Here is a 144,179-nt window from a genome sequence, read left to right as displayed (position 1 = left end):
ATAACTGGAAGATGCTGGAGGGACAGATTCCTGTCACAGACACTCCCCATACTTTGGAACAACATCCCTAACTACATTATACAGAGCCCCTCACTAACACTCTGCAAGAGAAACCTTGAAGAGTGGATGGGGAACAGTAGATGCACCCCAGGGATCCTGCCATTGGCTCTGCTCCACAGAGGGACAGTTAATGAATCAATGGGGTGGCAAAAGCTGACACATTTTGGCTGGGCTTATGAATGGCCTCTGGCAGTTGGCCAAGTACCTACCTATGAACCTATACATACAGTATCAGCACATGCTGATAGCTTAATTTACTGTTCAGGTGTTGACTTACCTTGTGCCAATGGCAGTTGTGTGTGCAATAGTTGAGGGCTGCCTATGTTGGATGCACACAGTAGACTGCCTATACATGACAATTTACAGGTAGTCTTGTGTGTGTGCCATCCATTTTTACTGTGTGTGCAGGTGGAGAAAGGTGTCAGTCCCTAGGTGCCTACACTGTCAGTGTGTGTGCTATACATTCCCTCCTTGCCAAGGCATGGGCATACTGGGCATGCCTCCATCTGCCTACTGGGGCTGGCTCAGGGTGTTCATGGTCTGAGTACCTCTGTGCCTGTGGGGCCCTTGGCAATGGTGGTGGGCTGTGAGGGCCTTCACCATTCTGTCCCTGCTGCAGCTGTTTCCGCAGGATCATATTGTGTAGCATGGCACATACTATGAAGATGTGGGCACATGTGCCTGGAGAGTACTGCAAGGCTCCACCAGATATGTCCAAGCAATGGAACCATGATTTCAGCATCCCAAACACATGCTCTATGATGATTCTGGTTTGTGCGTGTGCCTCATTATGGCATTCCTGCATGGGTGTGTGTGCATTTCTGATGGGAGTCATCATCCACGGTTCCAGTGCATAGCCAGCATCCCCCACCAGGTGGCCATTTGGGATGTCCCCCCTGGCAAATAACTGATACAGCTGTGAGGCATGCCAGATGTGGGAGTCGTGATAGCTTCCAGGGCTGCCAGCACACACATCCATGATAATGCCCTGGGCATTGCACATGACCTGGCAGTTGATGGAGGGGTATCCCTTGCGGTTTATGTAGCGCCTACCCTGCTCACCGGGTGGTGACTTGATGTGTATGTGCATGCAGTCTATTGCACCCAGTACCTCCGGGTATTCTGCCACATGGTGGAAGAGATGCATATTGCTGGCCAACTCCTCCTGCATTCGGGGGAAGTATATGTGCTCATTGGCATGTGGTAACATGGCATCCAGGAACTGGTGTAGTACCCTGGATGCTGATGCCTGTGAGATCCCCATGATATCCCCAGTTGGTCTTTGAAAGGTACCTGTAGCTAGTATTCTCAGGCTTACACATACCTTTGTATCCACTGGGATGGGTTCCCCTCTGTTTGTTCTGGCTCTGAGGCGTGGCTGGCACAGCTCCACAAGTTGCTGTAGGATGTCCCTGTCCACCCTGTAATGCTCTACTATCTCCAGATCATGTAGCCCCTGGTAGGTTACCCTGGGTCTGAACACTCTCCTCCTCCTCTGGTGCCTGAGGTGGTTGTGTGCATCATCCTCCACACCACCTTCAGTCTCCAACACATGCTGGTGGATCAAAGCTATGGCAGCCCCTAACATGTACATACTAAAAGTTCCCTGTCTGTATACACCACTGGTGCAGAGTGTATGGGAATACACAAATGTGTGTGAGGTGCTTTCACACTTTATACTATTGTGCTATGGATGCTGCTGATGTCATTGGGTGTGTATGAGCTATTCCAGCTGCAGAGTGTCTTAATTATGGGTTTTACAATGAGTACTGCAAGTGTGGGGCCTTTACTGTGGAGATATGCTTGCCTGCCTTGATTAATCTGTTGCCCTTTAATTCACTTTTAAACCTGGATCCCCTCCCATTATCAGGCATGCATCCACCTGCCATCTTTCTTGTTTTGTACTTTCCCTACCCAGTCATGGCAAAATGTGTCTTGTAGCTGATATACTGCAAATCGGCTTTGTTCTGCTTTGACACTTTACTGTTTTCTTTGCAGTACAGCCCTCCCCTTTCCTGTTCTGCAGGTAGCTGCTTGCAGCCTTGTTAGCTGTTGTCAATGGCCCACTGTAGGCTCCTAGGTGTTAATTAGTCATTTGTACTCCAATTTCCCTGCTGCAGCATTTCCTTATTTCTTTCCTATATCCTTCCTGTTTCAGCTGCAGTGCGCACCACGCAAACCCATTTACCGGGTTTACGCACGTTTTCATCTCCGTTCACATGCATACTCGGTTACCTTGTGTACTCTCAGCTAAGCAAAGCTATGGCCAGTTCAACACACCCCTATCCTGCAGCTTTGCCTAGCTAGGGGCAAACCGGTTTAGCAATGCTCCAATGTGCTTACAGCAATGGTGACACACCCCTCTCTTGATGTCATCTTTATCTCAAGGGCACACCTCGGTGTTATAATGCTACACTGTGAGGTGCATCCTTACACCAGTGGGGAATCTGTGATTCACTATTACTCCTCTCATTTGCATGGCATTGCCTACTAATTCCTAGCTACCATGCATAACACTGTCACAGCCCCTTAGCAACCCTTGCGCCATAGTATGGTGTAGCATGCCTGCCATTGACTATTATGGGGAAATCGTGATATGTGTTACATTGCAGTTTTATTCTATATTTTTATATTTTCCTTGCGATCCCCTTTGCCCGCCGCTGCCCTGCGCTTCCACGTCGTGATAGTGCGACTATATATATTAAATGTTAATTTTATATTTTGTACATATTTTTTATGCCAATGGCTATATATTTATATATTAACAATATAATACATGTGTTTGGTCGGCTGTCATGGCTCCGATTTTATGTTTGCAAAAATGTAAACCATTTTCTACGGTTTACATTTCTGCATACTTACACTATGTCTGCATCACTTCCTGGATCACTACATACCTTCATTTGCATGCTACACTGCTGCACATGGGGTAATTAGCATACAGGGTCCGGGAGTTGTGCGAGCATAGCATACGCAGGTAGTGTACGTGGGAACAGCCCATACCTGGATCGCTTGGCGGCCATATTTGGTGTTAGAACGCTGACACTACACCTGCACCTGGCGCAAGCTTTATGAATCCTCAGTCATAGACACCACATGTTGTCAGCACTTGGGGAAATAAAGGCCTGGCAGATCCAGTGGTGACATAAAAGCAAGCAGATGTTGAATCCCATTTCATTTATTTATTTACATTTTCTTATTTGGTTAGCCACACTTTACAGAGTCTATTTTCAGGGAGAACTCAAGGAGAAAACTCCAAATTAAATTTACAACACTGATAATTAAAATACTGAAATGTGGACAGTATATTAAAGAAGAATATCATTAATAAATCAAAATTCTGCTACATGAATAAGACACTAACAAAATACTAAAGAAAGAATTGAACTTCTTCTACTCCTCCTCCTGAATATGTATCAGCCTACTAAGTGCAGATGATAACTTTCAGGTGCTAGCAGCAGCAAAGAAAAATAAAGTGATTTCTTGGCATGTTTGTGACCTTAAAACTCCCATCGATCTACTCAAAGAAGTTAAACCAGCAACAGTCAAAATTGTAAGAAGTGTTTAGATGCTGATACTATAAGGAATTAGATTTAAAGATTCCTCACTAAAAGAATACAGGGTGTAAATAATACATCCTATGTAGACCACCTCAAAGACCTGTCACTGTACTTGGTCTCCTACAGACTACAGAGGGGAAATATATGCCTAACATACAAGACATTATTTGATCCACTCCTGATGGATCTGCTATACATTTGCAAAAAAAAAAAAAAAAAAAAACAGCAGTAGAATTACTAGAACTAAGCATCTAAGTTTCATCTTTGTCATAAACAAAACATGTTGAAAGGAGAGGTATGTGTCTCAGAGATTGCCTCTTCCCTGGAAAAACTCCAACAGTGAAACAGACCTCTTCCTTAAGCATTTTCAAATGCAATTTGGACCAATGGATGGTAAATAAAAAATTCACTCTTGGCTGGTTACCTGTGGCCCTTATGGACAGAGGCAGTTTGCACATGCCCTAAGTCACAGGTATATAATATAGCAAAGCCATTCTAGCCTGTAGGCACTGATAATTGGGAAAACTGGGGCATGAATGGCTGGGCTGAAAAATTATCTTGGGCTATTAGCCCAGTAACCTCCTCTGATCCTATGAGTCTATGAATTAAGATTATATACCTTTTTCTTTTCATCTGGATGTGCTAAGAGTATAATTACAAAGCTAGTAATGTGCCTCAAATTTTGCAAATCTGCATGGACCTATTTGGTTATGATTGTATAATATGGCATTCCTTGTACTTTATTTTTGTGTCTGAAAGATTTAGATGTTGGTTAACCCATATACTATTCAAATGTTCACTACCTTTAACATCTAGCTGAAAGTTCAAATGGTGGCCTAGTTGGGTTTGATAAATCATTGTATCCAGATTCACTGTATGTTGGGAATAGCATATCCGTGTCATGTAAGTGTCTCTCTGGAATCCTTTTCTCTTTACATACCAGCTCATAATACTACATTAGAGACTTTCTGGGTACATAAACTCCAGCTAAGGGACTGGGTACCATAGTCATTTAGCTGTAATCTAAACTCTATGTCTCCCACCAAACCTAACCACCTAGCACCTCACTCAGAATTCTGTTACATCTCACCTGCCATGTTCAGTCATTCCATTGTAGACCTAGCCCCATTTAAAATCTATAACTACTGCTCCAAAGGTCACCTGAGTTTACAGTACAACCTATTTATTTCCAAATACCTTTTGACTCTTGTTAATCTAGCATCTCAACTGATGCTCAGTGGGGATATCCATCCAAATCCAGGCCCCCCCACTAACTCCCTCATCCCCTTCAATCCCAAGCACACATCACCTAAACTCCATAAGAAGACATGTAGACCTACTAGTTCTTAGCATTAACATTAGAAGTTTGTTGAAGAAAATAGACAAACTCAACAATACTCTTTCACTATATACCCCTGACTTAGTACTTCTTACAGAAAAGTGGCTCAAGCCACACAACAAAGATAACAAAATACTTCCACCTGGGTACAGTATAATTAGGGCAGATAACATATCTAAGAGAGGAGGTGGTGTTGCCCTTCTTTTCAAAAACAACCTCACAGTTGACCTTATTAACGTGGACATCACTAAATTTAACAATCCCGAGACTCTTTTTATCAAGGTAAACATTAATCAACTAAAACATCTGAACTTACTAGGTTTATATATATATATATATATATATATATATCTCCTGGGGACAACACTAACACATCGGAAGCCATAATCCACTAGACATCTTTATCCTGCCCTCAAGAAACACTCACTCAGCAGTATTTTAATTTAGACTGGTCCTCCCTCAACTCACTCCTTCCCTCCAAGCATATTAATTGCTATGATTTCAGGCAGCTAATACAAACTTCCACCCAGGCAGATAAATCTACAAATAAAGAATTCATACTTGACTGGATACTAACTAACCATCCATCCTCAGCACAACACTTTGGTACACTACCCAACACTCTAAGTGATCACCTCCCCACCTTTCTACTAAGACAATACATTAAACCCATAAAAAGCATCCCTCCAACAAATACTCTATACTCAAAACTTAAAATCAGAAGACTTCATAACAGCCTTAATCTACTGCAACTGGTCTCCACTTACCTGCCTTCCACTGGACATGGCAGTTGACCACTTTAACTCCACCTTTCTAGATATACTTAATCAGCTAGCACTTCCGAGAACTATTAGAAACAAATCCAACTATGCCCCCGGGCTCATCAAAATCACTCATCTACTTCTAAAAGAAAGAGATAAGGCCTGGGACACCTGGCGTAATAATAAAACTAACTGGAATACACAGTTATTTCTGGGACTAAGAAATAAAGCAAAATGACAAATAAGGAATGATAAAAAACCCACTGCTCTGACATCCAAACTAAACACAACTCAAACCCAATCAAATTCTTGCAGCTATTAACAAAATTCTACAGTCAGGTAAAACTAGTACGCCACCCCCAAACACAAGCAATACCATCATCAACATAACAACTCAATTCAATGACTACTTCTCCAACTCATTTCTTAAATTTATTACTTCCTCTTCCCCCACTAATCTCCCAGATCCACATAATCCCCCAAACAACCAGAATCTCTTTTCACTCAAACCAGTCTCATCTATATAAATTCCTCTTCAGATTAAAACCTACTAACCTCACAGCAGACAAACTCCCAGCTGAATACCTCCAGATCATCACCAAAGCCATTGCATACCCTGTTTCCATTTTAATTAACACATCCATAACTGAGCAATCAGCACCTTTCACCTGAAAAATCTCTCACATAATTTCGTTACATAAAGGTGGTACCTCAACTGAATTATCCAACTACTGACCAATAGTCATACTCTCCTTATTGTCAACAATATTGGAAAAATGTATACACTCCCAGCTACCTCTTAACCACCAACCTCTTGCCAAAACACAACATGGGTTTTGATGATGCCGCAGCACTATAACTGCCCTCATCAGTTATTGTCAATCAGCAACAGAACCTAGGCAATCTAGTCTCAAATATCTTGCTAAACTTGTCAAAATCATTTGATACAGTCTCTAACAGCAAACTTCTAGCTGTTGTTTCTCAACTCAACCTTGATAACTCCACCCAGCTCTGGTTTAAAGACTATCTTTCCAACCACCAGCAGGCTGTTAAATGGATGGACTCTCTATCTCTCCTCCTCCCAGTTACCCTAGGAGTAGCACAGGGATCTATACTTGGACCCCTGCTTTTCACCATTTCACAAGCAACCTACACACAGCCACACATCAACCAAAATTGGTACAATATGCTGACAATGCCACACTCAGTTAGCTCCCTCTTCAAATTCTTCAAGAAAACCCCAGGAATCCTTCTCTACCATAGAAACTTAGCTGTCAAACTCCCAGGTTATTCTAAATCCTAAAAAAAAAAAAAACAACTCATGCTGTTCTATCCCTCCAAGGCTACTGACCCCCACCCCCCCTTTTAAAATATATTCAAAGGACAACACCCTCATCATCCCATTTCTACAAAGCAAACTACTAGGAACAATCATCGACAAAAATCTGAAATTTAATAAACATATAGCCCAGACCATAACTACAGTTCATAAAAAACTCAGCACCCTTTATTGATGCAAAAAACTACCTGACCACTGACAGTAAATCTATCATAGCTAGAACTCACCTACTCTCCACATTATTATAGTCATCCCCTGTTCTAACCAACCTAAACAAAGGTGAATTAAACCAATTAACCACTTGCTGTAACAAAATAGCAAAATTTGCTAACAACTCCTACTGATCCCATCACCATCAAGCCCTTAAACAACTAGTCTGGTTAGAATTACCTAACTTATTAAACTTAACCAACTTACCATGGCACACCAAATAGTCTACCACCCCAATAAAGTACCAGCTCTAACAGGCCTACTCAATCTGTATAACAGCAACTGCCAACTAAGATACACAAACAAAATGCTAGTAGAAATATCTAAAAGCAAATATGTGTCTGGCGACTCCCTATGCTCAACCGCAGTTACCAAAGTCTGGAACTCCCTTCCCAATGAAATTAGAATGCAAAATAAAGAAATTAACTTCAAAGGTTAGCTGAAGCCCTATCTATCCACTTCCTGGATATGCAACTGTCAAGACTCAGACTAACCTAATAAGTACCTATTTTGTTCTCATTACCAATTGCGAATAGTGCATTAAATGAAAATGTTCTACTGTACCAACATGCATGATACTTTAAAGTGTATCACTTTCTCACATTAACCACGGGTATATTACTTTCTTTGCATTGTTTAATGTTTTTCAAAAGGACTATGTTGTATATTTTTTGTACAGAATTTATGAATATAGATTGTACTGTGATTATGTTGCATGTCTTTCTGTATTGAATGTTCTTGAAAATGATTGTAATGTGTTGTACTATGTGAAGCAGAAAAGCTGGACCTACGCTGAAAACAGGCAATTTCTGCCTAGTTGGACTTTACTGGTAAATAAATGTAAAATAAATAAAACAAATAAATGCTTGTGGAGCGTTATCTGACTTTGTAAACCTGGTAAATACTTAGCAACATGGTGCTATTAGTATTGCAACAAATTACATGAATACAAATAAGCAAGTGTTATTTTTGTCAAGATATCTTCTCAGGGTGTCTAATAATATGAATAGATTCAAAAAGGAATAATTTAAGTAATTCAGGCTGAGGTTTTACTTACAGCAGCATTTATTATGCTGGTAGTGGCCTGCTGTAGTAATCTCGGTTTTGTTACGTGATTTTATTTATTTATTTATTTATTTATTTATTTATTTATTTATTTATTTATTTATTTATTTATTTACATTTGTTGACTGGGAGTGTCCGACTGGATGTAGGTCCATTTTCAGCAGAGGCCCGGGGAGAAAAGTTCCACAGTTAAAATAAACAGACAGTAATTACATTGGATTACATAGCGATTAACAATTTGATTAACATAGCAATTAATTACAAACATATTTACAGATGAAGAACATAGTACATCAGTAGACAACTAGAATCTTTATCTGCAAAGTACATAACAGACATCAACAAATGTTACAATAAGAAGTTCCTGCTGTATAACAAGTACTAGGCTTATGAGCATCTGAGCTTGCTATAATCAAGGTAGTTAGTGGGGTGGAAAGAATGGTAGTGGTTGGATGGAGTGGGTGATATTAGAGTGGGAGTTGCAAGGGCATAGCCAGCATGTTTTAGGTGCGCTTTTAGTAAAGTTTTGAAGTGGGTGCATGATGGTATGGAGGTAATTGTGGGTGGGAGGGAGTTCCATAATTTGGCTATGGCACAATAGAATAGTGCTTCACCAGCAGAGTTATTGGCTTTAGTGATCTGCAAGTGATTTTTGTTGCTGGATCTTAGTGGTCTGGTGGTGCGATAGGGTTGGAGTAAATTCTGGAGGGATGGGACATTTAGTGGATGGTTTACTAGTTTGTGGGTGAGTGAGAGTTGATACCATTGAAGGAGGTGAAGGAGTTCAAGCCAGCCCAGTTCAGCAAGTGAGAGACAGTGGTGACTACGGTAGGATGTCCCTGTGGCGAATTTGGCAATTTTGTTGTAGCAGGTCTCTAGCTTGTTTAGATCACATTGCCTTAGGTTGGTATATATTGGAGAGGCATAAAGTAGGGTGGAGCTAAGGTGGGAATTTGCTATTGAAATCTTTGCTGCTTTGGTGAAAAGTTGCTTATTTCTGTATAACGCTCCTAGTTTTTTGTGGACTTTTTTATGGACATGGATATGTGAATGTCAAATTTTAGTTTATTGTCTATTTCCACTCCTAGCAATTTGGTGTGTTCAGTTGGGTATATAGTGGTGTTGTCTTTTGCTGTGATGTTAAAGTGAGAGTTGTTTTGAGTATGTTTGGTGGGTTGGAAGATGAGTAGTTTAGTTTTGTTTGGGTTGAGTATTAATTTGGCATCGGATAGCCAAGTTTCAACAGAGGAAAAGGCTTCCTGTGTGACTTTTTGCAGTTTGGGTAGGGACTGGGCTGAGCAGATGATGGTTGACTCATCTGCGTATTTTATGAGTGTACCATGTTTGGTGGCAGAGGCTAGATTATTGGTGAAAAGAGAGAAGAGTAGGGGTCCAAGGATGGATCCTTGGGGAACCCCTATGGAGACAGGTAGTTGGGGAGATATGTCATTCTGACAGGTAACTCTGAAACCAGTTGGTGACTGACTGAGAGAAGGATAGGTTATTGAGGACAGAGATGAGTTGTTTGTGTGGGACCATGTCAAATGCTTTAGACAGGTCTAGGAAAGTAGCAGAGGAGAGATAGCTATTGTTTTTATGCTGAAGGATAGTGTTAGTAAAGGAGAGAAAGGCAGTGGTGGTGCTATGGTTTGGTCAGAAACCATGCTGAGTATTGGAAAAGAGGTTTTTAGTAAGGAGGTAGTCTGAGACCTGAGAGTGTATGCATCTCTCTAGTATTTTGGAAAGTGGAGAGAGAATAGCTATGGAGCAGTAATTGGTTAGTTCTGTGGAGGGTCTGCCTTTGTGGAGGGGAATTATATGTGATACTTTCCACAGTGTGGGAACGTAACTTTCTGACAGAGATCGGTTAATCAAGATGGATACTGGGTAGGCCAGAGCATCAGCTGCAATTTGTAGGTATTCACTTGGGAGGTTGTCTGCTGCTAATTTGGTGGGCTTAAGTTTAGTTAAGAGTTTTTTTTATGTTGGAGGTAGGTACAGGAGAAAAAGAGAAGACAGTGGGGAGATTACTAGTTGAAGGTGTGGGTTGGAGGGGGGGGTTGTGTTGGTTAGCCAGTGATAGTATGGTTTGTGTGAAGTGTGTGTTGAATGAGATAGCAATATTTTCGGAGAAGTGTGGGATGTTAGGAGGAGGGGTACTGACTTTACCTGGGTGGAGGATGGAGTTTATGGAGGACCAGAATTGTTTGGGGCTGTGTTGGGAGGAGTCTAGGGCAGAGTGGTAGTATTGGATTTGTCCTGCTTTATTAGCTTTTTGACTCTATTGCGTAGTTCTAGGAATTTCCGTCTAGTTGAGGGGGTTTTGGTTTTGCGCCAATGCTCCCAGGCTTTATCCCTGTTATTCATTTCTGACTTAATGGTTTTCTGTAGCCATGGGGAGGGTTGTGCTTTGGTTCTGGAAAGTCTTATGGGGGCATGGTAATTAAAGATGCTCAGGAAGGTAGTATTAAAAAATTCAACTGCATCATCAAGACTGAGGTACTTTAGAGGATGCCAGTTATATTCTTTGAGGGATGATATGAATGTGAGTGGGTTAAAGTTTAGTTTTTTATGTATTTGATGGTAGATGACAGATTTAGCTTGGTATAAGTATTTTTTGAGTAGGAATGTTGGGGAGTGATCACTGAGGCTATCTGATAAGCAGCCTGTTATATATGACTGGGGGCTCTTACTGACTAGTATCCAGTGCAGGGTAGTGTGCTTGCTGGAGTTTTTATTTATCCTGTTTGGCGACTGGACTAGTTGGGTGAAGCCATGAAGGTTTATATGATGGGGTGGATAGTTGCCAGAACAGGATTGCCAGTCAATATTAAAATTACCTAAAATTATAGTTTCTTGGGAGAGATGGTGGGTAAACCAGCTAAGGAGGTTTTCTAGTGGAGGGATGTTTTGGCCAGGTGGGAAGTAGCATCCAGTTATGTTGATGGTTTTGTTTTGGTTTATTTTGAGGTTGGTATATATTATTTCTTCATTGCCTATTTGTGGAGCTGATGATTTTAAGATCTGGATGTTTAGATGCTGTTTAAATATTATAGCTACACCGCCTCCATTCTTGTTTAGCCGGTCTACTCTTAGTATGCCGTAACCAGTAGGGAGTATTTGCTCACTGGTAATGTGAGGTTTTAGCCAGGTTTCTGTCAGGATGACTATATCTGGGGAGTACAAGTCTATGGTGGCATGGAGTTCATGGACTTTGTTGGATATACTTCTAATATTTAGGCTTAGTAGAAGGAAGTCACTTGGCTTTCTATTGGCTGACATTTTCTAACATACCTTCACCACAGTTACTGAGATAATTAGCAACTAAGTGCAGGTGTATTGGTTCCTCATCTATGCTTCTGCTTTCAGGAGATAATTATTTTGTGTTTATATGTTGTATGTATCTTTATCCCCTTGAAATATCTATTTTTGGCAAGACTCAAACTTGGTCTAGATAGCACTGAATTACTTAATATCTAGTTCATGAAGCAACTGTGAAATAAGTGTAACACAACAGATCTAGTAGCCTGAGAACTATAAAATAAAGTCTATCTCGTAATATCTATAAAACACACTCACACACACACACACACACACACACACACACACACACACACACACACACACACACACACTAAATTTTCCTTGACACATTTTGTTGAGTGTCACTGGATGAACTGAGGCCAGGTTAGTGATGCAATCTGTTACCCATAGAATAAAAAATATTTATTTTATCCTGCATGTTAAACTATAAATTATTCTGTATTTATATTTATATCTATATATATTTTCTGTCACACGCATGCACATGCATATATATATATATATATATATATATATATATGTATGTATGTGTGTGTGTGTGTGTGTGGGGGGGGTTTACTTCACTATATCGAAAGACCACATCATTGAATTTTAATTCATCAAGACCAGTTCATCAAAACCCCACCATACTGACAACACAAATCATTGAGTCCTGTTTCATCGAACCTACTTTTGCAGACGTTCCCAGAAAGGATTGTGAAAATAAATAGGTATCACTCAAAAAAACTTAACTTTACTTACAGGTTTTAGTACCATTGCTATAGCAGTCAGTTATGGATGCTCGTGCTGCAGTATTAAGAGCAGTTCCTGCGTTGAAAACAGTATGTAAGAAAAATTTTACTGTTTAGCATTTTGAATGGAGATCGCGGTACAGCAGGAATTGGGACATTCACCCTCACCCCACTGTAGAGCGATCTCAAAGTTGGTCTATAAAATATACAGGGGGTGTGATGAGCATAGCCCACCACATGGGGGCTGCAGGAGAGCTTGCCCCCCCTGCATAACTGTGGACATAGCTATAGTTTTTTGTTAAATTATGTCTGCCAGTTGCGGTGGTGCTGTAACTGCAGCATTCCTGTACAATTTGGATAGTAGGTTCAATGAAACAGGACTTGATTATTTGAGTTGTTGATATACTGAGGTTTCATTGAAGTGTTCTCAATGAATTAAAATTCGATGATGTGGTCTTTTGATATAGTGAGTAGACCCATATATACCTAGATATCTATCTATCTATCTATCTATATATATATATATATATATATATATATATATATATATATATATATAAATAGATATATCTATATATATGCACACTCACATACAAACGGACCATAAATCTTATAATAAATTTTGTTATTGTTATTTTACACCATTGGTAATCTGATAATAGTTACTTGCTTGTCTGGTTGAAAGCTTCATTAGTTTCAGTTGATCAGACATCCCCTTGTGGAACATTATGTGTGATACTCATGTCAGGCAGATAGTGCAGGGGATTTAGGATCTGAGCTGTTAATAAGGTACTTTCAGTAGGACAGAGATTGACTCTTTCAGTGTCCATTTGCCCTTTGTCTGATTCTGAGCAGTTCAGTTAACCAGACAATGATTTCAGGTCACCCATAAAAATGGGCACTTGTGTCATGTGGGCTTACATGATTAACAAATTAGAAAAAAGTGTTACAGGCTAATTTAATAAGGTTATTTGATGTAATGGGCTGCTTCGTTTATGAGCATACCTGTAATAGTCCTTGCAAATTCATGTCTAATCCCGACCAGTCAACAGTTTTCTTCTTGGTGATAGGTTAGACTGCAGTAATATTTATTTATTTATTTATTTATTTTTATACTTAGTTATTCATTCATTCCTTCATTCATTCATTCATTCATTCATTCGTTCAATCCCTTGTACATCGTTAACTCATAAGGGGACAGGTGCACAAGACCTTTTCATCTAAGACCTGAGCCAACAGACAAGTATGGTGTTACAGTCATATACTTATTTAAAATAATATAGACATAAATAAGCATGGGAAATATGATCATGGGAAATTAATATTTTAATTGTATACATACATGCATTAATTAAGTTGAATTCCTATTAATGGAAAGCTGAGTTCTTAGCTCAGTAAATTTGTAATATTGATAAAAGAAATAAAGCTGGAAAATGTGTTCTAGCAGCAAATCAGTGATACTTTAAGTGTTGTTAATGAATCATACCCCAAATTATATTGTTAGAGGTTATACATTTTGTTCAGAGTTTTAAAAATCTTAAACTATTTGGAAGACTGTGCACATCTCAGTGTAGTAGAGTGCCATCTGCCTATCAAATAATATTTCAAAAAGCAAATAATAAGTGGGTTCATAAGAAATGGGACATTAATCATTATTGCCATCACTAGTGCTTGAACCCTTATAAAAGCTAATTGTTCTACTGTGCCAATGTTTATATGTTATGTGTTGCTCAGACATTAAAATGAAAGCCAGGAAATGCATCACAAGGAAGTGGAAATCCTCCTCTATACCAACTATAGAAGACTTTTTAACTCTCCTGAAATAAACTGCACTACTGTAAATAAAAACTAAGGAGTTAAGAATATATCCTAAGAACTGGACTAATAACTCTTGGGTGAATGCACTTTCTGTCACTGAGACTCAATTCAGATACATCGCTATCTCTGTAAATGATGAGTATACAAGTCCTTTTCTAACATTGTGTAACTAACTAATTTTTCACAACAGTTTGTTTTCTTATTGTAGACCAATTGTATATATCGTAAATAGTTTATTATAAATTTACTCATTGGATTTATAAAAGCTCTATATTATATTGTTGGAAAATAATAAAATTATTTGAGTAAATAAAATGAAAATGTTCTGATAAGTCTAAATGGTATGGGGCAGCATAATCAGTAAAACAATAATCACAATTTTTCTTGCAGACTATGAGCATCTTGTTGTAGGCATGCTTGTTATGGTCTTGTGTTAATTAGGCTATATATTACTTGCATGTTGATATTGGGTTAGCTGCTGTAATTCTAAAGTTAGTACTGCTATCAAGGCCATATCCATTCTTTATGACAGTTTAACAATGGATATATAGTAGCTGTAGTATATGAATAATTCTGCTTTATTAATTTACCAGTATCTGAAGATAGTTAGACAATGGGGAGCTGGGTAGGCATAATTCATATCAAACTATTGATGCTCAAACAGTCACACTGATATTTTTTCATCAGCTTTCACATGCTTTAAGAGGTTTTAATAATCCTGCAGTTGTAATTAATGGTGACTGAACCTTATTTGATTTGCTTAGCTATTTACTTAATTTTGATAACCTGGTAAGTGAACTGGTCTAAAGATCACTTTTGAACCATAACAAGGTGAAGTGTCCAATATAGCATTTATAGCAACATTACCATAATACCGATGACAACTTTGGAAATCTAGATACATGTATTCAGTTATATGAGGATTCAGAGCATGTAAAAGAAAAGGAAGAAGTTCACATCAAATAACAAGGAAGAGAAAGGAAACTCATTAATGTCTATAAAGTAAATAGAATACATACTAAAAAGGACACTGCATTGTTATATAACATACAGAGAACAAAGAATGATAACATTATTCTACCAGAAAATCTTCAGTGTACAGAAACAAGACACCATTTTCCAAATCAGAATGTAGAAAAACTAGGCAAGGGTCAGGTGAAAAGGAAGAAATTTAAACTGAACATGGAAAGATTAAAGAACATTTATACTGCAGTGATGGTGCTGCAGTAGCATTATCACCACACAGTAAGATGTTGCCCTGTTCGATTCTCAGCTAGAGCATCTTCTGTGTGGAGACATGCATGAATGGGCATACCTTCATTGAAGGCTGTGCATCAGAGCTGGCAACTCGGCACATAAAATCTACTGCCAATCATTAGCGGACCGGAGTTCCGCTGTGGCGACCCCTAAACGGGAAAAGCCGAAAGACACAACAAGTCTGAGAAACAAAGAAGAGAAAGACAGATGTTGACAACATGGCTCAAGCTTTGGATGCACAAAGCCAGCTGGATGAGAATGCCTCCATATCTAAAAAGCCATGAAAACTGTGGTATTAGTAAGACTAATGGTGATGAAGATCATTCATTTGTAACAAATGAGTGAACAAATATTACTGAATTAGAAGTAGGAGATTTCTTCACATCTGATCAGAAAAGATTCTTGTAATTGGAGATTCAATAATTAGAGGAACTGATACTTACATTTGCAGAGAAAATAATGAACATCAAATAGTGATATGCTTGTCAGGAACTAAAATAGATGATGTGAGACAGGACTTAGAATGTGTTAATGTAAGGAAGTATGGAACCGTTTTTACTTATGTTGGTACAGATTATCTCATCCACAAGGATTCTGTGACTGTTAGTTGGGAACTTACAGCCCTCTTAGATAGCATGGCTTGTACATGTGTTAGGATGTATTTTTCACAAATCACATATAGAAAGGAGAGTCAGGTCACTGAGAATAAAAAGATATTTGGGATAAATACCTACATGAAAAAATGGCCCATTTAAAAAAAAATGAAAACGTGTAGAACATAACAACTAATTTTCGGCACACTTGTGTTTTTACAGGATGGTGTGTATTTGTCAAGATCAGGGAAGAAAATTTTTACAGCACGTATTTTGCAATATTCATCAGACAGGAATTTTGCAAGGTCAGAAATTTAACAGTTCACAGATAGCAACATGTGATACATCTCTAATTGTTGTTAATGCTAAGAGCATTAGTAATAATGTGTTTTATTGGAAAATGTGCTATGTTCCCACAAAATTGATGCTGTTATGTTTTGTGAAACATAGTTAAAAATTAGTGACTGGAAACTAGTTCTGTCAGTGTTTAAATGTTTTTACTGTAACAGACATTCTAATAAAAAAATCAGGTGGAGGTGTTATGATAGGGATTAAAGATTATGAGACCTGTGACTATTACATGTTTAATAATGACACCAATACTGTAAATTCTGTAACTGTGACAATAAAGTCAACCCTGGAACATATAACAATTGTGGAGGTGCATAGATATGCAGTGATCATGAGCTTAAAAAGATTAAATTGTTGCTAGATAATTCTGCCAAACTGACATTTAAAAAAATATAGAGAAGATTAATACCAGATTGTATGGAGGCAAAACAATCACTCTGTAAAATTAATTAGAGTGATGCATTCAGTAGAAAAACTGCAGAAGGAATGTGGCAGCAACTTTTGAAAGACAAATTAAAGCAAAAATAAAAAAAAAAAACATTTAACATCAGAAGTATATTTCCATAAGAACAAGATACATGATTAAGATGAGAGACAAAAAATATAAGAAATGGAAAAGAGGTCAAACTGCAACTTTGAAAACTGAAATAAACAAGCTAGACAGACAAATTAAACATAGCGTGAGGTAAGATCAAAAAATCTTATATATATATATATATATATATATATATATATATATATATATATATATATATATAATTGTTCTATGCAAACTGGACCCAACAAAGCACATGGAGGAGATGGAATTATTAGTAATGACCTGAGAACACTTCAGAATGAACTTTTAGTACCATCTATATCTGTTATTCACTTGGTCATATAAATATGGGGAGATGCCGCAAGATTAGGGACATGCACTTGGTAAACCTATATTTAAGGGAAAAGGAAATGAGACGTACCCAGAATCATACAGACCCATTTGCTTACTTTCTTGTATGGGAAAAATAATGGGTTATATTGGATAAATTACTGACAGAACTGGAAAGGTTGGGATTTGAAACTATAGATCATATATATGTTGAAAATATGTCTTTTACCACCTGTATCCTGATGTTCTACAACACTATAATAACAGCTATGAATACAAATTTGTGTTATGATGCAACTGATACAGACCCATAAGTTTACTTTCTTGTAGAAAAATAATGGAGCAAGTTATATTGGATAAATTATTGTCACAATTAGAAAGGTTGGGATTTGAAACTATAGATCATACATATGTTGAAAATATGTCTATTACCACCTGTATCCTGATGTTCTATAACATGATAATAACAGTTATAAATACAAATTGTGTGATGATGCAATTGATATAGATTTAGCTTCAATATTTGATATGGTCATGCACAAAACTATGATCAGTAAACTAAAATAACTAGTTATTGATGTACTCTTGAAAGATGGATAGCTGCATGGCTTACAGATAATATATGAGGCAATATCTTGAGGCAATGTTACAACTGCCTAATGTACACAGACAACCCTCTCCTCCTCCCAACAAATTCCAACACATGTGAGAGATGCAACCATATAGCCAAACTGGAGGCTAAGCTCTCTCAACTCAGTACTGGCGTAACCAGTCAGGAGGAGAAGGAAACCACACTCACTACAATTCCAGTCTCACATAGACCTACCACGACAGCAAACCAAACACATAAACACACAAAAACATACTTGGAGGCTCTAAATAAAAATCTGCCTAAGCAGCAAAGACCTCCAAAGCAGACACCCAAGCAACCGCTACCCCAAAACAAAACACATGCAACACACAGCTCACAAAGCCAGTGTGCGAACAGTCACAGCCCTTAAGGCTAAACAACACACCTGATACACTTGTAATAGGTGACTCTATCATCAGGCACACTGACGTCCCGCCACCAGGCTGAACAAGGAGAAGGTCACGGTGAGCTGCCTATCGGGTGCTAGGATCCGCCACATAACACAAGCACTCAGGTCACTCCAAGGCAAGTACAAATATGACTCAGTCATTGTCCATGCTGGTGTGAATGACCTGAGACGACCTCCCTGGACTACATGAAAAGAGACATAGAGGAGCTCTCTGGGCATGTAGCCCAGGCCGGTATGACCCTGACTTTGAGTAGCATCTTACCCTCACCAAGAATGATGCCACAATATGAAGACAAGATGATCAGTTTCAACAATTGGCTTAAGTATTGGTGTCATTCAAAGGGGATCCAATGCCTGTCAGCTTGGGATGATATGCACGACAAGCCACGATGCTTTGCTAGGGACGGCTTGCACCTGTCACCCCTGGGCTTTTGGATATTGGCAAAGGCTCTTGCTACCCCCATAGTGCCTTTTTTAGGCAAGGCTCAAAAGACAAACCCACCTCCATAGGTATCACAAGGGATAAGACACTAAGAGTAATGCTACTCAATGCTAGAAGTCTAAACCTCAAGATGCACACACTCGAAACTCTCCTTAGAATGGAGAACATCGATATCTGTGCAGTAACAGAAACCTGGTTTAGGACTCCCGAGAGCACCCCAGCACTACCAGGTTATACCTCATACCATGCTTTTCGGCCCCAAAACTTGGACCGAACCACAAAAGGAGGGGGAGTATCGATATTCATCAAAGATACCCACACCTCCAGGTTGGTGGAAAAGCACGAAGCATCAGAGACTATCCATGTGCAACTAACAGTGGGTAAAACTGCCTTCCAGTTTATAGCCTGCTACAGACCACCCTCCCAAACCCAGGAACCCCACTCGGACTTCCTGAAAACACTGGAAAATATGAAGGTCTCTCCAAACACCATTATACTGGGCGACTTCAACTACCCAAACATAGATTGGGAGCATTACTCTAGCTCCAAAACCCTTGCCCAAAGGTTCCTAGAATTCATAAACTCAAATGCTATGGAACAACTTGTTACCACTCCCACAAGAGGGGAAAACATACTGGACCTGATCATCACCAACATGGGGACTCTATGCTCCAGACCAGAAGTGTATCCTCACTGGTAAAATCAGACCATAAACTGATCTCATTGGATATTCACATCCCGACCCCACCCCTGCCCAGAAAACCACAGTGAAAAACTTCTAAAGCAAATTTCACACTCCTCAAAACCGAGGTGGAATCCTTCAAAGCCCCGGCCTGTGGAAAATACGCCCAGACCGCAGAATCCTTTATAAATGCATTCTATGAACACCTTCAGGAATGCATGGATCATGCAATCCCAAATAAAACCAAGACCCAATCCTCCAAAGGCAGACGACCTGTCTGGTGGACCCCAGCCATAAACAAACTATACAATAGGAGGAAGCTACTACATGATAGAGCAAAATCCCAAAAGGGAAGGCATCTCTGATCAGTATTAGCAAAAACTAAGGGCACTCATAAAATCGCCAAAGGCCAGCTTCGAGAAAAATTGCACAGGACACTAAAGATAATCACAAGGCTTTCTTTAGTTATGTTAGGAACCTGGGTGGGAATTCCCAGATATGCTCAGAATTAGTCCAAAATGACAAAAAATACACTGATCCCACAGACATTGCCAACATCCTAGCTGACAGGTTCAGCGGAAACTCCCCCCCCCACCAAAAGGGCAAATATTTCTCCCAGCAGAGTGCTGCCCCCCTGACATCTCAGATGCTCAGGTGAGAGCTGCCCTCTCCAAAGCAAAAAACACAGCATCAATGGGACCAGACGGTGTCCCAGGCTGCATCCTACTTGAACTCCAAGAAGAGCTAAACCCAAACATAAAACTACTGTTCAATCTCAGCCTTACTACAGGATATGTACCCAAAGAGTGGCGTACAGCAACAGTGGTCCCTCTCCACAAAGGTGGTGCCTCAACAGACCCTGGAAACTATCGCCCCATAAGCCTGACTAGCTTGGTCTGCAAAGCTATGGAAAGGATCATCATGGACCTCATAAATAAAGATATTGGGGACCTAAAGACACTGGATCCTACCCAGTTTGGCTTTGTTAAGGGCAGATCCTGCCTCTTAAACCTGGTCGACTTCTTTTGAAACAGTCACCAAGGCCATTGACGAAGGGAAGGTGGTCCACACAGCCTATCTGGACCTCGCAAAAGCCTTCGATACAATACCCCACTCAGGCATTATAGATAAGCTCACCAGCTTAAATATAAACCCCTATGTCACTAGATGGGTTGCAAACTGGCTCAAGGACAGAACCCACATGGTTAGAATTGCTGGAGCCATGTCAGACTCCAAACCAGTTACAAGTGGCATCCCACAAGGCTCAGTCCTGGGACCTCTCTTGTTTGGTATATATTTTTCGGAGGTACAGGCCAACACGGAAGGACTGTGGCTGACCAAGTTCACAGATGACTGCAAACTGGGCGCCATAATCGACTCTTCAGCCGACACAAGCATCCTCCAAAAGGGCCTCATAGAAACAGACAACTGGTGCCAGAGTCATGGTCTCAAGCTAAATGCCAAAAAGTGAATAGTCATCCCCTTTGGCAAAAACAAAGTGCCCACAAATTACCACATAGGTGGTAATCCATTAAGTACAGAAGAAGTCATTAGGGACCTGGGGACCCAAGTTGATAGCAATCTCTCATTTGACAACCACGTGGCCAAAGTGGTTAGAAAAACATTTTATATAGCCCACCTAATCATGAAGGGATTCACATCTAGATTAGAAGAGGTCATCGTGCCTCTTTACTCATCCCTCATCAGGCCCATAATCGAGTACAATGCCCCTTTTGGGATGTACCTTACCAAACACCTGCAGCAACTGGAAAGACCCCAAAAGTACCTCACCAAGAGGATCAAAGGGCTCAAACAGATGCCATATGCTACCCGTTAAAGAAACTCCAGCTCTACTCAGTGGCATACCGCCTGCTCAGAGGTGACCTGTGCCTGACGTATAAGGCCATGTCCAACCCGAATTAAGGGACATGCTGCACCTCAAAAATCCAAATCCCATCGAGCTACACGCCGAGAGACTTGAACCTCAGCACTGAAATAAATAGGACATGCTGGAGGGACAGATTCATAACCCAGAGGCTCCCTTCACTATGGAATAAAATCCCAGTCCAGGTTAGGCAGAGTCCTCATTGACTCTCTTCAAGAGGAATCTTGATGAGTGGATGGGAGATCATAGGTTTACCCCGGGTATCACTTCTGTGTCACTGTTAGACAGAGGCACAGTATACTAACCTCGAAAAAGGGCATAGCAAAATTAATTTAAAATGGGTGGCGAAAGCCAAACATACTCTGGCTAGGCTTATAAATGCCCTAGGGCAGATAGCCTAGTATGAACCTATGAACCTATGAACCTATGAACCTATGAGAAGTATCACAGAGCAATTGGCCAAGGGAAATTCAAGGTTATAGTCAGGGTGCCCAACATGGATCTGTCCTGGGCCCATACTTGTTTATATTTTATCTTTCAAATATATGTTTTTCATCTGAGGTGTTCTACATCGTTTATGGAAATTACTTGAAAATTGGGAAAGTGATTACATGTGTTACAGATATGGCATGTCTGCAAAAACACTTGACTAAATTGACCATTTGGGCACAAGAGAATAATATACTGATAAATACATCAAAAACTAAGCATATGAGATTTGGGAGACATAACCTGCATGGTGAATATTTAATAGAGTGCACAGTGATTGAAAATGTAGATTCATTCATGGACCTAGGTATATGGGTAGATCTAGCACTGACTTTTTCCAGGCTTAGCAACCAATTAGTTAATGGTAGTTATAGAACTATAGGTTATATAAAAGGAAATATGAAGTCTAGGAAATCGTAAATAATGAAATCATTATTTGTTAGTTAAATTAGATCCAAACTTGAGTATATAATAACACTTTGGAAACCTGATAAGAAAAGAAGTATGAGTAAACTGGGAAGAATACAATAGAAATATACTAAGGACATCCATGGATGTAAAAGTTTAAGTTATTATGAAAGACTAAATATTTGAACTTTTAAAGTGTCTCTTACAGATATCTAAGAGGAGATCTTATTTAAGTATATAGGGCATTTATAGTAATCTATCTCTGGGAATGTTTGGAGTAGAGAATTATCAGACAACCTATGTAGAAGATTCTATATGAATGAGAAGCATACTAACTGGTTCTCTGAGAGAGCAGCTGATGCATGGAACAGACTGCCAAATTACATTTAATCAAGCACTAGTTTAGAAATTTTTAAGAACAATCTGGACACTTATTATGAGAATAACTGTTTTGATTTATTGGCAGGCTAGAAGAGCATTATTGCCTGTGCCTGAAATATTTGTATGTATGCATTTGTATTTACTATCACAGAGATCCAATATTCTAACCTACTTTTACATTTAGATTACATTTCAGTAACATGATATGTAATAATTAAAGTTAATGGAATCAGTTATTTTTTTTAATAATGTTTTTATTTTATTAAATCTCTGTGATGTGTTACACTGATACATACATTTATTTATTTAATATTTCTTTACCGGGAAAGTCTGACTGGGACTGAAACCATTTTCAGTGGAGACCTGGAGAGAAACAATTCAGACCCATGTCTTTGGAATATGGGAGGAAACCACTGCCAGAGGAAACCCCTGTGAATACAAGGAGGACATGCAGACTCTGCACAGAAGACACCCCTGATGAGAATCAAACCAGAGAAACTTTAGCTGTGAGGTAATAATGCTAACCTCTACAGTACTGTGCCAGTTCTTCATAAAATTTGAAACATTTTTAAAATTAAATAATACATTTTAAAGCTATATACAATAAATGCAGTTACTTGAATTCTTATTTAATATAAATCTGAATATAAAGTTAATAAATAAATTAACTAGTTATACAATTATGGTGTAACAATGTTGAGTTAGGAGTCAGCATAATGGTTAAGGTGTTTACCTCATAAACACAAGTGCAGGGCTTAATTCTTAGCTTTGGGGAAAAATTGTCTAAGCTTAAAATGGCCCATAAGAGCAGATGACCTACGAATATTGTTTTTATAAAAATCAATAAGTGATACAACTTTAATCCAAGGATTCTTCTGAATAGTCCTATAATATGTTCTGCTTTCCTATATTCCAGTCTCTTTGAAGACTGCTTCTTTTCACAATGAAAAACATTCTTCAGACTGAGGCAATGATTAGTTTTTCACTTCTTAGTTATGTTTTTCTTGCCAAAGCCATAATAGTCCAAAGCAGATATTGGTTTTCATTGACAAATTTATAAGTTTCTGTTATATTAAATATATGTCAAAGATAATGTGTCAAAGCATAGTGCTTTTATAAAGTCTTCTACTTTCATCCAAAAAGGTTTTATTTGTGAACATTCAAAATATATATGACCAATTTGCCTTACAAGGTTTCAAACATCATCAACATCATATGCCCTTGTTACTATTAAACTTGGCTATTCCATTAGGAGAAAGGAAAGACTTATATAAAAAATTTCAAGTGAAAATACTTCAACATTGTGACCACAAGGTATATTTTATTGAGTTCAATAATAAACAAACAGGAAGAAAAAAACAACCGTGTAAGAATACAGCAATCCAAATGTATAAAATGGCAATATCAGTAAGAACCACTCAAGAACATGGTAGTGTTAGTTAAATGGTTTTGTTCATCGTTTATTCATTCAACTTCATCAGAGCTCAATAACTGTTTTTTTTTTCATTCAGTAGTTAAATTTGTATTATGTCCTATGGTAATATTTTTTCAAAAGTTATCATTATTATTAAGATAATAAGGCATAAGAAGTTTTTATAGTTTGGAAATTAGGGTTCCTATTACATTATCAAAAGATAACGTAATCGAACGATCAAAACTTCAAAATAGCAGCATTTTGAAGATCGCATTGTGGGATCGCAGTACAGTGAGGATTGGAATATTTTCCCTTTCCTCACTGTAGTGCGATCTCAGAGATGGAATATATATTTAGCAGGGGACTGCAGCCCCCCACAATACAAGCCTTGAAATGCTGCCATTTTGAAGTTTTGATTGATCAATTACGTTATCTTTCGATAACGGAATATGAACCCTGGAAATTATATCTTCTGTTTTATATTCATTATATGTACTTTGATATATAAATTAAAAGTAACATATTTTTGTATGGGGATTGCAATACTATGAGTCATTTCTGGTAAGTATACAGTATAACATTATGTCAATAGAGCTAATCTTGAGAATATAAATTACATATTTATATTTATAAGATATCTGTGTTTCTTTAATTCCTAAATGAATAAAAAGCATTGTTGCTAACAGAAGAGTTTTTTACATTTCCATCATTAATTCTAGTAGTATTAATTAAAAACAAACTCTTGTTATTTTTATAAGAATAATCAGCTCAAAACACATCTTCAGATGTATGTTACCTATAATTGTGTTTTTGAATATTTAAAAATGAATGAATACAGTTTGATTCAGTGGGAAAAGAGATGATATACTGATAATAATTGCATCTATAATACCAAAAAGACCACTTTCATTAGAATTTGTTTTATCAACTTTTATTTTTTGCATGAAAGATAGACATTTGTAAAGTCTTCTGATCTGAGTTATAATTAGCATCTATCCAATTTAGTTTTAAAAACTACTGACTTTACATTGGTATTTAAATGTAAAAAATTGATACATCCTGAGTGCCTTGCTTTAATATACTGATGAAAAGCTATTCTTAAATTTTTTAGTAACCCAAAGGAATTTCAACATTATTTGTTCATTTTTTTATTTGCTTTTTGTCTGGAGGAAGAGCTAAAACTTGTATTATATATAATATTTTTAGAAAAATAACTTGTTATTTATTGTAGTATTTCTTCAAAAGAGATGTTCACCAATGATATTATTATTATTATTATTATTATTATTATTATTATTATTATTATTATTATTATTATGCAATTGTGATATTTAATTTTAATTTTAAAGTAAGTATCATGACTTTGAGTAATTATAATTTAATTTTGAGTATGCTTAAAATGTATTAATTGTGAGTTTTATTCCCTTTAATGTTGTTTCTGAATTTGAAAGAGTTTATAGAACATTATCAGCAAACAACATTATTCTTGGAGTTGTTATTTAGGGTTGCTATACCTTTTATTCTAGAGTTGTTTCAAATAGAGACTGTTAACAACTCTATAGCCAAGGCAAACAATACATGAGATAAGAGACAACCCTGTTTAGTGCCCCTAGTCAATGAGATAAATTCAGAAGTAAAAGGACCTAATTTGACATAACCTTTATTACTGCTATATACATTTTTTTAAAGAGAGGTATAAATTGTGTAGGAAAATTAAATATGTCTAGTGCTTTAATTAAACAATTCCAATTTAAAGAGTCAAAGGCCATCTCAATATCTAAACTCACAAATATAGCTTCTTTTTCTGTTATTAAGGATGTCTATAAGAGTTAAAGCTCTTCTAGTGACATCTTTGCCTCTTTTCTATAAAACCAATTTGATCTCGAGTAATTATTTGTGATAAGTCTTATTTTAGTCTATCCTTAAAGACTGACATAAAATTTTATAATCATTTAAGAGCAAGATAGGTCTGTAAGAAGAGCATAATTGGAAATTTTTGCTGTACTTTAATACTGGCGTAATTAAAGAATATTTTCAAGATGGAGGAATAATTTCTTTGTTTTCAATTTTTAAGAGAGGTTTATATAAACATGTTATAATAGATGGTGGAAATAGCTTATATATTTCAGATGTTATTCCATCCATACTTAGAGCTTTATTAGGCTTGCATTGTCGAACTTTATTATTGAGTTATTTGTAAATAATCTGTTTAAACAAATTCTTTTCTGTTTCAGGTGTAATCATTTCTAGATGTGAGAGGTCTATACATTGATCTATATTTGATTCCATATGTTCCAATTCCTGATTTAAAGAAGTATAATATATTCTGAAAGTGTATAAAACATCTCCAATTTCAGTATATGTTTTATCTATATTATTTTATCTCATTAACTATTTTAGTTTTAGATTGAATCTTAAGCCTTCTAGATAAATTTGACATGACAAATGAGGTCACTTTTAATTTTTCTACTGCTAAAGTCATTTTGCGTGAAAGAATTTCAAAATATGTTTTGTTTAAATTTTTAATTGTAACTATTATAGATTTGTAATTAATTTTACAGTTTGCTTCAGCTTTATGTCATTCATTTTGTAATCTCGTTAGTTCAGACTCTTATTCTATTAACTAGTATTTATACCAAGATAGTGTACAGAGTATAATATTAACACCTGATAGGTTTGTTGTTATATCTTGTGAGATTTGAATCTTATCAATTTTAGTTTATGCACCATTGTTAAATGAATAATGAGTAAAATTTAATGATTCATTGTCTTTTAAGGAGAATGTATTCTTTAAGTTTAAAATTTCTATCCAGTTTTTGAAAGCTTGAGCTGTGGGAGTCAGTAATAATTTTCTTTTCTCACCAGTTTCTGTGTTGTTAAATATAACTTTAAAGTCTCCTATTAAGTTATTTTTGGCATTGTCAAGAATAATATCTAGATGTTTTCTGTCTAAATTTAAACTCATTCCAGGAAACCAATACAAATTACCTAGAGTTCATATTCTGTTATATTTTATTTTTATAAGAGATATTAATAAACATTTATATTCATATTTATATAATATTTGAGGAGATAATTTTTCCATAGTATAATAACACCTCTTCTTTTTATTTTGAAAGAAGGTTGATTTAATAGTACATAATTTGTAGGATTACAGATGTTTTCGTCTGCATGTTTAATATGAGTTTCTTGAAGAAATATAACTTGTGCCTTATTTATATTTAAAAACTAGATTAGATTTGATCATTTTCTTGGATTGTTTAGTCCGTTAATATTTAGTGAGAGTAGAGTTAAATTAATAGGAGAATTAATAAAAAAATGAAAATCTGTTAAGATTATTATTATTATTATTATTATTATCATTGTTTTACCTTAAAGAATAAGCATGTTAATATGATACCTCCATAAATTTTTGAATAGTAAAGAATATTTTTCAGGCAGTTTAAGAATACCATTTAATTTTTTGAGATATATATATGGGTCTACTTTCATTCACTGAAAACAATGATCCATACCAAATCGCTGAAAGCTCAAATCACTGAAAACTCATTTAACTGAATCACATTTCACTCAATGTAAGTACTGTTGGGCAAATAAGACATATATACCCTTTTTCCCACTGTAGTGTGATCCTGGAGTTAGTATATATAGTTGGGCGGGTGTAGCCCCCCACCTACTTTTGGTTTTGTATTGTTAGCTTTCAGTGAAATGAGATTCATAAATATAAAAGCAAACTAGGTGGGGGCTATGCCCTCCACACCTACTCTAACTATATATATACTAACTCCAGGATCATACTACAGTGGAGAAAAGGGCGTATATATTTTATTTGCCGAACAGCATCTGCATTCAGTGAAATGTGATTCGGTGAAATGAGTTTTCAGTGATTTGAGATTTCAGTGATTTGGTGTGGGTGAATGGAAATTCAGTGAAATGTGTTTTCAGTGAATGAAAGTAGATCTATATATATGTATATATATATATATATATATATATATATATATATATATATATATATATATATATGGGTCTACTTCTGTTGTTCGAAAACACACTTTTTAGAACAACTAAAGCTGAAACCCACTTCAGCAAAAGTACACTTAAGCAAAAATCCACTTTCATGTAAATAAGTTAACCGAGGCATGGTGCAGTGGGGAAGTGGGGATAAGGAAATATACCTTTTTCCCCACTGTAGTGCAATCCTGGAGTTAGTATACATATTTATACATATATATTTCACTTTGCCTTTGAATTCCTTTCTTGTATATCCTTGCAGGCTTACAGTTTGTTTTGTGCTAATACATAAATATCAAGATTGTGTGATTAAGTGTTAGAAAAGTTAACATCTTTGTATAAAGATTATTAATATATGTCAACTGATAGAGTCAATTCTTCTACTTCTACATTGTTCTTTGTAGAGTATTCATGTTAATGTGTTTAAATACTTCAATAAATTCTGTTAAAGAAATTGTTGTTATACTTGTATATATTAGTATATGCCAAGCAATACTTACAATGCAACAGTCTTCAGTCTCAGACTTTTATATGCCTTTAAGAAATAGAGTTTACTTTCTCTTTCAAACTGTCGTGATTGATTTATCACTATTTTAAGCTTAGTTAAATGTTCAAGAAGTATTTCAAGATACTTTTAAAAATAGTAATTCTACAGACCTTTCTTTTATATCAAGAAAGTTGAATTCCTTTTTACATACTCTGTTTCATCCCTCTATAAGAAACCAGGATATCAAGGAAATCAATCATCAATGTACAAAAGTAGAGAAACTCAAACACACTCCTCCTTCCCCATCACATTCCCCCCCTTGCTTTCCCACTACCAAACTATCAACCAAACTCCAAAACAAAGCATATACCATTCCTCAGTGCAGCAACACATCATATTTGCAATGAGTTCAAAAGGACGTTACTCTTCAATTGCCGTGCCATGATGAAGTGCTAAGCAGTCAGTCATTGAAAGACAGTCAAACATGTGCAAGCAAAAAGCAATAAGAAAAAATGCAGAGAAATGCTTAAGTCCATAAAAAACATGAGAAAAGCAAATGAAAAAACATAATGTTTTTTTATGGATGCAGCCATGCACCTGTCCTCCCCACACATAAAATCAATCCAATCTTTGAACATACATCATTCAAGCCAGTTCAAATCCATTGCTTACAACCATAATCATACCGATCAGCACCCTAATAAAAGGGAAACTATCTCTAAGAGCAAAGCATCACATCATTATCTGGACTTTAAATGTAGGCATCCCATCTCACCCCCGTGTTTTCATAAGTGATATGCTCAAGCACCATTATCACTTAAGTCTAAATAAAAAGTTTTAAAAAATTCTGACGTATATTAAGAGAATAATATAACAGTTTTGCACTTTATAGTACCAAGAAGCTTGAGCTTCACCTTGCATACACTGTCCCACCTCTTGACAAGAAACCAGGATGTTAAGGCATTTAGGAAGGTATACATGAATGGTGGGGAAATACACTTTCTCCACTTTCCTTTAATACATTATTTTCCCCTTTATCCTATCACTATACTAACTAAGTCCCAAATAACAGCAGAGATTATCAATCATAACACCAACAGATGCTATTTTATCCAATTTAAAGGTAAAGTGAACTTCTTTCCTAGGAAAATCTGTGCCATGTTCACTCACAAATCTTAGTCACCAAAATGCAATCTAATATTTAGGCATGAACCAAAAATGAAAAGGAAAAGAGCAGAAAATGTCAAGTATGACAGATGACAGGAAAGAAAAGGAAAACAATAATCATTTCACACATATATAATTATGCTTCATAGTATTCCCCTCTCACATATAAAACTTGTTTGATTCCCAAGCATAACTCTTTTAAGTCATTCCAAGTATAACTTTCATAACCAGAGTTAAACACAATATTGATGAAAAACAACAATGATTCCAGTTGGAAAATTTATTACTGAAACATGTCTTAGCGCCTCGGCCACCACAGCCTTCAATGAGCACACAATTCATGGTAAAGATACATTCCCTTATATACAGAGTGTAAATAACTTAGTTAATAATAAATCAATTAAATAATTAAGTATTAAAGAAACTGCACTCCCTGTTAAATAAAAACCCATAGCACAGATAGAAAAATATAATATAAATATAACACACAATAACTAACCTATTATATCAAATATTTCCAATTAATCTCCATATTTAAACCAAAAGGTGATAATGTATTATATTTCAATATAAAAATAGATTCTTTATATAATAACATATTTTTAACAATCTATGATTTCGTTTTTAATAAATATCTGTTCTAAAACAGTAGCTTGTAACAAATCAACATTCTGGTTATGGGTTTGTAAAAAATGTAAAGCCACAGAATTATCTGTGGCACCCCTCTTAATATCACAAATATGTTCCTGTAATCTAAGTTTAAATTTCCTCTTAGTCTCTACAATATAAAATAGATTACAAGGGCATTTAAGACAATAAATAACTCCTTCTGAGTGACAAGAAAATTGTTTATTAGGTGTAAACATTTTATTATTTATTCTGTCGAAGGATATTTGGATAAATTGGCATATATTGCAAGACAGACAAGCAAAAGTACCAAAGTTACTTATTGGAAAATTTAACTGTTCAACAGGATGCCTAAAATATGCTCTTATCAACATATCCCCCAAATTTTGTCCCCTTTTATATGCCACCAAAGGACTAGAGGGGAGCAAATTACCCAATGTTCTATCCTTCAGCAAAAACTTCCAATAATATTTAACTGTATCCCAAATTTCTTGGCTTACCAAATTATATGTAGTGACAAAATAAATATCATCTACTGATGCCTTTTTATTTTGTTTAAATTTATTCCTTGGCAAAAAATGTTTTTCCCCAGAGGTCATAAATTTATCAAAGGATTCCAAAATGGAATCCATAGAATAACCTCTGCATAAAAAACATTAATAAGTTGATTTATTTGTCTCTCCAGATCTACAGAATCATTGCATAGTCTAGATAGTCTAATCATTTCACTATAAGGTAAAGATTTAATGGTATGCGGAGGGTGACAGCTACTACCAAATAAATATTGGTTACCATCAGCAAATTTTTAATGAATTGTAGTACCAATATATTAATTTTCTTTCCCTATTAATGTAACATCTAAAAAATTAACCTTAGTTCCAACCTGTAAATCATCAAATTTAATATTATATCTATTCTGATTAAGTTTCAATATAAATTGATCAACAAAATCCCGTCCTCCTTTGCACAGAAAAATTAAATCATCAATGTAATGTAGTACAATATCACATGATTCTGTACAAAGGAATTAGTATAAATATAATCCAACTCAAATTTGGCCATAAAAATATTGGCATACATGGGGGTAAATGGAGCCCCTATGGCTGTCCCTTTCAATTGATGATAAATAACTTCATTAAAACTAAAGTAGTTATTTAATAAACAAAATTGAACAAAGTCTAACATGAAATGAGAAACTGGGCTGTCACCCAAAAAATAATATAATGCTTGCATACCATCTGTATGACTAATGTTTGTATATAGACTCACAAAATCTAGACAAATCCAAAACATATCCTGAGTCCAATTAATATGTGATATTTTATCCACAAAATCAAAGGAATTCTTAACATAGGATTCAAATTTCTCCATAAATGGTAACAAAAATTCGTGTATAGTTTGTCATATGTTTTGTAAAAAATAATTAGTAGCTGCCACTATAGGACGACCCGGAGGATTATTTAAATTTTTTATGCAGTTTCGGCAAACAGTAGAATGTTGCCAAATGACAATTCTTTGTACAAAATTTAGTTTCTAGATCTTTTTTACTAAATAACCTAACTGTACACCTCTTTCAATCAAATTCTTTGATAGATCTCATATATTCGTCATATTCAGAAATTTAATAAACTAATCTATTATTAAGATGTTCCATACACATATGATAGTACTGAGTATAATGTAACAGTACAATTGTGTTGCCCTTATCTGAGGGCTTAATAATAAGGTCATTCCTGTCTTTCAATTTTTTCAAAGAAAGCCATTCACTTTTTGTCATGTTAAAAGAACAAAAATGTTTGTCATATGAATTTACCAGTTCTTGTAATGAAAAATATAACATTTCTGAAAATTGTGTAATTATGTTGTTCACAAAAGGAGGTATAAATTTACTTTCATATTTAATATCCTCAGTATTTAAAGGGGTGTAAGCATTCAACATCATATTATCATCACTATTAGAAGTACATGAGAAAAAACTGTCTTCACTGGAATCACTCTCTATGTGACTTCTTTCACAACAATCAAATCTATATTTGTCACTACTAGCAAAGAAATATTTCAGATGCAATTTCCTAACAAATCTAAATGCTTCTTGTTTAATTACATGATATCTAGGTATAACTATTGGAACAAATTTCAAACCTAGCTGCAGAACAGAAATTTCCTCCTCTGGCAAAGAAAGACCAGATAAATTAACAACATTAGAAATACTGGTCACATTATTTCCATCTGCTACGTTTAGAGTTTTGTTTAAATTGTCCTTCACCTGAAGAAGAACCTCCATTAATTCCTTTCTTCTTATTGCCTCTTTTGTTATTATCTGCTTCAGTTCGAAAGCGTTGTTTATGAGCCTGAGAATTTTGTGCATCAGGCAATGGAGGAAACTCTAACAATTCAGCTTCAGAATCCGTGGTGAAACCCATGCCTTCTGAGGAAGCAAAGGAGACAGATAAATGTTTCTTATTATGATTGTTTCTCTGTCCTGGTCGTTTAGGGCGTACATTATATGTAGACTTCCATAAAAAGGCTCGACCATTATTATAGTCTCGTATGTCTCTCTTAATTTTCGTGGATTTCATACGTACTAATTCATTCTCAAAGTTATTCAACTTATCTTTCAATTTTGCAAAAATATCATTTACTTGCCATTCACCTATTATTTCTAATAAATTTAAATGCATATTTTGTAATTCACTCTGCAATTTCATTTGAAGTAAACGCTCTCTCTCTATTAGTATATTTACCCATTCCATGGCACAGGAATGAGCAGCAGTAAGCCATCTATCTTTAAAGATAATGTCCGTAGCATCAGAAAAATCAAAAGGCCTTTGCCGGACTTTTAAACGCTCTCAGTCACCTTGGAGCAATGTCAAGTTCAATATATTTATTTAAGCCTAACAAATTAAAGTGAGAGCGGGTTTCACGGAAAATAAGTTTTTCAAAATTATCCACAGTGTCTTGTATATCTTTTGGAAACATACCTGCGACAGAGTTTTCCAAACCTCCAAATGGATTACAAAATTTACGTTGTCTTTCTGTCATAAACTGAAAGGAACAGCCACAAGAAACCGAATCCATTTTCTTAGCTGTAGTAACAGGTATTCCAGGTGAAGCAGCTGTAGGAACTATAGCAGCCAAATCAACATTTGCTACGGAAGCAGAAATGCCACTTCGTTGCGTAGTAGCAGAAACATTCGGCACACAGTTATTCACCGAATTTAAATCAGGAGCCATATGAACTACGCCTTGTTGAACAGCAACAGAAACATTCGGCCCACAGTTATTCACTGAATTAGTACCAGAAACTGCATGAGCTGTCCCAGATAAAATGTAATTGTCCAAAGTTCTTTGTAGAGAGTTACCCGATACACCTTGAATTCCCGAAGCACCAGGAACCGGAGGGGTAGCCACACCTGTGAAAACTGAATTGCAGTCATCACAAAACACTCTGGGGATATCCAACAAGGAATCAGAAGCCATACCATAAAAAACCAACAAAAAAAACACAATATTGAGCTGTAGTTCATAAAGTTATCAGATTTTGGAGCATTATGCCGATATCAATGCTAAACTTGCAGAAAATGTTGTAATATGTAAATGTACCACAATAAACACAGAATAGCTCAACACACAAGACAGTACTGCAGTAGCGATGGTGCACTAAACAAACTCATAAGTGATCTGTAAGTAATGAAAATATTGAGGTGGATAACCTGGGCCCACATCAGAGAAAAGCAGAACAAGGTAAGTTGACATACTGCAAATGTATGTGTAAACCACACAGGATGTCGTAGAAGACAAAGCAAAATACATTTAACCAAATATAAAATGCATGTCACATGGGCAGAATGATTTCTGATTTCCAGAGAAATGATCATGTATAAAACACTCATACACAGTAATGTACGATCTTGTAACATCATCATGAATAGGTAAGCAAGCTAAGAATTTCAAGCACATACACATATACTGTCATGCAAATGTTGAAAAAAAAATGCAGGTGTATGTCACCCACCCTGTTCATTACTGAGCATCATTAAAGCAGATCAGTGATAAGTCGCCAAATGCTCAGATATCAAAGGTACAATTGTGAGTCAGTATGGATCCAACTATGTGCAGACACATATACAATCAGTTAATCTGTACAGCTATTTGTGGAAAGTGTGAACTTATATGAATTAATAATGGATGTGGAAATTTAAGATACATAAAATATGGTGTATTGTACTTTTAATGAATAAATTATCTGTACTGCTGTGTATGGACTAATCCTACATTGCTGTTTGTTACAGTCAGAAAATGAGGACTGCACATTGATATGATATCTGTATATGATTTCACATGGCATCAGTATTGCCAGTGCATGGCAGACAACACATCATGCTAATGTGACATCATGACAACTGTCATCAAAAACACATGGGAAATTACATGTCCTTCTGTTGCACATACATGATATGGCAATGCACAATTCCAAACCATACCATAGTGTTAGTGCTGGACTATGGACAAAATATGTTGTCTGTCATTTGCCCTCATTAAAACATGTTTATCAGGCAATTCTTATAGCACTAGCTGCAGGTTAACTCCCACAATGCATGGACAGTTGAATGTGGGAGGAAAGTTAATGTGTCATGCACACATTGAAATATAATTAAATGTCGCATGATGATAACACATAAGCACATCAGCTGCTGTTGGCATGCATGCACAAGAGTGCATATACAGTTCAAGCAATTATATGTTAATTAGCATGTTGGCAGTATAACACAAGTAGAGCACACAGAGAATACTTATGGACAGGAGGGACCAGGCTGATGGAGCTGAGACTCATTAATGACCACATGGATTGTCTCCCTGAATAAATTGTGCATAGCCCATGCCATATACTGTAAGAATGTCCTCAATATGTCCCTCATTTGTATTTGAAACACATTGTTCACAGCCTGCCAGATCTCTACCCAATAATCGTCTCTGTTTCTGTCCAGGTGACATCTCCTCCAGGGAGCAGCAGGCATGATGGCACAGGCAACTGCAGGTCCAGCTACCTCATCATTGTCATCATTGTCATCATCACTGACATCATCTGAGGACTCTGGCAGTGGCCTGGCATGTGTTCATCATCATCTGATAGGTGAACATCCACTGGTTCCCATGCTCTGTCTAGATGAATTGCAAAACATAGCAGAAATGAAAAGCATATGGCTATAACACAGAATATTCCCATGAAGATCATAGCAGAACTTAATATGAAAATGATTAAAAACTACACAATGACTGACACACGTGGACGTTATAAACAGAGGTACCTTGTAAATGGCTACCCCTCAATGTTCAGTTTTAAACATGATATTATCTTTCTTTTCTGAAAACTTTTATAGGCTTAAAGACACCGACCCAATTCATTAGCTTTGTAAAAATCTATGAATGTAAAAATCTAGAGACTGTCTGCATTTAATGATTCATATGCACAAGGACCAAGTCACATTTGTTAAAAAGAAGAAAAAGTGATATGACAATAGTATGGAAACTAGACAAGCCACATAACAAACATCTGAGTCACTAAAACGACAATAAATAAACAAATACAAAAGCCGTACGTGTACTCCTCTGAAAACAGTAAAACTATTTAATGACACAAACCACAATAGAGACGGTGCACTTTTTGTTTAGCTGTTAGATAGACTTCATCAGATACAATTGCATTGTGCTCCCTCCATTTATATTAGTAAGAAGTCATGTGTACATTCTTAATCAGACCTTATTATTCAATTATTTCTTAAAGCATACATTCCCTTGTGCTATACTTTGGTGTCCCTTCTATAAAGTAATACAAGAAGTTACAAATTCTTAACATTAACTTCAAATTGATTCTTCACATAGAAAATTCATATACATAGTCATGTCATCTCAACAAATGTTTCAATTTTAAAATACAAGAGATAGAACATGTTTCATTAAGCTTAGGGTATTGGCAGGCATCTAGTCTTAGCTGCCACAATAATTCTGATTTTTCTAATAATAATGAAGTAGGACCCCCTTTAAAATCTTTTAACACTTGATCTATACTTTTAAATTTAAATTTATGATCCGACATATCGTGGCAGTGCTTTGCTAATGCACTGTCCAATTTGTTCTTATTTATGTTGTAAATATGTTCATATATTCCTTACTTCAATTTACAATCAGTTTTACCGACGTAAAACTCTGGACATTGCTGGCACATAGCTATATATACTATTGATTTGGAGCTACAATTTATTTATTTATTTATTTATTGTTATTTGAAAAATTATGTGAACTGGACTTCAGGGCTGAGTTTAATTTGTGAAATACAGAAGGGGGTAACCATAACTTATCCAGAGAAGAAAGAGAGGTATTAAATAATTTTAGAACTTTACCTGTTTGAATGATGAAACCTGATAAAGGTGGAGGGCTAGTGTTAATGAATGTAACTGACTATATAAGAAGAATGCAGAAGGCATTGGACAGAGATGTTTATTTGAAAGTTAGCTTAAGTGAAGTTAACACAGCACATAAACGTATTAAGTGCTATTTGAATGATTTATTCATTGAAAGTGCCATAGACATCAACACATACAATTATATGCCAATGCCTTCCCCAAGATTGCCCTTACTTTTTAGTACCCCAAAGATTCACAAGAGCCTAATAGACCCACCAATGAGAGTATTGGTGGATGCTAGACAATTATTAACTTACCCTTGTGCAAAGGTAATGGACTCTATTTTAAAGAAATATGTAGAGTTGGAACCACAGATTTATAAATACTCATGGGCCTTTCTCACTGAAATCAATAAGTTAACATATAGAGATGATTATGATTTCTTGATGATAGATGTTTTTGATTTGTATACTTGTATTTCCCATGACGTATGCATTGAATGGGTAACTGAAATTATGAGGCTGAGAAAAGCATCAGAGACAGAGAGCCATCTGATTGACGAACTTTTAAGCATTGTGTTAACTAATAACTCTATCACATTTGACAAAGATTATTATTTACAAAGATCAGGAATGGCGATGGGGTCACTGTGTGAGGGCGAGTTTTGCCAACTTAGTAATGGCTCATTGGGAGCATGAATTTGTATTAGACAATGAAGTGATGACATCACAGCTGTATTTCTATATGTGCTTCTTTGACGATATATTTATGATAATAAAGGGAGACGCACAAACAGCAACTAATTTAGTTAGGTAGCGGAATAATATCACGTTTTTTCTAAAATTCACTAGTTCTCACCAAGAGGAGAAAATAAGTTACCTGGACATTGAACTTGCCAAAAATAGACAGGATTTGAATTATATAGCCTGTATTTACAAGAAGAGTACTTACTCAGATTCATTCTTGCACTATACCAGCTCCCACCCCCACCACCAGAAGAGGTCAGTGGTGAAGGAACAACTGGGACATGCTGCAAGAATGGTGACAGAGTATACTCATTTCCAAGAGGAATGTGAAACCCTTCGGAGAATGTTTCTACACAGAAGGTATCTTAACAGCCTTCTGTCCCAGTTAATAGATGAAGTACAAACTAAAATGGAACAAGGGGTATATCGACCCATTTTAAATAATAACTGTATGAGAGTAATGACTCAACAATATCAAATGGAGACACATTTAGGAATAGAGAACCATTCTGACAACAACCCCTTATAAGTTGTTTAGTAACAACATTCAGCTTAGACGCATCAGCCATGAAAAAAGATTTGATGAAAAACTGAGCTATAATAACTGCAGAAAGGGACATCAACAGTAAACTAGGTGAATACCCAGCAGTTATTTTCAAAAAAAGGAATGAATCTGAAAAACTGGATGGAATCAGTTAAATCACCCTCAATTACACATCCTGGTATGTATAAATGCAAGGCATGTAACCAATGTAAATATGTAGATGCAGGATCTAAGTTTAAAATCAGGGACAGAGTGTATTGGCTAAAAAGTAGAGTCAGATGTAACTCCAAATCAATAGTATATATAGCCATGTACCAGCAATGTCCAGCGTTCTATGTCAGTAAAACTGACTGTAAATTTAAGGAAAGAATATATGAACATATTTACAACATAAATAAGAACAAATTGGACAATGCATTAGCAAAGCACTGCCACGAGATGTTGGATTATAAATTTAAATTTAAAATTATGGGTCAAGTGCTAGAAGATTTTAGACTGGGTCCTACTTCATTATTATTAGAAAAATCAGAATTATTGTGGAAGCTAAGACTAGATGCCTGTCAATACCCTGGCCTTAATGAAGCATGTTCTAGCTCTTGTATTTTAAAATTGAAAAGTTTGTTGAGATGACATGACTATGTATATGTATTTTCTATGTGAAGAATCAATTTGAAGTTAATGTTAAAAATATGTAACTTCTTGAATTACTTTATAGAAGCGACGCCAAAGTATAGCACAAGCAAATGTATGCTTTAAGAAATAATTGAATAATAAGGTCTGATTAAGAATGTACACATGACTTCTTACTAATATAAATGGAGGGAGCACAATGCAATTGTATCTGATGAAGTGTAGCTAGCAGCTAAACGAAAAGTCCTTCACCTGTATTGTGGTTTTAACTGTTTTCAGAGGAGTACGCATATGGCTTTTTTATTTGTTTAAACATCTGCGCCAGGCAGCATGATTGGCTGAACACACATCGATATCATGAAGACAACATTAACAAATATTTTATATGTTCAGTCAACACAGCCTGTGACATATGGTAATGTAATAAAAGTTGTTCTAACAGTACTCTATGTGTACAGGTGTATGTATTACCTACCTACAATTAATACCAGTCATGACCCTGCAAAATATAAGCATCCTGATGATGCTTGCTGATTATGAACTCTTGCAAAGAAATGTCTACCTGCACTAGTGTCACTAAACCTAGACTTAAAAGTATTACAAGGTTTTGTAGGTAGCTACAATACCACTGTTGAACTGAAGGGCATGCCACACACTCTGCAAACAGCATTGCAAATACTGACACAGAAAACCCCCATTAATTGTGTGAATAGGCAGACTATGCACAAAAGATCAATCCCTAAAAAAACACAATTAAGTACGCCAAAGCAGAGATTTACATGCAACCAGCAAATCACTAAGACAAAACAACCATTGCCACATATGTGTGCAGATACAGCAACCCAACTGTTATTTAGGTTGTGGAGTACAATTTAAAAATTATGTGCTGTAATAATGGCTTAATGCTACATAATAATTTAACACTTTTGGATTTAAATCAGTTTATAGAGCAGATATAATTTAATAATTTCACTTACCTTACTGAGGCATAATGGGTATTTCTGAATTCTAAGCAATATGCATATTAAAGTGAAAAATACAGGCCTGTAACAAGGATCATATTTCATTTCATAAAACAGAAAAATCAATCAACATACCTCTCAAACTCCACTGCTCCTCAAGCCTGTGCATCCACTTAAAGCACAGAGTGTGGCTCCTGGCCTAATCTTCTTTACCTGAAAAAAGAAAAGAGAAGCTAGGAATGATGTATACCTCAAATAACAGTGATATACATTGCTCAGAACAGTTTCTAGACTATTTATTTCTGAAGATCATTAGATAATCACCATGCACATTTTTCAGGTTTACATGTAGGTTTTAACGTCTTTGAATGAAGATTGAAGGATATGAGATTCAAACCTGCAACTAGAATGTACATACAAATTCTATCCCTGACAACTACCTCCCTCGCTAATACATCTTAATTGAAAGTGCATGTTACGAATGCAGTGAAAAGACTTGCCCCGGGATTCATGAAGCTCGGCACAAGGCCAGCGTAAGGCTTGCGCCGGCGGTGCAGTGAATAGCCGGCGCAGTAGCGCCATATACATATTAATGAGAGTGCACTGGAATCACAGACACGTGCGTAGTGTACGTGAGCGAGCCCAGGTAGGATGCGTCTGGAGGCGTGTCTAAGCCGGCATGAGGTGAGCAACCTAATGTGCTGACAGCCACGGTCTGCCCACAATAGTAATGGCAGCAGCCAGGTCCCATGCAGAATGAAATGCACGTACAGTATGCAACATAGTACCCATCCCAAATTAACGGAGAAGCAAATACAAGCCACGAAGGCATAAGTGTACCCGTCCAAGGAGCAAAGGATACGCATAAGACCGCGTTCGTCCCGCAATGCACCATCAGTGTTTACACTCAGAGAAGGTGTACAGCCGCATGTCAGCGCGCCGCACCGACATAGGAGCAGCGACTAAGGTCACCACCTGTCCCACTTTGGTTGGGGCAGTCTCTCTATGGCCAGTTGTGTCCCGAAAAACGTATTAGAAATGGCTGATGTGCTACGATTGTAGGACACAATGATATCCCGTATTTAATGTAATGGTAGCATGAATTGGTTATTTCTGTAACAGAAATACCTAAATGACACAAGAAACAGAATAAGCAAGCAAATTGCCACAACAATAAGCTTATATTTAGGCAAACAAGTGAAGTTCTATGCTATATAGTGACCGTGTGTATGTGTCGGCCTGTAAAGTCAGATGTGAGTCCCGGAAATATCCCAGATCGGAAACTGGAAAAGGTGGAAACCCCAGTAGCGACATGGGCATGGTCACCAGGGTTACCTGCTGTCCCAATGTGCCATGGACAGTCCCTGATTGGACAGTTGTGTCCCTGCAACAATCGGAAAAATGGAAAATGACCTCCGATCCTGCCAAGAAAATTCCCGCAATATACATGTAATAGTAGCATAAAACATATACATTACTATATGAAACACAGACATGGCATAAGAAAATAAATAAGGAACCCAAATGCTTACAGAATAAGCTTATAGTATGGCAAACAAGTGAAGTTCTGTCAACTGCACTAGCCGTGGGTATGTGTAGTCCTGCAAATCCCGAAGTTTCCACATAACATGCCCCACTATGGGCATTGGAAAAGGTGCCAACCATAATGGTCACAAGCAGTAGTGAGAGTACATAGCCGGGTAGCTGTGTTGACATAACAACAGTAAGGAAGCAAGATACCTCAAACACAGGCAAACATGTGCATAGCAACATATCCCACACCCAGCAACGTCTCTGTTGCATACACTGGATGGCGTATGTTGAAGTGTAATATCCAGAAGCAGAACCCATGCATTCGGATGTACTACACAATAGCCTCATTGTACATGTCAGTCCCACCCATGTATACCTCTGCACCCAAACCTGCTAGCATCCGTGTGCAGCTATACAACCACACACAATGTGCATACCTGAAATGTGGTAAGATGTTTGTGTTAGGCAATGCCACGCGGGCAAATACGTACCCACATGTCGCCAACCGACCGCAGGTACAGATATGTAAATGGCTGCATGTGAATGTGTCAGCAGAATGTGTACATCCCGCATGTAGTATGTAGCCGTACAAACCATCAAGGTTTGCATACGACGGTGCACATAACTGTACACATGTGGACAAGTCGGTCGTTGGCCACCGCATCGATGATTATCTATGCAGTGAAGTCGATCACATATAGCGGAACACGTGCCTACCAAACAGGACGTCCTAACAGGGTGCTACAGGCAAAGAAGGGAAGCTGGGACATCACATGTGGAGTAGCGTTGCGGACGGACAAATACACACGGTCAAGGTAAGGACGGAACAACATGCATATGGCGGATGGATGTTGTTCAAAAATATATAGAAACACATATGAAGTTCCAGTTTAGACTCGAAATACTATATAATGCATTGAATTGTACCGTATAATATGGCAGTAGAACTAAGCCTGCATGTAATTGGTGAAGCTAAGCTGTAGTGTGATGGAATTCTGAACCTGGCAGTAAGCAGTACAGCAGGCTCATGTCTGTCAGCATTAATTATTTGCTGGGTTACAGAACAATAAATGTATGTACATGCATAACAGCACTCCTTCCCCAGAGGAGGATGGCCTTGTGAGCTCTATCGAAGATAACAGTACAACTCCTTACCAGAGAGACAAAGAAACGATTAAGAAATTAACTGTCCACTGTATCGGAACAGTCTAGGGTCCTTGAAACAGCTACAATCACAGAAGGACACTGTAATGTACAAGGTGCCTTGCAAGGCTGTGTTATTCCCATGGGAAAACATTTTAAAAGCACGACCCCAGCACCCACGTATGTATAGACTATTGCGGACCATAGTGATGGAAATGCCCTGTGACCGACCACGTCAGTAAGGTGGGCAAAAGCTGATTGTAAACACTATATAAAGAAACTGCTTACTGTATAGAGTCAGACAAAACTCACATACTTGGACTGTATATTATTTAGCCTGCCTGTGTACACTACTAAAACTTTCCGAACCCGAGCCTCCTGTGTTATCGGCTGTCACTTAGAAAAGCCTACTGATAACTACAGTCTGGTTTTAACAACTTATTTCACATTGTGATCCTTGTAATCCGGAATTCCTTGGTAAGCTACAGGTCAGAGTGCATGGCTGGTTAGACATGTACGCTGGAGAATATGCATAAATGGTTCTTCTTGAATGAAAAGACCTCCGACTGAATTGTTGTGTGTAAAGAGGCTGTTTACTGTCTGATCTGTGGCTGAAAAGCGGGAAACTGGATCCCAAGAAGAAAACGTGCAGCCTTAAACAGGAGGCCCAGGTAAGGAGTGTTTGCCTTTTCGTCTCTATTGTAGATCAGGGACCAGACTACATTGTGTTTCTGTTAACAGTAGTGATATCGGATCAAAGACCTACCCACATACTGTTAAATCTGAACATAGGTCAGGGGAACACACAGCAGAGTAAATAGTGATTGTAGACACTACAGTGGATACAGGGAAGGAGACACCATGTGGTATGACAGAAGGGTACGTAGCAGTCGTGTAGAGGATATGGGAGATTATTGAAGAAACAGATCATGTGATCCACGTTTGACGGGTGACGTGAAGAATATGCAATCGCAGAGAGCACATAATGTGAGTTACGCAGCAAAATGGGGTAATAAATATGACATTGATGGTATATTACGCAAAATATCGTTACTGAAACATTGTAATCCCTGAAAATTTGATGCACATGTTCCAGGGTAAACACCTGTTCCACCCTGAGAGGGATAGTCCCTCTTTGGCCAGCCGTGTCCTGTAAACAAACCGAACAAATAGCTGAACACGTACTCTACCAAACAGGATCGCCCCAATATGGGTGCTAAGCAGGCAAAGAAGGAAGCTGGGACATCACATGTAAGAGGAAGGCCGGATCTGACAAATAACATAATAACACCGTCAAGGAAGGACGAACAACATGCACGATGGATGTTGTTCAAAAATATATGGAAACACATACAGAGTTCCAGCTTAGACTGAATAATTATATAATGCATTGAATTGTACCGCATTAACATGGCAGTAGAACTAAGCCCGCATGTACTGGTGAAGCTAAGCTGCAGGATGAATTTGAACCTGGTGAAAAGTATACAGCAGGCTCAAGGCGTCTGTCAGCACACTATTTGGTTGCCATAGAACAATAAAATGTATGCGATGCATACCAGCACTCTTCCCAGAGGAGGATGGCCTTGAGCCTCCATCAAGATAACAGTACAACTCTTACCAGAGAGACAAAGAAACGATTAAGAAATTCATTAACTGTCCACTGGTATCGAACAGCTCCAGGGTCCTGTTCAGCCACAATCACAGAAGGACACCATGTAATGTTCACCAACAGGTGCCTTGCAAGGCTGTATTATTCCCATGGGAAACATTTTAAAAGCACTAATTCCAGCACCCACGGTATGCGCCATAGACTATTGCGGACCATAGTGATGGTAAAATGCCCCGTATTACGTGCACTAACACGTCAGTAAGGTGGGCAAAAGCTGATTGTAAACACTATATAAAGAAACTGCTTACTGTATAGAGTCGGACAAAACTCACATACTATTGACTGACTGTATATTATTTAGCCTGCCTGTGTACACCACTAAAACCTAACTCGAGCCTCCTGTGTTACCGGCTGTCACTTAGAAAGCCCACTGATAACTACAGTCTGGTTTTAACAACTTATTTCACATTGTGATCCTTGTAACCGAATTCCCTTGGTAAGCTACAGGTCAGAGTGCATGGCTGGTTAGACGTAATACGCTGGAGAATATGCATAAATGGTTCTTCTTGAATGAAAAGACCCGACTGAATTGTTGTGTGTAAAGAGGCTGTTTACTGTCTGATCTGTGGCTGAAAAGCGAAACTGGATCCCAAGAAGAAAAACGCAGCCTTAAACAGGAGGCCCAGGTAAGGAGGTTTGCCTTTTTGTCTCTATTGTAGATCAGGGACCAGACTACATTGGTTGCTGTTAACAGTAGTGATATCGGGTCAAGACCTACCCACATACTGTTAAATCTGAACATAGGTCAGGGGAACACACAGCAGAGTAAATAGTGATTGTGGTCACTACAGTGGGTACAGGGAAGGAGAGACACCACGCGGTATGACAGAAGGGTAATGAGCAGTCGGTAGAGGATATGGGAGATTATTGAAGAAACAGATCATGTGATCCGCTTGACGGGTGACGGAAGAATATGCAATCGCAGAGAGCACATAATGTGAGTTACGCAGCAAAATGGGGTAATAAATATGACATTGATGGTATATTACGCAAAATATCGTTACTGAAACATTGTAATCCCTGAAAATTTGATGCACATGTTCCAGGGTAAACACCTGTTCCACCCTGAGAGGTATAGTCCTCTTGGCCAGCCGTCCTGTAAACAAACCGAACAATGGCAAATGTCCTGATATCTCAGGACAAACATTTCCCAGATATATATCAAAATGGTAGCATAAAACAGTAAATTTGTATGTGGAACAGCAAAATATAATAATAAACAGAATAAGCAACTGAAATGCTACAACAATTGGTCGCCTCCTGGCAAAACGTGAATTCCTGTCCTATGTACTGGCCGTGGGTATGCATTTTCCAGGCAAATTACACGCCCAACACTAATGTCCCACATTGTGCATTTGAAAAGGTGGCAGCCCTAAGATGCAGGCGACAAAACAGCGACAATTGGGTATCCGCTATGCACATCGGTGGACTGAGGTAGTAAAATCAAGGGAACAGAACACTACAAATGGCTAAGCATCATACGTACACAGAGAAGATCATAATACAGTAGTACCGATAGCCCCCCACAACCCCTACCACCTCCGATACCACATCCAGGATATTAAGCGGGAGGGCAGGCTAGTCCCCACATCGCTATCCTGTGGCAACAGAGGTAGCACAACGAACAAATGTAACAGAAGCTATTGAAACCACATCCCTAACACGAATATACCTAGGGACACCCGAGTAAGAACACAGTACTAAACAGAGTGAGGATATCTGTCAATTAATTGAAGTACCAACCCTCATGCAGGACAGGAAGGCCAGGACCCAACCCCGTGAGCGTAGACCGTGGACACCAGAAGATATCTGTAAAGTCATAGAGGGAATTCCATCCACAAAGTAATCGCTATTCACCATGCAATACCCCTGTATCTCCTGATCGGAAACCAAAAGGGAATGGCGGATGGTACAGTATGTACAAGCTGTAAATCATGTAAGAATACTTAGGGTAGCGTTGGTGCCAGACCCACACACTATATTCAATGCTATGAACATGCCACAGAAGTATCTTACCGTGGTACATATAAGCTATGCTTACTTTGCAATACCTATACATCCACATAGTCCGTATTGCTTTGCATGTACAGTCAGGGTGACAGATACAGCCATACCCGCTATCGCGATACTGTGAAAGTACAACGATATTCTCACAGGATGGCTAGCTACATTCCGTGTTAACTCCACCCGGGCCAGTCAAGTTCTACTTTATTTGATGATATTCTGCTTATGCCCCTACCCAGCAGCAATGTATGGAAGATACAATAGCATTATTGAGATAATCAGCAGAACAGGGACATAAAGTAAGCAAGCATAAATTGCAACTACAGAGAATACAGGTCAATTACCTGGCATATCTGGTATCCAAGTAGGGTAGAACATCACATGACGATAGGAAGGTAGCAATATAATAAGCACCCAAGCCAACTAACAAGAAGGGAATGATGTCCTGTCTGGGCCGACTAACACTTGTCAAATCTGGATACCAAACAATGCTGTGGAATCCGCTGTATTGTTTGCCTTAACCTTTAATACACCTATGGCAGCACAACACATAGTACACTGGATTACAGTAGCAGAAACAGCTGCTCTGCAGACTAGAACGATTGATAGCCTCAACAGCTGTAGTAGGTCTCGTGAATAATCATAACACATGTTGTCAGACCGTAGATTGTAAGCGGAGATATATGACGCCAGTCTTGATGCAACAGCAGGGAAGTAAGCAATGCCACATAGCTGACTACTCATTGCAGTTGGACACTGTGGCATGGTCAGTGCCACATTGTGTACAGGCAGTTGTTGTAGCACCCATGGCAGTACAGGCCCCGCCGTAATGTTACTAGACCACCCTCTCACTGTGAGAATGTCTCATGCAGTTGCGATCAGTCTGCTGCAAGAGAAGATAGCATTCCTGACCCGTGCTAGACATTTGTCATGTTTGACCATACCACTGAGTCAACCTCATATGGTGATTGAACGCTGTACAACGTGAAACCTATGAACGTCACGTCCGACACCTGTGTATGGCACACCACACAGTTGCCTATACGAAATGGATTAAATAACTACACACAGACATGATATCACTGATATACCCTTAGATGATGCAGAGGTGACAGTTAATGTGTACGGATCATGTAGACAGAGTCCTACAGGAACGAATCAAGTAGTTTATGCAGTAGTTATTGATAATGACATTGTAGACGGCCAAACCCTGCAGCATAACGTGTCTGCTCAAGCAGCAGAATAGATAGCTTTAACACGTGCTTGTACTGTAGCGAAAACTGATGTGTGGACATATGTCCCGATAGTCAGTCTGTTGTCTGTGCAGTGCATGTTTATGAGCAGCAGTGGAAGAATAGGGAATGATAACAGCCCCCGGTAAAGCGATTAATCAGGCAGATACGAACTTGAATGCATTAGACTACATGCAGTTACCCACTGAAGTAGGTAATTGTAAATGTGCAGGGCATAGAAAGCAACAGGATAACAGTAGGAAAGGTGAGGCATGAGCTCATGCACCTGCAAAACAAGCAGCGCCACAGTTGGAAAGTGTTTGTGTGAATGAGGAATGACAAACCTCAGACAGTTTAGATGTAGAAACTGTACAAACAATGCAAACAGCAACTACGAAAGCAGAAAAGCCGACGTGGTTATGACGAGGAGCAATCCTTGAACACGGACTGCACATATCCACAGTGAGAAAGCCAATATTAACGCCTAATGTATTCAGATATGCGGCTTTGTGGAGCCATGGGTAGAGACATGTCTCAACAGGGGATGGTACATTTGGTTAACAGAATACCCCTAACATACGGAATTACGAACCACATACAAACCTCATGAGCAGCGTGTCACGCTTGCAGTAGATATCATGCACAGGGAGTATTTAAACCGAAGGGAGTGAGTTTACCTACACCACCATAACCGCTCCGCATTATTTGTATGGAGTTCATACATCTGCATAAATGTGAAGGGAACAAATACTGTTTAGCGATTACACATATATATAATCAAAATGGGTAGAAGCATTCCCAACCATTAATCCGATGCAGCAGCAGTGGCAAAGGTGCCAGTAAAATAAAGTATCCCTAGATCTGGCATGCTGTAAAGAAGCTACAGTGACAATAGAACACATGTAGTGAACCAGACAATCACGCTACCTGGGGATTACTTCAGATACCATGAATGTCAATTGCATGTACAACCCACACTCAGCACGATTGCTGGCGCAGAGAATGGGATCCCGAGAAATAAGTAGAGGAGGTTGGTGGGTGACATCCAGACGAAGTTACATGAGCTGTCTACCTCTAGCATTGCTGAGCATGACAACAGTTCCAAATGTAAAGTGCTGCACCCACTTCGAAGTAGTATGTGGAATGGCATATCATGTGCCAGAGTGGAAAGCTGTCATGCCTGCAGAGCCGGAGGTCGATGACTCAGTAGTAGGTGACATGAGAGGATTGTTAACTAGTAACACTGTTCTTCAGTTAAAGTCTGTTACAGATAAGAGCAAACGAAGACGGAAGCATAGCTGACACCAGTATCCTGTGTGTATGTCACTGTTATCCAAAGAACATTATTGCCAAGTGGACATTGCGAATGTCTGTACCGGTACTGTTGGCAACGCCACCGCAGTAAAGTTTGCAGAGAGGTCGTCCTGGGTCCACCTCACATTTCTCAAACCGGTAAAGGATATCAAGTCTGATTGACATCTTGTAGCTGATATACCAAAGAGCCCGAATCACCCGGCCAAGACTGTATAACAATACAAAGCAACCCCAAAGACATTTATGTTTGCTGTCCTAATGATTATACACCTATTAACCATGTTTGTGTTTACGTTATAATTTCTGGGACCTTACCTGCATATAACTACACGGATACAAATACTGATACGTGATGAACTGGCCACAGAGTGTCTTCCACACTTCAACAGATACCTAGGCATGATGCGTGCATATAGAGACTAGGAACACATTAAATTGCTGTGTTTGTACTGCCATACCTACATCATATGGAGGACTTCCGATGCATGTTGTCCCCTTGGGGATAGATTGAGACTTGTGAATATCTACACTTTGATACAGGTTCTGTGAGATCACAGGACAACGTGGCAATGTACTTACCTGTTACACAAAAAGGAATTGTATGTTATCATAAACATGATACAGTTTCAGTTGGTGGGAGTATTTGTAACATAACTGTGTCTTACTTAATGTCATATAACAGCCAAAGATCACAGTACTACTTGTAGCACCATTCCTAATTTGTATTGAAACATCATGAGAACAATGTTGAAGGATGTGCAGAAACATCCTGAATTGTATAAACAGTCCTCTGTTAGAGACAGGAATATGTTACATGCAGAGGTAACCCGCATCAGTATTAAAGTAGAATATTGTTATGTTGTTTGTGGGAAATAAGCATATCAATGGTTACCTGGGAATTGGTACCGCAGTAGTTATGTGGGTTCTCTAGCTCCAGTCACATGACATGCTGTACAATTGCCTGTGGGTGCTAAACTAACTATAACACATATAGCTCAAGAACTGGGAACACAGTCGAGAAACCTACTAATCCAGTGGGTGAAATGGAAGCTGTTCTGACATGTCAGTCTTCTGCAAGAGATAAAGGAATATCGATTCATATGGACTTGAGTGACAGCGCCACAACCTGGGCTGGAACACCCCAGCTTCTGGAGTAGTGAAATCAATCAGGGAACAGAGGAAGTTATCAAAACCTGTCGGAGGAAGGATGAATGTGACTTTCCGCTCCTGAACATGTGACTGATGAACTGGATGCAATGAGAACTGTTGTGTCACAAAATGTAATAGCGCACGACTGCACCGTGGCGCTGAGAATTGGTACGTGCGCGCTTACTGAAGAAGATCGCTGTGTCCAACTACCACATGAAGAGACCAAAAGCAACGCCCACCTACAGGTAATATAGCAGGTGTCATCCATGGCGGAACCAGGCCCAAACCCACTGACGAACCATTTCCACAAACCATTGGGTGGATGGGGTCAGTCATACTGAATATCATGATTGCCATTTGTGTTGTTCTGCTCATATTGGGAGCATGTGTCTAGTGCGTGATACTGTGCATGTAAGTATTAGTCAGGACTCTGGCACATACCTGTACCCGAGACTATGTATCAAGACCTGTAGTGGTATTTGTCAATAGAAAATGCAATCCTACTTGCAATGTACATCAAATTACTTGCCTAGTTAAACGCTCCACAGAGGAAGAGGCTAGGGAATGAAATAATGTTGTATATGTTTCTGGATAGAGTAGAAGCAATCAAAGGAGGGAGAATGTTAGCAAAATACATATTTAAACATAGATATGACGTGCAACTTTAGAAGCAAATAGTGTATAATGCATATTATTCTACCTGACAATATAGCAGTACAGCTTCTCATGCATGTAATTGCTTGTAGTGTAGCTGCAGTGTGATTGAACCCTAACCCTAGCAGTAACCAGTGCAGCAGGTGTATGTCAGTCAGCATTACTCATCTGCTCGGTTACAGAATAATACATGTATGTACAGGTATATCTGTCATCCTTCCACTGAGGAGGATAGGCTTGTGAGCTCTAACACAGAGTACAGCTGCTCAGCAGAGAGACACAGGAACCTAGTAGGACACGGAGTGAGGACTGGATATGAACAGTGTTGGAACCGTGACAGAGCAGAATTTACCAAGTACAGTCTAAGTGAATATGTGGCTCAAGGTTGGGCTATCCTCATGGGAAAACATGTAATAAGCATTACCTGAGCACTGTTGTAGGAATACAATGTTCTGTACTCTAGCAATGTAAATGCCTTGTGACTGACCACATCATTAATGTGTGCAAAAGATGATAGTATACAGAATGCTCATACAGATGTAACATGTATAGAGTTGAACAAATGTCTAAACTTTTACTGCATACTCCTTTGCCTCCTGCTGCACAGTAGTAAAATGTTATTAATCCCAGCTTCCTGTGTTAATGAGTGTCATTTTGAAAATACGAATGAGTGTTACAGTTTGATTTAAAAGACTTAATTGACAGATGTTTACGTTCTAGCATGGGAATAGGTCAAGCCAAACATCACAATGTCCATGTGTACCACATACACACAGCCAGTAACACGCAGTAGTAGTGCATGAAGGCATACACGACTGTGGGAATAGTACAGGACATATGGCACGTGCCAAGTGCAGATGCATGACACAAACCCCAGGATGGGTGTCCCTGCAAAGAGGAACATGTGCCAACTACACCTCCCACAGATAATAAAAACACATGGCAAACACACAGACACACTACTGTCCAACACATGACTGCAACGGAGCCTGGTCAAACACCAACATGAAGCATGCACAAACAGGGACTTGAGTAATGTTTGCCTTAACACCCCCCCCATAGGCCAAAGAAGAATAGAATGGACATATGCATGTAATGCTGTGAAGGATGTGTGGTAGTCCTCAGTATCACAGTGTTAGGGACACAGATACACTGTCATCAACCGTGACGTATGTGCAACGTACACAGCATACCTGCATGTAATACAGAGGACAATCATGTGCCACAGAAATATACAGTGGCGAAAGAGTATAGTGGATAGACAATTGTACATGTGACAAACTATGAATATAGGTTCACACGCCCATAGGTACAGGGTAGGCCATCGTCCCAGGCCCAGCCATAATACTACACCATAGTTAGGATGACTTTGCCAACCTTCTGTGCTTCAGATGAAATACCCATGATATTGCTGTATCTCCGCCAAGCACTGATAATGATGTAATCCCTGGCCTATACCTGCAATTCTCCATCCAATGGACAACATAGCTGCGAACAAGGCTAGGAAGGATGTCTGTCTCACATGTACTGTGATGTAGATCCACAGCATAATGAGTGTCTGGGTGATATATGTGTCACTCAAACACATCCCATTAATGACCGTGACAAGGTAAATGTCACCTGCCCTAGTGGTTCTGAGGGATGCGGATACAGTAGGTGAAGCATACACATGACATATGGGTTGACATGGCCTCGTATGTCAGGCACAGGTCAACACTAAACAGCAGGTATGTGACGGATGTGGCAGGGGTCCTACATGTGGGGCAGCATTACACAAAATGGTGTCATCCTGCATCTGTACAACAATCAACCTATGTGGGCTTCCCAGCTGCTGTAGGTGTATGGTCAGATACAGTCTGAATGGGGCAATGTAGTAGATCATAGGTGTAACACGTAATGGGTACAAGGAGACAATGACCTAGCCTGATGTAGATGTGAATCCCTGCACCAACAGGTGGGCAATGTAGAAGACCCACACAACCACGATAGCAACGTGTGTGTGGAATGAATGGTGACCGCCAAACACTGTCCCCTGATCCCTGGTAATCACCCCTGTGCTGAGTGGACAGCCACCTATATGCTGGACAGGGTGACCTAGTAGTTCTCCACAGGTATGATGTTGCATTACGTCGCATTTAGCTGTGGGACATGTCCCTGACAGCAGATATGCATACCTGGGAGGCCCCTTCAAGGATATCTGTGTCAGATGTCTGTCCCACTATGGCACCTGTTTTGCAGTCATCTACAAACACTGTTGCCCATAGCACCCCTGTGTGTGCCTGTACCGTGAAAATGTAGGTGTATGACAGGAGTGCAGACATGGAAGGGCCCCATGGGACACCACTTGTGACAGGCAGTAGGTCTGACATGCTGCCAGCAACTATGACCGTGTGGGTTGTGTCACATAGACAGTTTACAACACATTCTGTGATGTGCGTGTTCACATCCCAGCCAATGGGTTTATCAACGATACCTGAGGGGGGTAATGTGATGAAGGGCTTTGCCAGGTCGAGGTAGGCTGTATGGACTGCAACACCCCATCAGTGGCCTCGGCGACTGTCCCAAAAATGTCAACCATGCTTTAAAGGCATGAACCGCCTCCTGAACAAGACAAACCGTGTGTGAGGCAAAGTATGTATGTCCCCTATGCAGTCATGTACGAGCCGCAGTATGATCCCTCCCCATGTCTTTGCAGATAGGTCTCCTCAGGGTAATGGGACAGTAATAACCAGCCTCAGTGGAGGTATTGGCCTTGTGACGTGGGACTACAGCTGCCATGTGACACAACCTGGGTACCCTACCTGAGGTGAGGCTACAAAGAAATAGCTGTCCTAACTGTGGGTCCAATTCATAAATGAGATAGTGGAGTACACAGCGGGTCACCAGCTGGTCTCATGGATGCTATGTCCACTACCCTGGAGAGAGCATGTCCCACCTGTGTGTCACAGAACATTTGGTGACCACAAACCACTGGTACACACATCTCCTCATGTGTGGGAGGGTGTGGAGATGTCCTCACTGGACTTGTCAGCCTGTATGTTGGCAATGTGTGTATGTTGAGTAAACCCCACCTCTATGTGAACCCAGTCAGAGCATATGTGGGAGTGAGCTCCCAGGTGTCGAGCATAGCAACTGAAGGTGGTATGATTGTTAGCCAGGTCCATGTAGGTATATCTGTGGAATGTGCCCTGACAATTTCATGACAGTGTGTAACTCTACACATATGATGACCAAGGGTGTCATACCTCACAAGGTGTCTGCTCCACCTTGTAGTAGCCACCTCCTCGTGTTGTACATTCTGTGTATGGCTGGGGTACACCACACTGGATGCTTGGCATTGGTACAGTGAACCACAGTTGGGTAAGTGAATGACTGGCTCATGCAGTCCTGTAGGTACTGGTAGATGGCAATGTGATTGATGCAGTGGCTGCCGCATGTCGCACCACTGGCTCAGGGTCCTTAAAGGAGACCACAGTAGTGCGCAGAATTGTGTAGTCTGCCTCTGAGCAAGCAATGTGTATGGTAACTGGCAACACTCACAGCAACGGATGCCAAAAGCAGAAGCCAATGTCCAAATAACATAGATCAACTTCTGCATGACAATATGTCTTATCATACATGTATTGACACGTGTCTGCTAATTACAATTGGAAATGGCCGTAAGACTGGCCTAAAGTTCCCGTGATGTACACAGTCTGGGGTGTTGTTCCGATAATAAAGTGGCAATACCTCCCAATCGTGACCTCTGGGTATGGTATGAAAGTGGTTGTTAACCTGCAACATTGGATGTATAGCATTGGTTTCTGGTGTCGGAAGACATGGTTCCTGTAGCACAACACAGTATGGGTAGTCAAGCACACATCCGCGATTGCTGAACACACAGCATCAGTGAAACCCACTGCTCACAAGGACACAGTCCGACAAGCTCTACACTTTAAATATGCACAGTGGTGTCCATTGTCGGACCCAAAATTGACATCACACCAGATTCACGCCTTCTTTCAATACGCATCTGAACTCATTGTCGCCACAGGTACACATATGCACTGCAAGCGTGTTTAATGTTGATGATAGCTGGCCATGTAATGCAGCACAGGCCCATAGAACTGCGTACACATCACAGTCCCGCACACATGAAGGATGTGTAATGGGTACTGTCGATTGTTGCAGTCAAGGGATTCTGGGTATGTAGACTCTGGGCCCGTGTTGCTTCGCAGCCAATCCTTTGTCCCGCCTGGGAGGGATGTGTGTAGCACCTGCCATACTATCCGCTAATGATGCAAACCATCCACTGGAGAATGCTAAATGCAGGTGTGAAATGTGTACAGCCCTATACTAGTGTCCAGTAGGCAATTGTCATGGATGGACAACCGATGCCCAAGATGCCACCCACAACCGCAAACCCGGTAAATTACACAGCCGCTGTAAGGCATAAGACAGGAAATACACATAGGGACTGCAGTTGACATTTCACATACAAAGTCGGACCGCTGTGCCAACACCGGCGACACAGCACTCAATCTGCCAGCAACAGACTGAGGAGCACCCGCTACCATACAGCGGAACAGATGTGCGACCTGTGGAACACATACTAATGGCACACACACAACGCCACGTAGGATATGTAAACTATGGCATTCCCACCTATGAAGACAACATGGTTAAATGAATACATAGGTAATCAACATGTTCCGTGGTGTTATATTGGAAATACAGTGACGGATATGTCCCATTGGGATGTCTGCGGTTTATATGAAGCAGTTGCTAACCAGCATCTTTGGATGTATGTCATTTGTCCACAGTACTAGATCACCTGGTTATGTAGCACCATGTGGAATGGGTAGTCCAACAGACATCCGCGATTGCTGAACACACAGTATCAGTGAAACCCACTGCTCACAAGGACACAGTCCGACAAGCTCTAAACTTTACATATGCACAGTGGTGTCCATTGTAGGACCCAAAAATTTGTCTAAAGACAGGAATGCCGCCTTCTTTCATCACCTAACTGAACTCATTGTCGACACAGGTACACATATGCACCGCAAGCGTGTTTAATGTTGCTGATAGCTGTCCATGTAATGCAGCACAGATGCACAGAAATACCCAGGGTACCGGTCCATAGAACTGGGCCCACATCACAGTCCCGCACACATGACGGATGTGTAATGGGTACTGTCAATTGTTGCAGTCAAGGGATTCTGGGTATGTAGACTCTGTGCTCGGTGTTGTTTCGCAGGCAATCCTTTCTCCCGCCTGCGGAGGGATGTGTGCGTAGCACCTGCCTTACTCTCCGCTAATAATGCAAACCATACTCCGGAGAATGCTAAATGTAGGTGTGGAATGTGTACAGCCCTATACTAGTGTCCAGTAGGCAATTGTCATGGATGGACACCCGTATGGCCAGGATGGCACCCACAACTGCAAACCCGGGTAAATGACATAGCCGCGGTAAGGCATAACACATGAAATACACATAGGGACTACAGTTGACATTCCACATACAAAGCCGGACCGTCGTACCAACACCGGCGCATACAGCACTCAATCTGCCAGCAACAGACTGAGGAGCACCCGCCACCGTGACAGCGGAACAGATGTGCGACCTGTGGAACACATACTAATGGCACACACACAACGTCAAGTAGGATATGTAAACTATGGCATTCCCACCTATGAAGACAACATGGTTAAATGAATACATAGGTAATCAACATGTTCCGTGGTGTTATATTGGAAATACAGTGACGGATATGTCCCATTGGGACGTCTGCAGTTTATATGGAGCAGTTGCTAACCAGCATCTTTGGATGTATGTCATTTGTCCACAGTACTAAATCACCTGGTTATGTAGCACCATGTGGAATGGGTGGTCAAACAGACATCCGCGATTGCTGAACACACAGTATCAGTGAAACCCAGTGCTCACAAGGACACAGTCCGACAAGCTCTACACTTTACATATGCACAGTGGTGTCCATTGTAGGACCCAAAATTTGTCTAATGACAGGAATGCCGCCTTATTTAATCAACTAACTGAACTCATTGTCGCCACAGGTACACATATGCACCGCAAGCGTGTTTAATGTTGCTGATAGCTGTCCATGTAATGCAGCACAGATGCACAGAAATACCCAGGGTACCGGTCCATAGAACTGCGCCCACATCACAGTCCCGCACACATGACGGATGTGTAATGGGTACTGTCAATTGTTGCAGTCAAGGGATTCTGGGTATGTAGACTCTGTGCTCGGTGTTGTTTCGCAGGCAATCCTTTCTCCCGCCTGGGAGGGATGTGTGTGTAGCACCTGCCTTACTCTCCGCTAATAATGCAAACCATACACCGGAGAATGCTAAATGTAGGTGTGGAATGTGTACAGCCCTATACTAGTGTCCAGTAGGCAATTGTCATGGATGGACACCCGTATGGCCAGGATGGCACCCACAACTGCAAACCCGGTAAATGACATAGCCGCGGTAAGGCATAACACAGGAAATACACATAGGGACTACAGTTGACATTCCACATACAAAGCCAGACCGTCGTGCCAACACCGGGCATGACACAGCACTCAATCTGCCAGCAACAGAATGAGGAGCACCCGCCACCGCAGACAGCGGAACAGATGTGCGACCTGTGGAACACATACTAATGGCACACACACAACGCCACGAGGATATGTAAACTATGGCATTCCCACCTATGAAGACAACATGGTTAAATGAATACATAGGTGTTATATTGGAAATACAGTGACGGATATGTCCCATTGGGATGTCTGAGGTTTATATGAAGCAGTTGCTAACCAGCATCTTTGGATGTATGTCATTTGTTCACAGTACTAAATCACCTGGTTATGTAGCACCATGTGGAATGGGTAGTCAAACAGACATCCGCGATTGGGGAACATACACCAGCAGTGAAAAGCACTGGGCAGGTGGACACAGTCCAGCAACATCTAACTTGACATATGCACATCGGTGTCCATTGTAGGACCCAAAAATTCTGTTCAGAGAATGCCTGCTAGCTTCCTGCATTACTCACGTGATCTCATTGTCGACAGGACGCCACAGGTACACATATGCACGCAAGCGTGTTCAATGTTGATGATAGCTGTCCATGAAATGCAGCACACATGCACAGAAATACCCAGGGTATCGGGTCCATTCAGCTGCCCCCACATCACCGTCCCGCAGACATGAAGGATGTGTAATGGGTACTGTCCACTGTTGCAGTCAAGGGAGACTGGGTATGTAGAATCTGGCCTCGTGTTGTTTCAAGCAGGCAATCCTTTGTCCCGCCTGGAGGGACGTAGCACATGCGCCACTCTCCGCTAATAATGCAAACCATCTACCGGAGAATGCAAAATGCAGGTGTGAAATGTGTACAGCCCTATACCAGTGTACAGTAGGCAATTCACATGGATGGACAAGCGATGACTAAGATGGCACCCATAACTGCAAACCCGTGGAATTACACTGCCGTAGTAAGGCATTACACAAGTAATACACATAGGGACTACAGTTGACATTCCCCATACAACAAACACAGACAACCAGCCGATGAAGTCCAAAGCAAAGACGAGGTACTGTAGGGACCGGCCAGTGACCACCAGAGCACACCAAGAATTAAAGGCAGTCACCATAGTCTATTGAGCCCACTTCGTCTGCTTCATAAGCAGACTTATTCAGAATACATACAATGCAGTCCAACCTACTACATTTAAAAGCATTAATTGGTCAGTACATTAGATGTGCTAGGTACTAATTACATGCCTTAAAGGCAGACAAGCAAACAAACCTTACTTGGGTTACAGATCCCACACAGTGAGGACATCAGACATTGCTTCGAAAGGTACAGTCTTCATCGGAAAATAGAAATATATGTACATATATGAAAGATGAACCAACATAAAATGTTTTCCAAATGTCTGACTGTGTAAGATACATATATATGTCCTACGGATTGTGCCAATATATTAACAGAACTGCAGACACCTAGTAATATAAATGAACCATAATATATACACATAAACCGTATGATTATGACTAATGTAAAATAGACCAACGAAATGTAAAGATTCACAATGTGCTAATGTAAATATTCATTTAGAAGGTTACTTAAATAAATCAATTCAGACATCCATGTCTAAATACTAACACAAGGCCAGCGAGGTGCTTGCCCTCACATGTACTGGGATGTTGTTCCACAGCATAGTGAGTGTCTGGGTGATGAATCTGTCCCAACAACACGTTCGATTAATGACAGTGTCAAGGTGTACGCCAGCTGCCCTTGTGGTTCTGAGGGATCTAACTTATTTACGTGAAGCATAGTCATCAGATCTGGGTTCGACATAGCCTTGTATGCCAGGCACGGGTCACCTCTGGGCAAGTGGTATGCAACTGTATACAGCTGGAATTCTTTCAGTCGGTCAGTATAACACATATACCTGAGACCCTGCATCTGTTTGTCGATGAACTGTTGGTGCCTTTCCAGCTGCTGCAGGTGTTGGGTCAGATACATTCTGAACGAGGCATTGTACCCAATCATAGGTCTAATGAGTGATGAGTACAAGGGGACAATGACCTCTCCTGATCTAGATGTGAATCCCTTCATGATGATGTGGGCAATGTGGAAGGTCTACCTAACTATGTTAGCAACATGTGTGTCTAACGAACGGTTAACAACAACACGTGTCCCCAGATCACTGGTAACCCCTCTGTGCTCAGTGGATTGCCACCTATATGGTAGCTCGGGGTAACCTTGTTCTTCCCGAAGGGTATGCCTATGCATTTCCTGGCATTTAGCTGTAGGACATGTCTCTGGTACCACTTATCCACATCTGTGAGGCACTCCTGAAGGATATCTGTGTCAGATGTGTGTCTGACTTTGGCACCCGGTTTGCAGTCATCTGCAAACATTGTCACCCATAACCCCCCTGTGTATGCGTGTACATTGGAAACGTAGATGCTGGAAATAGTGGACCCAGGACTGAGCCCCATGGGACACCACCTGTGACTGGCTGTGAGTATGACATGGCGCCAGCAACTATGGCCATGTGTGTTCTGTGACTTAGCCAGTTTGCAACCCATATGGCGATGTATGGATTTACATTCAAGATGACGGGTTTATCAATTATACCCGAGGGGGGTATTGTGTTCAAGGCCTCTGCCGGGTTGAGGTAGGCTGTATGGACTGCTTTACCCTCATCAATGGCCTTGGTGACTGATTCTACAAAGTGAAACACGTGTAAAAGGCATGATCTGACTCTGACCAAGCTAAACTGGGTTGTATCCAAAGTATGCGAGTCCCCTATGTCTTTATCTATGTGTTCCATTATGATCCATCTCCATGGCTTTGCAGATAAGGCTTGTCAAACTAATGGTATGGTAATAACCAGGGTCAGTGGAGGCACCATCTATGTGGAGTGTGACTACAGTCGCCCTGTGCTACTACTCAGGCACGATCCTGAGGTGAGGCTAAGATTAAACAGCTGTCCTAAGTGTGGGTTTAATTCCCCATAGAGTTCCTGGAGTACACAGCTGGGACACCATCTGGACCCATGGATGCTGTGTTGACTGCCTTGGGGCTGGATGTGGGTAATGCTGGACATACCCACGGCAGACGTGGCGCTCGAGTCCGATGCCCAAGGGACCACACACATAGCCGGCCTTAGGCATAGGCCAAGTAGGTAGCCGCCTAGGGTGTTGCTCTACCGGGCACCTTTCCAGACTCTATTTGGTGTAGGTAGACCAGGAGGGGGTAGCGGTGATGTATCGGTGGCAACTTCTGCCTAGGTCACCACTTAACCTAAGGTCACTCTTCCCCTGGGTAATACAGCAGCACCCACACCCAGAAGCAGGTCATTGCTAGGGTCATTGCTAGTATGGGATATCATCTATGTCAGGAAACCATATATCCCCAGACATAATGGCACAGCATAATGCCTGTTCGCCGCCAAAGGCAGACATATCGCCACCCGCGGCGCGGACGCATTCGCGCGAGATGTCCGCTAACAATGTCGACATTGTCTCGCTTTGTGAAACAAACTCCACATAGACATTCAATACTAGACAGCGACGGAGAACCCGATGTCCTCGTGGCTGAGCTGTTCAACCTGTTCCGCCATGTTAAATGTGTGTAGCACAGCGGAACCGCCCAAACCAAGCAACGGACATGTCTGTGGCTCAGTGAAAGTCGCCACGCAATGGTAAACCCTTGTAATATTGCGACACAGGCCATACATACGGAGGGTTAGTAATGGAAATTGGTCAGTTCGACCAGACCGTGTGCAATTAGTATAACAAGATCTACAATGGGTACACCGCCAATCGCGCACACGGTTACGTAATAATTGGGGGCGTGACATGGTACCATGGCCAAGGACGAAACGCGCCCATGTGACTCATCTAACATTCAGACAGGGTCAGGGCAGTCCCGCACAGTGGGCGGACAAGACCAAACCCAAAGCACCACAGCAACACCCTGACAACCAAGGCCTGTATGCGTATGGGATATAAGCAGCTGTCATCTGAACAGCCCTGCGGTGACGACATATGCATCCTGGGCCATGAGCGAGGGGAATTAGGAATGTTCAACATGCAGTACCGCACCTTTCCCAGCAGGAGAATGGATGCCTGTGACGTATGCGCGGGGGATATGTAAATGTACATAGGTACCATGGGTATGCATATTAATGACAACGACCAGCTAACGGTACTGGTCACAGTAACCGCAAACGTGAATGCAGTCACGCTTGAATTACTTAACTATAGAACATATAGATGTGCACGCACGTAAAGCGCCCATGCTGCAAAGACTGTTACATATATAAAGCTGTAAGTGCTTTCTGCACACGCCCGCCAACCGGATCAGACATATGTTACCGAATAGTCACAAGTAACGCAAAACACGTAACCACACAGACACTGTAAACATATATAAACGGACTACGGATATGCATGTGCGCCTGCGCGAACCCACAATCCGACATGCGAAAAGCGCGTGTGTGATCCAGTGGAACCAGGAAGGTTACGGATGTCTCCTCCACACATTTACATTCATAATTGTAAAATATATGCTTAAATAGTACTTATTGATTCCATGCTTTGTTATCGTAATGCTACTATTATACACATTGATATACAATATCCTGATCAACACACTACATTCTAAGGTGCACTCACAACAATTATCAACTATGTGTCAGGATACTGATTGTATTTACCAATATTGTATATATATTAACACATTGTTGCCGTATTATTGTTTCCATGAAGTAAGGCATGCAACACTGATATGTATATGTCACGCTATAATCAAGACTTGGAGCACTGTCCACCTAACTATGAGCAGGTTTATTGATTATTTCGCTTTAAACCGACTCTGAAGGAAGTGTATAAGGGACGGCTATGTCATGCATTCCGCATCTCGACGATGCCCCATGTTAGTAGGTGAAAGAGCTCAGTATCCTTTCACTGTGGAGTCTATCGATTTGACAGTGTCTGTTTTTGCCGATATATGTTCCATAATGTCGCTTATGAAGATGGGCAGGACGCAAGGTTTGCTGTATTTCCGCGATACTGGCACGTGGATATAGATAGGCCATGTCATACAAACGATGGGTAGTCAAGCAGACATCCACGATTGGGGAACATACAGCGGCAGTCAATACCACTGGCCAGATGGTGACAGTCCAACACGCTCTACACTTTACAAATGCACATCGGTGTCCATTGTAGGACTCCAAAATTACGGCGCTTGTCTGCTATCCATTGGGATCAGCCAATCAGAGTACTAACCGTGACTACGGCACAGCTAGACATATGCACCACCAGCGTGTTTAAGGTTGATGATACCTGCCCATGACATGCAGGACATATGAACAGAGGTCCCCAGACTGCCGTGTCCATACATGTGCGCCCATATCCCAGTTCCGCACACATGAAGGATGTGTCATGCGCATCGGGGGTTGCAGCCATGGTATCCTGGGTATGCAAAATGGGGCTCGTGTTGTTTGGCAGATAATCCGCTGTCCCGCCTGCGGGAGGGCTGCGGGTACAGGACGTGCCTTAGTCCTCAGTAAGGATGCAAAGCATCCATTGGGTAATGCTAAAGGCAGGTGTGAAATGTGTTCAGCCCTACATCAGTGTCCAGTAGGCATTTCCCAAGGATGGACAAACGACGGACAAGATGGCACCCATAATAGCAAACCTGGTGGAATCACACAGCCGTAGTAAGGCATGACACAGGACATACAGATGGAAACAACAGTAGATACACCCCGTAGACATCCATCCTGCCGCGTAATCCCAGCGCATACAGCAGCCAAGGTGCTATCAAGTATGTGGGGATCACCCGCCCACTCTGCGGAACATACGCATGCACCTGTGGAACACATATTAATGGCACACCAACAACGCCAACTAGGAAGGTCATACTATCGTTAAAATATGGCGGTCCCACACATAAACAACATACTGTCATGAATAAATAGGTTCTACATGTACCGCTGTGTTATAATGACAATACAGTGGCGGATAGTTCACAATGGTACCTCTGAGGATTATCTAAAGCAGTTGCCAACCTGCAGTACTACAGTAACACCATATGGGTAAATTGTGGAAGGACACGGGTTCCGTGAGCACTACATAATATGGGTAGGCGGACAGACATCCGGACTGGGGAACATACGGCGGCAGTCAAACCCACTGGCCGAATGGACACAGTCCAACATGTTCTAAACTTTACATATGCACATCGGTGTCCATTGCAGGACCCAAAAATTACTCCTTAAGTAAGTGTGGGCAACATAGTGTGAACCGGAAGAGGTGACAGCCGGGACTAGGACACAGGGAGATATATGCACCACAAGCGTGTTCAAGGGTGATGACAGCCGTCCATGAAATGCAGGACATATGAATAGGACTTCCCAGGCTACTGCGTCCATACACGTACGTTCACATCCCATTTCCACACACATGAAGGGTGTGCAAGGGGTACTGTCGAGGGTTGCAGACATGGGATCGTGGGTATGCAAGTATGTGTGTCGGTGTGGGTTGACAGATGATTCGCTGTCCCGCCTGCAGCGGACGTGGCCATGGCATATGCATTACTCCGCAATACTAATACCGATCATCCACCGGAAATGGAGAATGCAGCTGTGAAATGTTGACAGCCCGATACTAGTGTCCAGTAGGCAGTTCCCATGGATGGACAAACGTACGGCCAAGATGGCACCCATAGCTGCAAACCTGGGGGAATCCCACAGCTGTTGCAAGGCATAACCCAGGGAATACAGATAGGGTCTACAGTAGACACTCCCCATTCAAAGCCAGACCGATGGGCAGATACCGCGCATACAGCACTCAATCTGCCAGCACATCTATGGGGATCACACGCCCATACAGTGGAACAGATGGGTCACCTGTGTAAACATACCAATGGCACAATCTCCACGCCTGCTGGGAATGACATAATGTTGTCAAACTATGGCGCTACAACAATGAAAGACATCCTTCGTAGAATTAATAGGAGTGATGTCAATAGACCATGGCAAACACCCAATGAACAGGGAAGACTTGCTGGCACCCTATGGCCACAAACCATGTCACACATAGGTAGATGGAACAGTCAACTTAAACATTTCGTCCACGACAGGTCGCATATGGTATCCAAAGGTACTTCATAGACATGTATGCGCTTATCACCCGCTGGCCCCGTGGAGACTTACACATAACATGGAAGTATCCAGGCTTTAAATGTCCACCCTTACACTTCCAGTTGTCACTGTCTATGCGAGCAATGGAGATTTAGCCACAGCATAGAAAGCAGGGACGCATTGCTAACTAAACACACACATGTCAACATCACAGAAAGCATACTATGAACACACGTATTACATGATATTGTACTATGAAACACAAACAAACCAGCAACCTGCAGCAAGAATAGTCCCCGTAGTTCGACACAACACAAGTCTTCGTAACATTTAAACAGTTCATTACAACATGCAACGTTTCGTTGTTTCCACAACGTGTGCAGAATAACAGCTATAGCCCAGAATCGTTCACAATCAACAATGTGAGTCTTAACATGATTTTAAATATCACACTGTTGATTGTGAACACTTAAAGGATTTGCTTATTCAGTTGTATTTGCGAAAGCAACGGAAACACACACACACACGGAAGGGACGGAGATGAACCTACGCCTATTTACATGAACTCAGTACAGTATGAAGCATTCACAGAACGCTGCCACCGAAGTTAACTGACGTGAGCGCTGTCAGAGGCATACTTGTAGGCTGGTGACGCCACCCGAAGACAATAGTTGGCAATAGCCAAGGCATGTGTTGCGGAGCCGCCTAAAAGCATAATCAGTCGCAGCGGTAGCTGGAAACACACACACACACAGACACACACACACGGAAGGGACGGGGACGGACCTACGCCTATCTACATGAACACACTACAGTATGAAGCATTTACAGAACGCGCTACCGACTTTACTGAACAGAGCGCTGTCACACGCATACTTGTAGGCTACTGACGTCACCAAGAAGACAATAGTTGGCAATAGCCAAGGCATGTGTTGCGGAGCCGCCTAAAAGCATAATCAGTCGCAGAGGCAGCTGGAAACACACACACACAGAGACACACACACACGGAAGGGACGGGGCACGAACCTACGCCTATCTACATGAACACACTACAGTATGAAGCATTTACAGAACGCGCTACCGACTTTACTGAACAGAGCGCTGTCACACGCATACTTGTAGGCTGCTGACGCCACCAAGAAGACAATAGTTGGCAATAGCCAAGGCATGTGTTGCGGAGCCGCCTAAAAGCATAATCAGTCGCAGAGGCAGCTGGAAACACACACACACAGAGACACACACACACGGAAGGGACGGGGACGAACCTACGCCTATCTACATGAACACACTACAGTATGAAGCATTTACAGAACGCGCCTCCGACTTTACTGAACAGAGCGCTGTCACACGCATACTTGTAGGCTGCTGACGCCACCAAGAAGACAATAGTTGGCAATAGCCAAGGCATGTGTTGTGGAGCGTCTAAAAGCATAATCAGTCGCAGAGGCAGCTGGAAACACACACACACAGAGACACACACACACGGAAGGGACGGGGGACGAACCTACGCCTATCTACATGAACACACTACAGTATGAAGCATTTACAGAACGCGCTACCGACTTTACTGAACAGAGCGCTGTCACACGCATACTTGTAGGCTGCTGACGTCACCAAGAAGACAATAGTTGGCAATAGCCGAGGCATGTGTTGCGGAGCGTCTAAAAGCATAATCAGTCGCAGAGGCAGCTGGAAACACACACACACACAGAGACACACACACACACACACACACACACGGAAGGGACGGGGGACGAACCTACGCCTATCTACATGAACACACTACAGTATGAAGCATTTACAGAACACGCTACCGACTTTACTGAACAGAGCGCTGTCACACGCATACTTGTAGGCTGCTGACGCCACCAAGAAGACAATAGTTGGCAATAGCCAAGGCATGTGTTGTGGAGCGTCTAAAAGCATGATCAGTCGCAGAGGCAGCTGGAAACACACACACACACACACACACACACACACACACACACACACACACACACACACGGATGGGACGGGGGACGAACCGACGCCTATCTACATGAACACACTACAGTATGAAGCATTTACAGAACGCGCCACCGAAGTTTACTGAGCAGAGCGCTGTCAGGAGGCATACCCCACGTGAGTGGTATCATTTGCAGAGGCAATGCGCCCGATCGAGTTAGGACAGAGTGCGCAGTCACGCAGTCTGTTACCATCCTGTCGCCAGACACCAACACGCTAGTGCTGCAGTCGGAATAACAAGTAACTACTGATCAGTACATCACTGCCTACTGGGCATGCTCAGACACTTAGACTCGGCACAGAGCAGACATGCATACACATGGTGCGACGGCATGGGTGGCGGAATGTGGACCGCCAGGTGTGTCCAGCCACACAACAGAAACCTGGCCATGCCACAGACGTGGCCGCTATGTAGGGGATACAGGCATGCACCCGGGTATAACTGCAGACGGGCGCGGTGTGCACTGTGCTGTGTGTCTATCTACACAGCTGCCTACTGGGCATGCTCAGACACTTAGAGTCGGCACAGAGCAGACATGCATACACATGGTGCGACGGCATGGGTGGCGGAATGCGGACCGGCCCTGTGTGTCCAGCCACACAACAGCAACCCGCCATGCCACAGACGTGGCCGCTGCTGCGGGGAATATCTAGGTCCAATTAACCATGCGTAGGACTGGTCTACCGCTTGTTGCATGCTACAGACAACCCTCCCAAACACAGGATACCTTCACAGATGTCCGGAGGACACTGGTGAGTGGGCATGCTCTCACAACAGCACCGTATTGGGTGACATGAACCACCCATACATAGCCTGGGAACATTACCCATGGCACAACACACTACGCCAGCAGTCCCAGGTGTTCACACACCTGGCCACTGTTAAACAGCCATGCACCATACATACTAACGTGCCATGTCTGACAGTTCTGCCCATCACACATGGTGAGGATATGCCCCACACAGGATGTACAGCCCTCAATGGTGATGCAAGACCGTATAGTGGATCCACTGGTCATCCACACCCTGTAACCAACACCAGCATGGGGACCTCAGTGATGACCTCTCCACAGAAAACCACACACATCATAATGACCGTGTGGTACCCTACAAGTCCTCCATGCCAGTGTTGAACACAGGCCAGACCGCAAACGCCTAACGAATGCCTTCCCCGACCACCCACATGCATGTCTGCAACAGGCAAACATGATGACATCAGGACCTTGTCCACCACAGGTAGGCACATGGTGTGGTTGACCGCAGCCACTGACTACCTGTACATCAACAGTTGAGCTAATACATGGCAGAGCAAGGACAGAACGAGGAAAACCATCACCCATCCATACCGGTGCCACCAAACAGCCCCACATACCATCATCCACGGCCGCCAGTGGGAGTGGTACTGCAGAGGGCACATGAGACAACCATAGGGCCTTCCCTAACTGTGGTAAGGACATGGTTGGGGCACACAGACTTGGCTGGAAATGGTCCAGAATGGTACAACAGTCACTGCACCCACAGACATTGTCTGCAAACCAGAGGACATGTTCCATGCATACATCCCCCCCCCCAAGAGGGAACATATCCATCCCACCAGAGTGTATCCTCCCAAACATCTCATATGGCCTGGAGTGATCCCATATCTCTATGGCGGTTGACACGTCAGCAATGGGCACTGATGGTGTCCCTGGCTGTGTGCTACCCATCCTCATTGAGGCCCTCGGCCCACACATGCAGCCACTGTGTCATGTTAGCCTTACTATGGGCTATGTCCCCAATGGATGCCATATGGCATCTGTGGTCCCACTATGCCAGGGTAGTGCTCTTATGGACTGTCAACAGCCACACCCTATACGCTTGACAAGCGTTGTCTGCAAAGCTGTGGGAAGGTCCATACAGGTGGCCATGGTTACAGATAGCGATGTACAGCCAATACCGAACATACCCACAACTACATAGTCAAGGGCGGATCCTGCCTCCCGAACCTGCTCGCCCAGTCTGGAGTGGTCACCAAGGCCATTGATGGGGATACGTGAGTTTGCACACAGTATCATTACCTGGTGGGAGCGCTCAGAGCACACTTCACATGGGACCCATGGAAAGGCTCGCCAGCATACATGTGGGGACATATGTCACCCGATGCTTCTCAGACAGGTTGGAGGTCACACCACACAGGGTTGGTGCTCAAGGTGCCTTGTCACACTCATATCTGGACCCAGTGGAGGCCCACAGGGCTCACTCCTGGGCCCCTGCCATATGGCATCCGACCTTCCAATGTGCATGCAATCATAGGGGATTGTAGCAGACAAGGTATGCAGATGACTACGCACCGCCAACATACCCAACACCCCATGTTACACGGACATCCACCTAGGGCGCCATAGACATGGATGCCTGGTGCCAGAGCCATGGCCTGCTACTAAATGCCAGAGAAGGTGCAGCCCTACCCAGTGTGAAGGACATGTTCGTCCCAATGTCACATGTAGGTGGTACGCCATTAAAGATGGTGGACATGTTCAGGGAAATGGCTACCACACCTGTCGGCAACCTCTGTCAACACACACAATGGCAATGTGGGTGTGAAGACATTCCATTGTGGCCTCCTGGTCTGGATGGAATCGCAACCACATCTGGGTGTTCATTGTACCCCTGTACACATCACACACCAGAGCAATGACTGCGCATAATGGCACATGTGGCCTGTAGCTAACCTGACGCCTGCAGCACTCGGAAGGACCGCAAACGCTCCACAAGACGGGATGACGGTGCTAGGACATGTGTCACAAGCTGCACGGCCAAGGGGACACCGGCTGTAGATCTTCACAGCACATCTGCTCCGTGGTGATCTGTGCCTGACATACACGGCCATGTCTGACCTGGGTGACATGGGCACATTCCACCTCCCAGGCTCCATGCAAACACGGGCACAGAAGCGACTGTCAAACACCTCAACACAAAGATGAGTGGGACGTGCTGGGGGAACAGGGTTAACGGCCAGACAGCCCTACAACACGGGAGGAGTGCCAGGCCATGTGAAGGAAAGGCCCTGACTGCCTTCGCCCAGGACTGCTAATGACGGTGGATGTGTGACGATAGTTATGCGCGCCAGGCAACATCTGTGTGTCACTGCTAGACCAGGGACTGGGGACTGATGGATATGGCATCCCCATCCTGAGGGGTGTTAGACGCCACACACAGTCATGCTAGGTCCACACATGTCGAGGGCACATATCCTGTTACGCTCATGTGCGCCTATGTACCTATGTAGGGTCCATGCCGGATGCGGTAACTGTGCTATGCTGATGTTGCCAGACATGCCTGTGGGTACCCCACGACTACACGCGGGGAACTAATTACAGTGCTCCCAGTAGGCACGCAAGTACACCATCAGTATCATACGGGTTAACTGCACCGACATGGTGCTACACATGTAACCACCACACATACTGTGTACACATATCAATGAATGCTGCACCTGTCCTGCATGGTATGTCTGCTGCATGATGTCCGTGCACAACCCACATCACATACACACCTGTCGCCAGCCATACACACACACCACAACATACACATCACGTACTATGCGGACACAGGTATCACATACACCTCTCACTATCATGTCCACCCTGTGCATCAGAATATGTTAGCTTAACCGCAGTGATGGTGTAGCTCACAGTTATGCGGCAGAGACTTCATCATATGCACAGGGTGATATGTGTGCCACAGGCATGGGCTGTACCAATGGATGACATCATGTGTGTGTGTACGGGCCTGTGCATTGAGTGGGCATGACTATGTAGATTGCATGTGGGTGTGGTGGAGCCCTACAGTTGTGTCTGCTGTGTGTGGGTGTGTGTGTACACAGTTCAGTCATCTGTGATGCCTACACGGACTTATGCTCGGCAGGCTCTGACTGTACAGTGCAGGTGGTACGGCTCACTGCGTCTGGCGGCGGCGACGCGACCCGCGCCTGGCTGGGGTCGCACGGGCACGACCGGGTGGAGGTACGGACTGTCCACCCTCCGATGTCACATGTCCGCTGGAAACGCGCTCCACGACGGGGCCGCCCAGGGCCACGCCCACGCGGCCTGCTCTGTCCTGGTGTGGATGGTGTAGTAGCAGCTGCACTGCTGCTGCTACCAGCACCGTCTGGGTGGGCATGGGAGGTGGCACGCACACGCTGACCTGCAGCAGGTGGTGTTGCTGGCACACGCCCACGTGCCCTATGCCTCACCCCTACCTGGTGTTCCTGCACGGACTGCGCGACGCCAAGGATGGCCATGCCTCGGTCGAGGATACCAGCCATGTCACCCAATCTCCTATCCAGAACATCGGCAAGATGCTGTTGTGCATTCGCCAATGCCTGGATGTTGTCATTCAAGGTACGGATTGCGGACCTCTGCAGCCTCTGCCCTTCCTGGTTCTGCCGTTCGGCACATGCCTGCGCCGCCATTACAGTCTGGAACATGCGTCTGGTTATACCAGCTGCTGCACCCTGTACGGCAGGTGTATGTCTAGCGGTGCTCCCTACGAGCAGCACCTGCCACATGCCTGCATGGCACTGCACCAGTCCTTACACTGGCAACATCGCGGTGTACCCACACCTTCTGCAGCCACCACACATTCCTGCTCGGGCCAAGAGACGCTGACTGACCGTCATCTATGGGCAACGGTGTTGGGGTATGTGTCGGCATCTGAACCGTGAGCGGGGTTGAAAGGGACGATGTGTGATGTTCTCCAGTGGCACAGTGTCTGCCTGTGACGACCCTGCCTGTGCCTCATGCACATGGTCATCACCACTAGTATCTGTGGGGACACTAGCATCAGATTGACCGCAGGAGGGGAACTCACCTACAGCACCTGTCAATACAAAGACATACCATCGGTTACAATACAGACACACACACACACACACACACACACACACACACACACACACACACACACACACACACACACACACACACACACAGCATGCATGTGATAATGCAGGTGGCATGCAGCATTCACACAACACAGACCAGTGAATGCAGACCAGACATTCATAGTGGCAGTATGTACACTGCCCTGGTGGGGACAGTACAACAGGCAGGTGTCATTTAGTAGGCATGCAGTACACACATTCATGGTAGTTCGCGATGCATCAGCGTGATACACCGTGTGGCCACGGGCGAGTTGAGAGTACACATGGCTGCCGACACTATGTAATGTACACCGCAAACATGTGCGGTATCATGTGGACATGTGACGATGGTGTCCCACCGCATGCACCACATCACAACGGCTGTCACGGTGCAGTGTTATGTGTACAGTCTACAGATACAATGTATGGGTAACAGTGATGTCTGTGCAGGTACGGTTGTTGTGAGCTGTGTACATAGCTGTACAGTGTGGAGTGCGGGCTCTGTGCCACTGCACAGTAGCAGGACACAGCTATGTGTCTGTGCGATGCGTGACCTGGACGCATTACATTGCCATGTCTGTAAGTCAGTTCAGCTGCTCAGCAGCACGATATGGTGGACATTGGAGGCACCTGTAGTAGCTGTGGAGAGGCATTCCATGTCACTGGTGTACTACATCGGATGTCCAGGGGTCCACTACAGTGATGAACCCACTATGTGTGTACAGGGTGCAACGGTGACTACCCACTGTGGATGTGCTGTGTGGCACCATGCCTGTAGGTATCGACCATGGCCTTGTCTGTCTGAGTCATTGACAATTGTGTGTGGTAGACATCGTGCACACGGCCCTGTGGTGGCCCATGTGACATACAACCATACTAGTGTGAGGTGTCACATTCTCTACGGATATGCTGACAGTGTGGATGTCTGCTATGTTGTGCATAGGTCATGTCATGGTGTGACAATGCTGCAGCCAGACATCCACGTGCATGGGACATGGCATGTGCCATGTCACAACGCAGTGCACCCGATGCAGGGGCATGGGTCACATTGGTAACACCTGTGCTCTGGCCAGATCACAGCTCACTATGTGGTACTGTGTGCATACTGCACTGGCATACCAATGCATACTACACATGCAGCCATTGTGTAACACCTACACCATTGTATGCATAGCTGAATGCACGTAACACACCAATAGGTTGTGTGGTGTCATACCACTCTACGCTAACGGGTGTATCTACTGTACATGGGTGGTGTGTGTGTCGGGTGGTGCGAGCTGTATACCGTGACTGGGGCACACACAGGTGAGCATGTCATGCCTAGACACATGGGGAATATCAATACAGCAGAACATGCCTTTGACTAGCAACAGACTTACCTGCAACAGACCCTTGTCCTTGCGACACGCCAGACGCACCTGTAAAGGCATTACACAAAGGTATACACATTAGCCATTACTATCTCCACGGTCAGCACTGTGCATGTCACATCATGCATGTGTGTGGTAGCAAGTGCTATGCACATGTCTGCTAACACAACATAGCATACTATGGTTTGCATCTTGTGTGGCCATATACCTGGCATGTATTGCTATATCATGTGTTGTACTATGACACCCACACCCACGCCGCTATCATACAAACATGCAACACTGACTTACCATGCGGCTCCAGGCTCATAGCTCGGGAGACACCCACCTCCACGATGGACGCAAGTGTTTCTGCGTGTTGTTCCGCTGGTGTCGCCAGACTGGCCAGGAGCTCCTCCGTGGCTGTGAGTGGGGCTGGGTTGGTGGCCCACCACCTGTCCCATGTGGTTGCCTGGCGATTGCAGCCGCACGCTGTCTTGCATGCCGGATCAGGTCTGTGCAGTGCCTGCGGATTTGCTGATAGCTGCGGTTGTATCCGCCCACGCTGTTCACCCTCCTGCACATCTCCTCCCACATCTCCTGCCGGTTCTGTGCCTGCTGTGGCACATGGCTAAATAGCGCGGCGTGGTTACTATGGAGGTATGGAATGATCACCTCCTCCTCCTGTCGGCTGAAAGGTGGAAGCCAGGAACGTGGCATTATCTGGAAGACATAATGATGGTGGCAGGTCACATTCACACTGCTGTGCTGGCATACTGTTGGAAATACATTGCTATGACATGTACGACATCTGCACAGTGATCTGTGAAGGGCATCGTGGCAGTGACACAGCCGATGTTGTGGCTTCACACCATTGAGCACTGGGTGTCACATCATATCTGTGTGCCACCCCATCACACTGTACACGCACCATGTAGATGTTAGCCTGCCGTGGACATGTGTACCTGGCTGCACCTATGTCCATATCAGTTGGCATAGGTCCCCATGTGACGCCTGTGCTACTGTTCACCTGGACGCTGTGTATATGTCAGTACACATCACGCCTGTGTCCATTGTGAACGTCAGCAGCGGCACTGTACACATACACATGGACACCTGCACATGCATGTGTTGTGCCATGTACTTCCACACAGCACTGTACGGGTGCTGGACAACTTGCCACAGCTCACCTGTGTTGCACATGTGATAGACATGGAGCAATGTGTAACCATGACACATTAGCAGGAAAGGCCATGCATAGCATGTACACACACACATTGTGCAGAGCATCACACAGCACCTGTAACATGACAGGGTGCATCACCGCCACATTACTGCTGTGTATGGTTGATAGTGAGAGTGCCTTTTGTCCATTGCACCATGTAGGACTGTGATAGCTCATGCAGCCTTGCTGGTCAGGTCTGCATGATATGGCAGGGTATGCCACATACATGGCACTGGGTGTGATCCACCTGGGGTTGACGGTATTGGCAGGGTGGCTGTCCATTGCATATGTCATAGCTGTGTGAATATGGACATTCAACATGTTTATCACCATGGTGTGGACACTGTCCTCAAGCGAGGTATGCTGTACGCTGCTTGCTGAGGGTGTGTCTGGTGCATCACACATCCATGCATACACTGTAGCCCTGGCAGGTGCTATGTGCTGGGATATTGATCGACACAGTGCTGTATGTGGACACACACCGCTATCCCATGCACATGGATGGCTGCCTGCACTGATGTGGGTACCACATATGTGTACATCCAGTGCCCGCTGCCACCCACATGTCTGCTGCTGCACTACACACCGCCATCCCTCCCTCTGTGAATGTGGTGTTGGGCACAGCAGAGGTATCCATGTATGGGGACAGGGATGTTCACATAGCAGGCCCACTGATGGTATCGCCGATCTGACCATACACATATGACGCACCCCTCACACATACAACCCATTCATATTGTTGTTCACAACGGTGACACAGCTATATTGCTATGCCGGAGGCATTCACAGACATACATACACAGAGGCATGCACGCCCATCTGTGGCATTGCCTGGACTATTGCTGTGGTTCAGCACCTAACATGTTTGACTGCAGCTGGCGCAGACCTACTGTGCACATGTCTACACGGTAGGCCTGTTCTACGGTAGGCATCTGTGATGTGCTGTGCACATCTCATATCTGCACATTTGGTTGGTGTCCATCGGTCCACGGGCCAGTGGTGGGACATACAGGGATGTTGCTGAACATATATGCATGCAACCCTGTACAGCTGTGACGCTTAGCCTCTCAGATGCTCATGTGTCGTGGACGTGAACACCGCACACACACATGTGGTTGTGGGCTGGCGTCCGCATCCATCTCCACCTGTGGGTTGCTATCATCCCACACACTCCTTGTACTGTATGTTCAGGCTATGCACCTATGTGGGGCTTGTGTGCATGCAATACGATACTATATGCCTTTGCACCCTTCACAGACAATGTCACACAGGTACACCAGCAGCCGTACACATCGCAGGTTGTTGTCAGCACGTCACATGTGGTACACACCTAACACATCTCCTGTGGGACATGGTCATTTGTACGGGCATGTCCAGTAGTCACATACCACAGCTACCCCTACATGACGGCTATGCAGGACATGTGTGTGTACAGCTACTGTGACATGTACACGAGCAATGCCCCCTACCTACATCACATGGTACTACCTGTGGAGTATGTGTGTCTGCATCCATGCTATGGCCATAGATGACAATTGTACATCAATATGTGCAACATACCTCATTGGGGTTGTCATGTGCACATGTTCCATGTGTCAATGCATTGTTTGTGTCTGTTGGGCGGTCATTGTTGTGCATGGTTTACATGGCTGACATAGCGCACTGTGTCTGATTCCAGGTACGTCATTGGGCTACCAGCATTGTACATTTCTACAGCACATTCCAGCCATCATGTAGCCAGCTTAGATGACAGTGGGAGGTGTTCCGCCATGTGCACATATGTCACACAGTACAAGGGTGACTGACACACATTGTCAGGACTGGGTTCTGACTGCTGTGGATGTGTGTACTGGTGTTGACAACCATGACTGCACCAGATGGTGTCTTCTGGATGTGTAACATTCACAACACACACCTACATTCACATAGCAGCACATCGGCCACGACAATGGACATTCCTGCATGAACACTGTGTACGGTATGTCTGTATGACCACTGCATATATCACTGGTAGCCACCAGCATGGCTGCCTACAACAGCAGTGTGTATCCTGTGCAAACATGGGTTACACCAGTCACAACACACCTGTGTCAGATGGCCCTGTAGTGGGTGACAGTGCAGTTCCATTCATCATGTAACAGTATACATCCTGCACCAGTATGTTGCAGACAGGTGAAGGGCTGTGCTAGTCGAATTCAGCACACAGGACACACCACCTGGTACACCGTGGTCTGCCTTGCCACCTGCTATTGTGACCACCCTGTGATGACATTGTACGGCCCACATGGACTGGGACATGTGATGGCTCAATGGTGAATTAACCCTCCAGGTGTGTGTCTAGCCAGGTGTCCAGTAGCCAGTGGTCTGCACGCAGGGACAGTGTACATTGGCCTACTCTGTCACTGGGACTGTTGACTATGGTCATACTGTAGTTATGCAGGCATGTGGTGTTTGTCCAGTCTGATAGTCGTGTTCAACCACACTACCGCGGGCACACATGACCTGTGGACATCTGCCTAAGGTGTGCAGCCCACATGTACATCTTCACATGCTATGCTGCCTGTGCAGCGGTGTCACATGTCTGTCTCCGCAGGGCTGTCACAGGTAGGCACAGCATGCAGTGATGTGTGACAATGCTTACACCCTCCACTGTGTTGTACACAAGCACTGCACACACAGTACAGCACACATGTCATTTATCTGCAGTGCCTGGGACCTGCCTCCATGCCCTACACGGCACACCTGCCAGTCCAGATTGTACACAGATCATACCTCCCAGGCACATACCTGACTGTAACACACACGGGTGGGTGGTTCCCACACCACACCGTGATTTACTCACATACTGCATATTCCCATGACACATTGCATCATAGGTAATCCATGTTCAGATACCCATGTTCGTGGATCGCTACGCACATTGTGACACGCGACAGTGAATACACTGTACACCACAGGTTACATGCCGGTCGTGTTGGCATACTGTACATTGTACCTAGGACAGTTGCTACTGCTATGTATTGACAGCAACACGCCCTTCCCTAGTATGGACTCCCATGTACCCACACATGCTTGGCCATGCAGTACGCATAGCTGGGTGACACATTACACGACACATACCATACCTACACTGCCCTCAGCATGCACCAAACCTCCATGTGTCTGTGTGCTAGGCCTACACACCTCCCCCCTCTGTTTGCTGAACATCCATGCTTCTCATCCCTGCTAGCCACACCCTAAACACACAACCATAGCAGCATGCATGGTACATACACACTACAGCCGGTATTACTGACATCCACTGACAGAGGTAGTTGATGGCATGGCACCCCATACGATGGACAGTCTACGTGCCTATGCCAACACTGATCACAGTGCACTTCTGCTACATTTACACACTGGTAGGGACCATGCTATTCCACACTGAGACATGGTGGTACTGGCCTTTTCACAGACGCCACAGTGGTATTCCTGTTCCATGCACACGCTGTATGGGCACATGTGCAGGCTGTTGCACGGTAGTTATGTTCACCTGTGTGTTGTGTGTCACTTGACAGTCATGGTGTGTCCTCATGGTGCATGACATACTCCACAGCTAGCTACCTACACATGACTGCCAGACATTGCAGTGTGGGCCCTCACGCAGTGTGGTGGTATGTCTCTGCTGTTTGACTACATCCACATTCAATGCGGCATACCACAGTCATGCAGGCATTGCCAACACAGATGTTGCTGGCATCGTGCCTGCCAGTGGGGTACCTACCAACAATACACACTCTCACTCAGTACAGGGTTCCAATCCTTGGCTGGACATTGTATTAACCCTGTGGACACATACATAGTACTGCCATGCACATGTTATGTCCGGGAACACAGTCCCAATGTCACCTCAAACCGCCATAGTTGTTGTATCCCGCCAACCTGGCTGTTACATGTCTCTGCAGCAGCACACTGCAGTGACTGCTAGCCCATTCATGTACGCTGTGTACCCTGACCACCACACTACCACATCTATCACACTACACATGGATGGTACTGCATTGCACGTATGGGGCTGCATCTCTACACCCATGACTGGGCCATTCAGTATGGCACTGGGCCACATCTTGACATACATGCTTCACACACTCATTGACTACCTGCATGCCTTTACTGGCACCCTTGTTGGGCTTCTGTGCGCAACAGCACACCACATCCCATGCTGGCCACCTGTCATACTATTGCATGGGTGGTTGGGGTGGTACAGAGGGTATCACATCAGACATGCTCCGGCCTTTGCCCTTCAGCACCATTCCACTTTATGCTATTGCCAATGTACACATCCAGCATCACATCGTACCCTATGTCTCGGGATGTTACGCCATGTGCCTTCTGTACAGTTCACACAGTGGTGCAGGCATATCATGCTAACTACAACAAGTCAGGGACGTGTGACATTGCACAGTCCTCAGACATGTGGCCCCTCATGCTCAGTATTTGCATATGTACACTACCTGCTGTCACACAGTACTGTACATGCCTACATATACCACTTCTACATACCTGGCAGCATTCTAGCTCATCCTACTTATGTTGCTGACACCCATACAGGTGTCAGTGTGGCAGATATATCATGTAGATATCATTGCATCAGTTACATCACACATAGTGCATACACATCACCTTTGCATACTGACAGTCATGCGGTGTGTATCACATGGATACTGTCCCTATACAGGCATATCACGCTGTACACGGTTGATGTACACACACATGCCCCACATGGTGCTGTGGTTGCCATATTCCACCATGGCGTGGGTACACATGTGCAGGACCACGATTTCTGGACCGTATGTCTAGCTGATACCTTGGGTGCCCTTGTACCTGTGCCATACACACATGTACACGCAGGCCATGTTACAATAACACATGTGTGGTGTACCTTACACAATGGATACAACGTTACATGTCTCAGTATAGTCATGCTGTGATCTCTACCCGCTCAGACAGTTTACATATGCAAATGACAGTCATGTAACACATCTGTACTCACCTGCATGCCACTAACACAGGGGTGTAATCTACTCTGCCATGGGCCATGTTCTCCACAGTACTGATGCATGTAGTACTCCTACATGGCGCTTGCAGTGGGCAGGGTGGGAGGAGCAGTCCTGCATGTGTGCACACATGCCACATTTCTCGCCCGGCGCCTGTGTGACATCCACAGACTGGACACACACCGTGCTGTGGGACATAGGTCCTGTGCACATCCCACAGGGGCACACTGTGTCACTAGTCATGTGATAGCTCCCTTGCTGGTAGGGTGACACAGACCCATGGTACCACCACAGCGGACGCACTGTATAGACATAACAGTTGACATCCACTTCTGCCGCTCAGTGGACACTACCATGGGGGTGTCACTACTGTGTACATTGCACATGTGTTTACACACGGCCCTGCTGGACATCATTGTGGCACACATTGCACCTGCTACGGAACGCTTGGACATGGTTACTTGCTGTTCCCTCCATTTCGGTACCTATTCTGCTACTACATTGTCCCATATGTGCAGGCCATACATATCTTGTGTATGTACATAACATTAGGCCATCCCTCCATCATGCATGCTGTGCCTGTGATACTGTCTATGATTTCTGAACATATCCATCATGACAGCTTTGCATTACACATAATTGACATAGTCACCCCTACTGCGTGGGATACGTGCACGTCATGCGCACATTCCGTATGACATCGACGGTATATGCCCATGCACATGTGTGCTGTGACACTATACATACATGTCCTATCCCCTGCTGTGGCACTTCATTGTTGGATATCCACTGCCAGCATCAGCGTGGGTGGTGGCATTGTTCTGTGTTTGCAACCCCTATGGCAGACCTGGGGTAGGGTTACCACCTGTGCCACTTTGCAAGGGACAGTCCCTCTTTGGGCAGTTGTGTCCTGACAAAACATATTACAAATGGCAAATGTCCTGAGATTGTAGGACATAATTATGTCCCATTTTTATGTAAGAGTTGCATAACATAGTTATTTATGTATGTACATTCCTAAATGTTACAAGACACACAATAAGCAACTTAACTGCTACAAGACTACGCTTTTATTTAGGCAAATGAGTACAGTTCTACCCTTTGTACTGACCATGGGTATGTGTCCACCTGTAACATCTGATGTGTGTCCCGAAGATGTCCCACTTTGGCCATTTGAAAAGGTGGCAAGCCTAACCTGGGGTTATCCCGGGTGTGTACATGTTGTCCCACTGCTCTGCACACGTTGTCCACAGTCGTTGGTATGCTGCGCGGCTTAGCATTACATAACCAACCTTCACCTCTCTCTGCCTGATGGACAGGTATCTTTACCTACACACACCGTTCACATACTGTACAGATTCGTCATACCTATCATGCATTACACACCAGTACATGTCGTGGGTTCGACATACCTTTCCGGCCTTTGGTTCTGCATTCTTCTGTATTTACTTGTTAGTCCTTTAGTATTCCTTCTTTGTTCGGTATGAACATACGGTTTGAATATCCAGGGAGTCTTCCTTATATTCGTCGTCACCTGAGGCATGTGGGTTAATCAGGCCAATAGCTGTTCCTCGGTGTGTACTTATGCGCATATCACCGTGATCCCTCCTTTCGCTCGTTACGCGTCGGCACTAGGACATGGTTCTTTCCTCGTGTGGCCGTTGGTTATTTGCAATACCTTCGTGAGGATGGTATGTATTGTATCATGTTTGTGTGACTGCATCCGCTATGTGTGGTGTCGGGTACATTTCGCTGTGGTGTTAGCCGTGGATTGTGTGTGTTGGGTATGGTATTCTGTTCGACATGTGGGTGTCCGTGTCCTGGCGGCGGCTGTCGATGGCGTTGTGCATTCAGATGTGTAACATAGCTGTTATATTCCTGTACACAACGGATGCAAGGATGCATCAGCCGCTGCTAGTGTTTCCCACGAGCTTGTTGTGGGTATGCCGCTGTCATTGACTGCCTGTATGTTTTTGCTACGGTTTTAGCTGTTATCCCTTTGATATGTGCGATGGGGTATATCTGCGGATGTGGGTAAGGGTACGGGTGTGAGTCTTGCATTTATACATACGGGATATGCTTGTGTGTGTGCTCCATCCCTGCTTGGGGGCTGCAGGTTACCTGTCTGTTGTTCCGGGAATGTTTGTTTTGTTGATGTCGTGTGCTGTCGGTATCGCCTGCATGTGTGCTTCCTGCACGATTCCTCCTTCACATGGGTTATATATCTGCGGATGTTCGTCCGCGCCTACTATCCATTGGCATTTTGTCGCTGATAGTTACGGTGAATGTGGTCCTATACTTGGGACGGCCTGTATGCTACCGTAGCCTCCTATTCGTGTGCCGCTTTGCTTACTTCACGGTCGTGGAACACACAGCGGTATTTACGGACCGTAAGTGTTCCCGATCGGTGCCGGATAGCACATTCAGATTTTCGCCGCACATGCCTGATGCTGTGTAACGCTGCCGACGGACCGTGTTGAGTGTACCTTATGGCCGCCATACATACGGTCATGGTTTGTACATGCGCCCTTTGCATCTCCTGTTGGCTATGGCCCTGTGGTACATTCTGGGACATTTCCGCTTTGCATCGCTTTTACGCCGCCACGCATAGCCACTGAGGAGATGTCAGTACTACTTTGTGGGTACTGCTGTACATACGCCTATGGTTCCTGTACTGTATGCCTACGCATGTTATTACACTCCGCCTGTGACATGTCATCTACATACACATTTTACAGTGGCACACACATTACACACACACAGCGGAACACACGACAACCTCACCTCACACATACACATATTGCCGCCATGGCTCTCAACCTTCTATTTCCAGAGTGAGGAACACACACATTAGTAATGTGAAACAAATGGGCATAATGTGGAACACATAGTAATGGCATAGTGACAACTTCAGCTAAGTAGGTCATAGGTTGATTATAATATGCTGATTTACTTACAGTGAAGAACCTTTAATGAATTACTATGATTACATTCTATTTACCAGGATGTCATTTATATACATTCCTAACAATGGATGTTTGACAGACATTTTCAATGTGGAACTTTGAGGAACTGCGAGGAACATGAACTGTTTTACACCCCAAATGAGGTACGCTCCTCATAATGTCGTGACACTTCACTGGTATGCTTGCCGCCGCGACCGACGGTTGAACACAATACGACGTTGGCCGCATCGCCGGTGGCGGCGCAGTATCTCCGCACTCATATCCTATGGATATGACACGCACATATCCCGCTACTGTACCGTGGACTGGTGACCATCCCGACACGCCGGATATGTATTGATGCAGGTTGACATTTCCATGGCTGGCGTTACCTGCTCTGCCCACCCTCCCGGATGATCGGGTTGTCGGTCACTATGTTTACTATGTGGTGATTTCGCCTTACTTATCTGTGAACTTGCATCCCTGGGTTCCATATTACCCTGTTGTACTTTATATCTGTGTATGCGTATATATATTTCTACATGTGTACTGATATCTATTTCCGTATCTGTGTATGCACATGAGTACATATGTGGTCGACTTGCGGCGATAGTGGCAGCATACGGCTACGCCGTGTGCTGTAGAACCGAGGGACGGTGAGGTGTTGGACTTCCATGCCCTGCTGGCTATTGGGTGTGCAGTGTTTGGGCGGTGCCTTTGTTGGAGTCACACATACGCCGCACATACGGTACACATTACGGGCGGACATGTTTGTGTGGCGCCCATTTTACTGTGTGTGCAGGTCAGGAGGTGTCAGTCCATGGGGCCTACACTGTCAAAGTATGTGCTATGCGCTCCCTCTTTGCCAGGGCGTAGGCATATTGGGTACGCCTCTGTCTACCTACTGGGGCTGGCTCAGTGTGTCCATGGCGCTGAACGCCCTGTGCCTGTGCTTGCCCTGGCAGTTGTGGCGGGCTTGGTGGCCCTCCGCATTATGTCCCTGCAGCAGCTGTTTCCGCAGAATCATATTGTGTAGCATACAACATACTATGAATATGTGGGCACTTGTGCCTGGAGAGTACTGCAAGGCTCCACCGGATGTATCCAAGCACCGGAACCGTGATTTCAACATCCCAACACACGCCTATGATTATTCTTGTTTGTGCGTGTGCCTCATTATGGCGTTCTTGCATGTGTGTGTGTGCATTTCTGATGGGTGTCATCAACCACGGCTCCAGTGCGTAGCCAGCATCCCCACAAGGTGACCTTGTGTGATGTCCTCTGGCTAATACCTGGTACAGCTCTGAGGCTTGCCAGATCTGGGACTCGTTGTGGCTGCCAGGCCTGCCAGCACACACATCCATGATTATGCCCCGCGCATTGCACACGACCTGGCAATTGATGGAGGGGTATCCCTTGCGGTTTATGTAGCGCCTACCCTGCTCCCCGGTGGTGACTTAATTTCTATGTGCGCACAGTCTATCGCACTCCAGGACCTCCGGTATTGTGCCACACGGTGGAAGCGGCGATATTGCTAGCCAACTCCTCCTGAGATGTGGGGAAATTTATGTGCTCATGGGCATGTGGAACATGGCATCCAGGAACTGGTGTAGTACCCTGGATGCTGATGCCTGTGAGATGCCCATTATGTCCCCGGTTGGCCTTTGAAAGGTACCTGTAGCCAGTATTCGCAAGCTCACACATACCTTTGTGTCCACTGGGATGGGCTCCCCTCTGTTGTCTCTTGTTCTCAGGCGCGGCCGGCACAGCTCCACTATTTGCTGTAACGTGTCCCTGTCCACCCTGTAGCGCTCTATCTCCAGGTCTCGCAGCCCCTGGTAGGTCACCCTTGGTCTGAACACTCTCCTTCTCCTGTGAGGCCTACGGTAGTTGTCGGCACCACCCTCCGCAACTCCGTCTGTCTCTGCCACATACCTATGCATCACGCCACGGCGGCACCCAGCATATACATATTAAAAGTTCCCCGCCTGTTTACACCCTACGGTGCGGCGCTTGGGAAATCGCTGTGTGTTGTGTGCATTCACACTTAATACTGTTGTGCTGTATACCCGGTGATGTCATTGGGTGTGTCTGTGCAGCCGTATCCATGGCTTATTTCCGTGGTTTTACGGTTGCAACTGCAACGGTACTGCCTGTAGTGTTACATTACAGTTGCCTGCATTGCCTTGGCTTTGCATCTTACATTACTGCATCCTGCAGGCACATGGCATATGATGCATTTTATCTGCAGCCGCAGTTATGCTACCTCTGTACTTGGCTGTGCTATTTCGGTTATTTGCTCTTTGCATTTCTGCTACATCCCCTACTATCTTTGCATTCATATGCCTCCCTTTCCCGCTATGCAGGAGTCTGCATGCAGAGTTATCAGCTGCCGCTTGCCCTTCCTGGATTGATTGGTGTTGATTGCTCATTACGGCTCCATTTACACTGCTTCCGTGATTTCCTCGTATTCTCCGCATTACCTTCCTATATCCGTGGTTGTTGACGGGAGGCCGCCACATGACTGGTTTAGGGAACGAGTCATCCTCGTGCACATGCATCTGTACGCCGCATTATGTACTCTCAGCGCATCTATTTCCTAACACGCCAGTCCTGCTGCTGTGATGTGCATTGTACAGCCCAGATTTGCTGACCTCCACTATCCTTCCTCCAAATGTGGCACACCCTCTGTGGTTGACATGTATCTCGTAGGCCACTCCTCGGTGTAGTACCGCTACGCCGCTTGCTCCATCCTTACACCGCGCCGCTTTTGCGATTCACTATTATCTGCCTCATTTGCATGGAATTGACTACTAATACATGGTTACGGGCGTCAACACCGCCACCACTCCTTGACAACCATTGCGCTGGGGTTGAAGCTTTACATACATACTATGGTGTGTGGTGGCTGTGCAGCTGATGTGTGTTATACTGCTCTTTTAGGACATTGTCATATTATTTCATTGCTTTGCAACTTCTGTGCACATATCCCGGGGTCTGCTGTTCTTTCTACGCACGCGCCATTTATGTCATTTTTACATTTTGTGCATATTTTCTTTGGACATTCTCGGTGCCTTTCCACATTGGCATATTGCACCTATATGATACCTGACTTTGACAGCCTTCCGTTACTCCTCGGTCATGTTTGGGTAAATGTAAACCGTTTTTTTTGGTTTACATTGCCGTGCCCTTACGCTACGCCTGCGCCACTTCGTGGATTGCTATTTGCCCTCATTTGCATGGTGCAATACCGCACACAGTGTGTTTTGCATACCTACGCCGGGGGCGGAGACGGTCCGGCGCACACCGGTAGTGCACGTGGAATTCATTCATACCTGAATCGCTCAGCAACCATATTTGGCGTTATAACGCCGACGCTATGCTGGCGCCTGGCGCAAGGTTCATGAATCCGGGGGTTGGTTTTATAAAATTTGCAGGATGGGGGATGGTCTACTAATATGGATCTTGGGTTATGATTTCATAGTATTAACATGTGCTGGTACTATAGGTAAAAAGTTTGCAAAACTTAATTCATGTCAGTACTGTGGTCAGAAACATTAACAGTAATAGAAAACATTAATTCCTCAGACAGTGGGACAATGTCATGTACCACAGAGCTTCTGTTAACATACAAATTGTTGCACATGAAGGTATGTGTGATGGCCATGATATTCCTTGTCAAAGTCCACATTACTAAGCAAATACATTTTCCTGTTCTGCATTTCCTGTTCTGCATTCAGTCTGTCCATCCCATTCCCTCAGAACATGAGGATGATTTTGTTCTTGAAATGAATGCAGTAATTAATGATACAAAGAACTTGATAGCACTTTTAAAAATAATACCTTGTAAAAAAACATTTATCAGCCATATGACAATCTGTAGCCACCTTTACTAACCCTGCACTTAAAAAGTTTCTGTAAACAAACCATTACAGATTATGAATACATTTGAGGGAATTCAACAAATAACTAAGTTATTTGCAACCATGCAAAAAATAAAAGTTACTTTCAATAAGTAGAATATACTTCTCTAAACAAATGTGATGGGTGGAGTAAACCAACATAAAAAAAATTTAGGTATGTTTCCCATATGTGACTTGTAACTCACAGCGTGCTAAAATGCATGCATTCTGGCTAGTTTCCTTACAGAATGAGTTAACAGCCAGTACATATTCTTTTCAAATAAACAAGTACTGCTTTATTAACCTGCAGTTAAAAAGCGGATATTAGAAGAAAGTTACGGATTATGAGCACATTCAATGATTAATTCAGTTATTTGTAACCATGCACAACATAAACATTAATATCAATTAATAAAATATGCTTCTGTAAAGAAATGCTATGGATGAACTAAATCATGAGAACAGTTTCAGATATATTTATTTTATGTATATTGGAACTCACAGCACACTAAAATTTAGGTATGCTGGCCTTACAGGGAAAGCTAACATGCATCAGGTGTTCTATTTTAACAAACAAGCACCACAGGTGTTTATTCAAATTCTTGCAGACAGCAGATGAAAATGAAAACTGCAAACACTTATTATAAAGAAATAACAGCTATCAACACATATATGATAACATATATATAGGCAGTTGGACAGCCATTCCTTTTGGCTTAAAAAAATGACTGTATTAAGAATGTTTACTTTGTTAGGAGGAATGAATTAAAGTAGTTATGTATAAGTTTTTATTCTGGCATATAATGATGCAGTAGATGATACTGTGGTACTATAATGGAAAATTATGAAGCGCACAGTCATCAGTGACCTAGATGTTATAGGCATCAGTGATGCACAAGGACAATGGATGTGCAAAATGATGTGGTTATGTGTTGTAAAACATATGCACATCTACAAAGTTCATAATTATGGATACTATAAACATTATTAGAGAAATAAACAGCATGGGAATCAAGCCCACACTTATATGGACAGCAGTTACTATATCCACCTAATTATCATTACCATGAGTTAATTGTCCCAACAAGTTAATAAACATCTATCGTATATATATATATATATATATATATATATATATATATATATATATATATATACATACACACACACACACACACACACACACACACACACACACACACACACACACGCACACGCGCACACACACACATACACACACACACACACACACACACACACACACACACAAAAATATATATATGGGTCTATGTTGATAGATCGAAGGTACGTTTCAGTGAAACGTGCATGAGCGAACTCACTTTCGCAAGAATGCATTTTATCGAAATGGACTTTTGCAAAAAAAAAAACACATAAAAAAACCTAAACAAATAAAACACTACTCACATTTATGCAGGGTGCAAGCCTCCCTGCACCTCCCATGTGGGGGACTGTGCCCCCCCCAACCCTCCTACTTTAATATTCTCGCTCCGATATCGCACTACATTGGGGGAAAAGGGAATATTCCCTTATCCCCATTGTACGGCGATCTAAGCAACAGTTTGCTTAGTTGTAAGATCAACACTACATGTTGATGTGCAACTAAATCTACATGCAAACTGCGTGTTGTTCTTTTTTTTTTTTGGGGGGGAAAGTGCATTTTTGATAAAATGCACTTTCATGAATGTGTGTTCGCTTATGTATGTTCGGATCAGGACCCATGTATCTATCTATAGATATATATATATTTAAAAAGACAGATGTAGCTCTGATTTCCAAAGCAATGCTAAGATATTTGTATGGGACACAGATATGTGTCTAATTTCTGTAGCAATGCTCAAGTATATGTAGGATAGTCACACTTACTGTGAGGATCTACGGGCTGTCCTCAGCAATCCTTTGACAAAGCTCATCTGCACCACTCTGATGCAGGCCATCAGAGGCAAATCTGCACTCTGCTGCTGTAGATATCTGTACATCTTCAGTGTTCCCAAACAGTCAGGTTCCATAAGTCAGTTATCGCCAAATTCCTTGGCCTGCCTCACATCCAATGCTCTTCTCCAGCAGTCAGTATCTGGGTTGTATCCTCCTTGCCCTCAGTCCAGCTGCATGCACAGACATGCCTCAGCCATCTAAAAGTTGCTTCTTGATCCTCCAATGGAATATCTCTAAAAAATGCAAAAACAGAAAAATGCTTACTGACGTCCCACTTAGTTAGCAGTTAAGATTGGTCTGATCAGTAAATGTATCAAAATCATTATTTGAAAGTGGTGCTGATGTCAAGTAATCAAATTATAAGAAAATAGCTAGGACATGCCACATATAGTACCCTTAATAGATACCTATTGGATGTTTACATAGTAAACCTGGGTGTTATGCTGTATGTAGCCAATTTATGCAGAGGTGTGCAAATGGGATTTCAAAACCTAGAATTTTAATGAACCTCATTAACTATGTATGGCAGAAATGGTACTTAAATTTGGATGAAATTAGGTGCACTTCATTTCTGTAAGTCAGAGTGGGAGGTACATTGAGGATTGGTATCATTTCTGTTTTGATGATTATTACATCTGTTAAAGTCAGTAATTCTCCAATTTACCTGTTTAAATTAATTTTTCTCAAAGATGAGTTTTAACTTAACTTGTTGTAAGTTACTGGACTGATATTTGATTGACCTTTATGCACACAGGTGTTGCTATTTTAATTCATTTGTTTAATTTGCATGTGCAGTTGTTCAGACAGAATTACATTGCAAATGTCAGCAGTATATAAAGACAGATTTATGGATCATCTGTACTTCTCAATGGTAATTTCTTACACTCTATAGTGTAACTATGGAAACCTACAGATTACGACACCATCTGTATGTACTACAGTCTGCTGATGTTACAGATATTTCTTAATTCGTGTTTTGTAAAAAAAGTGTTAAAAATATATGCTGTTGCTGTTAGGGATATCTCTTTTGATGCACCTTAAACAAAGTGTTAGTCATTGTTACAGATATTTCTTCAGGGATGCTTCTTAACAAAGATCGTATCACTACTGGCTCAATATACAAAGTTTCTGTACTGTCTATGGCCTGCCTATGGATCCTGAGGTTTGCCTATGCTTTCTGTATATTGTTCAAGTGATAGTTTATGTAGTATTTTAACACAAAATGCATCAAATTCCTGTGGCATAATGCTGTTGTCTTTGGATCTCCATTCAACATATATGTAGAGTGAGGGTTTCTAATCCCACACACAGACTCCAAAGATACAGCAAATTATGTTTATTTTACAAATGTTATGTATGAAAGTATTGCTGTGACTTGTTATATGTCACATTAGTATTTGTCACAGACAGTGCTGTATTGCATTGAACAGGAATGCATACTATTCCTGTTGACATAAACTGCCCACAGATTAATCTGCATAAATGGGTTCCCACAGGAATATGATCATGTGCATATGACTGTCTTTCAGATGCCCAGCCATCCTAAGGGGGAAAACTTCTCCCCACAAGGAAATGAAATCATACTTGATGGTTTCTGACAACATGGACATAGACTCCTTGGCCATTCTGGCACTACAGTCTGGAGAAATGAAATCTGGAACAACCTCACCAACATGATACATGTGGTTCGAGGTTACAAAAGATCCTGTGATGCTTGTAGATGATGCTGCTCAGACATGATCCTTCATGCAGCCAACAAATTAAGATGATACAAGAGACTGATGGATGCCACTAGTGGTGGGCCACCATTGTCCCCACTGATGACATCACAATATTTCTGCCCTCACTGCATACAGTAATAGGGGAGTGATGCACACCTGGGGGTAGGATAGAAACTGGGGTTCCAGGCTGAATATGTATGTCTTTCTTTCCATGACATGGCTGAGTATAGAGACTATCACTGCATACTGATGTAGTGTGCATATTCATGTATAGTCATTTTCGATTTACAGCAGTAGATTTGAGCTGTGCACGCTGATTCACGCAGGGTGATGATGAAGAATGAAATCTAATGACATGTATTCATACAACTGCAGTACAGTCAAAACAGTCTGGCCAATGTGTGTAATGCTGTTTATCTTAATATTCACAGGTCCATCTACTTTGGGACAACATCAGGGAACAGCATGTGAGTTTCTCTATACTGTGTTACTGTAAGCACTACCTGTTATTGCCACAGCCTCACTGTAATTGGTTCATTGGTGTTTATAAGACTAATGACCATAAGGGCCTTTTTAAGCCTAGCCATGCATCCCAAATCTCTGACAAGTTCTGGTACCCTTGAAAGTATAAGCAGGGTCTTGGGAAATGAAACATTTACAAGCAAGGGTCTGGGAAATTAACCATTTATGGATGAGGAGCCTGTCCCAGAGAAGGGGTAGTTGCTGTGATAAATACCAGTCTCTCTAGCAGGTCCTATTTATATCACAGGCATGGTTTAAGAATGGGTAATTCTGGTGGTGTTTTTTTTCTTGAGATGAGTAGGAGCTCCATCAGTGTGGGGACTGGCAATATCTTGTATGGTAGGCTTAGATCTTTCCTCAAAAGCCTGTAAGAGACAGAATAAAATGACAGAGCCTTCATGTGGTTTGCATAGGATATGTTACTTATGCTCTGTATTCTTTTAGAGATGAACCTCTGTGGACATTCCAGTTTTTGGATATGCCTGGTTAGGTACATACCATAGGTTTATAGGTTTATAGGTAGGTACTAGGCTATTGGCCCTAGGGCCTATATAAGCCTAGCCAAAAAGGTACTCTGGCTTTCGCCACCCAAGAAAAATATTTTCCTGTGCTCCTGTCGAGCAGAGCTACAGAGGTGATCCCTAGGGTGGATTTCCCATTTCCCATCCAATCATCAAGATTTTTCTTGAAGAGTGCTAATGAGGAGCTTTGTTTGATATAGATAGGTAGTTTGTTCCAGAGTATGGGAAGTCTCTGGGACAGGAATCTGTCCCTCAAGCATGTTCTGTCTACTGTAGTGACAAGATTTAGGTCCCTAGAGCATGTAGCTCAGAGGGATTGGGATTTCTTTAAGTGGAACATGTCCAGCAGCTCTGGGTTTGACATAGCTTTGTATGTTAGGCAGAGATCGCCCTCTGAGTAGGTGATATATGAAAGCAGGAGCTTTTTTGAGGCTGTCTGCGTAGAGCATCTGTTTAAGGCCAGTAATCCTCTTTGAGAGGTATTTCTGTGGCCTTTCCAGTTGTTATAGATGTCTTTTAAGGTACATACAAAAAGGGGTGTTGTACTCTATAATGGGTCTAATGAGTGACAAGTAGAGGGGAACAATGACCTCTTTTTTCCTGGATGAGAAACCTTTTGCGATGAGGTGTGCCACACAGAAGGATTTCCTGACTACTGTGGTGATGTAATTATCAAAGGAGAGACTACTGTCCACCTGTGTCCCAAGGTCTCTTATCACACTTTTGGTGTTAAGTAGATTCCCACCTTATGTGGTAGCTCATGGGCACAGAGGTTTTACCAAAGGGGATGACAATGCACTTTTTGGCATTGAGCTTGAGAGCATGGCTTTGACATCAGGCATCTGTCTCTGTGAGGCCCTTTTGTAGGATGTCCACATTGTTAGCAATTTCAATTATGGCTCCTAGTTTGCAGTCGTCTGTGAATTTCAATAGTGAAAGTCCTTCTGTGTTAGCCTGTACTTCAGAAAAGTAGATACCAAACAGGAGAGGACCCAGGACTGAACCCTGTGGTACTCCACTTGTCACTGGTCTGAAGTCGGATTTGGAGTCTGCTACTTTCACAGTGTGAGTTCTGTCAGTGAGCCAGTTGGCACCCCATCTTGTGACATAGGGATTTATACCTTGTTTATTGAGTTTATCTAAAATTCCAGAGTGGTGGATGGTGTCAAAAGCCTTGGCAAGATCTAGATAGGCTGTGTGAACCACCTTACCCTCGTTTACAGCTTTGATGACTGCTTCAAAGAAGTTTATCAGGTCTAGGAGACATGATCTGCCTTTTACAAACCTGAACTGGGTGGGGTCCAGAGTTTGGAGATTATCAATGTCTTTGTGTATAAGATCCATGATGATACGTTCCATGGCCTTGCAGACCAGGCTTGTTAGGCTAATGGAGTGGTAGTTCCTGGGGTCCATGGTGGCTCTCCCTTTGAGGAGTGGGATAACTGTTGCTGTGTGCCATTTAATGGGCACAAAGCCTGAGGTGAGGCTATGATTGAACATGGTGCCTAGGTGGGGTTCCAGTTCATTCTGCAGTTCATGCAGAATGCAGCCCGGGATGTTGTCAAGTCCCATGGATGCTGTGTTCTTGGCTTTGGAGAGTGTGGTTTTTACCTGTGCCATGATTACAGGAATTTTACATTCTTCCGGTATAGAGATGGGCTCTTTAGGGGGGGGGGGGTGTGAGGGGTGTAAAGTCAGCACTGATCCTATCTGCCAGGGTGTTGGCAATATAAGTTGGTTCTGTATATTTAGTGCCATTGTGCTGGAACTCACAGCAGATCTGAGTGTCGCTATTGAGATTCTTTGAGATTCTTGACATAGCTATAGAATGCTTTGTGGTTGTCTTTAGAATCAGTGGTGATTTTGTTTTCATAACTAGCTTTGGAGGATTTTGTGACGGATCTCAGCTTCTTACTGAGGCTGACCAGGGAGTTCCTCCTGTCATGGGATTGTACTCTTTTTTGCAACAGTTTCTTTCTTTCTCTTGTAGAGTTTTTTAGTGGCAGGTGACCACCAGATTGGCTTCCTTTTTTTGGAAGATAGCATCTTGGTTCTGTTAGGGATAGCATGTTCCATGCACTTGGCTAAGTGCTTATAAGGTGCATTTGTGTAGGATTCAGCAGTTGTACCTCTATTGTCCAAATGCATGGGTGTAGTGGTTTGCCACTTTTGTCTTAAGAAGCGTGAAGTTAACTTTGGAAAAAGTTTTTACAGTGGTTTCCCTAATGGGGGCAGGATGTGGATGTCTAGGGTGATTAGCTTGTGGTCGGATCTGACCAATGAGGAATTGACCTCTGGTGTGGAACACTGGTCACCCATGTTGGTAATGACCAGGTCTAGGATATTGCTGCCCCTAGTGGGGGTGTGGATAAGTTGATCCAAGGCACTGGGATTTATGAATTCCAGAAAACATTGATCAAATGAGTTGGTACATGAGTAGTTTTCCCAGTTAATGGTGGGGTAGTTGAAATCGCCCATTATTAGGGTATTGAGTTGTACCCTAGTATTTTCCAGTGTATCAAGAAATGAGTAGTGGGAATCCTGGGGCATGGTGGAGATCTGTAACAAGTTACAATTTGGATTGCGGTCTTGCCCAGAGTTAGTTGCACTTGGATAATCTCAGATGCATTATGCTGAGTAACTAGCCTGGAGGTGTGGATATCCTTAATGAATATGGACACATTTCCGCCTTTAGTGTTTCGCTCCAGATTAGGTGGCCGAAAGTTGTGGTATGAATTATAACCTGGTAATGCAGGGGTGCTCTCTGGATCCTTGAACCAGGTCTCTGTCACTGCACAGATGTCGATGTTCTCTATTTTAAGGAGTGCCTTGAGTGAATGCATTTTGAGGTTTAGACTTCTAGCATTGAGTAGCATTGCCCTCAGATTTTGCTTGCTTATACCCGTTACGGTGGTGAATTTGTCATTTGGCCCTTGCCTAAAAAGGCACTATAGGGGTGGCAAGAGCCTTAGCCAGTATCCGGAATCCCAAGGGCAACATATGCAGGTTATCTCTGGCAAAGCATCGTGGTCTATTGATCATGTCATCCCAGGCAGACAGATACTGGATCCCCTTAGAATGACACAAGAAGCTTAGCCAATTGTTGAAGTCAATTATTTTGTTCTTGCACTGTGGTATCATTCTGGGTGATGGCAGGATGCTATTTAGGGCTAGGGTCATACCTGCCTGGGCTACAAGATCAGAGAGCTCTTTCATGTCTCTTTTCATGTAGTCCAGAGAGGTACATCTCAGGTCATTCACACCAACATGGACAATGACAGAGTCATATTTGTACTTGTTGTGGAGTGACCTGAGTGTGTGGTTTATGTGGTGGATCCTGGTACCTGACAGGCAGCTGACAGTAACTTTCTCCTTGTTTAGCCTGGTGAGTGGAACATCAGTGTACCTGACTATAGAGTCACCTATGACTAAAGTGTTGGGTATGTTGTTATGTTTTATGGGCTGTGGTTGAGTGGTACACTGAGTTTGTGGGCTATGTGTCATTTGGGTTGTGTTGGGTGGGTGGAGGTTGCTTGTGTTCCTGCTTTGGAGGACTCTGTTGCTTGAGCAGATTTTTATTGATAGCCTCCGCAAATGTAGGTGTGTGTTTCATGTTTCTATGTGTGTGTTTTGGTGGTGTAAGTTTTGAGGGACTATGTGATGAGTGTGGTGTGGTGTGGTGCAAGTGTTTACCTTCTCCTCTTGACTGTCTAGTCCAGTCTTGGGTGAAGAGAGCTTTGCTTCCAGTTTGGCAATATAAGTGCATCTCTCACAGGTTGTAGTGTTGGGTGGTAGGAAAAGAGGGTTGTCTGTGTACATGAGGCAGTTGGTGCATTGCCCCAAGATGCCCAGATTCATCAGGTAGACATTAGAAAACACTGGGAGCTGACCCTTAGACATACTAAAAACTGTTTTCCTCTAGACAAGTGAGGAAAGTTGAGTGTTGTAGTAATTTGTAGCTTATGTAGTGCTTATAATGAGTTATGAATAAGTTCTGAGCTCAAAGAAACAGAGTTTAGTGCTAAAACTAAAAAACTGGCTCATTCTAAGGGAAAATTTGAAGAGCAGACTTTATGGCGCCGGGAATAGTTTAACCCTAGCATAAAGTATTTTTTTATAACAGTAGCAAATGAGCAAACTGATTTAAAAAAATTAACCAATTAACCAATAAAAAGCTAAAAACTGAGCCCCATTCCAGCAGTCTTCGATCAGACAAGTTCTAACTGTATACTCCTGCCACTAGGGTGCAGGGGAACCTTCTCCAAAAAAGATGGACTGTATTAGTGCTCAAATTATAGAAACAAAGCTAGATTCAGCAAGTCTGAATTTAGTTTATGCTACAGCCAACAAGGCGTACCAATTTCAGAAAGAAACAGTTGAAATAAGCAGGCACAATAAGCTTTAACCAGAAACTCCCAGGTCAGAAGGGCAGAATATACCCTTTCCTCCCACAAGAGTGCAGACCATACCTTCTTAATGTAAAATAACTGGCCCAAAGCCCATGTGCTTAGACTAGAACTATTACACTTTTAGAATAACAGACACTAAGTCTTCAATCAGCAACTCCCAACTTAGAAGGATGTAAGCTACCTGTCCTGCCACAACAATGCAGACCACAAACCTTCTTAATGTAAAACAAGTGGTCTGAATCCCAAGTGCTTCAACCAAGGGCTTAGAATAACAGTTATAATTTAATCAAGCTACTAACAAGCTGTAATAAATGCAGCAGAATAAATGCAATTAAGTACTTTTAACAACAAGCAGCAAAAGCAAAATAAAGTAATAATGTGGGAAGAAACACAAATACAGTAAAAACAGATGAATAAAGTGCAATTTTTCTTATATAACAATAGAAAACGAGCAAACTGATTTAAACAAATTACCCAATTAACCAGTAAAAAAGCTCAAAACTGAGCCCTGTTCCAGCAGTCTTCAATCAGACAAGTTCTAACTGCACTTTCATTCCATGACATGGCTGAGTATAGAGGCAATCACTGTATACTGATGTAGTGTGCATATTCATGCCACTGCTGTTTACTGGCATACTGTTATTTCCCAAACATTGTACACAAGAGGTACATGCAGTGTGGGCCCAAGCCATGCAGGTTCAAATTCAAACAGATCAGGTATGTTACTGCAAACTTTTCCCAGCTTGCATCAGTGTGTAGCACCCATGTGATACATGAGATTAGTGTCAATATTCTTCAACACAGGGTTCATAGGTTCATAGGTTCATACTAGGCTATCTGCCCGAGGGCATTTATAAGCCTAGCCCATAGTTTTGTGGCTTATGCCACCCCTTAGTTTGGAGAAACTATGCCCATTATTTAGCTGTGCCTCTGTCGAGCAGTGACACTGAGGTAACCCCTGGGGTGTATCTGCGATCTCCCATCCATTGGTCAAGATTGCTCTTGAACAAGGCCAGCGAGGTGCTCTGCCTCACATAAACCGGGATTTTGTTCCACAGCATAGGGAGTCTTTGGGTGATGAATCTATCCCTCCAGCACGTCCTATTAATAACCGTGTTGAGGTTTAAGTCACCCGCCCTTGTGGCTCTGAGGGATCTAGATTTTTTGAGATGAAGCATATTCATCAAATCTGGGTTTGACATGGCCTTGTATGTCAGGCATAGGTCACCTATGAACAAGCGGTACGCCACTGAATATAACTGGAGTTCTTTCAGTCGTGCAGCATAAGACAGATTTTTGAGACCCTTTATCCTTTTGGTGAGGAACTTTTGTGGCCTCTCCAGCTGCTGCAAGTGTCGGGTCAGATACATTCCGAATGGGGCATTGTACTCGATCATTGGTCTGATGAGTGATGAGTATAGGGAGACTATGACCTCCCTTGATCTAGATGTGAATCCCTTCATGATAAGGTGGGCAATGTAGAAGGTCTTCCTAACTACTTTATCAATATGAGTGTCGAATGAAAGGCCACTGTCATCCTGGGTTCCCAGGTCCCTAATAACTTCTTCTGTGTTCAGGGGATTGCCACCTATATGGTAGCTAGGGGTAACCTTATTTTTCCCGAAGGGTATGACTATGCATTTCTTGGCATTTAACTTGAGGCCATGGCTCTGGCACCAGTTATCCATTTCTGTGAGACCCTTCTGAAGGATATCTGTGTCGGATGTGTTCTCAACTACGGCACCCAGTTTGCAGTCATCTGCGAACTTTGTCAGCCATAACCCTCCTGTGTTTGCTTGTACTTCAGAAAAGTAGATGCCAAACAAGAGTGGGCCCAGGACTGAGCCCTGTGGGACACCACTTGTGACAGGCTTAGAGTCTGACATGGTGCCAGCAACTCTGACCCTGTGGGTTCTGTCACTCAGCCAGTTTGCAACCCATCTTGTAATGTATGGGTTTACATTTAAGTTGATGAGTTTTTCAATGATACCCGAGTGGGGTATTGTATCGAAAGCCTTCGCCAGGTCTAGGTAGGCTGTATGGACTGCCTTTCCCTCGTCAATGGCCTTGGTGACTGTTTTGAAAAAGTCAACCAAGTTTAAAAGGCATGATCTGCCTTTGACAAAGCCAAACTGGGTTGGATCCAAAGTCTGCAAATTCCCTATGTCTTTATTTATGAGATCCATTATGATCCTTTCCATGGCTTTGCAGATCAGGCTTGTCAAGCTAATGGGACGGTAATTTCCAGGGTCGGTGGAGGCACCGCCTTTGTGGAGTGGGACCACAGTCGCTGTGCGCCACTTCTGGGTACGTATCTGGAGGTGAGACTAAGATTAAACAGCTGTCCTAACTGTGGGTTTAATTCCTCATTGAGTTCATGGAGCACACAGCCGGGGACACCATCAGGTGCCATGGATGCTGTGTTCTTTGCCTTGGAGAGAGCAGTTCTCACCTGAACGTTAGAGATGTTTGGGGGGCTACAATCATTTGGTATAGGTATCTCTTCTTTAGGCGGGGAGGGTGGGGAGAAGTTTGCACTGAACCTGTCAGCCAGTATGTTGGCTATGTCTGTAGGATCAGTAATCTTCACATCATTTTGAACTAATTCTGAGCATATCTGGGAGTTTCCTCCTAGGTTTCTGACATAGCTAAAGAATGCTTTATGGTTGTCTTTAAAGTCCTTAGCTATTTTTTTCTCAAAATTAGCTTTGGATGATTTTATGAGAGCTCTTAGCTTTTTACTTATAGTGATCAGTGGTGTCTTACCTTTTAAGGATTTTGCTCTATCTTGTAGTAGCTTTCTCCTTTTGTTGTAGAGTTTGTTTATGGCTGCAGTCCACCAGACTGGACGCTTGCCTTTGGTACAAAGAGTCTTTGTTTTGCTTGGGATTGCCTGATTCATGCAGCCCTGCAGGTGCTGGTAGAAGGCATTTGTAAGTGATTCAGCGGTTTGAGTAATGTTAACCGCCAGCTCAGGGGCCTTAAAGGAGACCACACTAGTCTTTAGAAGTGTGAAGTCGGCTTTCGAGATGTTCTTTACTGTGGTCTTTTTCATTTCGGGTGGGGGCGGGATGAGGACCTCCAGTGAGATTAGTTTGTGATCAGATCTCACCAGTGAGGGGTATACTTCTGGCGTTGAACATTGTGCTCCCATGTTCATGATGATGAGATCAAGTATGTTCTCTCCTCTTGTGGGGATGGTGACTAGTTGTTCCATGGCATTTGAGTTTATGAATTCCAGGAACTTTTGGGCTAGAGTGTTTGGGCTTGAGTAGTGTTCCCAGTCTATATTAGGGTAGTTGAAGTCACCTAGTATGATGGTGTTCGAGATACATTTATCCCTCCAGTGTTTTCAGGAAGGCCATATGAGGTTCCTGAGTTTGCGAGGGTGGCCTGTAACATGCTACAATTTGCAGAGCAGTCTTGCCTATGGTTAATTGCACCTGGATGGTCTCCGATGCATCGTGCGATGCCACCAATCTTGAGGTGTGGGTGTCCTTGATGAATATGGATACCCCTCCTCCTTTCTTGGTATTGTCCGGGTTTTGTGGCCGGAACGCATGATATGAGGTAAAACCTGATAGTGCTGGGGTGCTATCAGGAGCCTTGAACCAGGTTTCTGTCACAGCACAGACATCGATGTTCTCCATACTGAGAAGGGCCTCGAGTGTGTGCATCTTGAGGTTGAGACTTCTGGCATTGAGCAGCATTACCCTTAGTTTTTTTTTCTTTGTTTTGTTCTAGGGTGGTAGGTTTAGAATTTGAGCCTTGCCTAAAAAAGGCATTATGGGGGTGGCAAGAGCCTTTGCCAAAATCCGGAATCCCAGGGGTGACAAGTGCAAGCCGTCCCTTGTGAAGCAGCGTGGCTTGTCCAGCATGTCATCCCAGGCAGACAGACATTGGATCCCCTTTGAATGACACCAGAGTTTAAGCCAATTGTTAAAGCTGATCATCTTATCTCTGTATTGTGGCATCATTCTTGGTGAAGGTAGGATACTGCTCAAGGTCAGGGTCATACCTGCCTGGGCTACATAATCAGAGAGCTCCTATATGTCTCTTTTCATGTAGTCCAGGGAGGTACGTCTCAGGTCGTTTACACCAGCGTGGACAATGATTGAGTCGTACTTGTACCTGCTGTTGAGAGACCTGAGTGCATGCGTTATGTGGCGGATTCTAGCACCCGACAGGCAGCTTACTGTGACCTTCTCCTTACTCAGTCTGGTGAGCGGGACGTCAGTGTGTCTGACTATGGAGTCACCAATGACTAGTGTGTCTGGCATAGTATTTGGCCTTAAGGGCTGTGACTGCTTGACACTCTGACTGTGTGGTCTATGTGATGCAGGTGTTGTGTTCTGAGGTGGTAGTTGTTTGGGTGTCTGCTTTGGTGGCCTCTGCTGTTTTGGTAGATTTTTGATCAGAGCCTCCGAGTATGTCTTTGTGTGTTTATGTGTATGATTTGAGGTTGTGATGGTATTATGTGAGACTGGGTCTATAGTGTGTGTGGTTACCTTTTCCTCCTGTCTGGTCTTGCCAGTCCCATGTTGAGAGAGCTCAGCCTCCAGTTTGGCCGTATAGTTGCATCTCTCACATGTATTTGTGTTTTGTGGGAGGAGGAGAGGGTTGTCTGTGTACATGAGGCAATTGTAACATTGCCTCAATAATCCCAGGTTCACCAGCTGAGCAGGAGAGGACATTAGCAACTGATCCCTCTACATGCTAGAAGGAATAGACAGAAAAACTTAAAAAAAGGTTTTGGGGGATGTGGGTGACCGAGAAATGGGGTTTGCTTTTTTTGGGGTACTTTCTATAACAAGAGTGCTGTATCGAGGTGATAAGTACTGTAGGAGCAAGTGCTTAGCTATACAGATAGAGAATAGTCTACTTGGGAGTCAAGTAGAGATAATTTATAGTTGTAGGATACACTAAATAGAACAGTAGTACACTTTGAGGAAGGTAGTTTTAAGGGAAAATTTGAAGAGTGAACTTTAGGTAGCCCTAATAGTTTAAATCTGCTTAACCGGCGCTCCGCGCTAAATCGCGCTAAAGCACGCTAACGCGTGCTTTATAGCAGGGGGCTGGAAAAAAACAGGAAATGACCCAAAATGGCCAACAAATTACCAGTTGCTGCTTCTAACCACTCCTCTGAGGACAAACAAGCAGCTTTGTTTTCGACTAAATTGCTATCAAAGGCTGGTACACTTGAGTGTATTAGCCTGTTAGTTACTTTTAAGCAATACTTTAGCCCACAAGTGCAATCAACAATATAAGCTCACAAACACAGGAAAATAAGGCAATAAAACAGTAATAAAGGCACAAACAGTAGTCGAAAAGCTTAAAATATCGAAAAATGCAAACAAAAAGTTTAAAAAAATACTTATGATCAAGAAAGTTGCTTTTTCTGCTCTCTGCTGGCTTAGGAACTCTGCAGGGGACCACGAGGAGCTATGCCAAGTTCTCTAATGCCAGAAAAGCCCGCCAAAGTGTGCTTTATAGCAGGGGGCTGGAAAAAACAGGAAATGACCCAAAATGGCCAATGAATTACCAGTTGCTGCTTCTAACCACTCCTCTGAGGACAAACAAGCAGCTCAGTACTCCCCACTCCCACTGGTGAGTAAAGAAACTACCTCTGGCCACACAAGAAAATGGAGGAACACAGAAACCAAATACAAAGCCCAGGGATCAGCAAAAGCTGATTACTGGAACAACTAGCAAGTAAAGTTTAGGAAAGGAGAAATATTTTTTTGGTTTTTTTGGATCTATCAAGTGAGTATATACATTGGATCTATCAAGTGAGTATATACATTCCCTGTTACTGTGTTATATATGTCATGCTGTTGGTATTGTTTTGACTGTGTTGTCTTTCTACTTTCCCACTAGAGTAATCAAAGTACAACCCACAAACTCTCCACAGCAGGAGTCTGTCAGTGGTATGCTATTAACTATGTTTCATACACATCATTGTTGATACTTCTGTTGTTGTCCTCCATTAATACTGTGTCCTTCCAATTCCTAGGCTAGATTGTATCAACATCATCAACTGCACAAATAAGTGGAATGTGTATTTCAAACCTTTTGTATAGTTTAACTGTGTTCTCATGGATAATGGTAGCAATAGTGTTATCACTAATGCTGATTTTTTTCTCTACAACAGTTGAAGCTCATCCCTTCTTATCTGCACCATCTTCCAATGAAATTTGTTAGGTGTGTGCTTTATTTGTATTCCTCACACATCATATATGTTGACTATGTAACCTAATTCTGTACTCCATATATGTAGTTTCCATTAAACAAACACACAGTAGACCTCATGTAAAGTCATTACTTATAAAATTACAGTGAGATATACATGTCATATGTCTTTGATGCTATCCATCATGTAATGCAAGCACATTGTCCTGATCTGTGTCATCTGTGTCTTCTTCTAGCACATCATCAATCTGTATTGTCCATCAGCCCATCCAGTGATTATGATGTGGCATCAGATGTGTCTCAGCATGGTATTATGGCCCCTGGCAAACAGGACATTGACATGCTGCTAGAGTCCATCCAAGATATTGACAGGGATGTTGATACAGTTGTAGCTTCAGATGTGGATGAGAACTTGTCTGGCTATTTAGAGGATGATGAAACATTGGATGATGAACATGATGAGGCTATTGAATGACAGACCTAAGTTGAGACTGCTGCTGATGTCAGTTCACAAAAACAACCTGAAATGGGGTATTGCTATAGATGTAGGCATCCTGATGGTGTGCATGGCTAGGTATCATAGCCTTCTGCTCCAGACAAATGAATGTTTCCAGCAACATCATAAATCAGACATATGTGCACTTCCCCATGTCACAGATCATGTGGCATACCAGCTATGTGTGATGCATGAAGGACAAGAGTGCAGACACAGTGAGACAATGGCAGCATTGGACACTCAAAATTATGGCATTCAAGCTATGGCATGGTTGGTAGAAACTCTGACTTCTATGGTACTGCAGCATACCAGTGCCATAGTGCAAGCTGGGCTCTGTGTGCCTTGACTGTGCTCAGAATATTGCAACATGGGAAGGGAAGATCACCCCTTCACAGAAACACCATTGCCCATCGAGCATCAGTGTGTATAGTCCAACATGTACAATGCTCCATGGCTGGCCTAGCTGCAGTGGTCATGCCAGTCACAACTAGGCCTTCAACTTGCAGTCATGGTCCTTCACCTATTTGTGGTGTTGTTACCCCATCAGTTCTCTCTGTGGAGCAACCTAAGCCACATGTTTCTGTACATGGTAGGGGCAGAGAGGACCATTGGGTGAGATATCAGTGAGGTCACTCTAGACTAAGTTATACTGAGTCCAACATGTCATAAACATTGCTGACTCCTTGTATTAAATTGCTAGTTTACTCTGATATATTTTCTGCAGATATTAAAAGTTCAGCATTATGTCCAGTGTTTATTCTCTTTTTTCATGTTATTATATAATAAAGATAAAAATGCATTGCACTGATGTGTGTACCTTATAGTTTCCCATACAGTGATGCAACAATATGAGTGTGTATGCAACGTTTCAATTGTGCCGTGAGTTGATGATCACTGTTGTGATAGATTTACATATGTTCATGATGTTATACATTTTGATCATGGTGTTATGTCTGATGCTCAATGTGTACATCTAGTAGGTATATGCCATTAGATGCAGTCTGTGCTGCTGTGATGGAAAAACACCTGTACATCAATGCTTAATCTGAGTACTCATGTGCCTGTGGCTTGTTATGATTCAAAGTTGTGGGTTAGACTCTGCCATGTTGCCTGAGCCTGCACTTGTGGTCACACCTTACTTTGCCTACACCTGTGTCTTCTGCTCCCTGCATCCTCCTGCACCTCCTCTGATACCTCTGGGATGTCATCTTCGGACATCTGACATTCATGGGATGGTTCATCCACACCTGCAGCTGGAAGACTGCCATGTGCTCCAATTAGAATGTTATGCAGCATGATGCCCACTGTTATCATCTGCGTTGCCTTCTCAGGTCTGTATTGCAGTGCACACCCAGATGTGTCCAGACATCTGAACCTAGATGTTAGCACACTGAATACACACACATGGTGTTTCTGATTGTTACCTGTATTCTGTTGTAGGCCTCCTGTGCAGGGTTGGAGGGTTCATGGTAGGATGTCATTAGCCATGGCTCAAGGGGATAACCACAGTCACCTGTTGTGGAGAATGAAAACACATTTGGTCAGAATGGATAATGTCAAGAGCGATATCCTTAGCTTACATCCTAGCTGTGCTCCTGTCCTTACTTAGTAGTAGTCCCTCAGGTATTTCACCTTGCTGGAATGCAGCCATCAGTCGACTATCCCCTCCATATGGCAGCAATATAGACACTTCCAGGGTATGTTGCCATGATGTTTCTTATGCAGCCATCTGCTGCACAAAAACCTGGCAATTGATGGATGGACAGCTGTTTCTCTTTATGTATCAGTCTGCTTCAAAATACATGATAGGTATGAGTGCACAATCTATTGCACTAAGTACATGAGGGAAATTTGTGGTGCTGTAAAACTTGTGCATTACAGTTATCCACTGGGTGAGGATAAAAAGTGTATGTAGTCATCCACATTTCTGCACATTGCTTCCAGGAATTTTGCCAGGATACGACTGGCAGCTGCCAGCACTCCCCATGTGTTCCAGAATGTCCTAGATGCAAATATACACACAGACTGCGATACTTTGGTTTCAAGGGGGTTGGGGCTTCCTTATAGGGTCTGCACAGACATGTGTTGGGCACACATGTTGTAGAGAGCCTGCACCAGTTGTTTGACTAGCCAGTTCCTACTGATCATTTGCTGGTCTGACAAGTGGGTTAGTTGCAACCTTGCCATGACTTTAACTGTCTGCCTTCTATGGTGCACAGCCACAGCCACATTCATGGCTTGTATCACTGCAGCCTTATGCAGTTCATTTTTATGTTTTTTTTTACTTTTGCTATGGAATTTGGCAAACTCTGTAGCATTAACTTTTATTCCTTGAGGTCCATAAAGCATACAATGAGGATATCAGAAACAGAGTTGACATTGTAGTTTTTCACATTTAAGTTGCATTGCATGCACACAATATGTTTTGGAATTAGATGGGTGTGTGCAGAATCCATAATTATCATACACTAAATAGCTAGGTACTGGGATTGCCTTCAGCATGTCTCCTAAAGTCACATATGCAGGGGGTGCACTGAAGTCTTCCATCGGTGTGCTGCAATGTCCATAAAATAGCTTCTATGAACTTTATGGAATCCAGACCATTATGTTAGTAAAAGTGAAAGCATTTTAAAAAGTAACGTATTATATTAATAATTGTATTTGGAATATAGGAATTTCATTTTACCTGTTTTTGTTTAGGAGTAATATGTTTAAGAACCAGTGTTTATTATAAATATTGCTATTGTATATTATACTGTTTATATTAATAGTGTTGTATGGTAGAATTATCAGAATTTAAATAAGTTAACAAAAACAAGTAGTTCAGTAAGCAAAGTTTATATTTTCAGTTCACTTTATCTGTGAAGTCTTCATACATTTGTTGTTGGAATAAATGGTTAGTTCAGTTTTTTATTTTATTTCCATGAAGCTTTGTCTGAGGATCTCCTTAAGGTTTAAGTGGAACAGTCAGTCTCTTCTGTTGTGGGTATCACATTGTTATTATTCACAAAGGAAGTTTCTTCTTCAATAGTGGTGAATATTCTAGATCCAGTAGATAGCTGTATTCTAATTCTTGCAGGGAAAATTATTTGAGATTTAATTCCATTTTCTTAAAGAGCTTCAATGGCCAGCATTTCTTTTACAGTTCCATGTTTTTTGTTGAATAATCATTGCCAAATCTTATGCTGTGCTGTTCAAAGTTCAAAGGAGATTTTACTCACTTTGCTTTAAGAACAAGTTCCTTATATATAAAAGAAATACATTTTACAATTAAAGATCTTGATGAAGATGTCATTCATACAGTAGAGGGTATAGGTTTACCTGTAACGCTATGGGCTCTTTCTGCACCATACAACAATCCTGCTTGTAAGTCTAACTAAAAATTTCAGCACAGGCAGAAAAAAACTACACAGTACAAAATAAGAAATTTATTGATGACCCCAAAAAGTTTTACAGAGAATTGGGAAACAAGGTAAATGGAACTGAAATACTGCCAAAAAAACAAGAAATAGCTACATTTTGAAGAAATATCTATGAAGATCCTGTGGAACATAACTTCTTCTTTCGGCTTTTTCCCAGTTAGGGGTCGCCACAGCAGATCACCTGTCTGCTCATGATTGGCAGTGAAGTTTTACAGTGCTGAGGTGCCAGCCTGGCTCCCAACCTTCCACAGAAGGCACACGCATGCACACACTCACACCTAGGACCAATTTGGAGTATCCAATCCACCTGCAGCATGTCTTTGGGATGTGGGAGGAAACCGGAGCACCCAGAGGAAACCCACGCGACCACAGGGAGGACATGCAGACTCCACACAGAAGGCACCCCAGCCGAGAATCGAACCAGAAAACCTCTTGCTGTGAGGTGGCAACGCTAACCGCTGCATCACCATGGCCGCATCCTGTGGAACATAACAAAGATGCTAATCCTATAGAAGAAGTTAAAGAAAGAAAGAATAAGAAGTTTAAAGGCACAAGATATGAAATGGGATGAAGTAGCGGCCAAAGAGATTGAAATAAAGTTAAGAAAAGACTCTAATTGGAAAAGCCCAGGCCCAGATGCAGTACCTAACTTTTGGCTAAAAGGATTAACATCTTTGCACTAAGATTTAGCCATGAGTAAGAACTATTTATATGCGCACCCCAAACAGACACCAATCTGGCTAACAACAGGAAAAACAATGCTCCTACTTAAGCGTGAACCTGCAAGCTACCCTCAAAATTGCAGTCCAATAACTTGCCTTCCAACGACATATAGACTATACAAAGGAATTGATGCTGACAGAGTTTATAGTAATTTAGAAGAAAACTCAATTATGGTAGTAGAACAAAAGGGCAATAAAAGAAAGTCATATGGAACAAGCAATAATTTGTTGTTAAAGTCATAGTGGATAACTGTAAAAAAGGGATGAATCTAAGTATGGCATGGACTGACTATAAAAAAGCATTTGATAGTATCCCACATTCATGAATAGAAGAGTGCTTAAAAATGTATAAGATACCTCCTACACTGATCGACTACATTACAGTGACCATGAAACAGTGGCAGACCCCTTTGCAATTAAGCCATGATAAAGGACAAATTATTATCCCATGGATAAAAATTCAAAGGTGGACATTTCAGGGTGACTCTTTGTCACCACTGCTTTTCTCCCTTGTCCTTAACCTAATAAGCTGTCTACTTAACAGCTTAGGCTATGGCTATAATTTGGCTCCTAGAAAACAACAAAATGTAAAGACTTCTCATCTTCTCTTTGTCAATGATTTAAAACTGTATAGCTCATCAGATGAGGAACTGAAAGCACAACTGCAAGTTGTCAAAATGTTTTCAGATGATATAACAATGTCATTTGTCTTGATAAATGTGCAAAAGCACCTTTAAAGCAGAAAAACTGCAACACCAGGAAAACAGTTTGGGACAAGAATGTGATATAAAAGAACTTGAGCAAGAAGGACTATATAAATATTTGGGAACTGATGAAGGATAAACAATAAAACACAAACAAATGTGAATAAAACTTAGTAAGGAATATCTGAGAAGACTTAAATTAATCCTGAAAATAGCATTGACATCTAGGAACAAAATCCAAGCTATAAACCAATTTGCTCTTCCTGTCCTAACTTACAGTTTTGGAGTGATTAACTGGTTCCCAAATGTGTTGGATACATTAAATAGGAAAACAAGAAGGATACTTCATGCTCACCAAATGATTTATAAAAATCAATGCATACCAAGATTATATTGCCCCTGTTCTGAAGGAGGTATGGGCCTCCTTGAAATTGATTACATGTATAGATCTGCAATTGTGGGACTCCACACATATCTGCTGACCTCATAAGACCCATATCTAGTGAAAGTTTTGAAACATGAGGAGAATAAATCTAAGATGATTTCTCTACTTAATCTAGCAGATGCATATCGTCATCAAGCAGGAATGGAAATCACACCAGAAGTAGATAAAAATCAGGCAGCAACTGAATGTACCAAAAAACGAAAGAAATAATTTAAGGTGAAGGACCAGATGAGAAGGCAAGAAATGTGGAAAATGCATAAATATAGTTGCAAGTATAGAAAACTTCTGGAAGAACCTCATGTTGATCAGGAATGGATGCAGGAATGGTTAAGGAGACAAGGCAAATTCAAACCAAGAGATGAAAGGTTAATACTGGCAGCCCAAGCTTGTGGGCTATGTACACGTTGGTTTACAAAGTCCATTGAACATATGGGAGAAACATTCAAATGTAGGTTTTGCAAAACAGAATTGGAAACAGTTGCACACCTCATTGCTGGTTGCAACATACTAATGGCAGAAGGATTGTATACTGAAAGGCATAATAATGTGGCGAGACTGTTGCACTGGGAATTGTGCAAACATTATGGTATTGAAGTGGCTGAAAAACACTGGAAATATGATCCACAAAGCATCATAAAAAATAATGAAGTTTATATCAGATGGGATCACCCACTACCAACAGTTCAAAAGATAGATGCTAGAAAACCAGATATAGTGGTCCAAGAAAAGAAGACAAATGTAGCATTGATCATTGAAATCACCACACCCAGTGATTACAGTATCCTGTGTACAGAGAGACACAAAGTTATAAAATATCACAATTTGCAAGCAGATATGAGAGCAATGTGGAAGAAAGCTACCTAGACAGTTCCAATAGTAGTAGGAGCAAAGGGTCTTATAAAAAAGAGTCTACAATCACATTTAGATATGTTACCAATACATGTAACTCCATACGAATTGCAGAAAGAGTCACTACTGGGCACATTGTAGGTGCTGCGTAGAGCACTTTTGGCTGACATCAAGGAGTGAAACAATACTAATTTCATGAACTTTAATCGTACATTGACTTAGGAATGGGGACCATTCCTGTCATGATATTAGAAACCCAAAAGATTTGGAGAAATTAAAAAAAAAAGTTTAACAATCTAGGTAGAGAAGTAGTCAAAAAAACAATTATGTCTTATTCATCTTTTTTCAAGTAAACCAAATATTCTTATGTTACATCTCCTTTCTCTATTTTCAAGATCACCTAATTTATTTATTAACAAGTGTTTCGTTTCAGTATATATTCAGTCTGTTTCTTCCTCCGTAAGTCTTCCTTCTACATCATTTAAAGCATTTTCCATATCAATAATTTTAGTTTGATATTGCCATATCATTTCTTTGAAACTGTTTTAAACTGTTTTATCTCATGCTTTCTAAGTTTTCCTGGAGTCCATCAATTTTCAGTGATAATTTATGAAGAGTAGAAGTTACTTGTATGTCCTTCTTTATTAAGGAGTCAGCATGGGAATGTTTAGAAGTACTGATAAGTTCCAGAGATTCATAGTAGGTTACAAGGCCATTCGCCCTAGCGCCCTTACAAACCTAGCCATATTTATCCTACATTGCCTAGATTGTCAGTGGTTAGGTGAGTGAAGTTCACAGAGTTAATGGTCTATGGTAGTTAATAACGACTTCCTCTGTCCAGGAAGAACATGGGTGCCACCCCAGGAGAGAATTTGCGATCACTCATCCATTGATCTAGGTTGCATTTGAAGAGGGTGAGGGAAGGGCTCTGTTTCACATGAATTAGAAGCTTGTTCCAGAAAAGTCTGAAGGTCTCTGGGAGCTATATCTATCTTTCCAACATGACCTGTTCATGTCAGACTCTAGGTTAAGATCCCTGGAGTGAGTGTCCCTTTGGCAGTTTTATTTACAAATGTCTAACATTTCCATCAGGGCTGGGTCAGAGACTGCCCTGTAAGCCAGGCATAGGTCATCCCTTAGAAGCCTGTAGTAGACAGAATACAGTGACAGGGATTTTAGTTTTTCCATATAAGACTTGTTTTGAGAAACCTTTGCTGTCTCTCTAATTGCTGCACATGACGGGTCAGATACATGCAAAAGGGAGCATTGTACTTAATTACTGGTCTGATGAGGACAAATTATAATGGAATTATAACATCCTTAGATCTAGATATGATGCCTTTACTTATAAGATGTGCCACAAAGAATGATTTCCTTACTACTGTGGATATGTGATAGTCAAAGTTCAGGTTGCTATTAACCTGAGTACCCAGATCATGTACCACTGGGACTACACTTGGGGGGGGGGTGCTGTCTATAATGCAATTAGCAAGGATGTCAGCTTCCCCAAATGGAATAATAATACTTTTTTTTTTTTTTGCATTTAGCTTTAATCCATGGCTTTAGCACCAGTCATTTGTCCGCATTAACCCTGTATACAGCATATTAACACCACTGGGAGACTCAGTGGTTGCACCCAGTTTGCTCCCAGTTTGCCTGGACTTCTGAGAAATAAATTCCAATCAGTAAGGGGCCCAGCAAAGAACCCTGTGGTATGCCACTAGTGACTGGTATTTTGCTAGATGTGGTCACCCACTTTTACAGTATGTGCCCTGTCAGTGAGTGAGTTGTCTATCCATCTGGTAATGTAGGGGTTAATTCCCAACTGGGAGAGTTTCTTTATAATACTTGGGGGGGGGGGTTGTGTCAAATGCCTTGGCTAGTTCAAAACAGGAGGTATGCCCTGTCTTTCATTCGTCCAGGGACTTGGTGACTTCCTCAAAGACGTCAACCATGTTTAACAGGCATGAGCTACCTTTAAGGAATCTGAACTGAGTTATAAGGTCCATAATGATTCTTTCCCATGGCCTTGCAGATGAGGCTAGTCAAGCTTATGGGCCTATAATTCAAAAGGTTATTTGATGGTCCCCCTTTGTGCAGAGAGATTACTGTTGCTGTCCTCCATTTCACCAGAACATAACCAGTTCACAGGCTGTGGTTAAACACGAATACAAGTGGTCCTGCTAGGTCATGTTTTAAGTTGTTTAAAAGGCAACCTGGGATATTGTATTGTCCCATTAATGCCATGTTTTGGGATTTGGAGAGCACTGAGATGACCTTCTTTCTTGAGATAATAGGCTGAGGAATGGTGGCAGGCGTAATTTGGGGGATGACTAGAGGGGACAAGGGGGAGTAAAATTTGCTCCAAATCTGTCAGCTAGCAGGTTGGCTATTACCTCCAGCTGAGTATGTGTGGTGCCGTTCACAACCAGTTCAGTGTATAGCTGGGTATTCCCTTTAAGATTTTGCACATAGTTAAAGAATGCCTTGTGATTAACCTTAGCTAGAGAGACTGTTTTTGCTTTGCAATTAGCTTTGGAGGACATGACAAGATCTCTAATCTGTTTGGTTAATCTAGAGAGGGATTTCTTCCTCTGCTGAGTCAGTTCCCTCTTGTTCTTGGACATTAATTGCTTTTTCTTGTTGTATAGTTTGTTTATACTAGGGGTCCACCAGGATGGCTTGTTTTTTTGGCAAGACCTGGTTTTAATCTGGTCAGATACAGCTGATTCTATACAGCTGCTTAAATGTTATACAGGGCATTTGTGTATACCTCTGTCTAGGAGTCTGTGTCATCTGCATTTGAGGGGGCTTTAAAACTTCTTATACCATTACTTAGTAGGAGATAATCTGTCTTTGAAAAATTTAAGTGTTTTGAGCTTAATGGGGTATCTGGTCTTATAATTACATCAAACTAGACTGATTTATGGTCTGATCTTACCAGGGGAAGACATCACACGGGGGGGGGGGGGTACAATGCTCCTCCTTGTTAGTGAGTACTATGTTCAGGCCATTTGAGCCTCTTGTGGGCATGCCGATTAGGTGTTCCTAACCATTTGTACTAACAATGTCCAAGCACTTTTCAGCCAGCATGTTTGTGGTCATGTATGTTTCCCAGTCGCTGGTAGGATGATTAAAATCACCCATGAATAAGGTGTTGGGCTGTAAGGCAAGTGACTCCAGTAAGTCCAGGTATGTGTTATGCTTTTCCTTATTCATGGTGGTAGGCTGTAGCTAGCTATGATGTGGTAGGGGGGGTTTACCGATAGTTAATTGGACAGGAGGGAGTAGCTCAAGACAGTCATACTGTTTGACGAATCTTGAGGTGTACTTATCATTAATGAAGATGAATACACCTCCTTCTTTGGTGCTTTCATGCTCTCCTTGTGCTCTGAACATATGGAAGGCATTGTAGCCCCAGACAGCTGAGGTGCTTTCCTTGCCTTTCAACCATGTCGAGGTGACTGCACAGATGTCAGCATCTTCCGATGTGAGGAGTGCTTCCAGGGAGTACAGTTTCTTCTTCAGACTTCCAACATTAAGCAGCAGTGCATTGAGTTTATCAAGAGAGGATTTTGTTATGTTGGGAGGTTGGTTATTTTGACACTGCCTAAAAAAGGCACAATAGGGGTGGCTAATGCCTTTTATCAGTATCTGAAAGCCTAGAGTAGACAAGAGTGGACCATCTCTGGCAAAGCAGCTTGGCTTGTCAACCATCTCTTCCCAGGCTGACAGATACCGGGTACCCTTGGACTGACACTAAAAGCTAAGTCAATTGTTAAAGTCAATCATTTTTTGTTTGTATTTTGGCATCATCCTTGGAGAAGTACAATACTGTTTAAGGATAGGCTTATACCTGCCTGTGACACATAATCTCAGATTTCTTTGACACATAATCTCAGATTCCATTTGGGAGGGCTCTGAACTTTTGGTAAGTTACTAATGAGTACCTCTGCATATGTGGGTTTATGTGTCATTTCCTCTGTTACGAACAACCATTGGACCAGTAATCAAGAAGCCTAAATCCTCCTCACTGGCACCATTGAAGGATGTACACTGAGAGGATGACAAGGTATACAAACAGTATTTCTAGATGCAGTTCTCTGCATCAAGTGCAATTTTTCTTAAGAGCACACAGAGACCACAGTCAGTCCAGGGCTGGTTTCTCCCTATTTCTTTAGATCCCCAATAAGATGCCCCACTGGCACAGCTATAGAGTTGAGATCTCAGTTGAGTGGCCAAGCCAAGACTTCCAGCACCCTCTCTGTCCAACCAATGCTTTCTGTCCCTGCCCAAGTAGCTGATACACACACTCTTTGAGGTTTGATTTCTACACACACACACACACACACACACACACACACACACACACACACACACACACACACACACACACACACACACACACACACACACTCACACACACACACACACACACGCACCTGGGAAAGGCTGGCACAGGTTTACTGGCCCTGCCCCCTTTTGCCCAGACTATAAGGTAGTTATCACTGCTACCAGCCAACTCCTTATCAGCTACTTTAATGCCCTAAACAAAGGGTGTCCAATGTTACTGTGTAATGTTACTATTAATACAAATGCTAGTTGACCAAGTGCAAGGCTATTAGGCGTAGCCTATACAGTGGCACCAAATAAATATGCAAGCACTCTCATAACCTAAATATCTCTACACAGATTAGTCACAATGAGAGGTTTAAATATATTTAATAATAAATAAAAGAACAAGAAAATACTTAGTACATAATCACAGTGGCATCCGAGTTCAAAATCATGGGAAATATTTAAAACAACATTGCAGGACAGCCTCAAATAAATAAAGAAAAACATCTTAACTAAGTTTTTCTATATTCCTGACTATATCTGAGAGAATTATACTATTCCCTAGTAACTTACTTCATCAGAGCAAGGCAGATGTGTGGTGATTGATTTATGTTTATGTCAGGTCAAAGACAGAATACAGAAAGCTGTGTCTTTGTAAGAGAGTTCTCAGATTAATATCTCAAATATTACTGCTGGGCTAGCTTGCAGAATGACATAATTTCTTGCCATCTGACTCTATCCCAGGTGAAACCCGCACTGCTGGAAGCTAGCAGTATTTAGAGTTTACCTGTGAAAATACATAGACCAGATCTTTGACAGATACTGGAAGTCATAAAACAATAAAATACTTCCAAGACAATACAGAAAGTTCCCTAGTTTTAGACTAAGCCTGATAAAATGTGAGGCTTAAATATGAGCAAAGAGAAACAAGTTTTAAGCTAACTACCAATCAGGAAAGCACACAATAAGCCTTTTACCAGCAATCCCTAACTCAGACAAAATAGATCAGCACCCTTCTGCCACAAGGGTGCAGAACATCACCTTCCTAATGCAGAATAGCTGGTTTGGAACCCAAGTGTAGCAAGAACACACAAACTACCTACAAAAGCCCCACAACTAGCAGATACAATGTAATACAGTGCAAAGCAGCAGCAGCAGACAGTACAGTTTTTTTAAACTGCTGAAGTACAGTCACTGTATATAAGAGAAGTGCAAAAAATACTTATAGCCCATTTGTGTGTTTCTCAGCTCAGACAGACCAGGAAGACACCTATTGTCACTAGGTGAATAATCCCACTCCTCCTATTGTAAAAGGAAAATGAGAGTGTTCTGAGTGAAATGCTACCACAAATAGACTTAAAAGATATGAAATTCTACCACAAACAAACCTCTAGATCTGGCTACAGCAGTGTACTTTAAACAGCTTATAAAAATGTGATTATATAATAAAAGTACTTTGTGTAAATAAACCAAGAGCCGCTCAATTGTACAGTAAAGGCACTAAAATGTGATACGCTGATTAATAAGCCCTCCAGCCAATAAAACTACATGCAGAAATCTTAAGTGTTTCCCCAGCTAAACAGACCAAGCTACCTCCCATTACAATAGATGGAAAATCCACTGACCTCTTGATGTAAAAACACGTGCTTCCTAGAGTGAAAAATATACTACTTTATCCAACAGCTAGTGAGATAATGAATTCAGAGAAAAAAAAATCAGTGGAACAGTCAATGTGGGGCAAAATGCATTTTTCAACATAAGCACAAAGAAAGACAAATAAATAATTCAAGATATCAACAGCAGTGTTGAAAGGGAGGAGCTTATTAAGTTCAATTTACAGTAGGGGTGGGCAGCTTAAGACCATTAGGTTTAACAAGCAGATCAACAAATGGGATAGTAAGTGGGGAAACCTATCAGGGAATGACCAGCAGTGCTTTAGTTTATGCAGGCCTGAAATCTTTCCAAGCAATGACAAAGGCTTAAAATTTCACTGTGTATCACTCAAGATACAATTTAACCAATGAAAAAGCATGTGAAATGTGCAGCCTAGATAATTTAATTGCCTATCTCTCACACAGAACAAAAGCACCAAGCCATGCAGATTTCTTAAAATAGAAAACAAAATGAAGCAGGTAAAACAGAAAGCAGCTCTATGAGTCTCAGACAGAAATATAGGTTTACATTTCTCAACTAGCAGGAAATCACCAGCAGTACTTCAGTTATCATCTCTTCAAAATCTGGTAAGTCTCTGAATAATTTTGACAAGAACATTTTTGGAATAACTTCACAAAATTTGACAACAGTGTAGTCTATGTTTTTATGATATTTTCTGTAAAGAATTATTTCTTCTATGATTAATTTTTCCTGGAAATTTTTAGTTACTGCAGAGCTTTGAGAAAGTGCTGCTTTCACTCAATCTTCTGGACTCCATCCCCAAAATAGAATCAGTTTATGTAGGAAATTGTTCAGTCCAGTAAATCGTTGGATAGAACAGTATATATGCCCTTAAACTGACAATGGCAGCATAGTGTGAAAAATAATAGCTAAATGATATACATTTGTTTTATTTATATCTTTACATAGGTTACATAATTGTAAGCATGCATATTGGCAGATTATAATAGGGAAGATTTGAGCAGCTGCCAGGGCACACAGCTCAAGGGGGTGGGGAGACATGGAGGCCATTTAGTTGCCTTCACGCTAACACATTTACTGGATGAAAACAGGAGGACTAAAGTTATTCCTCTAGTAGTCTAGCAGCCAAATTTGTTCTTTTTAATTAGCTTCCTATGGATCCTCTGAACTACCAGCATAGTCATTACTATGAGCATTAACTGGTTGTTTTGAGAGTAAGTTTATTTTGATCTGTAATTGGCCTGATGACTGCATTTCCCTATCCCCTTGCAGCAGATGACAATGTGGTTTGTTAGCTGAAACATCACATAACCACAGCAGTAAAGTTCAGAATAAATAAAGAAGCAATATGGTAAAAATCCACTGTAGAAAGGTAGATTACATCCATGTTTACAAAGAATTGTTTTTCTTTCCTTTTAACTTAAAGACTTGGCTGCACAGTACCTGTATTCATAAGTTGATAAGCTTCCCTCCAAAGATAGTATGATCATATGAAGAAGAATTTAATGATTGTTGCTTCATTGTGCCAAGATGGGATGGAGTACTGGTAGCAGAAGCCACCAGCCAACAGGGGAAAGGAGTGAAATTACTGAAAACTAGGCACAAGAAAAGCAGGGTGCTGAGGGTAGGCATGTTATGGCAGTCATAAAGAAAGAGAAGGCTTAAGTTACTTTATTGCTTCTGACTAGAGTATATTGCCAGCTAAGAAGATGAGACACATTTTGAACACTCTCCTGATGTGACTGGGAGCAACACAAAACAAAGCATGCACTCTATTGTCCCTTTTCCATCCTTCTGCCAATCACAGTCAACAGGAAAAAAAAAAAACAATAATAATAATGGAGGTAAGAATTAATATTTTTGTCAGTACAATTAACTTCAGATGAGTTTGGGGAAAACAAAGTACAAAGTGATGGGATTGAGGTTACTACCTTATTTTGTCATAGATTATAACATTGTTCATCAATGTTTCCCAAAGTAATATATTTTTTTTTAGTTTAAAGATTACTGTGTATTGTGCAGTACTGAAGAACTGGTCAGTTAGTTCTGTCTGTGCAAAAGGTTTTCAGGTTAGAGTCTGATAATTTCTTGCTTATTTGTAATAAAACCAAGTCTGCACTTACATATATATATATATATATATATATATATATATATATATATATATATATATATATATATATGTATAGATACACTAGACAATCTCAACGTACTGAAATGTCGAATTTCAGTACGTCGAGACTGGATAGAGGAAAGTGCATTTAACCAAAACTACAGTATGCCGAATCCACAAATGTTGAATCCACTGCTATCGTGGTGTTGTGTTCATGATGTGTGGTGCGGTTTGTGGATTTATCTGGGGTTTCAGGTAAGTGTTGTGTGTTTGAGGATAATGGGTAGGGATTTTAGTGTGTGAGTGTGCGCGGTGGTGATTGTTGTGTGTTTAGTGTGACCTCGGAGTTAGAATATATATGTCGGGGAGGTGGAGGGTGGTGCAGCCCTCCACGTGGGGGGTGCAGGGGGGCTTGCCCCCTTCTTCTAGGTAGGTGAAGTGTGTTTGTGTGTGTTATGTTTGTTTAGTTAGGTAGGTGTATGTGTGTGTGTGATTATGTCCTGGTTTGTGTGTGTGTGTGTGTGTGTGTGTGTGTGTGTGTGTGTGTGTGTGTGTGTGTGTGTGTGTGTGTGTGTGTGTGTGTGAATGGTCGCAATTGTAGTGTTCGTTATTGTGGGTTTTCGTGTATGTGGTTTTTCGACTAGTCAGTCTCGAAATACTGAAATTCAACATTTCAGTATTTCGAGATTGTATAGTGAATCCATATATATATATATATATATATATATGTGTGTGTGTGTGTGTGTGTGTGTGTGTGTGTGTGTGTGTGTGAGTGTGTGTCTGTGTGTGTGCATGGGAGTGTATGTATATAGATATATACAGATATATGATCTCTGTTATATCATCAAATCTCAAAATACTGAAAGCCACATCCATTTTTGGGGGTTGCATCCCCACACCTCCACACCCCTGCAGCACACACACTCATATATATATATATATATCTATATATATATATATATATATATATATATATATATATATATATATATATATATAAGCATACACACACATGCATATATATATGGATCCCCTTCAGAAACTAAAAGTTTCAAAACATCGAACTTCAAACATCCGAGGCCACCAAGTTTTGAAACTTCAAACATTTTGAATGGAGATCATCATGCAGCATGGAATGTGAAATTTACTGTTTTCCTCATGTAGTATGGTCTAAGGGGCTGGTATAATTATTTATAAGGGAGTGTGGCTTGCACCCCTGCAGAAACATAAACATTTTTTTGCTTTTATTTTTTTATTTCTTTTTCAAAGTTTCAAAATTTGATCTTATAGTCTCGGCCATTTGAATTTCAAAGTTTTGAAACTTCAGACTTCTGAAGGGGATATATATATATATATATATATATATATATATACATATATATATATATCTATATATACATATATATATATATCTATATATATATATATATATATATATATATATATACATATATATATATATATATATATATATATATATATATATATATATACTTACACACATAAATTATTCTATAATAATTTATGTTACTTTGTCGACAACACAACGAAACAATTAGCACATTGCATAAACCACATTTGGACAGCTGTAGGCTATGATCAGGGAAGGTGCTAAGGGCAACAGAAATTATAACACTGAAAACCTGAAAGTTGACTGGAGAGAAAGCATACGAATTCAATGTAATACTCAGGGCTCTAGCACCTCAGGGAAAAATGGAAATAATTGGAAGTGGAGAAGATAGGCTACATCTTAAAAACAGTGTGTGTGAAGACTATAAAACCAGATATGTGGCCAAGTCAGGTATGGAAGTGTGATACATAAGGGGAGATGGTGGTGGGATGCAGAAGTGCATGAAATTACCAAAAGAAATAAAGAGTGCAGCAGAAAGTGGTAGATAGAAAAGATGGACCAGGCTAAGAAGGAATATTGTCTGGCTAACAAAAAGGCTAAGAGCAGTAACAATAGCAAAGAACAAGTTGTCAGAGGCACTGTATAAGCTTTTGTAAAGTGACTCAACAGATGGCACAAAGAAATTATATCAGTATGCAAGGCAAAGACAGAAATTAGTCATCAGACATCCTTCATAAATGATGCCAGAAACAAAATGCTCATCAGTCCACAAGATATGAAAGACAGATGAAAGGAGTACTTCCAGCAGATTCTAAATGAAGAGGTCCCACAGAAGCTGTACTGTCCCTGAAGCAGGCTATGAGGAAAGGGGATGCAGAGCACAAACTAGAAGATGTAAAAACATTAAGGAAAATGAAGGCATAGAAAGCAGCAGGCTCAGATGTGTTCACAGTAGATATGATCAAGATGTTGGGTGAGTTAGGGGTTAAATGGGTCCAGAATGTACTCTTAGCAGTATGGAAAGAAAACTGTATACCAGATACCTGGAGAATAAGCAAAATAGTCGCATGTATAACCAGTACTATTGTATGGTATAGACACATGGGCAAAAAAGGCAGAGTAGTTGATGACGGTAGAGGTGATGGATATGCAGTGCCTGAGACAGGAGGTTGGATGCACACTCGGGGATATACAAAGAAATGAGGACATTAGAACAGAAGCCAAAGTAGCTCTAATTGTAAAGGAGGTCAAATAGAACAGATTGCAACAGTTAGGGTACATGTATAGGAAAGCAGATAATGATCTGGTGAATAAAATTTGGGAAAGACAGAAAGAAGGCAATAGGAAACAAGGATTCCCAGGAAACAGATGGCTGTACAGCATGAGAGAATATCTACAACAGTCATTCATGTTTGTAGTCTTCTGTGTAAGAATTCAAATCACCAAATGCATACGGTAAGGGGGAATAACTTCCACATTGGACTGTGGTACTTTCACATGTATATTATATAAATAAATGTTATTTCAAAATAAGAAGAGGGACCAAGGATGGATTCTTATAGCACCATGGACTTTTTCTTCTGTTTTTTTTAACTAGTCAAGCCCACTAGGCATAAATGGCCCTATTCAGGGGTGACCAGGAGTACTGTCTGGTTAACTGACTTTGGTCAGAGTCAGACAATAGCCAAATGGCAATAGAAGGAATCAAACCCCTCAGACCCCAAGGCTGTGAAATGTCATTTTTCTAGGATATAATGGCAGTCTTCTTTCAATTTTTATTTATTTATTTATTTATTTATTTGCATTTATTTACCGGTATGGTCCAGCTGGGCCAGAAGTGCCCATTATCAGTAGAGTCCCGGGAAGAAAAGCTCCACATATAAGACATTTCACATACAATATAGAATTTACATTAATAAAAACATTTAGCACATATTATTGGCAGCTAATATAATTGGTGAAAAAACAGTACATAAGTAATCATTCTCAAATCAAAGATATTTTACAAGCAATATACAGTATATACATGAGAACTTTCCATATGAGTAGTTTTCAGCTAGCAAAGTTTATATAGGACACTTCATGCAGTGGGTGCAATGCAGATATAGGAATGAATTAGGGACTAGGTACTTAAACTTTTCACATGTTTAGCAGGTGTAATAGCTGAGCGATAGGCTATATGAGTCCTATTGCAGGAATCAGCAAAGTCGGTGGATATTGTTGCATATATAAGTTGTTGCATGATATTAAGGTAAGCTGCGAGAGTACCTAACTGTCTCGCCTGGTTCAATGGTAAGTCTGTAAGGTTTAGGAAGAGAAGGAAGTAGACAGGAGAGATCAATGGTAAGACAATGAGGATTAGTAGAAGAGGGAAGTGGACAGAATGGATGGGCGAAGTAAGTAAAAAGACAGGTGGATGTGAAAGGAGGATGCCAGAGTTGTAGATTGCGGCTGAGAATAATTGTGATGGTTGAAGTTAGGTTATATAAGATGTGGTGTTAGCACATGTGCACAGCCAAGATGAGGAGAGGTGCCATTTCAGAGATGTCTTGAAGAGGGTTTCTGAGCAGGTGGATCTAAATGTTGGGGGAGGTAGTTCAAAAGTTTTGTGATGGTAAAGGAGTACTGGCCAGTCGAAAGTTTGGGTTTTTCTACATTTGTGACCAGTTGGTTGTTGGATAGGAGTGGTCTGTTAGGATGGTATAAAGTAAGTATAGAAGATATAGCAGGACACATGGTTGGATTATGAATGAGTCTGTGAGCTGTAGTTAGATATAATGAGATAGTTGGTGAGTTCAAACCATTTTAGGTTGTGTAATGATAAGCAGTGGTGGGATAAGTAGGAGGCATTAGTTACAAACTTAGCAATTTTGTTGTAGCACCATATAAAAGAGAGGGTAATAGAAAAGAAGAGGCAAGGGAAAGTTGGGCTGATGCACTGAGTAGATATTTGTGTTGGTAGAGAGTGGCAAGCTTTTGATGTGTCTTTTTGACATTGGACTGGATGCGCAGGTCGAATGTGAGGTTTTCATCCATGATAACACCTAGGAGTTTTGTGCTAGGTAGAATGTCGATGGTGGCACCATTTATGGATTGACTGGTGAAGTTCTCTTTTTGTAGGGGTGTGGACTTTTTGGGGGCAAAGATTAGTAGTTTGGTTTTGTTGGGGTTTAGGGCAAGATGATTATTAGACATCCAAATTTTGGTGGAGATGAGGGTGTTTTGTGTGAGTTGCAGTTCTGAGGAGTTGCTTGCATTGCAGATTATATTGGAGTCATCTGCATACTGGATGACTGAGCTTTGAGAGAGTGCTGTGTGGAAGTTATTGATAAATATACCAAACAGAGGTGGGCCTAAAATGGAGCCTTGAAGAACAACAGTGGTGGTGTTTAGGAAAGGGGAGCAAGAGTTTGGCCATTTAGTTGATTGTTGCCTGTTAGTGAGGCAATTAGTGAACCAGTTTAGAGTTTGAGGTGAGGTACCTAGGTTAGAGAGTTTTGTTAGAAGGAGAGAGTGGGATATAGTATCAAATGCTTTAGAAAGATCAAGAAATAATGAAGATATATTAGCAGCATCACAGGCTTGGTTGACAGTGTCCATGAAGGATCTGAGGACAGTGGTGGTACTATACTCTGGCCTAAATCTATGTTGGGTGTGGGAGAGGATATGGTTGTGAGTCAGATGGTGAAGAAGTTGAGACTGAATACATTTTCTTCCAGAATCTTAGAGATGGATGATAGTATAGCAGTGGGGCAGAAGTTGGTGGTGTCTATGTTGGGGCCCTCCTTGTGTAGAGTGAGGATATAAGCCTTTTTTCCAGATGATTGGCATATAGAATTCTTGGATAGATCTGTTAAGAAGTATGCTGATAGGGTAAGTGATTGAGTTGGCTGAGATTTGCAGGTATTTGGCAGATATATTGTCAGGGGCATTTGTGCATGGTTTGCATTTTAGAAGCAATTTTTTAATAGTTGCGGTGGGTATAGGTGACAGAGTAAAGTTGGGAATAGGGGGTGTACTGGTGTTAGCTTTGGAGAGGTCTGTGGTGGACAAGTTGGTCTTGGGAAAGGTAGCAGTTAGATTGGCTATATTATCTATGAAACAGAAGTTGAAGGTTGCAGCAATTTCAATGGGTGTTTTGTTTGGGTCTGGGAAAAGATTATTACTAGAGCCTGGGTTTAATAAAGAGTTGGGAGAGCTCCAGAATTTCTTTGGGTTTTGCTTGTGTTGATTTGTAGTGTAAGGTAGTGTTCTTTTTTCTTTTGTAGTACTATGCGCTTAACCTGGTTTCGGAGCTGTTTGTATTGGGCGAGGTCAGATGGGGTTTTTTTTGTTGCCAGATTTTCCATGATTTGTCCCTGCGTTTCATCCTTAGTGGATCTTGTTAGCCAACTGGCATTGTTGGTCTTTACTCTCTTTTGTCTAAGGGGAGTGAGGTTGTTTAGTATGCTGAGGAAGGTTGAGTTGAAGAACTCAACTGCCTCATCAAGGGGAAGTGATTTTATTGCATCTCAGTTGATGCTAAGCAACCTTTGGTTAAAGCTAGATGGACAGAACTGGGATTCATCTCTATTAACCCTGTAGTGATGTTTATTAATTGTTGTGGTTCATTTACTTTGCATAAAGGCTGGTAAGTGGTCACTTATACTATTGGAGAGTATACCAGTGGATGTGATCTTTTTAGGTCAGACACTAAAATCCAGTCTAGGATTGAGCCATTAGTATTAATTTTATTAGGCCTGGTTATGGTGTTAACTGGCTGGGTGAACTAATATAGATTAATATTGCAGTTAGAGTGGTGTGGGGATATGTCTAGCCAGTTGATATTTACATCTCCCAGTATGATAGTCTCATTTTTTATGTTGGTAAATGCCTATGCAAGGATTTCCTTAAGAATTAGGATGTTATTGCCTGGGGGAATGTAAATGACCATCACACAGAGGATTTTGCAATTATTAATTTTAAGGAAAGAAACTAGAAGTTTGGCTGAGGAGAACTGTGAGATGGGTTTTGTATACGGGACAATAGTGAAGGACATGGGGTATATTAGATAGACGCCTCCACCTTTTTTGGGGGTCTGTCAGCCCTAAGACAGATGAAATCTGGGGGAAGGAATTCTGTGTCCTTAATATAGGGTTTTAGCCATGTTTCAGTTGTGGCAATAATATCGGGTTTGTTGTGGGCTATTCATGCATGGAAGTCAGGTATTTTATTTCTGATTCTTTGTAGGTTAAATGTAGTGAAGTTTATTGATTTATGGGAGTTGGGGAGTTGCAGAGGAGAGGAATGGGACCTGGGCTGGGATGTATGTCCTCGCATAGCGATAGGTTTGTTACAGGATATGAGAGAGTAGTGTACTCTAGTTTCTGTTTTACTTTGATTGGATAATTTAGAAAGAAAATATTGTGATGATGGTGGGGGAGGATTTTTACTCTGGTACATAATAATATGCTTGTGTTGTAAAGGCTGGCTGAAATTTGTGAGAAGGAAGTGGTATGTTCAGACTGTATGGGAAGAGAGGATAATGGACAGGGGGAGGAAGAGGTAGAAGAATGATGTAGAGAGGTTAGCTGTAGTAGGATATTGAAAGAGAGCGATAGGTAAGTAGAGTAGTGATAGTAGAGTTGGATATTGTAGCATGCAATGTGGGTGACTAAAGGAAGTAATTTAAATTAGACTTTCACATATGCCTGGATCAGTAGGTGCTAACAAAAGTTGTAGCAGGCAAAAACAGAAATTAATAATGGTAAAACGCATACAGCATAAATTATTGAAGAGAATGAAATGCTGACAGACAAAATGCAGAATGGTGAAACCAGAAGCAAAATGCATAATAGGAGATTTTTTTGGGACACCAGAGTTGGTTAAGCAACTGCCTTCACCTGAAACATAGTGCATGCACAGTGCATGTAAAAGAAGCATTTTCAGTGCATAATGTCAGCTTGCATTGCAGCAGATCATTAACAAGAGTGGTTAAAGAGGTGAGATCAGTAAAATAAGTGGAAAATGAAGGCATAAGCCTTCCACCTCTCCATCTAGTAACCTAGCCATCTGGAACCTACCTCTTAATTCCTATAATAAGGAAGCAATGACGGATATCCACAATACAACTTTCAACTACCAAGTGTATGTATGTTTTTCTAACCATGTGCATTCACACATTTATTTTATTTCATTTATTTTGATTCTATTTATTTTGCTTTTGCTCACTGGGTTTGTCTGACTGGGTTTATTACCAACCCCCTTTCAGTGGAGTACCAGAAGGAAAATCCCCAACATATTACACATCTTTTAAAAAGACATTCAGTAATATGCATGAGCAGACATTAAATAATATACATTAACAATTATGTATACATCTGATAATTAGATTACATTTATATGAAAAGGAGACAAAAAGATATTTCTGCATTAGCAAATGTTAAACATTGAGCATTTAAAGAGGTACATTAGTGTGCTTGTGAGATAGATAATAAATCATGTGATTAGTGCTTAAGAATACAAACAAACTGAGATGAGGGAAAGGAACTAGGTAGGTCAGAAAATGTTAATATTGTAGATAAGAAGCGGGTTAAGAGGTTAAAAGACAATGATATCACTCTCTCTCTCTCTCTCTCTATATATAAATATATATATATATATATATATATATATATATATATATGGCTATCATAAGGTTTATACCAGAAATATAGACTTAGAGGGGGTGTGAGCAGCGTCACAACACAATCTATTTATGGGAGATGTTAGCAAAACTATTCAGATATTGCTGAAGACTGGCTGTAGAGCATAGGATTCTGAATGAAGAGAACTAGTTTGCTGATATGGTAAGCTAAGAATAATAGTGACAGTTATCCTGGAGATATACAGATCCGTTGATTTGGTAGGTGAAATTTTACACACCTGGGTTACCACTATGTACTGTAACATAAATATGCACAGATACATGCACACACACACACACCCACACACACACACACACACACACACACACACACACACACACACACACACACACACACACACCACACATGCACACATGCACGCACATACACACACACGCACGCACACACAGAGTATATCTATGCATCTTGTTATGACTGTTGCTATGTTCATAAGCAAGCCTCTCATTAAAATCAATTCTGCCAAAAACTTAGCTGGAGAATCCATATTCTTTAATTACATAGGTAAATGCTGGAATTCACTACCATGCAAAATTTCATCTACCTCATCCCTACCTCAGTTTAAATGTTTATTAAGAACTCATTTACATAACAAGCAGCTCTGCGGCTGTCAGAGGTGAATGCTACAGAAAAGTGCTAATTAGCACTAGCAGTAGTACCATATGATTCAGAGGCATGCAAATTAATCAGTAATGGGAATGTGGATAATGCGATTCTGAATCACATTTCTTGTAATTATGGAAACAGCCCCTTTTGGCCACAGATCTTAACACTTGCAGTGAGATTCTTTATGAATCTCAGGGAAAGTGTCATTTGGTAGCACCCAATTATATCTGTTCCTTACCAGAAAATTCACCCTTCGTCCAATGGTCAGTTGACATAAGTTGGGCATTTGTATTAAAAATGTTCTCCCTTAAACTTAAGGAGTACTATTTGAAATACTGAAGAAACTGTACTAGGGTAGATAATAGCAAACTAGCAGCTGTCAATTTCAACCTCAGCTGTTAAAACTGAACCCTAACTAGGCAATGAATGAATGAATGAACGAATGAATGAATGCTGAGAAGAAACATACATTCATACATACATACATACATAAATACATATGTAGAGATATTTCAGGTAGAGACAATAATGACCGTTACTCTGCCAATGTCCTCCCCATGATAAGGTCCCAAATTGTTCTTAAAAATAACTAAACTGGTGCTTGCTTTAATATAATTTGGTAGTCCTTTCCAGCCATCAGCCATTTTCTCAGAGAGCCAAATAGTACATCTCATATTTCTATATAGTATCTTAAACACATTGCCAGATAATTTTCTACTACTCTTTGATAACCCCAAGAACTCCCTTAGGTAGTTGTCTCTAAATGCTTTACATACTGAGTATGTACAATTTCAGATACTGTAATCTTTCATAATAATTAAAAATTTCATATCCATAGATGCCCTTAGATTATTTCCACTGTACTATTTCTAATTTATTCATGCTAGATTTCTTGCAGGGTATATGCGAAGGACAGAATACTTGTGTGTAGTTCTGTATCCCATGCATACACCCAAGTAGTTTAAAATAAATCCAGTGCAACAGTACAGTACAGATATATGTAGCTCATGTCCCATAGAAATTAAAACTTTTGCTGTTGAAGGTAGAGGCCCAGGAACCACACAAACCAAACTCCAAACCACAAATCAAATTTATTGACAGCAAAAACAGACCAAATGCAGTCAAGCACTTTTGTCTTTAGCAAAGACTTCTTCAGAACTGCTTGACTTTGTTATCTCCAACCTTAAATAATCCTAATACATCATGTGTATAACGTGATCAAACATTCACATGACTCAATTTTAGTTTAGTAAACACATTGATTATAAAACTTCAACAAGAATTGTTGTGACTCTCAATTAAAATTGTATGAAAAATGAACATAAATATAACAATAAAAATTGAAAATAAAATAATGTTGAGAACAAAAATGGTAAAAAAAATCAGTGTTACAGCAATAAATGTATGAGTAACATGGCATGATCAGCCCTCAAGACTTTTTAGCTTTAATATAGGTGTAATAGCACAACAGTCATTCAAACAGGTGGGGTAAGGGCATCACACACAAGAATCCATATGAGCTCTTTCTTGAGAAGATGTTCATCAGTGTAAAAGACCCTTGGGTCTGGTTCCAAGAAATCAATCACCACAAATTTTAAACGGTGCCCAGGATAGGCAGAAATATGTCTGTACAGTGCATTAATTATCAGGTCTATATTATAACATCAAAGTTCATAAACATCGAATGTTATAATATCTAACCCCAAACACTGAAATCTGAAAACATCGAACAGTCAGAATAGCAAATTTTTTCCCAGGGAAAAAAATTGCTATTCCGAGAGACATACACACAACACAAACACACACATAAAACAGCAATCCACACACATACACTTAAAATCCTACACCTAAACCTAAACTAAACTTTAAATACACTACTAGCTATCCACTTACCTTAACTCAACCCTAACCCTAAGGTCCATCACTATCGCACACTCACCTCACCCGCACCCTAACCCTAACTCACCTAACCCACCCCCTAACCCTAACCTACACACAACCGCACACTTACCTGACCCGCGCCCTAACCCTAACTCACCTAACCCACCCCTAACCCTAATGTCCACACAGCAGCACACTTACCTGACCCGCTCCCTAACCCTAACTCACCTAACCCGCCCCCTAACCCTAACCTACACACAGTCGCACACTTACCTGAACCCGACCCATAATGTTCCAACATATCGAATGCTGAAAACAGTGAAGCCACAGCAATAGCCCACTGAATTCTGTCCCTGGGAAAGAATTCGGTGTCCTGCACCTTCGCTGTTTTCAGCGTTCGACATTATGGGTTCGATATTATAACATTCGATGTTTATAAAATTTAATGTTATAATATAGTCCCTAATTATCTTCCTTTTCTTGATTTTGTTGAGATGTTTATAAATTCTCTCTTTTAAAGCTCGACCAGTCTTGTCAATGTAAAATGCTTTACACTGTTGACAAAGTGCACCATAAACCACTCCCCGCATGAACAATTAAAATATTTTTTCACCTCAGATTACTTGTCTTTGATGAAAAAAGACTCACAACAGAGTATATGTTGACAGTAGTTACAGTGGTTACATTTATACATACCTTTTGGTCTATTGGTACTAAATTTGCCTGAATTCCTTTCCAGTAAACAATTGAAATATTTGTCTTTCCTAAATACTATCTTAGGTTTGGAACCAAACAGAACATTACCATCACTGATGGAAGCAACAATAGGCTAAAATTGATTAACCACATCAGCAATGTGTTAAGTGTTTAAGGAAAAAGTAACAATCAAAGCTCGTTCATACGACCTATCCAAATTATGATTACCAGATCAATGGCCCTACTGAAGATAAGGAATGACAAGATTTATCAAAGATTGGTAACAGGGGATGGTACAGACTCTTACTCCTTTTTTTCACATACTTCATCTTTGATGGATACCAAGAGGTCTGGTGGATAACCTCTGTGAATAAACATATCCAGAAGTTTTTCAATCTTCACCAAAAATACCGCATCATCAGATACCATCCAATCAAGTTGGACTAGATGTCCCTTAACAACTGCTCTTTTTTTGAAATTTGGGATGCCAACTGTTGTAGTGAAGATAAGAATTGGAAAAAGTTTTCTTATGAAAAATTTTGGAGCTAAAGCAACCCTTTGAATAAACTTTTAAAACTAGAACGTCAAGAAGTGCTATCTTGTCCTTGACGAAGTTGTGAGTAAATTTAAGAAAGGGGGTGCTATTGTTGATGTACATTAAAAAATTGCTCAATTTCATCAACGAATCTGTCAAATGATAAAGATGTCATCCAGGTACCTAAGATAAGATGACCAACTGTCAGCAAATGTACTACTGAACACAAATTGGTTCTCCCAATATGCCATGAATAGGTTGTCAAAGAAGCTTGGGGCACATGAGTACCCATTGCCACTCCACTCATTTGTTTGAATAGTTGTTCTTCAAAATACAGAAAGTTGTTGCTCAGGACTAATTCTGCAAGTCTGATAGCCGTGTTGGCGTCATTGTTGTTCAATAGCCCTATGTCAAAGAGCATACTTTCCACCCAATCAAGTCCCTCCTTGTGTGGAATGATTAAATAAAGATCTTGTACATCTATTGTGACAAGTATACAATTGTAAATTTGCTAATCTGGATAAAAAATCCCATGAATCTTTACAGATGTGGGTAATGCAGCTGGTGGATGGCTGAAGTAAATTATCCACATATTTAGCTATGTAAAAAGTTTTGCTCCTGTCTGCATCAACAATCGGTCTTAGTGGTGAGTTTTGGATGTCTTTATGAATTTTTGGTATATTGAATATACCTGCCTATAAGAAATATTTACTTTGGGATGACCAAAGATGTACTCAGATAATGCTTATTCAAGTAGAGTAACTAAAAAGCAAAAAAAAAAAAATGTTTTATTACTGCTAAACAGTCTTTGCAGGGTCCTGGTGTCCACTACTTATTAATTCACTTGACTCACTGTTACAGGAATCTTTTAATCCCCAATGGCTCAATTTCAAGTTGAGTAGACAACATTGAATTATTTTATTATTTATTACCTACAGCCATTGGCTTAGAACATACTAAGTAACCATCTGATAGGTGCGTGATACGATATCCAGTATAATATTATTTTAGCTGATGTATCCATGAACTGCCTGATGTTCTGGCAGAAATAAAATGAAATACATTCAAACTTAGTTGCAATTAAAATGCTTCTCAGCCTGGAAAAACATAACTAATTGAAAAGGTACCTTGCCGTGAATAAGAAAATGGCAGTTAATCAAATTAAGCTGAACAACTGTGTTTGATATTTTTAGAATTTTTTTTATTAATAAACAAAGGCATGCAGAAATATAAATAGCACAATCAGTAACTTATCAACAAAATAGTTTATTAATTTACATAAGAAGAGTATTTGGTTTAGATGAATTGTAAACAATTTGAAACAAAACACAATTTGGCATAAGCTATATTTTAACACAGACTGACAAAGAGGGCCAGTACTCACAGATGATGCCTTGTTGGAATCTTGATATTCTGCAGAGCAAGTCCTAAACCTCCAAATTATGGGATCCTCAGAATAGAATAGCAAAGCATGAAACTTGCTATTGTACCTATTATTTCTGTATGGGGCAAGTCATCTGCACCCCCAGTGTATGGAGCTGTACCCTCATACCCTGGCTACTAACCAGCTAAGTCTAAGATTGCTGCACCTTGGATAAAAGAGAATACTCTGACATACAACAATTTCAGACAGTATGTATCTGCTTGTAGTTTTACTTAGTATCTTGCAGTTGTGACCCTTTTAAATACAGTCCTCAAACACACAGTGGGAACCTGTCACATGCTGATAAGGAGGCATTCAAGGACTGCCAGGGGTATGGTTCAATAGCACACATTTTATATTAGGACAACATGTGAAGTCCTGTCTACCGTTTCCTATAAAAGTCCAATCACAGCATCACAGAACAACTGTAATATCCATGACATAAGGCACACTCTTGCCCATGGTATAAATGGTAACTGATCCTTTAATAGAACTTTTTATGATGTAACTCTGATGATTTTCTTTATGTTGTTTTCATTGCTGATCTTTAAAAAACATATGTGAAACGTCTTCTTGGTGTGGATCATTGGCTGAATTCCATAAAGTTTGTGGAAGCTATTTGCAGATAGCGTCGCACACCAAAGGAACACCTCAGTGTACCTGCTGCAGACATGATTCCAGAAGGAAACAAACAAAACTACAACAAACTAAAGAAAATAAACCAAAGGCAGGCTGGCATGTAGGTAAAACAAACTCTAAAATTTATTTAGTAAGCGCTTTCTGAAGCGGTTGGTACCTTTCCTTCTTCAGACCAGAAGGCACACTATTGCTGTGATGATTCATTTGCCTGCAGCAATAGGCAGACACCCTCTGAAACCTGGTCATGTACAACATCTGCTCACCTACATGTACTGTGATGCCCTTTGTGTGTTTTTTGGGTGGATCTGCCATCATATCTGAATGGATCGAGAAGTGGACCTCCACATCTGAGGATACATCTGGTTCAAACTCAAGAATGGACTCTCCAAACAATTCAAGGTCCTTTGTTCCAGAGGCCATGCAACCATGCTGAGACACATCATAAACAACATCATGATTGCTGGATGGGATGCTGAATGATAAAGGCAGTTGATGTGCTACAAGATACAAAGACACAGATCAGAATAATGTGCCTACAGCACATGCTGAATATCAAAGACACTTGGCATACATATTTTCTTCCATTTTTAACTTTATCAAACGGCAAGGTAACATTAATCTGTATACAATGTAACAGATTACACATTCTTTCACAGTACACTATGTAATGTTTGTTGAATGCAGCATTTCCACACCCATGATGTAGTGACATTGGTGTACACCTTCCATAAGTAGTTATACACATTACGATGCATGTGTGTGCGGATCCCTATCACAACACCGACACGCCACAAAGCTGGCACCCAAAACACCGACACCAAAAGACCGAAAACACACAAAACCGACAACTCACAAAACCGAACACCATAACACCGACACTCAAAACACCGACATACAAAACGTAAACTACACATTAAACACAACTATACATGCACTAACCGTAACCCAAACCCTAACCCTAAGGTCCGACACTACCGCACACTTACCCTACCCGCACCCTAACCCTAGCTCATTTAACCCGACACTAAACTTAAAGTCTGTCACTATCGCACACTTACCCTACCCGCACCCTAACCCTAACTCACTTAACCCACCACTAAACCTAAAGTCCGTCACTATCGCACACTTACCTTACCTGCACCCTAACCCTAACTCACTTAACCCGCCCTTAAACCTAAATTCCGTCACTATCGCACACTTACCTTACCCACACCCTAAGTCCGACACTACTGCACACTCACCTTTCCCATGCCCTAACCCTAAATCCCTCACTATCTCACACTTACCTGTCCGCTCCCTAATGCTAAATCCCTTACTATTGCACACTTACCGAGTTGCACTTACACGTTGCCCATGTCGGTGTTTCGGCTGTCGGTATTTCACCTTGTCAATCATCTGTCTCGTCGGTCTTCTGGACTCGGTCTTCTGAGTGTCGGTGTTTTGGTGTGTCGATCAGGTCAAGGGGAAACTTGTGTGCACATAGTCGGATACATACTGACACAGAAATACACGTTTGACATGTGAGCATTCACTGAGTTACTGCTGATGTGTCGTAATGATGCTTACAGGAGTGTCTTCTGCTCCATAATGAGCAGGGTGGTTGACATACACTTATATTTCTTTATTTGACATGTGCATGACAGTATATGTGTATGTTGCAATTTTTAGCTTACTTACTTATGCATATTGACATGACATGATTGCATATTACTATGTATGCGTGTTTTATACATGTCCAGTTTTGTGGACATCAGCAATCCATCTGGCCATTTAAAATACATTTTCCATTTTTAAAATGTATGCCTGTGTGGCTTCTATAGCACCATCTGTGCTTTACACATGCATTTGCATTGTGTCAACTTACCTTGTCTTGAGGTGGGCCCAGGTTGTCCACCTCCCTCCCATCTTCATACTTCCCTATTACTTTTTGCAGGTATGTTTGCCTTTGTTAAAACTACTGACCATTGTCATTTATTAGTTTGACAAAGTGAACATGTACCACATGTATGGCCATTTTGCAGTGCAGGACATCTGCACACAAATTGTCTCTACAACAGTTAAACTGGCTCGAACTCCCACACTACCTCACTTATTTACAATTAACCACTGCATATAAACTCATATACAAGCATTCAACTGTCCCTTACCCCTCCTCCTTATTGACTAAATACCACCCTAACATGCCACTAAGATCCAAAAACACAATGATGCTGAAAGCTGAAAAACCTAACCTTGCAGCAGGTCAAATGCTGTACTCTTTTACTGTCTCAAAACTATGGAATTCCCTCCCACCTTCTATCAGAACAATCAGTAATCCTGCTCTCTTTAAGATGTCTCTCAGATCACATCTGTTTTCTCTCTGGCAATGTACTTGTACCAAAATATTACCTCCAAACACCTGACCAACTACTATATCCCTCTACAATATCACTACTTAGGAGCTGTCTCTTTGACTTGCTGAATTCAACTGCTTATGCCTGCAAAACTCCAACAAGTAACAATCAAACCTGCTACCCTACTTGACTAACTCCATCCTCAGTAATCAAATTGTACACAATGTTGATGTGTAATGTTTGTAAATAACTCATACCATTGTGTTTAATATTTATTTCCATCAATTGAGACTGTATATACACTGTATATGGTGCTTTTTCTTGTATGTACTATTAATGTTATGTGGAGCTTTTCTCCCCGGGCTTCTACTGAAACTGGGCTCACCTAGACCCAGTAGACTTTCCCGGTAAACAAATGTAATAAATGAATAAATACATAAATACATAAATAAATAAATATAAATTGCTGACTAATGCTTTCAATCCTTTCTTATTCTCATTTTACTTGTGTCTTACCCAGTGTAGTTTTTTTCACAGCCATGTGTACAACCTGCTACAGTCATTATTCTGTACTGTTATATTTTTTAACATATTATTGCGTTGTTGGTTTATGTATGTCTATTGACCTTGATATCATGTACATTCCATTGATGCCACTGACACATTTATACACAATTGCACCTGTGTCATGCCTTTGACATGCCCTATGTGTGTAATGTACACATATTCCATTGTACATTTGTTTTGGTTGTGTACACCTACTTGTGTATATAGCAGCATTTTGTTGCTCTTCTGCAGCACTTCTGCTTGGCACTGTGCTTGGTTGTTTACCTTTCACATGTATGGCTATACTGCAGGTTTGGTTCTGTCTTCTGGAGTTATTTACCATTGTTTGACTTGCATTTATTTATCTGTGATGTTGCTTGGCTTACACCTGCAATGCTGACAGATTATTTGGTTATGCATTTATTTGTCCAATTTGTACTGTGATCTTTATTTATTACCCTACATAAACATCCAGGTATGACTGCCACTCAGTTTGTGACATGTGGTTACATGTTAGTGCATAGGTATATTTGTTTTTCTGCATTTCACAATGGCTGGTATGCATCCTCTCCTTGTCTGTCAACTTTCCATTTCCAGTGTAACTTACCTGTCCTTACTGTTTTTTTTTCAACCTTTGTATGTCTTGTATTGTGTTATTTGTATATATATATATATATATATATATATATATATATATATATATACCTATTATGATGACCTTCAACTCATCTATCCCTATGTTTACCTTTCCTTCCATTCCTTAAAAACAGTAAAAATGTGGTCTGTTCCCACAAAAATATTGCCCATGCCCCCTCTGATTGTCCCTCATATTTTTGTCTTTCAACATCCCTCTTAATTGTCCCCTTTACTCACCCATACACCACATCATCTTTATTATCTCCCACTTTCCTTGGGTGTCTGCAGTCCCAAACCCATTGATTGTAACTGGTAGCTATGGTGATATGGCCATCATTGCCCTTCACCTTTTTCTTTTTTTATTTATTTATTTATTTTATTTTATTTTATTTTATTTTATTTTACATTTGTTGACTGGGAAAATCCGACTGGATATATGTCCATTTTCAGCGGAGGCCCGGGGAGAAAAGCTCCACATTGACAGTAAATTACATACATATGAACAGAGAATATACTACTTATTTTGATAATTAATACATAGGTACAAAGAGATATATGAACAGAGAATCTACTGCTTCTTACTGAAGACTAATACGTAGTTACAAAGAGTTATGCAATTGATAACATTTAAGGTTTAGAAGGAAAAAATGTCAGAGTAAATGCTAGATAGAGGAAGAGCCTAAGGAAAACATGTGGAGAAGTGGGGTTATTAAGAAATTTACAGATTCTGTTGGAATTCATAAATCCAAGCCGATATTTTTACTGGTACATGTATTATATAGATATCCGTAGTTGTCACTGAGTTTAGTGTGATGAGCGATGTGAAATAAATAAATAAATAAATAAATATATATATATATATATATATATATATATATATATATATATATATATATATATACATATATATATATATATATATATATATATATATATATATATATATATTACAAATAGCCTTGTAGCTTGGAAGCATGCATTCTAAGTTAGTAGAGTAGATGGCATACAGAAATATCTATGGTTGCATTTCTATGTGTAAATTTATGTTACAAATGCTATGTGGCTTACTTTGGGATACTTGGCTTTTCTAATGTGTTTTTTTTGGTTATCACAAAGGAGTCAGTTACATTTTATCGTTGTCTGTAACCTTACTGTACAGATTTTGTTATATTTCTAAACAACTACCAGGATTCTTGAATTGTCATCATCTTTCTGTTTGTTTAGTAATGTACTATCGTATTGGACAACCTTTTCTTATAATTACAGATTCCTTGCTCATTTCTATAGGGCATCATTGGAACTGTGATACTCCCTTGTGAACTGAGATATTCTGAATTTCTGGTAACATTAGCATATTACAATGTTATCTACAAGTTTCATGCTGCTATCAACATAATGAGCCAGATTCCTTGAACTTTACGGAATCCAGACCATTATCTTTTGGAAATCTCATGGATACCCTGTTTTTTTTTTTTTTTAATCATTGAATTAAACTTGATACAGATCATATATTGTGAGATGACAGTATTGGCAAGGTGAGAAATTTTTTATAAAGTGCATACATTTTTGACTGATGAGTGCTTTAAGCAAAAATAGAAACAGGATAATAGTGAATGTCCAGGTAATACATATATGTGGTTGTGTTGAGCAAAATACATGTGTCTCAGGTTGTGCTCTCCACAAAATTGTTATTTTAAAATGATTTCACCCATTTCTGTTAATAAAGTGAAAAGCTTCATCAGATCTCACTATGCTAGCTGGTCCCAGCATAGTAGTTCATACTACTGATCAGACAGGCACATCACAATATGAACAATTCAACTTGTCATCACATTAATCCTCAGATACCAAACATAACTAAAAGAGTTCCAATGGAAATAAAAGAAAAGCAAATCAAAAATCAAACTTAAACTTCATATAAAAAATAAAATAAACAAATATCTAGTACTAAACATAAAAAAAAAATGAAAATTAAACTCACGTATAGAAAGAAAATATTATAGCTAGATAACAACAACAAAAAGTACTTGTGTTATTGTATTTTAGTAAATATTGCTGTGTTACACTTTCTTTAACTTGAGAATGCTCTTAATTGAGCATGTCCATTTGCATCCAGGCTCCCAATAAGCTTTAAATTGAATCTGCCATTCAAGTTCTTTTTTCTTCAGATTTGCCCTCAAACTGCCTTGTGTCACATGAAAAACAAATTTTGCATAGTTCCTGCAGACCAGAGCATGTCTAGACGTTGGGCTGTTGAAGTCCTTAAGCCTTATGTCTTTCAGGTGTTTGGTCACTCTTATCTTGATAAAGTTAATTGTTTTTCCTATGTTAAATGCTTTGCATTTATACAACTTGCCCAGTATACCACAAAGTTACTGTTGCAGTTATCTTTCAGTGCAGACATATTCCTTTTTCGAGTTTTAACAAATAAACTAATTCCTTTGGCTCATAAATGCACAGCATTTGCAGCTTGAAGGGTTACAATGAAAGTTTCCTACTTGTAGCCTGTGGATGCATTCATTTCTTTTTTAGTTTCTGCCCAACTTCTAATATTTCTACTTTATTGATAAATGAAGGATGGTTGATAGTTCAGAACCTGCTAGACTGGTTCAATCTTATGACATTTTGACATTTTTCTTTTTATTACATGTGAACCCTTGGAATAAGCTTGGATCATACTTCTCTATGTTTGTTATTTCCTTCATTAATACTTGGCTGCACGGCATGTGACAGGTTCCTTCTGGAGTTGGGGATTCAGCAGAGTTGGGTCATTATTCTGTTTGAGAGGAGTCTGATGTGGCAAAAGTGCTTATCTGTTGTTTTAACTTGATAGACCATGGCTTAAACAAGCAATTCAAGCTTGAATTCTATTTCCTTATATTTAATAAGACTGTAAAGTGATCTTTGATATTGATGTTATCTAAGAAGTTATGACAACAGTCTGTTTAACAATGTATATGCAAATGTCAAGAGTAGTCATTCCTGTACATTTTATTGCTTTGTTCTTGCTTAAGGAAAGTGTGCACTACTGTCATGTTATATAGTCTCTCTTTCTTTCTTTCTCTCTCTCTCTCTCTGTATATATATATGTATATATATATATATATATATATATATATATATATATATATACACATGGGTTGTGGGTAGTCGATTGACTGGCCAGCTACATTGACATATATTTGCTCAACATCATTTAACACGTGAAAGAAAACAAAAGCTGGATAAACGCCTGGTATACACCTCAAGCGAAAAAAAATGAAAAGACCAGTGGTTAGACCACAGCTGAAGATAAAAATGGAATCATCCACGTCAGGAAATAAATCACTTGCAGCTTCACAGTAGTGCCCTTTATAAAACCAAAAGTTGTAACTGAGATGTAGTAGTCAAGGTAGGAAACGGTTCACTTGCAGTTTCACACCACTTTATTAAACAAGAGTAGCTGCAAGTGATTTATTTCCTGACGTGGATGATTCCATTTTTATCTTCAGCTGTGGTCTAACCATTGGTCTTTTCATTTTTTTTCAACATCATTTAGTCGATGTAACCAGATGGTCGACAGGTGTACGAGACTGACAATTACTAGGTAGGGGAATTTTACCTTTTTCCAGGGATTTTGCAATCTCAGAGTTAGTATATAGATTTGCCTCACAGCAAGAGGTTCTCTGGTTCGATTCTTGGCTGGGGTGCCTTCTGTACGGAGTCTGCATGTCCTCCCTGTGGTCGCATAGGTTTCCTCCAGGTGATCTGGTTTCCTCCCACATCCCAAAGACATGCTGTAGGTGGATTGGACACTCTAAATTGGCCCTAGGTGTGAGTGTCTGCATGTGTGTGTGCCTTTTGTGGAAGGTTGGGCGTCGGGCTGGCAACTCGATACTGTAAACCTCCACTGCCAATTATGAGCAGACAGGTGATCCGCGGTGGCGACCCCTAACCGGGAAAAGCTGAAAGAAGAAGAGTTAATATATAGATTTAGCACAAAGGGGTGAGGACTGCAGGTGGGGCTTATCCCTTGCAAAAGTAGTTGTTTTTGGTTTACTCCACTTTGGAGTAATCCCTGGAGTATATGCAGAACATGCTGACAATTGCTGTTTTGATATAATAACATTGATATTTTGGATATCAGCATAGCTGGTCTTTTGATCAGCTGCCCTGCATCTATATGCATAAATATATATATGTGTGTGTGTGTGTGTGTGTGTGTGTGTGTGTGTGTGTGTGTGTGTGTGTGTGTGTGTGTGTGTGTGTGTGTGTGTGTGTGTGTGTGTGTGTGTGTGTGTGTGTGTGTGTGTGTGTGTGTGTGTGTGTGTATGAACTATATATATCTACATATACATATATATATATATATATATATATATATATATATATATATATATCTATATCTATATATATATATATATATATATATATATATATATATATATATATATAGGTTAATACTTGGCTATTGATCCAGAGGACCATTAACAGCTTAGCCACAGTATCCCATATTGAAGCATGACTAATTCATATCTAGTTTTGACCCCTTTTAATGACAGCTTAAGGGACCAGTCCCAGGGTGGAATTACATTTGCCCAAACATTTGTCTAGTTTAGGGAGCTGCTTTGCTTTATAATCAAAATAAGTCAGTTCCATAAAACTGTATTCTCTGGGATATATGTCTACATCAGGAAGTTCTGTTGATGTCTTTGTGGATGTGAAGATCACTTGAACAGGTGTTTAGAGTGTTTTTAGTGTTGTGAATGGACAGGAAATCGCACAGTACTGGATCCTTCAAGGCTATGTAGGCTAGACAGAGGTCACCTCTCAAGAGTTTGCAAGAAGCAGAAAAGAGAGAGGGGGAGTACTTTGTGGTGGACTGGATAGCTCAAGGAAGACATGCCTTTGGTTATCATAGTGAGTCAATGTCACGGTTTGTCAAACTATGTCTTATGCATAGGACATGGGTGGGAGGTCGGTATAATGGTTAAGGTGTTTACCTTACAGACACAACATGCAGAGTTTGATTCTTATATTGGGTACTTGACTAGGCTAGTACTAACCTATGAAAAAGTACATACCAAAGGGGCAATTATATCCTCTATGGGCCTGATGAAGGAGTAGGGAGGGATGGTATTCCTGCATATGGGGTACAAATACTTTAAAAGTTCAAGAACAACATTTACAATTCTTTTGGGGGAGGGTTAGAATTGCACATTAATTGTCAAAATCTATGGACTCATATTATTGGGTGCCCCACTTCCAATTAAGAGCCAAAATAAAGAACCAAGTTAACACTTTATCCAACTTACTTAAGCTCATAATTTTTGATTTTATCAGGGTCACAAACTTTACATACCATTAAAATACTCAGATGTACTGTCATTGTGCTGTGGTTATTAACATACTCTGACTGCTGCAAAATTAAATTTAATAAATATGTTGAGGAAATGGTGTAAAGGCTGAAACCACCAAGCTCTGAGAAAGGAAAAGAGTATGAAATGAAGACAGACTGTTGAAAAGTGTGACGAATGGGGAGGAAGGAGGCTCTAAAAATTATGATAATGTGAACTGTGTCAAAACTGATAAAACAGAAAAGGTTGTAATGCTGATGTGGTAGATTTAATATTGTAAGAATCACATTTAGAAGAAACATAATTTATGAAGTTGTTGCATCTAGGGAGAAAAGAAATCAAGAAGCTGTCATTTAGGAAAAGGTACTATTAGTAGGTGTAGCGTGTTCATATAACTGGAAGATCAGAGTTGAGTGAGTTAAGGGACTATACTGGGCAGAGAAAAAAATGACAGTTACATAATAAAGAAACATATAGACCCAGAGTGTTTTTTATATATATATATATATATATATATATATATATATATATATATATATATATGCTGAACTTAAACTTAGGGCAAATAAAATATGTTCTGTATTTTATTTATTTGCCCTTGAGTGTCTAGCTAAAGAAATTAAGAAATTAAGAAATCATTGAAAGAAATTGAGGATTGTTCAAATGGGACACTTTTCATAACATACTTTATTAGTATATCCATGAATGCAATGGATAACAAAAGACAGGGAGGAGATCAAAATAAAATGTTTGAAGTACTTAGAAGACAGTAACTGGAGAGTTAAACTTTTGGGATGCCTGGAATTGTTAAGTAAAGTGGGTTGAATGCATGACTCCCTACAGAAATATCATCCCAAAATGCTTAAAAAACACCAAAAATGGAGAAGAATGTTTATCATACATTTTTCCTCCTTTAAACTTTTTTTTCATAAGGGGGTAAACCCCACTACAACACCCCACAAACTTCTATATACCACCTTCAAAATCTGTATGCCTTACAGAAAATATTCAGGGAACTGGAAGATGCACTATTTTTAGATTTTTCAGTAGTTCAGTCTACACATTCTGTGGACTCATCATTTTGAGTCTCTGCAATTCAAATACATATACATTGAACTAAGGCCCAGGACCAGGCTTGACTAAGCTTTTGTGATGGAAAATATGAAGGACGCTGTAGTGAGATATAAGCAGATAGTGGATTGGTTTCGGGTCACAGTCCCACAGTAATAAAGTCTTAATAGGCAGGAAACAAGTTATGAGGAAATGGAGGTTGATTATGGCATTAGTAGTGATTCAGAAGTTGACTGTCTGTACAACTGAATCATTGGGGTTATCAAATAATAAAGATTTAAGTAAAGTGATATTTAGGAAGGAGAGAAATTTTAGTGGTGGTAGCATTACGATGCAGAGAATGGTACAGAAGGAGGTAGAGGCAAAGCTTAAAAATTATAAGAACTACTGGTGGAACTTAGGGCGGAAAACATAGTAGCAGAACAGTGCTAAAGAGGAAAAAAAGCATTTAAATAGAATAAGATTCACAAGTTTTTGAAGTTAGTTATATAATGATATCTCAATATTGCATAAACATGGCAGACTGCTTTAGATATAGCCAGAAGAGGATGATGGCTCAACAGATAAGGGGAGAACAATATGGAATGGCCATGAAAGAGATGTATGTATCAAAGAAAGGGGAACAGATCTCAGATTCGTGACAGATGAATGAGTTTACTTGGTTTTATTTTAAAGTACATGAAGAAAAAGAGACGTCTGCCTAGCTAGAAAGAAAAATACATTAAAAGTGCAGAGGGCCAAAGCTGAAGTTTGCCCAGATGGCTAGAGTAATGGAAGAAAATGAGTCTGCGAGTTGGTTAAATAAGTGTAAGTCAGAATTTGGAAGTTTAGCTTGGAGGCTGAGGCCACTTGTGGCTAAGGAGCTTCATCTTAGGTTTAATTAGTTGAGTTTTTACTTGCAGACTATGTTGCTCTGAACAAGTCACATAATGGACAATGCTCCTAGGTCACACTTTTACCCCTTGTTTCCTGATTCTAGTTTATTGCCTATACTTTTGCATATAGCTTATCCGAGGTGTGTAATTTCTCAAAAATATTTACTTAACCGTTACCATGTAAATTTCTAGAACAGAATTCCACTTGTGATACTGTTTATTCTTCATCTCTTCTGTTACAAATATACAATTTAAAACATGTGCTATCAGGTATGTTTTTTCCAACCATGAGAGCTTGCAGCTCAGAGATACATCTTGCAGCAGAGCAATAAGCAAAACAGTGAGTGGCAGGTTCAAAAGGTGGTAAGGTCAAGTTTTTCAGAACATAGTTAAGCTTCCATGAAGGAATTTGCTAGTGAAGGGGTCTCATATGCAATACTCCTGTCATGAACTGTTTTACCAATAGAAAAGAAGAAAGAGGGGTTCCACTGTCAGACAAGCAGAAATGACCACTAAATGCTCTTTCATGGGCTCCTATGACAAACATCCTGAGGTAGCTCATAGAAATATTTCAAGACTGGAGGACTATTAACCTTAAGGCATCCCCTGTTCCCATTTAAGCACCACTAAGAAAACCTCATCCATTTGCAAATAGAAGATTTTATACTAGCAGATTTTCTAGCCTTTTTTAACACCTGCCACACATACTCATGAAACACGTACCTAAATGGAGTCAAGACTGAGTCATCTCAGCTGTCAGTTGTAGCTGTTCCCATTTGGGATACATCAGTTTCCGTGTGGACTTGGTGGAAGTCTGTGGTAATTGTGCTTGGCCAGTACCATTCTAAGAGAGAACCAAGACTGTCTGGGACAACAGATGGTTATTATAATGATTTTTGGAATTTCTCTCTGAATCCTCAGAAAGACCTTGTGAATCAGTGGAAAAGATATAAATGCATACAAGGGAACAAGAATGCATCTGTCTTCCTATCATGGCTGCAAGAATGTCTGGAAGAGAATTTCTCAAGCTGTCTGTTTTGAAGGGTCAATGTGAGATGATTGACTTTTAGGAAACTCGAAAACAATGTCAAAGACACCATATGATTGATTTTCAGAAAACTCAAACATCAAAAAAAAAAAAAAGAAAGAAAACACAAAAATCTACCTGTACCCTGCAAACCCCCTGCAAATTATATATATCAACTCTGCGATCTCGCAACAGTTTGGAAAATGGTAAATTTCCCAATCCTTACTATACCATGATCTCTATTCAAAAGCTTCAAGATTTCAAAAACTCGATCATATGGCCTTGACCATATGGAGTTTGAGTTTCTGAAAACTCGATTAACTGATAGGGACACATTTTGAAAAGGCGTCAACAGAATTTCAAGGCATGTGGATCACTGACATAATTTTCTTGATATTGAAGCACTTCTGTGCAAATTTGGTATTCCAAGCACCCACTGACAGCCAGGCTGCCTTGTTGAGTGCTAACTTTCATGACAAGGCACGGGGGGGGGGGGGGGACTTGGGAATGATGGGTGCTCAGCCTCGACATAGTCATAGATTAGGAGGTGTATATCCTGGATATCCGTTTTGGGAAAGGAATCCTCATTGTTAGGTTTAGCAGAGTTCTCATCTTGCCATTTCCTTTTGGTGCCTTGGTTTTTGTTCAGCTGGGACTTCTGTTTGTTGAACCACTGAAAATGATCTTGCTTATTGTAGGAAAACTTGAAAATATGAAACATTTTAGATATTCCTTGCATCAGTTTGCCTCTGTCATTTCAGTGTTTAAGGCTATGATTAACTGCTGCACCAAACATCCAATCAACATCAAATGGAGCATTCAAAATTCTCATTTTTAACTAATCAGAAAAGTTTTGGCTGCGAAATCAAGCATACCTCCTTACCACAGCTGATGCCACTGCATTCATTGAAATAGTATCTGCCCCTCCAAGGCATTCTTTAAGGCATGTTTAGACACTTCAGAGAATTGGAAGCAATCTCTTTCACATAGTCTTTCAGCTTCATAAATAATGCAGCAAACTTGTCTAAACTATATATACATCTCAACAAACATTTCCACATAAAACACTGGTAATGAGACACCTTAAAAGCTACCATGCTGGGTTGCACCAGCTTCTTTCCCTGAAATTCTAGTCACTTGCCTAGTTTAGGTTGAAGGACTGGCTTTAACGAAGACATACCCCCAGATTTACTATTCCTCCGTGCAGGAATAGCTTAGTCCTGCACAAGGTCGGCCGTTTAGGAGCAGGACGGCAGCACGCCATGCATAATAATGAGGTGTGCTGCCTGAGCTCCTAGGCTTACATGGAGTGTGTAAGAGTGCAGGAGGCGTGTACACACCCCCGCAATAAAGAACAGCAAAAAGGGGTATGAAATGAGCGAGACTGCTCACAGGTGACCGCATATCCCCACCAACAGTCTCCCTTGTGTACAACAGCAACAGTATACATAAATAAAATGAAGAAACCCTTAATTTTTTTTTTTAAATCCGATTAAAGCTAACCAAAGGTGCGCAAGTGTGTCCATCGCTTAGCTACGATTAATGCAGCTTAAATGGCTGATAAGGATAACAAGGAAGATATATGCAAATGAAGCAGCATAGCAATAGTGTAGTAGGCAGAGCATTCGCCTTGTGAGCAGGCATTCCTGGTTCGAGTCCAACTACAGCACGTTCCATTTTCCATGGCAAAGCATGTTATGAGTAATATTTATGTTGCATAACACACTAAATAACATATTTTCATGAACTGGAGTACTGCAGTAAATGCACATGTGAGGTGTCAGTGTCATAATGAATAAGGCACTAGTAAGCAGGTTTAAGCACAAATAAGCCCGTTTGTGCAGCGGTAAGCAATGCCTACACTGGTTAAGCAATTTTCAAGCTAACTCTCTGTAAGCAGATGTCATGGCAGGTTAGCAGAGCTTATCATTGCAAACCCACTTACAACTGCTCAACAGTGCCTTAATCATTCTGTGTACAACAGCCCTTGTTCTGGCCATCAACAACCATGCAGGTGTCAAACCCAGGACCCTATGCATCATAGTCACAGTAGTTAACCACGAAGCCATCAGAGAAGTACAGAAGAATAAGTTATCAGCAAACAAGTCCTCACCATATTAAAACCAAACTGAACCTGTGACAGGAATCAGTATACAATCATATGTTACATAACCCACTAGATAACATAAATATGTAAACTGGAGTACAGCAGTAAACCCAGAAGTGAGGTGTAATTGTAATACAATGTTGAAGTCCCCAGTAAAACACAAGGACCCCATAGAGTGTACGTACAGATTAATCATGGATACCAGGCATATATATAAGATGTAATGAATAAGAAATCAATGCCAAAAAGAAAAATAATGCAAAGTCTAATACAAGCAAAGCTAAGCATTGCACAGGCCAGCTTAGGAGGTGTTAGCAATTTGTAGACAAGCTAACTCAATTTGCCCAGTGTTATACCCCTTTAAACAATACCAACCTTCTTAAGCAGGTTTACCCATAGCTTAGCCTTTTTAAAACTGGCCAATCATGGAAAAGTGTGGGAAATTGGCCCTACTTAAACCCAAGAGGCAGGAATACATCTCATAAGGGGTTGTAGCTTCCCCTTGCAGGCACTATGGCAGCAAGGGCAGAAGGTGTGCACTTCCGGGTGCAGCGCTGGTGCATCCAGCAGTCCAAGGTCATGGCAGGACTCCTAGTTAAAGGCCCTGCTCAGAGACTGCTGCAGAGCCAGTACCAGGGCTCACAATATGAGGTGGAGGCCTGGGACTGTCTTGCCCATGACCTCACCAGTGCCACTGGCATACCCCAAACTGGTGAGCAGGTCAGGCAACACTATGCCAACCTGAAGTGGTGTAAGGGGGACCTCTTGGAGGAGTGGCTCCAGGAGGCTAGAATGGCAGGAGATGTTCCAGCTGTGTGCATCACCCCAGTATGTGTGTAATATTTGCCAGCTTAGGTATATCATGGATAGGTATGGCTAAATATTCTTCATATGTCCCTTACAGCTGCAATGAAGTGGGCCGTGAAACAGGAGGCCCACTTCAGTTGCCAGGTGAGGTTGCAACGTGTAGCAGGTCAGTAATATTCATGCATTTACTGTCATAGGAAATAAAAATAAAAGTAGTGGTAAATTAATTGCTTGTATAAAACCTGTATTGTTCAAGGCAAGTATTGC

The sequence above is a fragment of the Protopterus annectens genome, chromosome 11.part0 (assembly GCF_019279795.1).
Source record: "Protopterus annectens isolate FY-2018-M chromosome 11.part0, PAN1.0, whole genome shotgun sequence".
NCBI lineage: Eukaryota > Metazoa > Chordata > Ceratodontiformes > Protopteridae > Protopterus > Protopterus annectens.
The sequence above is the reverse complement of the archived record's forward strand: the minus strand, read 5'-3'. Positions refer to the sequence as shown.